The 144,179-nt window shown below is 39.1% G+C and overlaps 1 protein-coding gene across 1 annotated transcript; it reads right to left on the reverse strand.

Annotated features, from left to right (window-relative positions):
- Positions 1–29,126: 29,126 nt before the first annotated feature.
- On the reverse strand, positions 29,127–87,659 carry LOC150078427 (protein phosphatase 1 regulatory subunit 3C-like). Its single transcript, XM_090385133.1, has 3 exons — positions 87,450–87,659; positions 53,353–54,754; positions 29,127–29,402 (listed from the first exon to the last, which is right to left on the reverse strand). Exon 2 carries the CDS (start codon positions 54,711–54,713, stop codon positions 53,778–53,780), a length of 936 nt encoding a protein of 311 aa, XP_090241259.1. The 5' UTR covers positions 54,714–54,754; positions 87,450–87,659; the 3' UTR covers positions 29,127–29,402; positions 53,353–53,777.
- Between the last annotated feature and the right edge of the window lie 56,520 nt (positions 87,660–144,179).

Raw genomic sequence — 144,179 nt, forward strand, 5'->3', positions numbered from 1 at the left:
AAGCAAACACATTCAAAGCGTTAAAAGCTGTCTGAGACTCAACCAGAATTTTATTGTTGCTGGAGTCCATGTTAGGAACTACACTAAGTAGGTCACGTCGAAGATCGTTATAATAATGACATTGATGAAGAATATGGTTAACAGTTTCTTCCTGGCCACACAAACAAGATGTTGTTGGTGAAAGTCCCAGTTTGTGAAGTTTAGTATTTATACTTCCGTGGCCAGTTAATATAAACATACCATATAAGCCCGGCGAAAACCACTTTAACTCCTCCTTTTTATTTATTTCCCTTGCTACAGGCAGAAAGTCCATTGTGACTGCACCAATATCAGATGAAGACCACTCCTGCTGCCATTTTGCAATAAAAATTTGCCTTAATCTTGTCTTCTCAGTCTTAATGGGAGCACTTAGATCTAATTGGATGTTATCATAGGTCAATGGTATTTTCTTCATAAGGTGATACTTAAGGTAGCGGTACTGAACTTCAAAATGGACAGGTAGTTTCCCAAGCAAAACCTGAAGAGCCATGGTGGAGGTAGTTCGACAAGCTCTTGACACATTTTAAGACAATCGATGGTGTGCGAATACATCCCATCTTTCAATCTCTAGCGTTGGCTGAGTTGGATGGATGTCGCTTCCTCCTTCTCCCCACTTCCGACAAGTCGAAAATCACTTCTAGGTATGTAAGTTTGGGATATTCAGTAATTACTTCGTTTCATTTCCTCCCCTTCTTCTCATCACTTTTATTCCTTATACACCTCCATAGTTATTTTTTTTTCACATTCGTTTTTCGTTTTTCCCAAGCAAAACCTGAAGAGCCATGGTGGAGGTAGTTCGACAAGCTCTTGACACATTTTAAGACAATCGATGGTGTGCGAATACATCCCATCTTTCAATCTCTAGCGTTGGCTGAGTTGGATGGATGTCGCTTCCTCCTTCTCCCCACTTCCGACAAGTCGAAAATCACTTCTAGGTATGTAAGTTTGGGATATTCAGTAATTACTTCGTTTCATTTCCTCCCCTTCTTCTCATCACTTTTATTCCTTATACACCTCCATAGTTATTTTTTTTTCACATTCGTTTTTCTTTTTTTTGTCACTCCCCTCTTGATAAAGGCACTATACAGATGCCGAATGCTTCTAAATGCTTTTAGATTTTATGTTATTTTATTTATTTATTTACTTTTTTAGTGCGTTTTAAATTTCCAGTGTATTTTAAATATTTTAATATATGTTTCAATGGATGCTATTTAGATATTTATTAATTTTTTTTTGTACATTTTGAATAATAAATATATTTTGAAGTTTGGTCTGAGTAATTAAGAATTACTGTATATGATATCAAAATTATTTTTTGCATCCAGTTCCTTTGTGACCACATCGTAATATCCAAGCAAATCGGTCAGACAAGATTTCCCCTTAACAAACCCATGCTGTGCCTGAATTATAACTGCGGTCTTGTCTAGATGATCCTGCACTTCTTATTTAACCAGTGACTCCATTATTTTTCCAGGAACACAAGTTAAACTAACAGGTCTGTAATTACTGGTGTCACCCTTTGATCCCCCTTTGTGAATTGGGAATGCATTTGTTAGATGGGATATATATCTCTGTGAATGAAATCCAATAAAAAAGACTCCACCTAATATACCTAATTGCCATTAATATCTTCCCAAAGGGTAAAATGCGTAATTAATGGAAATATGAGAAATCATGCAAATGGCAATCATCACAACCAAACATACATTTTATTGCATTTACGTGTACAAACTGAAACGACAAGTTAACGTAATAGTATTATGTACTGTAAATCAGCAAAATAAGTCCTCAACATTTTGTTGTTCCTCCTCGAGCTACAATTACAGCCTTGCAACGATCCCTCATAGAGTTAATCAACTTCTGGATATACGGTTGCCCAATTTCGTGGTACCACACTCTAAAAATGCTCTCCTTGCAGCTGAATATTACTTGTTGGCTTCTTCTGAACAATTTTATAGGACGATATGTACCAGCAATGTTTAAAAGGTTTCAAATGTGGACTCTTGCAGGGCCAGTTCAACGCTGTAATGCCAGCATTTCTCAGGTATGACTGCACGCACCTTAAGGGAGAAAAACGAGGGAAAACATTGGTGTGAGTGTTTTAAGCCTTGTGAGACAAGTAGACAAGCTCATCATTAAATCTAAATAGCATAAAACTTACCTTTGCTGTGTGGCAAGGTGCTGAGTCCTGTTTAAAAATACAGTTTTGGACGTCTGTGTGGTGAACCCTAATAACTGGTTTCAGGCACTCCTCCAAGATAGTAGTTTAGGTTGCTGCATTCACCGTTCCGTTAATAAACTTAATTGATTTGCCCCACTCTTTTGCTTGTTATGCATCCCCAGACCATCTGACCGGCGGGGGACTTTACAGTCGGTGTTATGCAGTCAGGATGGAATTGCCTCCGATTTTCGTCTTCTGACATATCGCTTCCCATCCGAGCTATGCAGGTTGAATGTCTTCGTGGGTAGCACAGTGGTGTCGTCACCGTCCTCCCCACACCAGGTGGAAAAGGCCCGGTTCGAATCCCGTCGATGACGCCAGGAACTTTAATGGACTTTTTTCGCTCCGTGGCTGAGTTAGTCAGTCTCAGGCGTAGATAGCAAGGTTTCCCCCCCCCCAGAATCTGGGGTTTTTCGTCCAGAAAATAAGACTTTCCCCTTAAGGACCATAGAACACACACAATTAACAGGCATAAGATACAGCACGGCAGATGAATTTAATTATTCGGGTGGCCTAAATATAATAGTTTATGCAGGTTGAATTTCGATTCGTCAGAAAGGGTGACGGTGTCCCATTGCTCTTTTGTCCATGAAACATGCGTTTTAGTCCAAGCAAGTTGCTTCTTCCTCGTTTGTTGGGTCAACAAAGGCTTCTTCTCGGGCCGATTGGCATGCAGACCAAATTCCGAAAGGCGCCTTTGGATATTTATTTATTTTTTTATTAATTAAAGCGGTCCCAGCCAACCAATGGCAACCCCACTGTCAGTTACACATAATTTAGCAGTACTCTTATATACTCCTTCTTCTGTTTGCCCAAGTACAGGGAGGGAAAAACTGCCATGACCAAAAAAGATTGATATGAACAAACTGAGAATAATCAAATTACATAAAAATTAATACACATAAAATTAAATTTCAGACAAAGTCCAAACTTCGTTGGAAAGAGCTGCATCTGTTCATAGTCTGTTGGAAAGCCAGCGCAAGGAGCGGCCAAGAGCAGAAATGCTAGCACAAGGAGCTGCTGAGAACAGAAATGCCAGCACAAGGAGCTGGAGTTGCAGTGGATATAGTGGATATAGCAGACTCATGCCTCCACCAAACCAAACCAAAGCCTTTCAAAACGATGTCAACGAACTTTAAGTAATTTGGCACTACACCATACCGCATTATAAATCCAAGGCTTGGAGATGCAGAAGAGTCTTTCGCCTAAGAAATATTGCAGTTTCAAAGGCTTGAAAAGCCAAGAAGTTCTCCTGTTTATCAACTAGAATTGTCTCGCAGCCTTTTGCCATAAGATTGCGATTACTCACCCAAGATACCAATTCAATTCGTAGATTGCTGTAGTCCTCAGAGTTGTACATATATGTTCCCATGATTCTCTTTCGCCACAATGGCAACTAGATCTTTCAGTGATTCCTAAATCATGCAATTCTGCATTAATCGAACTATGACCAGTCAATAAGAACATAGCTTGTAAGTTTGGTGCAAACCATTTGAATTTTATCGAGGCTGCATTTCGGGAAAAATCTGCCCTTTATCACAAACACTCCAACAGTCTTGTCAGACTTTTACCATAGCATCTCAGATTTTTGCCCTTTACTTCCTGAGATCTGCCAAGATGCCCACCTCTATATTCCGAAAAGAACAGGAAATGCCACGGCGGACGAAGTAAGCCAACGCACAATACACAAAATGCAGATCAATAGGCAATTTTCCAGTCACAACCTGCAAAGCTGGGTGGAAACAGTTCTGCATGCCAGTCTGCGTGGGGTAGCACAGTGGTATCGTCACCGTCCTCCCCACACCGGGTGGAAAAGGCCTGGGTTCGAATCCAGTCGATGACGCGAGGAACTTTAATGGGCTTTTTTCACTCCGTGGCTGAGTTAATTGGTCTCAGGCGTAGATAGCAAGGTTTTTTTCTCTTGGTAACTTGGGTTTTTTGTCGTCCAGCAAAACAGGCAAATCGACCATAGAACACATGCAATTTACAGACATAATGCATGGCAGATGAATTATATTATTTGGGTGGCCTAAAAATAATAGGTTTTTTTTAGTTCTGCATGCCATGCACATCCTGCGGAGCATTATTCTTTAAATGGAACTGCGCTTTATAGTAAATACTTTTCCACTTACACGCTCAAACCAAATTGGTGCACCATATGTTACCACTGGGGATAAATACACATTCATATAGCAAGTTCAGTGCCTTACTTTTTATTCCCCAGCCAACCCTAGTGATTCGAGTAATCATCCCAATCAATTTCCTCACCTTTTCTGATAGATATGTAACATATGAGTTGAAAGTAAAAGATCCGTCATCATAATGCCTAGATATTTTAATTGCCTTGCCGATTTTAGGCTCGACCTATTCATTCTCACAACTGGGGCGGGGGGGGTATTCTACCCGAAAAATTACCCTTGAAGAACATTGTCCTTGTTTTGGTTCCTGATACAGTCAGTTTATGTAACCTACACCAGTTATTTAATTCAAGCAAAACCTGCTGTGACCTAGTTTCTAGTTGCATCCGTGAATATCCTTCAGTAGGCAGCACAAGATCATAGGCATGTGCGACCATCTCTGTATGTTCGAAGTCCCTACGCAACCAGTCTTCCAAAACTGGGTTCCACATTAGTGGTCCAAAAACTGATCCTTGTGGGCATCCCCTGGTCAGCTCTCGTAGGATAGAACCAACTGAAGACTTAACACTCACTGTACGGTGCATGAAGTAGTCCTTTACCACCCTAAAGATCTTAGTTGAACAGCCTGCAAGTTGCAACATCATAAGAACGCTGCTCCATTGAATGGAGTCAAAAGCTCCCTCAAAGTCAATAAAGATTCCAAGGACATACTTACTGTTCGAGCCTAATATATAGTTTCGCAATGCCCGAAGCATATCTTCTATTCCACGACCAGGAGTAAACCCATATTGTCTGCCAGAACAGTGTAAGTTTTTTTCAGTATAATCAGCAATCGATAAGATCGTGGATAATTCTTTTTTTGCCTAGATGGTCCCTTCAGTATCAGCTTTAATAAGGCATGGTGATGGAAAAACTCCATCACGTAGGCAGCTATTAAAGACTTCAAGATGGATCCCTGGTATCAGTGGATGAACCCGTTTAATAACACTGAAAAGGTACCATCCCTGGTCCTGAAGAGTTGTTATGGTTACTTATGCACTGTACTGCAACATAGAGTTCAATCAGGCTAAAGGGATCCTCATAATGTACCCAGAGTAAGCATGATTAAGCCTTTTCATCCTCGTCATCTTGCTGTGAGATAGTATCTCCAATCAGATGATCCAAAATCGCAGACATACTTTCCCTCCAACTCGTACTTTCCTCGTCAACACCTCCAATAGAGATATGCGGTTTCATCATTATATATTTTAGTCTTGCCAGCACATAGCTTGTATACAATTCCCCATGGGTTCTCATTGGCCACTGTTCTAACCAATGTTCTCTAGGCAGTTAATTTTGATTTAGATATCATAGGCACGTATGCACTCCGTATCCTCTGATATTCTACTTTAAATACATTAACTTCAACTTCCCCATTGTTATGCCGACTTCTTTGGTACCTTTTCAGTGCTTTTTGAACCTGCTTCCGACGTTGGCTTAACTCACTAAACCACCATTTAACTGGAATCCTATTACAGTTCTTTTGCTTCATCGATGTGCAGGAAGCCTCAAAGAGAGAGCGCTGAAGTAAGTCCGCTGCATTCTCTCCAGAAATCTGACTGAATGTCCCAGTGCCCAGATTTCCAAGTCGGACATGAATATGTTCGCCAAACCTATTCCAATTTCATACCAAATCGTCGTAACTGTTCCTGAGACGGAGCTAGTTTTGTCATGTCCCTGACACAAAAGTACAATGGCCCGATGACAGATCAGACTGAATCTGCTCTTAATCGGCAATGGTCCACGATACCAGCTGCCCTTACGTTACAGATTGTCAAGTCAATATTTGATTCTCCATTAACAGTGAAGAAAGTACTATTTGAACTTGGTAGATTTTATATAAGCAATCCACAACAAGCCAAGAATTCATATAGTTGACGACGACGATCATTTGTAATTCTATCAAACCACGATGCTGATCTTGCGTTAGAATCCATCGTAAATATTATTGAATTACTACCCAAGCAAATTTGAACCAGTTCCATGTATCTGATGTAGATATGAATGTCTGTTGAGTGATGACAATACATACAAAATAGATAGAATGATGCATGATCTGACTCCACCCCTATGCACGCCATCTGCGAAGAGCACAACGAATTTATAAAAGTGATAACTACGTCCTTATTAAACAGTACAATTGCAGCTCGCAAGTCTGGTTCATGCCGTCTTTGGATAGTTCGTGCACATCTTGCACTTGTTTCGACACCAGAGGCAATCTCAAAGTCCAGGTTTAGATCAGGGGCACTAACATGGCGATCACGAAGGCATAGCCGTTTCAAATAACGATCTTGGGAAGGCGTAGTCACTCTTTTACGACCTGATCCAGGTCTCCTCTTCACATCACCGGTATCACGCTTTAATTTCAGCACCCTTAGATACTGTTGACTGGTGGCAGCCTATTTTATCAGCGATAGCACGCGTAGAAAGCCCTTCCTGGGACAGAGCAACAGCTACACATTTTTTGTCTTGATGTCAACTGAACATATGGAACCATGCTTACACCTCCGGAAAAAGGATAGTAATGAGCGTGTATACCCTTCCAACGCCGTATTTATAGAAACGGATGATTCAATACCTTGCAGTTACTGTCTGATGCAATATAAGCGTTATCTGACGCAATAAATTTGCTTCGCGACAAACAAAATGACTACAACAAACAGTATCTTATACGTTTAACTACAAATGTTACTTTTTTTAAGTTTTTCTGTCTGCCACTGTAGATGCGAAATTCTCATTCAGTTTGTAAGCTACCTGAGCAGGATCATCAGCAGTCGAACCATCGATATCAAGAGGACAAATCTGATTCATCCCCTTTCTTCTAGAGTTTACATAAGTAAAAAAAAAAAAAAAAAAAAAAACTTTTCTGTATTTCTTTCCATCTTTTGGAAATAATTTATATGCATAATTCATTTCCGTAATTTATATGCATCCCATGCAATTTTCTTCTCTGCCCCGTATCTTATTAGTTCATCTGATATCCATTTAGTCCCAAACCTTGGACAGTATTTCTTATTTGGTATGAAAAGCTTAGTAGCTTCCAGGATTAATTCCTTGAATGCTTCCCATTTAGACTTTGCTGTTGGTAACATTATCAATTGGTTCCACTGTATTGAATTTAAAAACTGTCTAAGATCACTGTAGTCACCTTTAAGAAAGCAAAAACGCTTCCCTTTATCCCTTACGATAGTTACATCTTTAAGTAAATCCCAAATCCACAAAATCTTCCTAGTGTGCGAGTGACCAATCTATAAGTTCCTGTCAATATCTGGGAGGTAAAAATCTTCCATTATAAGACATTCTGATTTATTGATCCACTCTATTTCTCTGTACAGTTGTTTGTTGTACTCATCAGAATCATTAGGCCTGTAACACACTCCTACTCTCATTTTTGCTTTTCTATTGCTTTTGTCATACCAAACTGACTCAGTATTGCTCTGTCCACCCATGTCAACTGGATGTACTGCCTTATAGATTTTATGTTTCTTAACTAACAGCATAACCCTCTTCCCTTTCTATCGTCTATCCTTTCTGTATACATTGCACTCCCAAATTCAAATTCTGCATTCCTTATATCCGTGTGATACCACATTTCTGATATATCAACTATATTCGTCTTTGATGTCTTGACCATCACTTTATATTCATCAAATTTATATGCTATAATTTATAGCAGTTTTTGAAATCCTTAGCATCTTGCTTTCATGCTGCTGCTCATTCCAATAGAAGCAGTGCAAGAATTACTTTCACCTCTGCCTGCGACTACTGTTAATCTATTAGTCTCTGAATCTACCCAAGCTAACGGTTTTCCGACCCACCTAATACTGCCCCGATAGCATCAGGAAATATTCCTGCACCCTTTCTATATAAATATATCCCATCCCTGTAGAAGCTGTCTCTCCTGTTAACAAGCACAGACAACGCTTAGAAAAATTCTACCCCATGAGCCTTGCACAATCTCTCCAGGGTCGAATTTATTGACAAGGCTCGCATCATATGCTCCCTCCTATCGTGTCTGGGCAGAATTGCATACACTTTCAAATTGAACCCTAATTCGCGATTTTTTTCTATATTCTAATTTCACGTTATTTTTAGCGAAACTATAATAAAAAATAGCCTGATAATATTGTGAAATTGTCTCTTGTCTGACGAAAGGATAATTTTTCTTTGAATATTGAAGTTCGTTACAGATGACCTCCTGGTTTATCGGAGATATTCATTCGAGAACACGAAAGGAGATCTGTGGCAACACCCTCAACAACACTAGGCAAAAACCCTTCCAAATGTATTAATAAGTACATGGTGCAGATTCAGCATTTTGCTACACTGTGTGGCTTTAGTGTCATCGAAGGTATGAGGCTGGCACGTGGCTAGGAGATGTAAACAGAAATCAGGTCATCAAACTAATCTATGCGCAGTATTTATTAATGTATACAAGTATTACAACAGGTTGTTATGATATGGAGTGGAGCTGACCATTATTCACGGGTGAACCAATGATTTAATAAGTACTAGTTGAATTGGCTAAACGAATTACAGATGTAGTGTATTATGCCGTGGAATAATGTGCCTGTTTACGTTAAAGGTTCCATATATGAAGTGATTAGACGTAAGCTCGGGGCCGTTCAGAAGGATTATGAAGTGAGTGAGTGATGCTGTCGTCGGACAAATCTAAACAGGTATGATACTGGCAGTAGAACTCGACGCGCCAACCTCATCCTTCGACGCCTTCATGCGTAGTGCAGTTTGTATGATCACCGTCCTCCCACATACCAGGTGAAAAGACCTGAGTTCGAATACCGTCAATTACGCAAGGGGGAATTTTTATGGGCCTTTTTCACAACGTGGCTGAGTTAGTCGGTCTCAGGAGAGGGTAGCATGGTTTTTCTCCCGGAAACTCTGATTTTTCTTCCAGCAATCAGAAAATCGACCACAGAACATACGCAATTTGCAGAGATAATATATACGCCGCATGGTCTAAGTCACTGATGCGCTTAAAACCCCACAAAAATCAACCTATACAGCGTAATACGGTCTTTATCGTTAATGCTCCTAAAAAATCCTACAACAACAACCATCGTCCTACGACTGGACTGGAAGCATTACGTTGTAAAGCATAAAGTAGGGAACTGAGTTCTGCATATCAAATTTAAAAACCAAAAATCTTAAATAAATTGTACTTTAATGAATACGGTGGCATCTGTAAAACAAGTATGAGGTGAAAACACACGTGTAAAAACAAAAAAAAATCTACCCGAGCCAGTTAACATGAAAGCTTGAGAGTGACTGTATTCTGGAACCAGCCCTTAGGGAATGGAAAAATGAATATAGTGTTTACTGTATTCATTTTCACAAACCTTTTCACAGAGTTGGGGGTGGGAGCATATTCTTGCTTTTATCGAGGCTCTTGAAAGTCTTGGCGTGACCCCTCACGCTACTCCCACAAAGCGCGACTTTGTGTCACTATCAATATGGCTTATTGCTCTCTCTGTCTCGCTTTAATATTCGATGTTACCTCTTGTATAGTTTAGACTCGGAACTGGAAGATTTCAACGTTATTTTTGTAATAAACCACGCACTGTTCACTAATGTAGCGTTTCGGTTTATAACTGTATCACGCTTGCACCTTTTTTTATGAGTACTTCTGTCGAACTTGTAATTGGCTTATGCGTAGAAAGAAATACACGTATACTGTGATTAGTTTTGTAATTTTAGTTTTTTTAATATTTAAGGGGGAGATTTTTAAAGGTAAATTACTAGATCATGCTGTAACAGGATCTAGAAAAATTGAAGAGATGGGCTGAGAGGTGGCAAATGAAGTTTAACATTGATAAATGTAAAGTACTACATATGGGAAGCAGTAACCCCAGAGTAACGTATCAATTCTGTGGTACTACGCTGACAGTGGTAGAGAATGAAAAGGACTTGGGGGTAATTGTGCAGGCAGATATGAAGTTTTCTGAGCAGTGCAGACGGTCTGCAAGAGTAGCTCATGGTGTCTTGTCAATGATATACAGGGGTTTTTCTAGCGGGGATAAGGAGGTGATTATCCCATTGTATAAGGCAATGGTCAGGCCACACCTTGAGTACTGTATACAGGTCTGGAGGCCTCATTTCAAGGAGGATGTAGAGCTGTTGGAACGAGTAGAGAGAAGAGCAACAAGATTAGTGAACGGAACAAAGGGTTGCTCTTACGAAGAAAGGCTTAAGATTTTTAAAATTGCAGTGTCTAGGCACCTGCGAGGTGATCTGATTGAGGTGTATAAAGCCTTGAAATGTTTGAGCATGCTCAGTGCTGTTGGGATTCTTTCTCTTGCTCAGAATAATCCCATGAGAGGGCATAAATTCAAATTGAGGAAAGACAGTTGTAGGATAGATGTGCGGAAGTTTGCATTTAGCCAGCGAATGGTTGATTGCTGGAACAAACTTCCATCTGTTGTTGTTGAAGTTGATATCTTAAATAGATTCAAGGCAGAACTTGACAAACATTTGGAGCGAGTGGATGGGTGAAATAAGGGTGGCTTTTTTTTTTTTTCCGGTTAATGCTATATAAGCTTGCTTTCTCGCATTATGTGCCTTTGATAATGCTAATTTTGGTATTTTTATTATTTAAATCTTTATTAAAACGTAATTATGGTTTCCACTGAAAGATACGCATAACGTGTCACAGGATGTCGTGATTGATGGGAGGAATTGTCACCGACAGTCTCCTACCTAATGAAGTTCGTACATTTTTTTTTTATTATTATTCTACTCGCTATCGCCTGTATCACGGGAGAAATCTTCATGAGTCTTTTTCACAACTTGGCTGAGTTAGTCCGTTTTTTTTTTTGTTTTTTTTTTTGGTAGTTGTTGGCGCATAGGCTTCTGTGGCCATAATGCACCTCCCAAGGTTTTTGCAGTACTTTGATCCAAGCCCGAGGCGGGAATCGAACCCGCGACCTTTGGGTTGCCAGGCAGGCACTTTATCCACCCGGCTAGCCTGGTCGGCAAGTTAGTCGGTCACAGGCGAGGGTAGCATAGTTTTTTTCTCCCGGAAACTGGGGTTTTTCGTCCACCAAACAAAAAAATCGACCTCAGAACACATGCAATTTACAGACAATATACACGGAGCAACATGGCCTTAGTCGCCGATGCTCCGAAAACCCAATAAAACATCGCATGTGTTCAGAACTTTCTCTATCTAATAGTGATTCTCTTCTGTGCGCTAAATCCAGGGCGTGCCACTACCCTAAATTACAATTCCTTGTATTGTTAGGAGAGATTGAATCAAGTGTCTGAGGAGAAGAGTTGATGACTACAGAAAAATCAAACTAGGAGCTTGACAGAGAACCAAGTGCCTCATTCTGTACCGATCGAAGCGCTCTAGAGCCCAGCTCCTGGGGGGGGGGGGTCTATCAATGCAAAATGCTCTCCTTCTAAACGAGGTAGTCTTACTGGAGGATTTAATTGTTAGAAAAACGGGAAATACATTCTTTAATAAAGGCAGATGGAACAGAATTAGAGTATGTTTGCCAGGTGCGAAAATTCATGACTGAATAGCTATCACTTTTTTAAAGATACTAAAGGGTGTACGGTGATCCATGCGGGTAGCAATGACTTGAAACATAAACGAACTGATAACTTGATCAAGAAATATGAAGTATTGCTGGACAAATGTTGCTATAAGTGACAAAACGTTCTTATGTCTGCAGTTCTGCCCAGACATGACGTGGATTAATTCTAAACTTGTAAATTAATTCTAAACTTGAGGGACACAGCATGGCTTGTGGAAGAAAATTTTCACAGCGTGGCCTGCTTGGATAATAGAAGGAATTTGTTCTGTAAATATGGAATTAAATTCAATCAAAGGAGGTGCAATAGGTTTTGCTGGTGTCATTGCGTATTCCTTAAGAGTTCAGGGAAACTGCTAATTCAAGGGGAGAAGTGTAAGGGAGTCATTACTAGTGTCATTGAGGCCTCTTTAAGGGTTGGGAGAAACTTCAAATTCGGAGGATTAGGGACGTCATTAGAAACACGCAGGTTAGTGATGTATGCCAAAATCACGTTTGCATCCTCCCTGTGAGTACTTGTGCCTTATGCACAGAAAGAAATATGTAAATAGGTGCAAAAATCAAAAGGAGTCACATATGTCCATACAGACCACCGCGGAAAAAAAGAGGTTTAAGAAACTATAAGGGATGTCAGAGTTGTAAAATGCCAAAAGGTTCCAGGATAATTATAAATAAACCAATTTGAGCTTATCATTAGGTCAATCAATGCTGACAATGGAGACATGGTGCGATCCAGATGTAAGGGATGAAGAAATTTCGTTATGGTCAGTATAATGTGTTCAAGGAGAAGTAGGGAAGGTAGAAGGGGGAACAGTCATGCTTCTTATAAAATGCTCTCTGAAAGCGATCAGACTGCATACAGAGTCAGAGTAAATTCAGATGAAAGTTGATCTGCGTGTTGCAAGATGACTTTCAGAAAAAGGAAAACCATAATAAGGGTATGAATGAATCCAGGATGAGTTTGTTTCACGTTGTATAGCATAAGCCAATATGTCGATTGAAACTGACGGAATCCATACTGACGATCATCGATCAGATGGAAGATTTCGGGATACTTTAAGAGTTGACGAATTTCTATTTCTTCATTACTTTGAAAAAAAGTAGAGGTAAGTGCAGTGGGGAAATAATTGGACTCTAGGGATTTGCCATCCTTTTTAGGAACTGGCTCAATATGAGATAATTTCGCAGCAGAAGGAAAAACACAAATTGAACGAGAAAGTGTAAAAAGGCGACACAGAGCGGGAACAAGCTCAGAAACACAGGTTTTGACAACAAATAGAGAAATTCCGTTAGGACGCGGAGCTCTTTCGGCATCAACATTATTGTTGCTTATTGGAAGACCACCGGAGGCGTTAAGTGGAGTGTATCGAGTATGATAGGAATTGGTTTACCAAAGGAGTCAGTTTACCAAGATTGTCAATGCAGTAGTTAGAAGAAAAATAGGATGCTAGTAAATCGACTTTGTCTTTAGCTGAGGATGCAATAAAATCACATGGCGCATCATGGCCTTATGTATGTATGTATTTAACTGTCGAAGGGTGGCACCCGGACATACATCCATCTCCACCAATTTACCATATAATATCATGTTCTCATAATGGCCTGTTAGTGTAAGTGTGTGTACACGTGTGTGTAATGTGTTATAAGTGAAACAGACTACTCTGCCACCAGGTGATAGTCCATTGGGCAATTACCACCTGGTGCCCATCCCTGGCACGAGGAGCTATGCCTGGATCTATTAACTCTGGCTGTGCATATTGCACCTAAATCCCGCACCCACCAGTAAGGGTGCAAGACTGGTGGGTGCCAGCAGTCCCGCTTCTGGGGTGCCCACACCCAAGAGCCAGCAAAAAAAAAAAAAAAAAAAAAAAAAGCATCATGGCCTTAGTCGCCCATGCGCTATAAAAACCAAAACCAAACTAAACCAAACCAATAAAACCACAGGTGGGAATTTAAATGGACAGAAGTTGCCGCCAGAGACCAGAATGCTCGGCTACCATTCGGACGAGAGTCCAATATTCGAAGCCAAAAGTTAAGAAGCAAGTTTTATACTATTCGCTTGGTCGAAACACAGTTTGAATTTATTAATAATTGTTCTTTTACAGTTTTTGCGAGCTTTAGTGTGGACAAAATGAAGTTATTATTATTATTATTATTATTATTAAAATCCGTTTATTAAAAAATAGCAAGTGTTTGCTTTCACCCCTTATACACAGCCGACCGGCTAGAAGGGTGTACAAAATGCAAGAATTGTAATTATATACAATATAAGAAGGGTGTACAAAAAGTAAAAATTACAATTATTTACAGTATTTAAATATAAGAAGAGTGTACAAAAATGCACGAATACAATTATTTACAATATTTACACAAGTGCGTATATTTACAATATTGTTTACAAGTTCACTCATTGTCAAGATTATAGTTGAAGTAAGCAGTGCGCTTCTGAGATGCTCTTCACTCTGTACTGCTTGCTTTCGGAGTATTTCACAGGGTCTATTGTCAATGAGTTGAAAAGGTTCACTGCGTTGTTTGGGAAGAAGTTCTTCAGACAGCACAGGTTCGATAGTGTAGAATGCAAATTAGAGTGCAAGTTAGAGATTTGGATACAAGCCAAGTGCCGTATGCTGCATTATCTTGAACAGCCTTAGCACATTTAGATAACAAGGTTTTAGATAACGGTTGAGATGTTAAGGTCAAATGCAAAATAAACGACTTCAATCCTATAAGAATAATTTCACTGACGCACTCTGAGCAAACATTAGGATCGGAAGGTTTAAAACAGTAATCCAACCAAGGAAAGGAGAAATGGAAATCACGCAGATCATCCCACTTCGGATTCCTTTATGCCAAATGACACGAAGCTGAGAATGGCCATTAGCAAAAGGCTCCATTTGAGAAGAGGCCATCATCAGTTTGTGATCTGAAATGCTTAGAGAATCACTAATACTGACAGTTTATTTTTAAGGGTTGTTGGTGAAAAAGAGATCAAGGGTGTATTGAGTTATGTGTGCTTTAAGTCATTAGTAATTGCATAAGCTTCATCATCTCGACAAGCTGAATCTGCATAACCACAAAACTGAACCCAGCTGAAATAGAGAACATTAGTCTCCAAAAAAAAAAAAACTTTCTCAAGGTTAGAAAAGTGAGATTGGAGAAAATCGAGTTTCAAAGAAAGGAAGTCAAAGAGTTCCAAGTTATTAGGAGTTAGGAGAATAATAGAGGCAACAGCTGAATTTTACAGATGGAGTAGGGAGATTTTAACCCACAGGTGATCAGAAAGTGGAGATTTCGAATTAGGAATTAACGGGCAAGGAATACGAGAGCCGATGCACAAGTATCTTTGAAGCGAAAGGAAACATAGAGCGGATAATTAGGGCAACTAAGATGACTGGTGGTTGAGGCACATGATAATTGTGATTCTGTCAGAAAAAGTAAGTGGGACTTGGCAGATTATAAGTAGATATGGACATAATTGTGATTGGAACTGAGATCACGTATATTTGTTAAATGAATGTGGAAGTATTTGGGAAGTTTAGATCTTTTCACAGATGTTTGTTCTAGTTGTTTGACTATTAATGATGTTGTATCATGGAATACCCACACGGGCTATTCATGATGTATTCGGTGGATTAGGTAAAAGTAGACTAGGGGAACATGTATGAATTAATAAAATATTTGGATATGTCCAACACACACAACAGGACTATATACAGATCTTTGACATAATGTGGCCTCCAACATGTTTCCCTCCGGTCATTAGATGGGATAACAGAGGCAGATATTGTGCACCAACTGATCCGGATGCCGTCTAGAGATTTACCAATAGGTTCGGTACGGTTGACTATCTAGCGGCCGGCCTGCGAAAATCATTTTATGGCTGTACTTCGAAATATAAGGCACATTGCATCTCGCTATGATAACCATCATAACAACAAAAGACATCATTCATACTGCATGATGGAATAGATGGTGTTGCTAGAGCTTTGTTCTGTCTTTCGTGAAGAGAGGTCTTGCCTACCAATCTAGTTAATTATTATGATTAAGTTATAAAACTGTTGGATGCAAGAAACAACTTTGGCATTGTTTACTTTGACTTCAGCAAAGTTTTTTTACGGTTCTGTGTGGAAGACATAATATTATACACTGGTGTGCAAAACTTAAGGACCAGTCAGGTTTTCGCCTGTAGCTTCTCATAGGAGTGGTCTGGATATGGGAAAAGCATACCAAAGGAACCTCGTGAGGTACAGGTTTGATGAGGGAAACAACACCGACATAACAACGGAAACAAAACGGTACAGGGGGACTTCATTCAAAAATGGCAATATAGCACTGGCTGCCATGATAGAGATGGAACAAAGGGAAGAGGTGGTCCTCAGTAGGAGATATGCCCACCCCTAATGTCGATGCAGGCTTAACACCGCCTGTCCATACTTAGAACAATGTTGTTGATAATTTCTTGCGGTAACATAGTCCATTCCTCTGTCAGCGCCATCTTCAGCTGGTGAACATTTTCTGGTGAGTGTGGACGTACAGCTAGGCGTCTCCCCAGAGCGTCCCATATGTGTTCGATTTTTATTGGTATGGGAAAAGCATACCAAAGGAACCTCGTGATGTACAGATTTGATGAGGAAAACAACGCCGACATAACAACCGAAAGAAAACGGTACAGAGGGACAAAAATGGCAATATAGCACTGGCTGCCATGATATCGGTCGGCGAAACGAGCAGGCCAATCCATACGAACAATGTCCTCACTTTCCAAAAGCATATCAACAGCTTCTGTGCGATGGGGTGTGGCGTTATCATCCATAAACACGAACTCGGGGCCAGTGGCACCTCGGAACAGACGCACATGGGGAAGAATTTCCTCGGTACAGCAGCGTACACTGATTATAGTACCGCCTTCCAGTATCTGGAGCTGTGTACGTCCATCAAAGATAAAAAAAATTATTATTTTTTAGGGTTGCCCGTAATTAAATACATTAACCCGTATTTGTGTCTGTAAATTGCGTATGTTCTATGGTTGATTTGCCTGTTTTGCTGGACGAAAAAACTTCAGTTACTGGGGAGAAAAACCTTGCTATCTACGGCTGAGACCAACTAACTCAGCCACGGAGTGAAAAAAGCCCATTAAAGTTCCTCGCGTCATCGACGGGATTCGAACCCAGGCCTTTTCCACCCGATTTGGGGAGGACGGTGACGATACCACTGTGCTACCGCGCAGACTCCATCAAAGATAAGCCTCCCCAGACGAGAACACCTCGACCGATATGTCGACCCCTTTCAGTGATGTTTGTGGGGTGATACCGTGTGGTAACCTCTCGCCAGATTGACTGACGTCCAGAATCTACTCTCATCAGTAAAGATTACCTTACCCCATTGCGCTGCTGTCCAGTCTTTTTGTTCGATGCACCACTGTAAACGGTGTCTCCGATGAGCGTGTTAAAAGGGACACAGCGTACTGGCCGTCGGCCAAACAGTCCACCTTTGTGGATCGCCTGGCCACTGTAAACTGCGATATCCTGTGTCCTGTGTAGTTGGTTTCTTGACCTGTAATAGTATATAGCGGTCATCATTGGGTGTTGTTTTTCGTGGACGACCACCACTCGTCCTTAGAACAGCTGTACCTGTCGTTCCGAAAGCTGACCACGCACGTGAGACGATGCTATGGGCGATACCGAACTCTGCAGCCACACTCCTCGCGCTTCGACCTTCCTCGTGATTCCCAATTATTCGATCCCGAGTAAAGTCATCCAGATGTTGTCTACTGGCCATTTCGTTGTCTGTAGTAGCACTGTATGAAATTAATCGAGCGTCTGTAACAATCGTGCTCACCATTCGGTAATTTGCACATAACTGCTGAACTGATGCTTTTATCTGTTTATGTGAGCCCTCTCATTACGATTCAAATTTTTGCAGTTATGCAAATCTCCACGGGCTGTTTCGTTTGATTTTGTGATTCCATTCAGAAGAGGGCAGTTAGGTTAATTAATGATTCATCTCTGACAATCTCTCTTCACTCGCTTTCTCATAGACGTACTGTTTCTGTTGCATGCCTCTTCTACAGATACTTCCATGGGCACTGAATTGGCTTCTATAATTCCCGCTCTCTCTTTCAAAACAGTCCGAACACGTGCCGCCACCAGCCAACATCCATTTACTGACCAACTTCAAACCCACAGAACCAACTTTTCATCTTCCTCATTTCAACTTTTTTCTCATTTCATTCATTCAACTGCCATTTTCTGGAACAACCTTCCTTCCTACGTATTTCCTGAAAATTACAAACTACAGAAGATTAAGTCCAATGTCAACAAATATCTTCTTTCGTCTTCTCAACCTCCAACCCGGTACTAAGTACTATAGCTTCTAATACCTCTCATGTTTGGGGTTCACATAAAAAAAAAAAAAAACTTTTAGAAATAGTGTTGGTCCTTAAGTTTTGCACACCAGTGTATAGGCTTTCACAAATTGGGATTACCGGTAAGTTCCTTCGTTAGATTATGGGCTGGCTTAAAAATAGGAGACAGAAAGTAGTCCTAAATGGACATTCCGCAGGATGGACCAGTGTAGTAAGTTGAGTGCTTCAGGGATCAGTGTTAGGACCACGTCTGTTTCTGGTCTTCATTAATAACATTGATGAGGGGGCGCAGCGTTAGTTTTCAAAGTTTGCTGATGATTTAAAGGTATGAAAGGTGCTTGATGACAAGAACCAGGCCGTTTTGCTTCAGAAAGACTTGTATCGGTTAAATTCATTACCTCAAAAAGTAATCAGTTTTGGTTTTACCCAAGCCTTCTTACATCATACATTCCAACTGGCCACGGTTCTTTCAACGCTCGTCTTCTTCTATTCAATTTAGCAACGTCAGATACCTGTTTCTGCAGGGCCTCCAAAGACTGGAGTTATGTCTTATTCTTCTGCTCAGTTTACCAAGATTTAAGACAAACTTTATCTAGTATAGTGGGCTAGACATGGGCCATAATTTCTCTCCTGGAAATGAAAGATATCTTGTTGTATTGCAAATCCAAATGTCTTCTCAGCTCTACAAGAATTTGCCACATATGATTTCAACACATCATGCAGATTACTGAACTGACTTCTATACTCAACAAAGCGTTTTTTCCCTTTCATAATTATTATTATTTTAACATTTTATCTAATTAATTTATTATTTGTATTTATTTATTATTTTATTTGTTTTTATTTTTTGAAACGTAATAATATTTTGTCCATTAATTTTTTTTCCGTAAAATTGTTAATTATGCTAGTCACGTAGGAATAGTTTTTTTGCTAGTTCCTTAGGGGGCAGGATTCGCTGGTCTCTAGTTTATTAGAGACGGGATTTTAAATAGCTTGTACCCAGATTTGGGCTTACTGGGTACGATAACTGCTGGGATCCATTGCTATTACACTTTCTCCAGTGGATGCGGGATTCTTTGTGGTATTCACCACCGTACGTGATTATAGGAGACTGCTGCACCCATAGGACTTTACCTTATTCCTATGGGTGATGGAAATATTACATTTAGTTTAGTACGTGTATAGTTGGGCCCGCCTCCTCGTGGCGTGGACGGGTACTGGGAAGCAGCCTTCCTGGTGATCGCTGCTTCCTGGTAGAAAAGCGTCCAGGAACAGCTAAACAACACACACACACACACACACACACACACACACACTACGCAAACATAACACTACACTCATTTCTGGCCATTGTACAGAGTCTTGTATATCATCACGGAGATGTTGTTGGTTTAGGGATTTATTAGGCGCATCGGCAACTATGACCATAGTGCGCCACATCACAGAGAACCATGGCCGGGATGAACTAAGTTTAGGGAACGCCTTGCGTAAGACACAACACATGTCCACATATATGGGTTGCACAAATGGGCTGAAAATAGAAACTGCAGTTTAATGCTTTATATAAAGTTTTGCAACTGGGGAATAGAAATCCGTGAATTTCTTATAATCTGAGGAAAAAGATTCAGTCAGCTATTAAGGTCCTTCGCATGTAGGAAAAAAGATTCAGTTATTCCTTTGTGTAAGACGATGGTGAGACCGCATTTTAAACATTGTGTTCAGGTCTGGAGGCCATACTTGAAAAAAGACAGCTTCTAGAACTGTTCAGAAGGATAACCAGGTTGGTGACGGGTGTTAATCGATGCCCATATGAAAAAACGACTTAGAAGGCGCAGATTGTAAAGCTTGGTAACGAGACATATTGGGGGTGGGTGGCTAATAAAGGAATATCAAGCCCTGAAGGGAATTAGTGAAATGAACAAGGGAGGCATACTGTCATTAGCAGGAGAGAAAATATAAAATTTTGAGAAGAAACAGAATGCTGCATCTAATGCAATTTACTTTGGCGTCGCATGTTTTATATCAGTGGAATAAATCGCTGGCTGCAATGTTCGAGGAAGAGAGTCTGAAAAAATTTAAAACAGAATCGGATAAACTTCTTTGGTGGCAGGAAGGTATAAGTAACAGAGAATTTTTTTGATTTTGGCATAGTTAGAAAAAGTCCGCTTTCTAGCATCACTTAACTATTATAATGACTGGAGATGATTTGATTTTGGCTTTCTATGGCGCAAAAAGGACTAGGGTTATAATGCGCCACGACAAGAAAGAAGAGGAAAGTGATCTACTGGTCGCGCTATCTTGTGCTGTCCGAAAGTTTTGACCTCAGAATGGGTTTTCTTCGTCTTCTGGAATGAATCAAATTCATAATGGCTCCTGCTTGGAGAATGGCGAGGGAAAGGATGCTTAAATATTTTCCATCGCTATCGCTGCGAAAGACCCCTTAGAAAATAAATTCCAGTCCTATGTCTTTTTGCATTGTGGTATAGATGATTGTTGCAGTTTCCAGAAAATGGCGGCACTTTCGTCGTATTTATCAGTGTAAATGCCTCTTCAGGAATGAGTGGTAGTACATGGCTTTTTACATTGCTGAGTTATAGACCAGCAATGAGTGCACGCTCTATCTCTTGGCTGTTTTGCACACTTTACCTTCCATGTTGAAATAGCTTTACTTATCTCACCACAGTACGACAGGGCAATGCACCATGTTCATTATGCTTCCCGCAAACCACGGAACATTTGTTTATTCAAGGTAATCTTGTTTCGTGGCATAGCACAGCACAGCACAGCACCTGGTGCACGAACTTATACGTCTACATGCAGTATCGCTACTTTTCGATGATTTATAAACTGCTGCAGTTGATGTAGAATTGTCTGGTCTTCTTAAATTTATGTAGCTTTCATTATATGATTCCTACTTATGAGTGCATGTATACGCCGTTGCTACCACTAAACTGAAATTGAGCTTTAAATTGAACTTTCTACGTAATAAAGTTTTTTTTTTTTTTTTTTTTTTGGCACTATCCCACATGAACTGCCTTTTATATAAATTGTAACAAGGCGTCATTGACAGGAAGGCACAAAGACGCTCAGTGTACTATGATCGTATGAAAAACGGCTTAGAAGGTGCGGACTGCAAGTCTTAGCAATTAGACATATTAGTGGGGGATGCGTCCGTAGAGGCATATAAATTCTCCCAGAACAATTGGTTTATTTTTTATAATTGTACTGTCATTTGTTCATGCTTATAAAACTTACGTTTTTTTTTTCGTTTTTTAAAGACCACACGCTTCCCCCCCACAAAAAAAAATCTGGGTGCACTGCGCCACCGACTACCATTCCTCAAGATTGACTACTGAATCCTTAATCCCTTGTTAATTTTGATACTTGTTAATGATACTTATGTCACAGCTTTCTGATGATATAAGCTTGTTAGGTTTGAAAAATGGTAGTTAAATTTCAATGTTTTTCATTTCTGAATTTTATGATGGTAGTTAGTGGGAACAAAAACGTCATTGTTCCATTTTATAAAGTCATGGTCAAGTCACACCTTGAATATTTTATATTATAGTCTTGGGCTTTCCTAATTTCAGGAAAAATTGAGATTTCCTGGAAAACGTGCAGAAAAATTAGTTCTTGATGAAAATATCTCATTTCTGTACGTGAATTAAGTGAGAGGGAAGACTTCGGTTTAATGGGCTGGTCGAAATCAGATGTCTGCATGGAAACTCGATAGGGATACTTTTTTTTTTTCTTTTGTAGGTGGAACATTGAAGGTTGCCGTATCGGGATATACGAATATTTTTCTTTAAGCCAGAGGATTATTAACTGTTTATAGATGTAAATTTGTAGGCTTGCAAGACTTACGTATGTCAATTTGTAGGGCTAAATTTGTAGGCTTGCAAGACTTACGTATGTCAATTTGTAGGGCTTCAACGCGATGGTGTAATCTGCGTTTGCTATCAGAAAGAACAGTGGACGCTTTTCGGACGTTAACAGACGGGATTAAATTTCCATATACCATAAGGCTGCGCTATGAATGGTAAACTTAATCAGAAAAAAAAAAGTTAATTTACTTTGTAACTAAGACTTAGATCTAGAGAATTTATAAGGTGACGTAGGCTTCTGTAAATCTAAGTAGAAACTGTTGCTGAGTCTTCAGAGTGATCAGTTCCCCACAATAGCATTACCTTATCTGCAAAACTAATTAACTTGCACGTTATTACACACAAAAAAAGATAAATATAGGCCTGACGTAGCCCAGTGGTCAGGAGCGAGAGTGCATCGCACGCGTTCCTTGAGTGGACCGGGGTTCAAGCCCGTGACTACTAAATACGATAAATATTTGTATTGACGATTTATTGTAAACTCTACTGACTTGGTTGTCGTGCCGGAGTATAAACAGAAAATTTATTTTTAAGGCGGCCGTAGCCTAGTGGTCAGGCGCGCGGGTGCATAAGTACACGTGCCTTGAGTGACCGGGGTTCAAGCCCGTGACTGCTGAATACGGTGCTGTTTCTTGTATTCTTTCTATCTTGTGAACTCCTCTGACCGTTTGGTCGTCCCGGAGTATAAACAGAAAATTTATTTATTTTAATATAGCAATAAAAATAATTTTGATAATATGTTATCTTGTTGAGTTTGCTGTACTTCTGAAACTAAAATCTATTATATATTATCCAGACCATTTTCGAACATATGTTTGTTCACGATGTTGACCACGAGGTTTCTATCAACAAAGATAAATCATATCATCCGGAAAGTCTGAACCAGAATCGAGTTAGTATATTAACCATAATTTAAAGAGTTAATTTTTAAATTCAAAATTAAGCATAATAAAAATAGATAGCTTAGCGCAAATGACTACCTGACATTATAAATCAGGATATTATAAGCACAACGATAAACAGTTGAACCAGTAATTGGATAAAAGAGTTTCATGTCTGTTTTTATTTTATTTTATTATTTTTGTTTTCTGTTAGCGCATCGGCTTCTGTGGCCACAATGCACCTCCCAAAGTTTTTGCATTTTACTCTGATCCAAGCCCGAGGCGAGATTCAAACCCGCGACCTTTGTGTTGCCAGACAGGCACTTTACCCACCTGGCTACCCCCTTCGGCAGCTGTTTTTATTACTTGAGTTTTTATTACGTGATTAAGTTCAGACTGAAATATATATTTTTTCTTTCTTAAACCTTGATTCTTTTGAGAGAAGAAATTGAACAACGTGATTTAAATGAGAGACGTACATAAAATGTGAAATTGTAATTATTTTCGAAAATTCGACTTTATCAAGAGATAGATAGATAGTTGAGAAGGTATGCGGTAAATATGAGTACTGCAGCTATAAAGTTAGTATTTTTTTTTTTTTTAGTCCATATGCAAAGTAGTATTTTAAGTCTTATCCGGCAATCGGCTGGGTTAGATCAACATGTTCTAATATAAAATCTCATGTACTGAAAATCCAACGTATTAAAATATTCTTAAATAAGTTTATTGAAAAATTTCTCTTCATACAGTCAGCCGTGTTAGAGTTCATTCAAATCAAAGTATTAAGATGTTTAAAAGTAAATGGAAACTTAACTAAACGGAACTTTAACAGTATTGTTAAGGAATAAGAGGGCAATAAACATAATGTATGCACATATATTTTATATACAATAGTTGAAGCACAGAGGAACAAATTCTGTGCTTCGTATAAAAAAAAAAGAAAAGAAAAAAAAGACAATAGTCTGCATGCATATAAGTAAATAACACTGTAATACAATTAGACTGCATCGAGCTTAAAAAATAGTTCTCACTTTTAGCTGTATATATAAATAGACATATCACAAATTATTAGGAAAATATAGTAAATCAAGGTCTTTATGGTTTCATTGTACGCACGTTTGTACATTTAAAGTAAGACCATATCGTGTCATTTTGTATTATTTATAAGATTACCTGAAATGCTATCACTTTAAGACTTTAAGTAACTTCTACTAGTTAGTTAACTAACAACATTTTAGTCTCTAAAATGACACTGATTCTGGAGTAAATCGCTTAATAAATTACAATCTAAAATGCGAAAATTTAAAATTTAATAAAAATAAACATCTTTAAAAAGGCGTTTATAAAAAACGCGTATCACCATAACATTCATTTATTTATTTAAAGAGCTGTAATTAGTGAAGGCACTGTTGTTACCTCAAATCATTTACTCCATAGCCAAGTGTTTATTATTAATGTTACTATTATTATTATTAATTATCCTGTGACATAAATCAACCAGTTTTTTCTTGACTGCTAGTTCATACATAAAATTTGCTCAGAAAGTAGGCAGTGAAAATAGAATAAGCACAATTATTTTTGGAAAAAAAGCGACATTACGTACATATTACTGGGGAAAGGAATGCAGGTTCAGAAAAAAAATTTAAAATTGAAAATTACTTTTGAATTTTTTGTTTATAGTCTTGTACCATTGTTCCATAGTAACAAATTAGATTTTCAACTTTGCTTCTACAATTGTTTTTATACTTTACCATACATTTCTTATAGGCTATGTTTTTTTACTGTGTGTGTTTTAAAGAAAATTATTAAAAGAATAAAATGAGTTGGAAAATTTTCTCATACAAAATGGAGTCTTCCGAATTTAACAATTTTTTTTTTTAAGTTGTTCGACTTCAGGCCTATTACTGCAGAACAAGTGTACAGAGAAACAGTTCCTTGTAGACATCGTCCTGGCTTTTCCCTTCTCCATTCATTTTTGGTTGCTGGAAAAAAAAAAAAAAAAAAGTCCTTTGCAGCTTTCCTTTCTCTTCACCTATTTAGCTTGCACTCACAAACTTTCTCCCCAGTATATCTTCTGTCTCACTTTCCAAGTCATTTTTTTTTAATTGACCCGCTAACCCAGGCCTAAAACAGTACCAAAAATAACCCCTCCTCCACCTTCTCCTTATGTAGGTTAAATTTCGAACGTAGTGTGGAACGAATTCTGACTACAGCAAAAATATTTCTGAGCGTTGTTACTTTTTATAGTTGGAATACAAGCATGCCCTTGTATACAAGATGAAGGCCAAACTACCGGTGAACAAAGCTTTCATCTAGACTAGGTTCGAATGGATGGGGAAAAAACGAAACAGAACATACTAACACAATTCTGTTAAAAATCAAGGTTATAATATTTATATTAGTTTTTATGTAACAGCAGCAGAAATTAATATTCTAGAGTTTAAATCTTTGTTAATGTATCTGTTTACTAATTGTAACTTCGGCGCAGTTACTATTTCTAACGTCCTTCCCTAACTATATTAGATCGAGGTTTGTTTTTCTCCAGTCTCTTGATAGAATACAGTATATACTCAGACTTGTCCAAAATGAGTGGAAAGGGGATCCGAAAGTCATTGAAGACAACTTTTCTTCTTGTCTCTTAAAAAAAGAGGATAGCGAAAATTAAGTAGAAATGTTTCTCTTTAATTAAATTAGTGTTATGATGATAAAATGATGCAAGTGAGCAGACGTCTGCATCAGCGAAAAAAAAAGGGGAAAAAAATCTGTCACTTATACTTCCCCGTCGCTAAATATTGGACTATCCAATTCTGCTTTGAACTTTATCTAATATATCTACCTCGACCACGCAGGCAGTTCGTTCTAATGATCTATAAACACGCCGCTCAAAAGTAAACTTCGGAAGATTCATCCTTCCATTACTCCCCAATTTTTTTTATTTGTGCCCCTTGGCTCTTCTCTCTTCTACCAGTGAAAATATATCTCCCTCGTTCATATAGCTGATTCCTTTCAGGACCTTATATAGACCTATATCGGGTCTCTCCGCACCCCTCCAAAGATGATTAGTTACCAAGTTTTGTAGTCCGCACCTTTTAATCCGTTCTCCATATGGACATCAATTAGCACTCTTCGTTGCCCTTCTTTGAACTATATCTAATATATCTACCTCGACCACGCAGGCAGTTCGTTCTAATGATCTATAAACACGCCGCTCAAAAGTAAACTTCGGAAGATTCATCCTTCCATTACTCCCCAATTTTTTTTATTTGTGCCCCTTGGCTCTTCTCTCTTCTACCAGTGAAAATATATCTCCCTCGTTCATATAGCTGATTCCTTTCAGGACCTTATATAGACCTATATCGGGTCTCTCCGCACCCCTCCAAAGATGATTAGTTACCAAGTTTTGTAGTCCGCACCTTTTAATCCGTTCTCCATATGGAGATCAATTAGCACTCTTCGTTGCCCTTCTTTGAACTATTTCTACACGCTCCAGATCTATTCTTCAAGTATGGCATCCAGACCTGAACGAAATATTCTAAATGCAGTAGCACCATCGTAAAGGGACAAAGGAACAATGACTTCATTTTCCCTATTTGCGAAGGTCTTATATATTATAGATAGAAAGGGTACCATGTGCCCCTTCCTAGCCATTTTTTATGCTCCATGGAAAGTGTCACTGACTGAATCGTAAGCAATGAGTTTCTGTCCTGAACCACCTTTAATTCCACTCCTCCGAGCTTGTAAGTAACCCTTGAATTTCTTTTTCCTAGGTGCAAAACCTTACATTTAGCAGCATTAAAGTTCATTTCCCATTTTCCAGACCATTTTTGCAACCGATCCAAACCATTTTGAAGCAAGATAACATGATTCCTGTCTTTCGCTAACCTTTATACATTTAAATCACCAGAAAACTTTTATAATTTCCCCTGCACTCCCTCATGAGTGTTATTAAGTAAGTTAAATTTGGCAATCAGGATTATTTTATTAGAGGCACAAGCGTAGCCGAATGCACAGATTGAAAGTATTGAGTTTCTCCGGTCCCATGTTCGAAACTATGTAATACTACAAAATACGATGATAATTTTTAAAAATATATTAAAGCAGAACTTTCGATTCAAGTATTTACAGTTTGGAAAACACTTTTGCACTTCAGTGTAATCAGCAGACGATCTTATCCATAGCAGAATGTACAGCGATACGATATGCCAAATTAGATGTAATACCTAATTCAGTTTCTCAAACTGTGGTCCACAAATAATTCCCGAAATTTCTTATAAATATTTTTTAAAAAAATTACAGCACAGAAACAGCTCTGTTAAGCTTGGAGAATCGGCAAAATTTTTTTTTCTAAAACGAAAAGGCGTCCTTGGGTTATTGACGTTTGAGAACCAACAAATTAGTTAATGTTCTTTCAAAGTAAGGCCCTTCATCGCGTTGAGTGGAAAGGTACTGGGTGAACAGCCTTCCTAGTGATCCTCGCTCCCTTATAGCAGAAGAGCCAGAAACAACACAATAAAAAAAAGCAACACACACACACTGCACAGACATAGCACTACTCATTTCTGGCCATTTTACACAGTTGTGTCATCACAGTGTACCAAGGCGAAGCTGAACTAACATTTAAGAGCAGCAGGCCGCTCTACATAAGGTATGACACGACACATGTTCGCATTCTCTGTAGCAGAAGGTAGCGTACAACGCGTGCGAAGAGAATTTTTCGTTATTACTGTTAATTTTATTTATAGAGGACAGACTACATACAATCGTTTCACTTGCTACATACTTTATATATATGTATAAACATTTGTTACCGAAACCTCTTTGATCTTGAAGATGGAACTATTTATATGCGATAGGTTAATTCGAGAGATGAGTATTTAAGTAAATCACAGCTGCTCATTAAATGGCAACCATTAAATTAATCAAGAGCCAAGCATTTGGCAGAAAACACTGTTTTTCTAGCACTTCGTTCCGCAACATGCGTTTTTGTTTTTTTAATCAAGTGTAGGTATTAAAAAAAATTGTCTTAATTCCTTAATCTGTTCATTATTCCGTGTTCTCTTACATTCGGCATAAAACAATTAACTAAACCAAGGTTCTCAACTGGGGGCGGGATATCCCTAAGGAGAACCAAGAATAATCTTTGATTTAAACCATAATGAATAAAGGCCATGAAGGATGAAACTCGCTATGATCAGCACGGAAGATCGCGGCGGAACTGTCCGAGTTTCGTTTTAATCAAAATGCTGATCACTACGTACAGAAGGTAATAATTACCCTTCCACATTCAATTTGGAAAAGCATTTTGTTATTTCCATCGTCTTCACTTTGTTGGTGAGATTATTAAAAAGGCTTTTTATTACCAATCATTCTGAATTAAATCTTTTCCCTTGAAATTTAGAAAACTTTCCGCTTACGCTGTTTCTACATTAACTGTGATTGAGAAATTAGCTTAAATATCTATCTCAATATAATAGCACTAATTTACATTATTTTTTTCCTTTTTTCGTCATTTCTGAGTTTCGTTCAAATTACAATGACGCATGTTACAACGTTACAGTACTACCTACATTATTAGGCGTTTTGGAAGATTGAAAAAAATGTTGAAGCGTAACTTGCCTAACTGACGTAGTATTCTGCCTACCTTCTGTGCAAACTCCTCTTGCTTCAAGGACAGGTGAAGCCATTTTTAAAATTTCTTTTTTCCTCTTTTATTTGCCACACAGACATTTAATTTTAGCTCATCTTAAAAGTTATTTTTCAACTAAAACAGTAATAGCATAACAGGTTGATAACAAAAAACCCTAAATCCTGAAATGCAATATGAAGTTATCTAATACAACTACTTTGAATACAACTGATGTTAAATGATAATTCATAAGTAATTACAATAATAACTTTGTTTAAAAGATCAAAAATTATAAATGGATATTTGAAACGTCCTTTTACTGTAGATTTTTACTTTAACCAATTCTTCAAAACCAACGATTAAGACTAGATGCCTAGAAAACCAACAGAAAAAAAAAAGTAAACAGAACATTAAGCTGGTAAAATGTCTATAAAACTTCGATTCTGTTCCCAGTGGAAGCAACTTGGAAGAATGAAGTGTGTTTGTTGTAAAATCAGTTCATTATTTTCCAATTGTTGATGGTTCGCTGTTCGTAACTCAGAGTGAGTCCTTTAACAGAAGACTCCATCTTGCTGACTTGGAAACAGTTTTTCTTTAAGGCTTGAAAGGTAACTTGCATTCAGTCTTGCCACCCATAACAGGCACTTTACATCAGACCTATAAAATATAAAATCATGAAACAATACTGTGGCGAAATTTTATATATAAAATAACTATTGTGCATATAATAAGACGTCGTTATCAAGCATGCAATTGCATGATTATCTTATTAGTTGGTCAATTTGGATCGAATTGGGACAATATTCGATCAATTCTGCGTAGGTTACTTTTTTAATAGCCTCTAAAGTAAATAATATGAATGAATTAAAAAAAAAAAAAAAAAAAAAAACTCAACTGTATTAAATTGTAGTTTAATATAATCCTACATACATGCACTTTATACAATCCTATTTATTCGCGGTAGTTTCTGTTTTAAGTTAAATTTGATGGTTATTCAAAATAGGCTTCGAAGCAGTTAAGGTCATGACGACTCGACACTTTTTTTTTTTTTTTGTAAATTTATAAATAGGTTTTCTGTTTATACTCTGGGCGGGACGACCACATAAGGTCAGAGGATTTTACAAAATATAGATAATACAAGAACATCGCCGTATTTAGTAATCACGCGAGCTTGTATCACTGTCCCTCAAACGCGTGTACTTCTATACCCAAGAACTTGACCACTCAGTTACTTTTTGCGTCTTATGGTCACTTTTCCTGTATTCTACTTCAAGTGTAAGAGCGGTTATGACCATTATCTTTCCGCATAATGTGAAGAAGGCTTAGGTTCAAATCCAGTCAATGACACAAGGAAGCTTTATGGGCTTTAGTCACACAGTGGCCAAATTAGTCGGTCTCTGGCGAGGGTGGCTAGTTTTTCTCTCTTGGAAACGTTTGCCTGTTTCGCTTCTAGCCAAACAGACAAACAGACTAGAGAACTCACGTAATTTGCGCACAAATTACTGAGTTCTCGGGAAAGATAATAGGTGGAGCTACCACTCAGTACCTTTCCAGGTTCGGGGTGAGCTAACAACGATAACTCGTTAAGTTTATTATTAAAATCAGTACAGTCTGCATCCCCTTACATGGTCATTTAGCCAGAAGGGCAATCCACAGTAATATTAATTATTTACATTATATACAATTTCCTAACGCGTATAAAATCAATATTTTGCCTACAGTACATTTAAAAAAGTCAAATCACATAATTAACTGCCATAAATAGGTAACTTTATCAAGAGTTAATCTTGACACCTTTCAGTAGCAGAATCTCTTGGACTCTTTCCACTGGATAGATCTCGCAACTCCATAAACATGGTTTACTGCAGTTTTTCCGATCTATTTAATTTTGATTCGCAGAACTTGTCTAGGTCTATTGCTAGTTTGTTGACAAGCTGTGTTGTTTTTCCCGAAATATGCTACTTGGACAACCTAGATTATTTAGCCATGCTTGAAGAGGTAGCTGTGTGTCAGCCTAGTTGCGTCCTGCTATCCTGAAGATATCATCGATATTGGTGACATCGATGTGACGGTTATAAGTTGCTTATGCTTGGATATTTTGAGCTCAGTCTGTTTTTTCCAAGGCATCCCCTTCTAGATTCGAGAAAAGCACTGATCTAGAAATAGTGTTCTGTTTCCCAGTTCTATTAATTCATTTCAGAAGCTAACACTCTTAATCGAGAAATTTGTTTAAGTGGAGTTGGAGCGCTGAGGACCAGGTGATGGAGGCATATAATGGTATGGGATAAAGGTAGCGTTGCACATATCAGATTAGCTGAGGGTCATGTTTTCCTGCGAGCAGATCAGCAAAGTGCTGATCCCGCTGTGTCACCACAATGAGACAACGGTAGCGACCGCGGATCACGTAGGGCAATTCAGGTCATATGCATCACTAGGCGATGCATAGCCATGATGGCCATTCTACTCTCAGTAGCTTTAACTTACATCATTCAGGCAGAAAGCTCCTATGTATAAGTCACACAATTGGTCAATGTTGACAAGGGCATACAAGTCGCCCATGAGCCATAGAAACCAAAACCAAAAACATAAAAGGGAAGAAGACGTGAAGTCCACATGAAAAAAGCATGATATTTAGTCCACATGCCCTTGGACAGCAAGACTGTAATACAACCAGATGCGTTACTACTTTGAGAGTCACTAATCATCATATCCGTAGTTGTACAGTTGTTATGTGGATGTGCCATAATATATCACAAGTGCTGATACAACTCTAATAGCACACACCGTTTATTAAAATCGCGGACAGAGAACGCCTGAAAGTGTCCTTAATTGCTATAAGCTGTCCTCACATCCAGATTCTAAGGCTGACAAAGTTGAAATTGTTTCCACAAAGTCCTCCCTCAGGTCCTCATATTCTTGACACACGTATAGTGTATGTTCCAAGTGTCCGTACTGCCGCAAATGTAGTGCATATGTTCACAGATCCTATGACATGCAATTTAACATAAAATCACCCACGGCCTGATATGAAAAATGTAGCCTGCAAGGTTGGATTAAAACCAACGCAGCTTCCCCCTTACCATTTTTTGCCACATGTAGGAAAAACTTTATGGTGTTACGCCCTTTTTCGTTATTGATCTTTTGCCAAATAACTATAAGAGAATTCGAATATGATTAAAGAGGCCTGTGCGCTCTGGATTCATTATTATCAAAACTATAAGAGAATTCCATAAACGTTTCTTCTCTTGTTTATAACTTGCTTCGAATTATATTTGTATAGCAAGTCGCTCGTAAGGGATTGCTCGTCGTAGGTGATAATACTTACTAATGAAGTTATAATTTGAAGCGCCTTGTTCTAAACAGTTCTGCAAGCCATGGGCAGTTTCAGCAAAATTGTTGTCAGTATACTTTCCTGATATTCATTTTTTGCAGCGCAGAATCTAACCACATATGGGCTTCATATGCGACAACTGGAAGGAAAACGCACTCGTAAAGCAACTCCAACAACCTACCACGAATTCTCCACTCTCTTCTAGTTACCCTTGCAATCATATGTACAAAATTCCGGATCTTTTCTGTAATATGTGGACATGTGTTGTCTTATGTAATGCGGTCAATAAACATTAATCTCGGCCATGGTTCTCTGTGATGATATACAAAACTCTGTACAACGGCCCGAAATGAGTATAGTGCTATGTTTGCGTAGTGTGTGTTGTTGTTGTTGTTGTGTTGTATAGTTGTTACCAGCTAGCTACCAGGAAGGCTGCTTTCCAGGCGGGCCCAACTATACATGCACTAAACGAAATGTACACTGAAAGGACAGAATTCTTGGGATACCTGGTTCCTGGACAACGCGATGCTGTCATGCCTCTCGCTAGTGGACGAACCGTAATTCGATGTCAGTATGGATAAACGTCGTGAGTTAACTGACTTTGAAAGAGGGATGATAGTGGATGCCCGACGCATGGGTCACTCTATCGCGGAGGTAGTACAGAAATTGTGCTATCACCATTTGACAGTATGAAGAGTATCGGGAATACGCCATTTCCGGAATAACATCTCATCGTGGGTAGCGCTGTGGGCAGAGAAAGGTAGTGGATGAATGTGGCCTTCGACGTCTGTCTCGCATTGTTTCAGCCAACCGGAGAGCGACAGTGTCACAAATCAATACCGACTTCAACGAGGGACACGCCAAAAACGTCTCCACCAAGACCATCAGGCGATCATTAGTCACAGTAGGTTATGGGAGCCGCCGACCTTCTGCTAACACCACGACACGGGACTCTACGCTCCAACTCGGCGAAAGAACACCAACACTGCGCCTTAGATGATTGGAGATGGGTCTCCTGGTCCGATGAGTCCCGTTTCCAGTTATTTCGAGCGGACGGGAGGGTGCGTATCTGGCGGAAACCGCACGAAGCTATGCACCTGTCATGTCAACAAGGAACTGTTCAGGCAGGTGGACGGTTGGTAATGGTCTGAGGTTTGTTCAACTGGCACACTTTAGGACCTCTGGTACGTCTAGACGCATTTCTAAACGGTCCAGGTTATGTGTCCATCCTTGTAGACTATCTGCATCCCTTTATAGTCATCGTGTACCCACAGAGCAATTGACTCTTCCAGCAGGACAATGCGCCTCCCCACAGAGCCGTGGTGACTAGAATATTGTTCGAAGAGCATTCCGCAGATTTTACCACCATGGAATGGCCTCCCCATTCACCGGACATAAACCGTGTGGAGCACCTTTGGGATGCTCTGGAAAGGACCGTTCGAACTTTGTATCCTCCAGCCAGGAATGCGACGGAATTATGAACAGCGGTGCAGCAAGCATGGATGGATGGATGGAAATACATGTGGAACGCTTTCGTGAACTGGTGGACTCAATGTCTCGCCTTGTGACTGCCCTTATCTGGGCGAAAGGTGGGCCTACCCGTTACTAGGTAGGTATCCCATGATTTCTGTCCACTCAGTGTAATATTACCAGCACTCATAGGTAAAAATCTCTAGTCGTATGGGTGCAGCAGTCATCTATAATCACGTATGGTGGTGAGGAACACAAAGAATCCTGCATACACCGGAGAAAGTGTAATACCACTGGATGTCAGCAGTTCCCGTACCCAGGAAGCTCAAATCTGGGTACAAGCAGGGGAAAATCCCGTCTCTAATAAACTGGTGACCAGCGAATCCTGCCCCCGAAGGGGCTAGCATACGGAAAAAAAAAAAAAACCTGTCCGCAAAGGGACTAGCATAATTAACAATATTAGAATAAACATATTTAAATGAACAAAATAAATTTAATTGGATAAAATGTTACAATAAGAATTATCATTAAAAAAAAAGAAATAAATTAATTAAAGAAAAAAATTAATAAGAGAGAGAGAGAGAGAAAGAAAAAAGGTTAACACTGACCTAAGGAAATAATGAAACTCAAGTAAATAAAGCCGAACTTCAACACAGGAGGTTCGTAAAAGTAGTTTTGTTGAATACAGAAGTCAATTCAGTAATCCGCGTCGTCTGTTGAAAACCTGTGTAGAACTGAGAAGGAATTTTGATTTGCAGTAAGATATCTTTAATTTCCGGGAACAAAATTGGTACTGTACTAGATAATGTTTTTCTTAATTCTTGGTAAACTGGGCAAAGGAATAAGACATGACTCCAGTCTTCAGAGGCGCCGCAGAAACAGGTATCTGAACTAGCTAGGTTGAATTGAAGAAGACAAGCGTTCAAAGAACCGTGGCCAGTTAGAATGTATTATGTAACAAGGCTTGGGTAGAACCAAAGCTGATTACTTTTTGAGGTAGTGAATTTAATATGAGGTATAAAACATTTGGTCACTGCTCCTTTGGTCGAGGAATTCCATCTCACTTGCCATCTTTTATGAAGCTCAGTTCAACTAAAAACTCTAGTTTCCGGAAGGGGGAAAAAAACTGAAATCCGAGAAGAGCATTGTCTACTAACAACCATTCAACTGTCTTCCCCCACTCAACCATCCTTTTACCTATAGCAGTAACTTGCCTTTAATGCAACACTGCTACAATTTGTATAGCAGTCTTATGTGCAACAGTATCAAGGGCTTTTTTGAAATCTAAGTATATGATACCAAAATTATTTTTTCCAACCATTTATTTTGTATCGTAGTATCAATTGCATCATAGTATCCATTCAAATACGCAGACAAGATCACCCCCTAACAAATTATGCTATGACTACAATATAACTGCTTCATTCTTGTCTAGTTGGTCCTGCATTACTTCTTTAACCAATGACTCCATTATTTTTCCTGGAAAAGAAATTATGGAACAAAGAGGAAACCACGCCTCTTTCAGGAATGAAACGGAATTCATATGGACTGCAGTGTGTGTGTGCGCGCGCGCTACGCACGTGTCTTATTCTTTTCTTTTGAAGGTTAGTCCTTATTCGTTTGAAGGTTAAGTCAACCAAATGTACAATGTTACGGAAATGGTTTCAGAGCGGTTTTATTAAGACTGGGCTCGGCTTTTTTCCCATCAGCATGCAGGAATTCCGAGACAAGAGGGTTGTCCGTAGGATTCATTACACAGAAAAAATTTGCCAGAGGCGTGATCACGCAAGAACTGAGACAGTCCGTAATGCTCTTGGTCGCATCACTCTAGCGATGTTTTATCGTTTTCACACTGCACATGGAGACGCATAATTTTGTGTTGAGAAAATGATGGCACACACGAAAGACGCCCTGGATGGATAACTCTTTCATTTCTATTTATTCACTTCCATTTTTAAGGGGGCTTTTTGAACCGTTTGCAACTGGCGCTGTATTAGTATATGGGTATAATGTGTACGTTTACAATAATATTGTTTCACTTACGCTTCATAACGTTGTCTTTTTCCACACAAACTAATTTACATGCCTCACAAAAATAGAAATAAAAATTCTAATTTATTTAAAAAATAAACATAAGAAGAAACGTGGTCAGAAGGATGACACACATTACAAATCAATTAAATCTTTATTCATATCGATATTTTATATATATTTATTCTGTGTTCATGATAGTATTGCATGGATTCAGGAAATAGGCCTATTAAAAAGAATGAGTGAATGATCTTTATTGTTACTCTTACCGTATCCAGAACACGTACAGAAAACAACAAATTTCACAGCACGGAAATCAGTATCAGGAGATAAACATTTAAAAATCAAAAACCACCTTTACATGTTATTGAATATCGGAAACAAAAGAATAAGAAAAAAGTTTCGCTCTTATTGTACTCTAAATCTTATTAATGAACATTTTTTTATTCATTCGTAAGCTTCAGTGGTAGCGTCAAAAGAGGTCCTAGAGTACTGCTGGAACTGAGAACAAAGCATACTTTCTTTTCTTACCGAAGATTAGGAATACACTTGTTTCGTGTGTTATTTATTTAAAATATTATTTACTATTACACGGCACAATATTTTAATTTTCTGTAGTTTTCTTCGGTTTTTCACAGGCACAATATGTGTAAATCAGTCCATGAACACGTATTTGTATAGACATAATATATACGGTAAAGGGTAGATGCAGAATAACAAAAATTCGGAGCACTATTACATGTATATACAATACATGTACAAGGAAAGTAGAGCAAGTTTTGCTGAATAAAATTTCGATGTTTATCAGAGGAACAAGAAATACCCAGCCAGAAACTGTCATCCTTAAGAAGTGTAAATACACAGAGTAATCAAGGGAGATTACCAAGCTTATTCACCCCTGTACGGTATGACCGTAGGAAAGAGCCGTTATCAACGTCTTAAATTCTATAATTTGTTTAATCAGTATACTGGGAGCTTCGAAGTGCCTTAAGTGCATGTATATGCTATTTATGTCTCCTCTTCCTTATTCAGTAGTTAACAGTGTACTCATGATAATGGACTGATACTACCTTATCAGGAGTTACTTTTACTGGAAGTTTTCCTTTACTATTCGTAAATGCGAGTGGCCTATCAAAGTATCCCATAACTAACAAGCACTTTACATGCGCTAGGATAATTAAGGAATACAAGCGGTTTATTTTATTTGCAAGTGATTGTGAATAATAGGAAGCTTTGTTCAAGCTACAACACCTGCGAGTGAAGGTTTCACTTTGATATGAGACTCAGATTTCCAACGATAAACCAAAAGCCTGATAAAAAGGAATGATATAACAAACAGTACGTTACATAAGAATGGTATAACAAATAATACTATTCTGCATACAGAGCCGGCCCGGGCAACCTACCGACTTTCCTATACTGTCGAATTGTGATCTTAATAAGTTTGGAGCTTAACTTTTTAATTTATTAGCTTTGGGGCTTAACACATACATGTGTAAATCAGACATTGTCTTTATATGTTAGGCACCATGACAGTAAATATTATTATTAAATCCGTTTAGCGACTTAAATGCATTTAGTAGCAAGTGTTTGCTTTCACCCCTTATACACAGCCCACCGATTGTACAAAAATGCAATTCTTGCATTTTTGTACAACCGGTCGGCTGTGTATAAGGGGTGAAAGCATTTTTGTAATTGCAATTTTGTAACAAAAATGCCAACCGGGTGTACAAAAATGCACGATCACAATTACTGTATTTACAATATTTACTCAAGTGCGTTGTTGTTGTTGGGTTTAACGACACATAGGCTACTTGGGCCATATTGTGTCTTCTAATGGTGAATATGAAATAATATCTATATTTTATGATATATTTGTATACGGTTTAGGAAAGTATATAGTTCCTTTTTATTAGAATCATCTCCCAGAATCTGCAATAAATTTATTGATGACTGTGTTTTAGCAATTGATTTAAAAGTATCTAAGCGGATGTTCTGAAGGTGGGGACAGTCCACTAACAAATGGCGAATGGTCAGTTGTACTTGACATGATGTACATTGTGGAGCGCTGTCATTAGTTAATAGATAGAGGTGAGTGAGATAAGTATGCCCAATCCTGAGCCTTCCTAAAATTGTTTCTTCTCGTCTGCTTTTCTGGAAGCTGGAGGGCCACAGCTTTGGTTCTGGTTTTATTTGGTATAATTTGTTTTCTGGATAACCTCTCCAGATTAATGACCAGCTATTGTAACATGCTTTATGGATAATATGTTTATAATCAGTATATGGGGATCGAAAAGTCTGCAAAAGAGTAGTATCTGGTTGTTTGGCTGCTAGATCTGCTCTTTCGTTTCCAGCTATCCCAGAATGACCTGGAATCCAACAGAATGTTACAGTTTGGTTTGACTCATTACACACAAGTAATTTAGAATGGATTTGTTTTATTACAGGGTGAGATGAGTTGGTATTACTATTTATGGCAGAGACAGCACTGAGCGAGTCAGTGTATATTATGGCAGACGAAATTAGAAGTTCAGTAATATGCCCTAGAGCCAAGTTAATAGCATAAAGCTCAGCAGTGAAGATACTGCATTCTACAGGTAATGAGACAGAAGTGCTGAAAGATGGAAAGATCGCAGCAGCGCCTACTTGGGTCTCAGTTTTCGATCCATCTGTATAGATCTTACAGGCCTGTGAATTAAAAGCAGAGTGAGCTTCATGTAACTGTGCGATATTGAAGGGACACAAGGTGTTCTTTCCCCACTGTTGGAAATATTCATCGAAAATTGCAGGGATATTTGTCCACGGTGGATCAGGCGGTGTGATGTCCTGATATATATTGCCGATTTCAATATTCCACGTTTCAGTTAGTTCTTTAAGTCTAAGTGCAGCAGGTCTGTTTTCATTTGGTTTACTGTTGTACAATGAGTCCCATTCGGTATTGTACAGACATCTCCAATTCGGGTGAGAGGGCAGACTGCGGATTTTTACGGCATACATCAAGAGCAATGTTTTCCTCCGAAGGTGTAAGGGAGGTTCATGGGCTTCAATGTAAAGACTCTGGACTGGGGAGGTTCTGAAAGCCCCTAGAGAAACTCGAAGGGCACTGTGCTGGATGGTATTTAATCGCTCTAAGATACTCTTCCTTGCAGAGTCATACACTGGAGAACCGTAGTCCAAACGGGACCTGATGAGAGCTCTATAAATATGGATAAGAGTATGCCGATCAGCGCCCCATGACATGGATGACACACACCGAAGGATATTCAATTTCTTCAAGCAGATGGTTCGAAGATAGGCCACATGTGCTTGAAAGTTCAGTTTTCTATCTAGTACCAGGCCAAGAAAGCGGACAGTGTTAACCAGAGGAACCGACACATTTTTGATCTTTAACTCAGGATCAGGATGAAATGACCGGAGTTTGCAGAAATGAGTGGTAGTGGATTTCTGTTCAGCAAGATGGTATCCATTGCTTAAAGTCCACGATTCTATTCTGTTTAGAGTAATCTGTAACTGCCTTTCGATGGCATTCATATTTTGTGATTGGCACGATATGGTGAGGTCATCTGCATACATATATACTTCAATAGTTTTTGGAAGATCTTCCAATATATTGTTGACCCTAACTGCAAATAGCGTTGGACTCAGTATTGAACCCTGTGGGACACCCTCTTCTTGAATATGAGATATTGATAGGAAGTTTTGATATCTGACTTGAAAGGTACGTAACTTTAAAAAATTCTGAATAATTTGAGGTAGATAGCCTCTCAACCCTAACTGATGCATATCTTTGATAATACCATAACGCCATGTGGTGTCGAATGCTTTTTGAATATCTAGGTTGACCATAACTAAATGTTGTCTCCTGATGAAGGCGTTACGTATGTTGGATTCAATTTTGACAAGTAAATCTAGGGTGGACCTGTTTTTGCGGAAGCCATATTGGTGATCAGAAAGCAGATTTTGGGAGTCTAGAATCCAGGTGAGTCTCTTATGCACCATCCTTTCGAAGATCTTGCCCAAACAGCTGGTCAATGATATTGGTCTGTAATTTTGAACTTGAGAGGTATCTTTTCCTGGTTTTGGTATTGCACAAATATAGGAATGACGCCATGAGAGAGGATATGTGTTTTCTGAGAAGATCCTGTTATAAAATAGCAATAGTGTGTACAGATCAGCTTCACACAAATGTTTAAGCATTCTGTAGTGAATGCCGTCTGGTCCTGGTGCACTATTTGGAGATTTACTCAAGGATTCTTTGAGTTCAGCTATGATAAAGGGCTGGTTATATGGAAGTGGGAGATTAGTGGAAAAGTTCAACTTTTTACGTTCTTCATTAGTTTTAATTCTCTGAAAAGCAGTCGCATAAGTGGTAGAGGCGGAAATATTATAGAAAGATTCTGCTAAAGCATTTGCGATGTCAGTAGGAGAAGATAGGTCTTGCCCATTCCACTGTATTATTGGAGAATGTAACGGTAGAAATTTTCCATTCAGAGCTTGTATTTTTTTCCAGATAATTCGAGTGTCAGTATTTTTGTTAATAGTTGAGGCGAATTTAATCCAGGAGTCACGTTTTGCTTTTTTCCTAATTTGTCTTGCTTTGGCTCTCAGTTTTTTGTAAACTATAAGGTTGGCGGTAGTGGGGAATTTGCGAAATTGGTTCCAAGCACGGTTTTTTTCTACTTTCGCTATGGTACAGTCTTGATTCCACCAATGGTTTTGGTGTACCCGCTTGCTCTGTTTGGATCTTGGAATCGAAATTTCGGCTGCTGATAATATATGGCTGGTAATGTGTTCGGTTACGTCATCAATATGTTGTTGCTGTACATACTGTTTGTTTAGTAGGACACAAGTAGAGTAGTTTTTCCAGTCTGCTTTGTGGAAATTCCAAAATAAACGGGCTTTCGGGCATGATACGACCTGTGTTTGAATTGAGCTGATGATGGGAAAATGGTCACTGTGGAATGGATCATTCAACACCAACCATTCCATACTTGGAAAAAGAGATGCTGAACAGATAGATAAATCTATGGCAGAGGTTGTACCTGTAGGTAATTGAACATGAGTTGGAGAGCCAGTGTTTAATACAGTCAGATTATGGTTATCTAGGAATGTTTCAATTAATTGGCCTCTCTTATCCATAGTGGAGGATCCCCACAATGGATGGTGACCGTTGAAATCACCGAGTAAACAGACAGGAGGTGGCAGTTGTGTTAAAAGGTTGTCAAGTTCAGCCTGGGAACAAGGGTAATTAGGTGGTATATAAATAGATGCAAGAGTTAATGATATTCCCATTGCTATCCGAACCGCTACAACTTCTAGGGAGGTTACTAGTTGGAGATGTCTTGATGGTATGGTAGTTTTGACAAGAATACCTACCCCTCCACGAGAAGAAGAGTCAGAATCCCTGTCTCGCCTAAACATAGTATAGTTTTTGAAATTGAGTGAAACTTTTGGTGATAAAAATGTCTCCTGTAAGCATACCCCTAATGCGTTAGTTTGTATGAGTAAATCATTCAGGTCATCTATATTACTGCGTAATCCTCTGCAGTTCCATTGTAGGAATTTGTTCATTGCTTGGGTTTATTTGATGAAGATTGATCTGACTGTTTTTTCTGAAGTTTCTGCCTGCTTAGTTTTGATTTTTCATTTTTGGGAAAGGTTGGGTGTCCTGTATCCATGGTGTCATTGGCATGTAATTCTAGGACTGTGTCTTCGTCCTCTGACTGAACTTCCATTTGAATGTTGCTATAGCATGGTTTCATTGTCTTTTGATTTTCAACGCTAACAGATTTTGTTCTTTCGGGCAAGGTTGAGATGGCATCAGTTGGGATACTGATTGGCGTGTTGCTGGTTTCATTAACTGTAGATTTTTTATTGCACGTTAGCATAGTTTTGGCCCAGGTGGAAAATGAAATGTTTGGTTCTATGGAGACATCTGTTTGAGTTGAAATTGACCGGCTGTTTTTAGAGACCGATGCATATGATCGGCTAGGCATGATTAACAGTATTTGCTTCCTTGCTTCAGGGTATGTGACTTTATGTTCCACCTTATATTTCTGGATTTGTTTGCCTGTTTTCCAAAGGTCACATGCTTTAGAAAAGGCAGGATGGCTTCCTTTACAGTTAGGGCAACTAGGAGTGGCAGCTGTACAGTCTCCTTGAGAATGCTCCCTAGAGCCACAAATAGGACACACAGCATCGCCTCGGCATGCCGTCTGAGAATGGCCATACTTCTCGCACTTAAAGCAGCGAATGGGATTTGGAATGTATGGCCGAATCTTGCAGTTTAAATAACCTGCTTTAACAGAAGATGGAAGAGTCGGAGTACTAAATGTCAAAATGACGGACCTGGTTGGTAGTAGGTTCCCATCTTTTTTGGTCATTATTCTCCGCGCATGAGTCACTTTTTGTTCCCTGAGTTCTTGTATTATCTCTTCTTCTGACACTGTTAGTAAGTCCCATTCGCTGATAACGCCTCTAGAGGTGTTAAGAGTGTTATGGGGCGTAACTGACACCGGAATACTGTTAAATGATGTTAATTTTAACAGCTTCTCTGAGTGAGTTGTCTTAGAAGTTTCAATTAGAAGGTCTCCAGATTGGAGACGCTTAACCATTTTAGGAGATCCACAAACCGATTCTAAACATTTCTGTATTAGAAAAGGCGATAGTTTGCCAACAGGTTGCGTGGATAATGAGTGCATTATAAGAAATGCTGGCACGTCATTATTCTGATTTTCCGTCCTTAGTCGCTTCGGACGATTGGAGTCCCGGTCGTTGTCAGGAATTTCTGATCTCGAACCCGAGGGCTCTAGTGGTGGATAGTCACTTATATCCATGTCGGCTCCTTTTGGCCCTGGGGGTTTGTCTTTACCACCCAGGTTACCGGCCCCGCCACGGGGAGGCAGGACCAGTGCCACGAGGTGACCAAGCGGCTATTAGTTGTGTTAGTAATAAAGAAAACGAAACAGAAAGGTTTCTTTCCTTTCTGGGCCTTTGCCTACTACTTGTAGAACGAAAGAGCTACTTAAGTATAAAATGAGAAGAACAGTATTCGGAAATAAACAGAATATATATAATGGCAAAACCTCTTTAGATAGCTCGCTTTTTGAAACGCACTGAGATCGCTTGGCCACGGAACGCTTGGCACCCGGGGCCACTCAAGTGCGTGTATTTACAATATTTACTCAAGTGCGTGTATTTAAAATACTGTTTACAAAATTCAATTATTGACAAGATTATAGTTGAAGTAAGCTGTGCGCTTCAAAGAGGCTCTTCACTCTGTACTGCTTGCTTTTGGAGTGTTGCACAGGGTCTATTGCCAGTGAATTGAAAAGGTTGACTGCGTTGTTTGGGAAGAAATTCTTCAGACAGCACAGGTTGGACAGTATAGAATGCAACGGTAGGTAAGGGTTGTCATTACTGCTTCCAGCAGTAATGACAGTAATAAGTCCTCGAAGATTGGGGGCGTCAATCACACCGGTAAGCATCTGCGAAAGAAGAAGAATATTCCTGGATGCTATGTGAACTCTTCAGAGAGTGATATTTAAGTTGGTATATAAAACAGCCCTGGAGATGGTAAATGCGTTGCCCGTGACCCTATTCATCCGTCGCATTACCCAGTACTCGACTGCCAGGGATCTGTTTATGTACGACGTCGAGGAAGAAGACCAGATTGGTAATGCATATAGTGCGATAGGTTTTAGGCACCGCTGGACGTATCCTTCGACTACATCGACGTTGAGTAATCCCGCCAGCTCTTGTCAAATTGCCCACATCGCCGAGAAAGTCTTCGATTTCATGGTCGAAAAATGGGTCTGAAAAGTGAGGCCCAAGTAATGTCGAGGTCGGTGTGAGACTTCATTTTCTGTATTTGTAATCCGTTGTTATAGGCTTCGATGTCATTTTTGATTCTCTTTTTTGTAAAGGTAAGTTGTGCTGATTTTGATATGTTTAGTTCCAGACCTATTTGCAGTAGATAGACTACAAGGCTATCGATTAGGACGGAGACTCGCTAATTTATCAGGTGAGTTTGTTCAGCATCTTTAGATGTTATGTATAATTTGAGGTCGTCTACATATGATGAGAAATCAGTGCACTTTGCGAGGAAAGGTTCAAGGGCAGCGGCAAACAGTAGACCGGTCAGGACACCTCCTTGCGGTACTCCTCTCGTTATAATGCGCTTCTGGAAGGATTTATAGCTGATGAGTTGTCTTGGTGTAAGGATAAGGTTGATAGTTTTTAGCAGGCTTCCTGTAATGCCAAAGTACTTCTAGAATATAGGGCGCCTCCGTAGTCAGGTGGGAAGGAGCAGCAGTACGTAGCACACGCTTCTTGATTAGACCGGGGTTCCAGCCCGTCACCACCAAATACGGAAGATTTGGAAAGGTCATAGTATGACCACCGCATATTCCCGGAGCAATATGGCCCTAGTTGCTAATGCTCCTAAAAAACCAAATAACAAACAACAACTAGAATATAGACGAGAGCGGGAATTGAGAGCTTATCTTAAGCAGATTAAATATCAAGGAAGATGACGTCCAGCTGAGATTTACTGTTGAGAGCAGTTTGAATTTTAAATAGGGTGTCCAGTAGGTTTGTATATGCAGATCTTTTGGGGATCACAGTATGCAGATGTTTGGGTCTATGAGAGTAGCATTGGTTGATCAATTGATCAATGCTAATAACATAGTTTTCTCAAACACTTAACAGCCCACTGAGATCGGTCTGAAGTCCTTATGATTTCTTCTTTTGGGTATTGGTTGTATCCTGTAGTGATTCCATATTGTCGGGATTGATCCGGAATTCAGTATTTGATCAAAGATTACAAGGGGCTCCACAATGAAGGCACCACACACTTTAACCATGAATAGAGGGAAGCCGTCAGGACCAACTGTAGATTTATTGCGAAGTCTATTGATGGTATTTATAACGTGTTGTTTTGTTAGAGTTATAGTTGAAAGGGGTTGTCTGAGTGCATGACGAAATCACTTAGGTTTGGGGTTTTTGGGTTTGATGGCACTTCGTTGAAAGTCAAAGATACCCATTCCTGAAATACCCTCTCATTGATATGGAAATCTCTGTTGCATTTGGATGTAATACGTTTCGAGTGGTTTATTCTGTTGAGTACCAGCTGCCGGATTGCTTTTCGTTTATATTTAAAGGAAGGTTTCCCGCTCTTTCTTGTACATCTGGTAGTCAGCTGAGTTATGGTACTTTTTCCATATTCTGAAAGCTTTTTGTTTCCTCTTGAATGCTCCTCGGACTTCAGCATTGAACCATGTATTGGATCTATCAGAGAATTTTAATTGCTTGGAAGCTCCTTGCGAGGCAATTTCAAGTAGCTGGTTAGCCAGGCTAGATATGGCAATGTCTATTGATTCTTGCTGTAGATACTTTCAGTTTATTTCTGTGAGACTTGCAAGGATGATCTCTGGGTTTAAGTATTTGATGAAGAATGCTGTTTTGGTCATCACCTCATTCCCGAAAGCTTCACAGGCGTTTGAGTTTTTAGTAACGTTGAACTCAAACGTGATGGGAGAGTGGTCAGAAGGGAAGCTGTGATGTTCAGTCACCAAGGTGTGGGAGACTGTGGAATAATAGATCCAGCATCTGGTTTCCCCTGGTAGGAGATGTAGTTTGGTGAACTAAGCCAAACGTACCAGTGACTGATATGAGATCTTCAGTGGCTTCATCATATCTAGGCGTAGGCATGCTGAAATCGCCTATAATGAAGGTGGGGATATTGGGGGCTAGGTTGGCTGCTATCCGTGCTATCAGTTCACTTCGTGAATCTTCTGGGTGGTCGGGGGGTTAGATATACAAGACAATTTAGAGTTCTTTGGCATCCTTTCTTAATGTGGCACATAGGGATTCGAAGTTATCTGATTTGGTCACTTGAAATCTGGACTGCTTGAAACTGGATGAGTACAATAACGCAACACTTCCGCCGCTTCTGCAATCCCTAGAATTATGGAGGCTGAGGTAATCGAGAGGCTGACCCATGACATCCAGCTGCCTTCCGTGAGATAACCAGATTTCGGTCAAGCAGATGAACTGATATTCAGCTAGTAACATGGTTTGCAGAGGATGTAGCTTATTGCTGATACTGCGTACATTTTGGTAGAAGCATTTAAGGGGAGACATTGAGACATTTTGGCATAAGGCTGACGTTGGTTGCTATCCCTGTGTTATTGTCGATCTCATGCGGTAGGATGTTGAAGAGGAAATATAACAGCACCAACCAGCGCTCATTAGAGTCGGAACAAGTTAAAATGAACGTGATCCTACGTTTCGGTTGTTAAATCCAAAATTACATCTGGATGGCTTTAAATAAAGCAAGACATTGAAAACGAAAAGCAACTACAAAAAATTGATTACATCTGTGTGGCAGAATTTGTCACTGAACCAAACAGAAGACTAGATTCTTACCTGAAACTTTCGGAGAACGTTCTGAAAGAAATGTCTATCACTCAACCAACAAATAAGAAAATAATCTTTACCATTAGATGGAAAATTAATGAAGTATGTTGGTTGTTGTGAGTGGAGAGGAATCTATATTAGGTTTCAATAAACTATTTAATTTGTAGCTCTCAACGTGGAGTAATATTATTTTGTTTCAGTTACTCAACTTATCCCTTGTTTATGAAACATTCTTTGTAAACACTATTTGTTATACCATTCAATTCCGCCCTTTTTATCAAGTTTTTGGTTTATCTTTGGAAATCTGTCTCAGATCGAATTATGTCTTTAACTTTTAAATTTATTTATTTTTATCAAATATTAGCGTTCCATTGTATGCTTAAATTGGTATCAGCCTTAAGAAGTTCAAGTTAATTACAACAGACTATTTCATATGTAGTCATCACGCGTTCAATTCACTCTTTTGAAGAAACTCGCAAGTCTGACTGAAAATCTTTTTGGAAGAAAGCCCTACGTTAGACGAGAAAGAAAGGAGATTGCAATTTTATCGAATTGCTTTTATTTGGTTTGCTCACTATAGTGAACATCAAAAGTTAACAAGGTTAACGAGGAAAAATGAAGAGTAAGATTGGAGAACAGTTTAATATCATCTGCGGAGTGGGTTCTTGAATCTTAAGCAATGCTAGATGATGTGAAATAATGCTAATTTCACATCATCCTGCAAACATGCGGGGTAAGTGTAGGCTTTAATTTTCGGGTGAGACCGAAGACCTTTTTGATTCTGCAGTAAATTTCATAATTATATGTACTTATTTTATTTTGTTCATTTAAAGTCGCACACTTCTCCCTGGAACAGCAGTATGGCCTACATCATTATCTCCTTTATAGCTTTAAGTGATTCAGTAGCGAAATTGCAAATGCTGAGCTCCCCCCACCTCCCACCGCGAATTTCATTGCTGCGAATTCTTGCGCTCTTTAGCAGCAATGCTAAACTAACCAACTGAACCCTCGATCCTTCGGGCAACTCCGGGATGACGGATCTGGCGGTATGATAGCTGCACTACTGAAGCTATCATACCGCCTTTAAATATACTCCCTTTAAATAAGCCCATCCAAGAACAGCGGCTAAGGCATTGTCTGTAGCTTGGAACGATTCTGACTACATATGTCACCTGAATCTTGTGTGGATACACAACCTAGGTATTGCCAAATACACTGAGCTGCTAAGGTCCCCCCCTTCGCTCTCCGGAACGAACCTGCGAACTGCGCCCAGCGATCGAACTGGTACCTAAACCCGATTCGCCAATTGCTCTCGACAAAAATAACATTCGTTTTATGGAGTAAACTATTTATAGTGAGGTGTTTCCATGTCAAAACAAACACTAAGAATACGCATGCAACTATACAGATTTTCAAAATATCTTCTTTTTACTATTTACATAATAGGGTGAAATTAGGCGCCTCCGTAGCCAGGTGGCAGGAGCAGCAGTGCGTAGCACACGCTTTCTGATTATACCGGGGTTTGAGCGGTTGACAACCAAATACGGAGGATGCGGAAGGTTAGGGAATGATTACCGCATATCCCCAGCCCGGATAAAGGGTAAGGTTTGACGTCAGAAAGGGCATCCGGCCGTAAAAATTTCATGCCAAAACAGCAAAAAGGAAAAAAAAAATAATAAATAAATATGCTGACCTCATATGCAGGGTGTCTCAAAAATATTGGTACAAACGTTTAGGGTAGGTAGGTAACATCTAAAGGAATGTGAATCGCATAGGAACCCATAACCGGAAACGCCACGGGAAAGTAGTAGCAGAGGCACGAGAAGCAGAAATGACACAAGACAAGACCGTAATTAGTGGCAAACATTATTTGACATAATACTAACAATGGAGTACGAGATGGATGCATTTCATGATGTTACAACAGATGCTCGAAGGTTCCACCATGAGACGCGATGCATGCGTCACACCGACGCAGCATGGATTGGCGGACACGGTCGAATACACTTGGAGTTTCTTTGACAGTAGCAGCAGCGCAGACGAGTCTCGCTACGAGATCCATTTCCGTCTCCGCTGGCGATTCATACACGATAGATTTGAGGGCCCCCCCCCCACAGAAAGAAATCAAGGCTCGATAAATCAGGTGAGCGTGATGGGCAAGGCAACGGGTACACCACAGTCAATCCATCGACGCCCAAAACGCCTGTTCAAATGGTCACGAACACACCTTCCATAATGGGCAGGCGCCCCGTCATGTTGAAACCAAATGTTGCGTCTCACATTTGCTGGAACATCGTCAAGTAACCCTGGTAGAACTTGTTCAAGAAAGATCCGATATTTAGTGGAGTTCAGGCGGGAGGGTAACAGGTATGGGCCAACTAAGCATTCACCGATCATACCTGCTTACACATTTATTGCGAAGCGATGTTGTGCCACATGGGGGCGCACACCGTGTGGGCGCTCTGCTAATCCATACACTAGGTGCTGGCGCCTCCGTAGCCAGGTGGAAAGGAGCAGCAGTGCGTCGCACACGCTTCTCGATTAGACCGGGGTTCGAGCCCGTCACCACCAAATACGGAGGATGCGGAAAGGTCAGGGAATGATCACCGCATATCCCGGAGCAATATGGCCTTAGTTGCTAATTCTCCTAAAAACAAACAAACAAAACACTAGGTGCATTGTCTGCCAGCTCACAGTTCGTATATCGATGCATGCGCTTCGTGCGGCGACTATTGCTTGAATGAGTTGAGCGCGCTGAATTCTGATGGGATCCTTCCACTTGTTCAGATTACGAACCTAAGGGGGCATAAATTCAAATTAAGAAAGGACAGATGTAGAATAGATGTGCGGAAATTTGCCTTTAGCCAGCGGGTGGTTAATTGCTGGAACAAACTTCCATCTGTCGTTGTGGAAGTTGATAGGTTGAATAAATTTAAGGAGGAACTGGACAGGCATTTGGAGGGAATGGTGTGTTTTTTTTTTTTTGGCTGATGCTGCATAAGCTGATACACTTGCTTTCTTGCATCACATGCCACTACTACTACTGCTATAAGTAAACCAGAAATTTTCTCTCTCGCGAACTGATGGACAGCGCCGTGTACCGACTTACGGTGACGTTTCCGGTTATGGGTTCCTATGCGATTCACATTCCTTTAGATGTTACCTACCCCCCCTAAACGTTTGTACCAATATTTTTGCGACACCCTGTTATAATGGGAAAAAGGAGAGGATAAAAAAAAAAAAAAAAAATAGGGTGAAATTAATTTTACATAATTAAATAGTGATATATTTTTATTTGCAATTTTCGAGCCATTGGACCAGCTGTTTTTGTATTTTTCCCTTTTTTGATACTATGAATTTTTATATAGATTTCTCTTTGGAATTCAAGAAATGCATTAATAAATATATAAATAAACCAAGGGAAGGTGGCAATCTTAAAATTTGTTATTAAAATGGCCGTCGAAAGTCTGAATCTTTCTAAGTTTGAACGCGAAAAATCAAAAATCTAAAAATCATCCTAAAATTAATACTAAGCAATTTGCTGGTTTCTGGATTCAAATTTCTGTAGTGTGCTGCAAGTCCACAGCTTGAAACTTTTCGTTCTATCATAATTGGAAAAATTTGCATCTTATTTTTTTTTTTAACTTTCTGGTCGAATATTTTAAGCTGCTATATGAATAGCTGTAACAAAAATCAACGAAAATTTCAGTTAGTTGGCAAAAAAAAAAAAAAAAAAAAAAAAAAAAGGTCGCCGAGCATGGTTCACTTCAGTGGGATTCTGCAAGTAAAGGCCGAGCACAATTGGCAGTTCGAATTAGCTTCACTTTGCTGAATGGAGGGGGGGGGGGTGTTTAGTTTTTATCCGAGTGCAGTTGGCAGTTGTCCCAAATGACCTCCCAGTAGTTGGAAAAAAAAAAAAAATTATATATATAGAGGGGGGAGCGTTCCCCAAGGATTAGCATATTTTACAAGAACATTTGTCCGTTCTATCACGTGATAATAAGGTCTGGTATTGTCGTTGTATATCTTCCTCTCCTAGTTCCAAGATGACTCTCAAGGTCTCTCCGCGGAAGACACGAGCACTAACTGATTATATTACTGCTGAATGAGAGAGATAACATCAAATCGTGCTTTAAAGACTCCTGCCAGAAATAAAGGTCAAAGGGAAATTTTGGAGAGGTGACGCAAAAGAAAATATTTAATGCAAGGTGCAGAAAATTGAGGAAGTTGCCGACCCTTTACTATCTTAGAATAGGATGATGTAATACTATAGTGAGCTGCCAAATGCATGACGTGTATTCCAAGCGTGTGGCCTGGATGTCTCAAATATAGCTTTATCTCCTGTTAGCTTTTTTTTTTTTTTTTTAATCTCTAAGAGGACTCATAACTATGTATAAAATTTAAAATAAGAACACAGATAAGGCTACAATGCAATTTTAAAGAATAGTATTATGTCGATTTGAAATTAGTGCATCGATAAAATTATTCGATTTCTAAGGAAAAATCGGTTTCCGTAGAGAGAAAAAAAATTCAAATGGTAATACGAGCCCAGTTAAAAACGTATTTCAGTAGTATCCCGAAAAGTTGCCAAAATATCTTGTATTGAGATAGCATTTCAGTAACATCACATACCATGTCGCATGTCAAAGTTACTTTAGTTAAATGGTATAAGGCCATTCTAAGTTTTAATGTTTACTCTAAAATTTCTACATCAGGCACTGTCATCAGCTCGGATTTGATTGCTGTCTTCATTCTTTCCTCTCAGAATTTGCCTACCTTCCACTTATGTTTTCAAATCTTATACAGTATATGAATTTGTATTGAAGTGAATAAAACTGAATAAATAAACCGTGTAAATATGCTGCAGAATATATATACTGACTACGGCGTGCGTGTGTTTGTGTATACACGCACCGTAGCCGAGGAGTGGTCACGAGGGTGCAGAAGTAAGCTCACTTGGAGGTGGTCCAAGCTGGCCAGACTACTAATTTCGGTAAAGTTCCTGCATTTTCTCTCTATCTTGTGAACTCCTCTGAGGTTTGAGGTCGTTCAGACGTTGACAACTCACACACACACACACACACACACACTATTTAATACACTTAGCCGACTTGTGTATTTATAAAACTTACCATATATGAATATGGCAAGCCATATTCATGTTTTACGACTCAATTCTAATTATGATTCCGCAACATGTGGTTGATAATGCTTTTGCCACTGCTGATGTTTGCTACACCGATTTCTTTTTTTTTTTTTTCTTCTTCTTCATTATTTTCTTACTTATTTTTATGTTATATGGTAAGTATTGAGTCATGATGCTGAAGTGTCGTTTATACTGTCATCTGTAGTTTAATTTTCTGTCGATGTATTCTTATCTAAGTGTCATTGGTTTGATCCTGGCATGCGAGTTCTGACTGTTTAGTTTACTTTTTCGCTGAATAAGGGCCACCGTCATTCAGGTCTGTTGCACTGGCTGGGTGATTAGCGTGTGTCAGTTCGGTGATAGATTGATAAATTTCTGGTATTTGCAATTAATTGGCATTCTTCCTATATCACTATGAAAGTGCTTTCCTTCTGCAATGCCCTTTATTTTGATCTACGTTCCCACCCCTTCCTTCTTTTTTGCTGTAGTTATGTTGGTTTACTTTCTGTTGCATACCACTTACATATTCTTTATTTTATAATCGGCTAATGCTTTGCGATTAAGAAACTTCTGATTGCGCAAAATTCACAATAAAATCATTTCCGTATTGAAACTACTGTGTTCCATTAAGGCTACATACCATAACTGCGAAGTGCTTCTTGTAGAGTTGTAGAGTCAGGTATTCTTCGAACGTCGTATACTTTGAAAGTGGATTCCCGAACGCAGTTTCCATTTGTCATGCGCATCAGTAATTGCATGCATCTTCTGCATGACTAGCGTTCCATTTCTAACCCTAGTGGCCAGGGCTGGATTTTGGTATTCGTCGGCCCTAGGTACTTTTATTCCGAAATGTGCTAAAAGTGGGGAGTAAAATGTTTCTTTCATTTTAGCACTTTGACATCGATTACGTGCCTGAAGTTTCAACTATAATAAATGATAAACCACTTTAATTGACGTAAGCTGAACTACTACTCTAGTGAAATGTATATGCGTGCACAGCATACATTAAAAATTTTGAAAATATTTTATTTTCAATTTTAAATCTCGAAATGAAATTATTTTCGTTAATTTCGAGCTTTGAGTCAGTATATCGAATTTGTAGCATCAAAAATTCATTCTTGTTCTTAATACTGTTCGAAAGTACATAAATTAGATGTTCATAAAGTATGAGATTACTCTAATTTCCTGAAACAGTCTAGGGGCTTTCCACCAGGATCCTCTGTAAAAATGGATCGTACCAGAGTAGGAGGGGGGGTATTATTATCCATTTCTTAAACCATAACGGTTTCATCCCTTTACAGTTAGAGGGGAGAAAGACATGAAAAATTAAAATGTACCAATCTCAGAGAAATTCACATATGCATATAGTTTTTCATTAATATAGGATACAGATTATCAAGATGAGATGACATGTATACTAATATTTACACGTATATTCCAGGTTATGAGTTACATACCATATGACTCTCACCAGGATAACATCTATACTTATCTACAGTTTATATATTTATAAATTCAGGTTAGGATATACGTTATAAAATTCTACAGAATGCAGTACGCTTATCCTCTTGCGCATGCCCGACTTAACCGAGTGATCAACACGAGGTGCGGTAGCACAAGGACACGGATTGTGAGGTCCGTAAAAACTCAACTTTCAGGTAATAAAAGTTGAAGCTCTATGTTATTAGTTTATTTTTTGAATTATGCTGCTTCACTTCGAAGGTAGAAGAATAAATTAAGCCGAATGTCTTAAAGTTCAAACTTTGAGAAAAATCACAACTTCTTAATTAAATAACCATAGCAGCAGAATTTTTTATAATTTGTACCTAACTATTCTACTGTTGTCTCTATGTAAATTAAATGAAACATCCTGTCATGCAACTATTCTCGATGTCTGAAAATAATTCTTTCATAATTGGTGGTACCGCTAGATATGTGCAAATAACGGCCCTAATCACTTATTCTTACCAAGTCAGCAATGCTGTTTAAATTTCATGTACTGTTTAATGCAAGTTGCTTAATAGTAAAGTACTATTTCCTATGACATATAAAACTTAATTTCCATTGCGAGACGAGGTTCCCTTTTGATTTATTTGTGTATCATAACAGGGTATAAAACAGACTGCGCTATATCAAATCACTGCAATAGTTATAAGGCACACAGCTGAATTCCTGTACAATTTAAATATCACAAGAAAAACTGTACTTACTGTTATTTTCTCCGAATTTCCTCTTGTGTCTGTTTGCAGAAACGAGAGCTTTCACCTTCTCTGTTCCGCAGAAACTTCCGTTGGGCCTAATACTCTCGAACGAGGGCGGAAATAGAGCAGCGGGAAATATCTACAAAAAAGGCAGGAGGGAATGACAACAGGAAGACGAGTCCCGTTGGGCAGTTTTTGATTCAAATGTACCACAGACACTGGATCAGTTAACGGAACAATTAAAGCTGTTATGACAGATCATACAAACACAAACACCGCATGACTGACAACCGATGGATCCATCCGACCAGCAGAGAAATCCAAAAGGGCCATCACAGAGCTAGTGAAGGCAAAATGACAGCGCCAAACACCATCCACAGCAAACAGAATTTATTAACAACACTTTTCCGACAGTCGGCTGACTTCTTGTCAATTCACCAGTAGGGCCCTTCCGTAATTAGATTGCTCCAACTAGCAAACTGCGTCCAGTCACTGTATTCCGCCGTCACCGCATCAGTAAACCGAGGTTGGACAGTATCATTCTTCACTTGCTTTACGGGAACCGAAACTAGACGGTAGTTAGCGTCGCCATTGTTGTCCCAATGCTCCTTGCCATTACATTTGTAGCAGACACAGAACTCCAGTTCTCCGTACTTGTGGGTGGAAGGTGGGACACTGAAGGAAAAGGTGAACGTGTCAAACATGTATGATGTTGTACTTTCCATTCCGTTGGGCATATAAGTTGCTGTCAGATCCTTGCTGGTGAGCCAATGGTCGTAAGTGACACGCACAAATACTTCTTTCTCGTACGCTAGGTTTTTTACTTTAATTGTTCCCGTGACCAGATCGGTATCTTCTTTGATAATTACATTCTCAAGCGACACACAGTTTCGATCCAGCTTATTCCTAAATACCATGTAGTCCGACGCTGGTTGGGAAAACGATGGCTCCCACTTTGACTCTGGATGCGCCTGCGATTTTATGCCACGCGTGACCTGCATGAGAAAGTCATCCGTCCATCCTGGAGGACAGTCGGATGGCTCGGGCATAATTCGAACATGTACCAGTGCTAATCCCTTATCATCCGCAAACCACACTCGTTTCTTTTCCCGAGTCGGACTTGTGGGGTTGTAGCTTTTTTCGTTATTATCGAGATCGGTCTTCACCGAAAGGCACGATCGTGCAGGAGTCATCAGCCGATCGCCATTCTTATAGTGATTAACACCATTGATAACGTTGTTCTTGAAAATACCACTGTGGGTGTAGCTGTGGTGATTGTTTGGAAAAGTGGCATATCTGAAGTCGTGAAAAGCTGAATAGCCGAATAAAGGAGGACTGGCGGATAGCAACATCTCCAAGTCAACTGGCATTGCTACTTCGGGGGAGCTAATATGCAGGGAAAGGCGTTTCACTGAAAAAGAAAAAAAAAAAAAAAAATACAAAAACATTAATTCAAAATACTTAACTTAGAACATAATTACAGTTCACCAAAGATTATTTATATTGAAAATACTTTACAATTAGATTATATACTTCTTTTCCTACTCTCCATATTCCTTGCGGAGTGAGGACTGCTTACCAGAATATTAAAATACCAAAATGATTATTAAAAGTATAGATTTCCTAGGTTCGGACATTATTCAAGATCCACGGAGGAAAATGAGGAAAGAAGTTGACCCCTTCCCTGCTTCTGCGTAGGGAAGGGGAAACTACTGTACAGTGCGTATTAGCATAATTAAATTTTCTGTTTATACTCCGGGACGACCAAACGGTCAGAGGAGTTCGCATGATAGATGGAATACAAGAAACAGCACCGTATTCAGTAGTCACTGGCTTGAACTCCGGTCACTCAAGGCACGTGTACTTAGGCACCCGCGCGCCTGACCACTAGGCTACGACGGCCTTTTTTTGTATATATACAGTAAGGTATATTGTTATTTTATCCATGATATAATTCACCTATTCTAACTTACCGGCTGTGTCGGGATTTCCATTGGTTTGAATAAATCCATATTACTGTTATTATTTTGGTTTGTAGAGTTTGGCGCCACATCGGTTATTTGATTACATGTTAATGAAGGAGGTGACTATTGCGTCTGACGATTTTTGTGTTAATTACTGATACTGGTAGATATCAGCTTTCCTAGTCACTGCCGTTATCGATCACTAATAATAATATTAAAATTATTTTATACTTGCATTTAATTTTTTTAGATTTTCTAGAACAATGTTTCTCATGTGGTCCACATGCAGCACTAGCAGGTGGTCGTGCACTAATAAATGGCCTAATTTTGTTAAAATAAAAAATATATATATACGTTGTATTTTTATAACAAATTGTTTCAGGGTCAATATCTATCCGAATCCATACTAATACATTTGGGCTTTTGACGAACAAGCACAGCTTAGAATTGTCCTGGGTGTCTATATTGGATCCTGCGGTGGCTCAACCACATTCTGAATATAAAGGAGTACTCTTTACATCTCCTTATAATGGACTCCTTGGCAGTTTCTTTATATCATTGTCAACAAACACTTTAAATCTCGCTAGGCCAGTCGCACCCGGGATTGAAGTCCCAAGCTTGACAGAGATGCCATTACGCCCAATGAGTCGTAGATAACTCAAAAGCAATAACTTACTCTTCATTCTCAAGAAACCAGACTAAAGGATGTCCCCTCAGAACACCGTGGAACACTTTTACAAGTTTGACATTGATTGTGAGTGGATGTGCGAAGACAAGGCCTACCGGAACGTAATTATTCAAGAAACATATCCATTTCTTTCAAGCTCATTTTAGGTTGTTTCTGCTTCAGTGGAACACAGGAATCAAGCTAGGTCCAAAGCTCGACCAAACTGTTCCCGACGATAATTCATAGCAAGACCACTTAGCAACATCAGAGTAAACAGTTCCCCCCCAGTCTCCTAGATAGTCTGGAACACTTTGGTCAAGAGGATCTAGCTTGACTCCTGTGTGCCCATGTCTTACGTCGCGCCTAATCCTCTAATCCATGTGCCAGTTTTTAATGTAATGAGAGACTTGATTCATGTGTTGAATACTGTTAACTCCCCTCCCCATCTAAAAACGTTCATGCTACCTGCTTTTACAAAACTCTTTTACTATTCACGTTACTGCTTTTCAGTAAGATATTGTATGCTCACTACCTGCTGGATATAATGCAGTTTCTGGAGGAGCGTTTATTTCTGCTACCTTAATAAAAGTAAAAGGTGTAAAAAATTGGTGGTCCGCTTAAAATTTGTTTAATTCAAGTTAGCCCCACAGCGTCAGAAGGTTAATAAACATTAATTTAAAAGGACGCGCGAATCAGAAAAATCACTGACATTCTATACTCGTTACAAGAATAAGCTGGTATCAAAACGGTCTTCAAGTAAATTGTTATTAAAATGATCCTTCCGTGAAATTCTAATTTATTCATGTACGAATGACCTTGTTAAGAACGTTATTAATGCTAGCTTCCGACGAATATCTTATAATAGTTTCTTTTTGATTACACTAACAGCAGTGTAAGTGGCAGTTGGACGGGAGGCGGTAAATGGGGGAGAACGACGTTCGGCCGCAATCGCACCTTAGCAACAAGAAGGTCGGTGACCGCCCAGATACCCCGAGTGTTCAGCTCAGCTAGCTACTGTAGAACAGCGGCTCGTAACAATTCTGGCACCCCTGCCAATTGCTGCCGCCTACAGAAGCAGATAACAGAGCTGGCAGACGGATCATCAATTGGCTGCACTCTGGAAGGATTGCATATCTAAAATAGTAGCACGTGCCCCACACTCCAGAATATCACGCGTGCAGCGTAGGAAGAAGACTGAACGATAATGGAAGTACTTGTCACCATGTCTCCGAGTGGATGTGTGTGTGGGGGGTGGGAAGAGTCTAGTAGCTTGTAAATGCTGAAGTTCACGCTGAGTATGTAGATAATGATTTCGAAAACAGTGAGAGGGAGAGACTATAAAAAAAAAAAAAAAATTATGGGTTTCCTTTACACGTGGTAGCCTCTGCTAGGAACTGATTGTTTCCAGAGTAGTTCCTAATAGAAACCACCGTATCTAGCAATAAGTTTTACTCTCGATCCTTGAAATGATCAAGTCTCGATTATAGCATCAAGCACGTAATGAATAAAACTCATTAGTTTCCTTAATGCGCTATTCTTAATGAACAAAGCACATTTAATGAGTTTCGTTACTAGTCTATACAGAGAAATTATAACCAGGGCTTGACAAACAGGGTCGCCATAGTAACTAAGAAATCCGCCTTTGCAGCTAGTATTTTGCAGGTCAATCTAGCGGCTGTGAGAACGGACTGAATTTTTTGCTCTTTGGTCAGTATCCTGCTAGAACTGGCAAGACTTTCGACAAAGATATAGTACGATGGCCTTTTAGTATGGACGCTAAACTATTGACAGCATTGTTTTTTGGAACGAATCTTATTGGTTCTTATATGGAACGAATCTTGTTTCAAAGAGATAGCCCAACCAATTATATTCAACTTTCGTAAGGATAGCACAAAAATTAAAGTTACCTGAAAACCATTTCGTAATTAGCTTCTTATTGAAGATCGATACAAACTTTATCCGTTTTTAGTTGACCATGAGTAATTAATTTTTTAATTGGATTAAAAAAATTTCTTAATTTATCAGAAGTAGATAACAGAGGTTGCAGCCGGACATGAGTTGGCTGCACACTCGAATCATTGTTCATTTGCAGAAAATATGTTTACTCATGCACGATAGTCGTAAGTCTAGTACTGTACTATATTTTTAACTGTGGGAGTGGCCTGGTAAATTATACTGTAATGACTTTCCCTTTTTCGATCTGTATTGCTTTGGTAAGCTGGTAGAAATTTATCAGTGATAACGGGAAAAAAAAAAGACAGGATATTGTTTCTTTATTACCGAGGTAAGATATGAATTCCCCCTCGTCATATAAATTTTTTGAATGACAAAAAAAAGGGGGGGGGGAATTCATCTCATTCAAATACCCTCAGATCATTTATAAATTAGTTTAGCATATAAATAAAAACTAATCACTGCTTTGCTGACAAGTGAGATGAACTGATGTTTTCAATTATCACGTGACACGAGTTTAGTGGTTTAGAATGGACCGGAGCGCCGCTGCGGTTCATCATACACATTGGCAGTCTCATCTATATACTGGATTATTAAAAATAAGATTATTAACAAGCGTTTAGTAAAATATTTAATTTTGAGCCAATTATGCATAAGCGTAATTGGCTGTCGTAGAGGGGTTTTTTTTTGAGTGCCCTCCCAGCTACTGACGAAATTTTGGCAGTGGCGCGCTTAGATCTCGAACAAATTTGTCCAGGCCTAATTACCACCAACGAAACCTTGGAGAGAGTCACAATCAGATGGCTTAATTTGGCTTGTTTTTGTCTAGAAAAAAAGAAAAGAAAAGGGAAATCAAAAATTCATAGGAAGATAGATCTTTTGGATTCTTCCTCCCCACTATTTATTTATACACTACCCACCACCATTGACGTCTAGAGCTTATCGTGTGGAGATAGGGAGGCAAATATTACATCTTTGGTAATCAGGAAATATTTTGTAAACCAGAAAACACCCGAGATTTTCGCAGAAGGGCGACATGTTTCATTGTGCAAAGAAAACCAAATCGGTAATATCGGAGTTCCATCAGATTTTTTTTTTTTTTCAGCAATGCTCCATTTCTGAATTCTATTCAAAGTTTTAAATCTGATGGAATATATTATTAAAAAAATTACAATAATAGCTCATTTGCAAAACAGTGCTATATACATATTGAGTAGCTTCCTATGCAGCAAATAAATATAATAGATTTTAAATAGCAGCATTTCCCTTTTCCTCCTTAACCTTTAAGAGTAAAACTGAATTTTTGGGAATTTATGCCTTCCTCAGTGGGCAACGCGAGAGGATAGTATTCACGTGGCCGCAGAATACGGTAATGTTCTTGTATATTCTACCTTCACTAACTCAACTCCTCTGACCTCATGTGTCTTTCCAGGAATATAAACAGAAAATATTATATAATTTATTATTTATGCATTGACCTAATGTTTTCATAAAAGAAATCAATACTTATGAAAAAGTTTCTATAGAAAGTTTTTTTCAATTTTTACATAAATTATAATCTTAAATTTTCTTCAGTTGCGATTTTTACAAAACAAATTACCTGAATCAAATTTTAATGAAGGAAAACTGTCATAAACAGCAACTAGTTATCAGTAATTAAGTTTGCTAATTATACATGTAAGTATTGAATTAAGTAAATATGAGGAATGAATAAAAAATCTAGACTGAGCTTTGAATGAGTCTCTATTAGAGCTTAATATAGTGTTTAACTCCGAAATCTTAAATTCAACTCTGTATTGAATTAGACTACGACAAAAATTCGAATGCACTATAGTTGGCACTGTACGAGGTTAAAGTCCATTACGTTCCTATTTGACAATTAAAACTAAATAAATTATAAGCTACTTTCTATATATGCGAAAGAAATGAAACTAAAAAAAAAAAAGTAGAACATGAACGTCAACATTATCCAAGGTCTCTTTGATTCTGTCTACTTTGGACAAACGCGATTTTACTGTATCATAACCAGATCACAAATTAATTCATATTTAGCATGCTAATCAATAACTAATCACTGCCTATCGATGACTTATGCAAAATTAAACTTGCAGGGCCTATTTTATTGTAGAATTGCACACAACTAAAAATTAACGCTGCAGTTTTGAAAATGATGCTAAGTATATTACACAACATTTGGAAATAACAAAAAAAAAATGAAATAACTAAACAAACAAGTCATTTACAAACAGTTGTTAAATAAAAAAAATAAAGCATAAAAGAAGTTGTTCCCATTCAACGAGCGGACTCAAATCTTGGGGAAGACTGCCAGAAACTATATTGGAATGGGACGCTGCTGACAGAGAACAGCTGTCTGTAGCTATTATCCACGGTGGATCTGGAGCGCTGATATTCCCTACTTAAGCTGTGGACCAAAATACAACTTCATGATGTAGGCGAGGTAGAAGGAATATCACTGGTAAAGAGGTTGCCAGAATGTCCGTCCTCCTAGACTGTGATATAATATCTGAGGGACATTTAGAAATGGGCTGGAAACGAACCAGTCTGAAGGAATTCTATCTTCCTGCCTTGCCTGTGCTGTTGTCCTGCTTGTTATTTAAGCTTCCATTTCTTATCTTCCTCCTCCGATGAATTTTTTCCCTTGGCTTTTTTTACTGGAATTGTGGGTTGTTTGGTACTGTATATATTTCAAATATATTTGTGTGTTTGTCTAACACACACACATAGATGGCGCACTTCTGAAGCAAACGATCTTATTTAAAACAAAATAAACAAGAGAAAAACTGTTATAAGAACTGAGGAAACTCGATTTAAATGCCATTGTGTAGCTCTAAATGCATGTGTACCGAAGAGCAAACAACACATTAACCGTTGTATTCGCGTTTTTTTAATTTAATTTTATTTTTATATTCCAAATAAAATTAGTGTACATTCTCGTACAAAATACACCACGTGACATATTTATAAGACATACACCAGTGACATATTTAGAAAATTGAGGACGGGAAACAATTTTTTTCATTAAGAAAAATTGCCATACTGATTAGGCAAAATATAAATTTTTTAACAATAATATGCCTTGCATATTATTATTATCAGACACAAAATAAAAAAAAAAATGTTTCTTCAATTCTGATTGTTGCTAATTGCATTGAAGACGGCATCCTTTTCTGGGCAGAGCTGTGTACAGAAGAGGATTCCTCAATTTAATGGAAACGCAATAGCTAGACATTACAGAAACATGTCGTGGTTTTTTTTCACAAATTAGTTTTCTTTGTACAAACACGACGTTATACCATACTATTCTACCAATAATGAGTTAGTAATAATCAATCTATGATGCTACTTAAAACCAATCACAAAAGTTAATATAGCAGACAACGTATGATTCAGTAAAAGGAACTAAGTTTCACATTGAACGACAAACTGATAAATGACGATTACTAAATAGCTGTTTTCAGTAAATCAGATTCACTAAAGGTACATACATCATAGATGAAAATTTAAGGAGGCGAATTTGAAAATATCGGAATGAACAAAATAAAATCGAAGAAATATATTATCAATCTGTTTACTTCTATCAAATCTCTTAAGTGTTTTTTTGATGTATTTTCGTAGCAAGGTTTGCTCTTTATACCTACATAACTGAGGCTTTTTCCCCCCAACACGTCGCAAAGTTTTATAGCTGGTATGTGCCTTAGCGTTTGCCGTAAATTATGAGAAAATAGTTAAAACTGGCATATTTCTGCGAAGACGTTCTTTACTGAAAATAGATGTAGTTCAGAGAAAATAGTGTTTTAACTTATATGTATTTAAAATAAAATGTAACTGCGAACCTAAATAATTTCGCTTTTTTTTCCCAAAGTAATAAATGAAAACAGGTTAACGTTGAAAATCGTTTCACAAGATAAATATATTTGCATTTCCTAGCTCGTAATCGCATGCAGCATAAGGGACAAACAGTTCACGAGAACGGATGCAAACAGAGAAAACTAGGCTATCTCACTTTTCTTTTTTACTATGCACAAGCGCATGACAAACAGTATCATGTTATAACCTTTCTTTCACAAGCATTCTACTGATATAAAAGTCCATGGTACTGTAATGCAAGTTAGATTTCTTTAAAATACTGTGTGATTTTCGTTAGCATATATTCAGAGAGCCTGTAATTATATATCAAAAACGAAGGTGAAAAAGTCACTTACATGCTCTCAGTCCTCTTCGTAATGTCTGTCCACCAGACGATTGGTATTTTACTGAATCCATTGGTTTGGTATGGTATGGTTTCCGCTTTAGGTAACTAAAAAGGACTGAGAGGATACTAATACTTGTACAAGTTCGCGCACTAACTTTCGTCACTCAGATTAAATTCGGTTACTAGGACACAAGATAAATTTTCCTTATAGTTCGCAAATAGGATCAAAAAACAAAAAAAAAAACCTCTTATCATCACACGGCACACTTTGACCTTTAGTAGCAAATCAGAATCCGCTCAAGTGTCTGCGCATTTATACTTTTCGTGGAATGCACTTTACCCAACCATCCTGATCTGTACGCACAATATTTATCAAATCTAGAATTAATCTGGAACTCCAATATTTTTAGACTTCTGACTTCTTTTAGAAAACGAGGAATTGCTAGTTTCTGTAAATGCGTGAGATAAACATTAATGAAAATTAGTAGCTGTAGCACCTTTTTATTAATTTTAAGTCTCTCTCCATTAAATGTAAAGCGAAGTACTTCTTAAATTACAATCCGCCTCCGTGACGTTTTCAGTTCCACCACTTGTCACTCGTTTGAAGAAGTATGGGTCCGAATTCAGTCGGAGACGGCAAAATTTCTTAAAAGCCTCTTTAACGAAGCCAGTAAAATAAATTTTCTGTTTATACTCTGGCACGACAACCAAGTCAGTAGAGTTTACAATAAATCATCAATACAAATATTTATCGTATTTAGTGGTCACGGGCTTGAACCCCGGTCCACTCAAGGAACGCGTGCTATGCACTCTCGCTCCTGACCACTGGGCTACGTCAGGCCTACGTCAGTAGTTAGCCGAACCCTAGCGGCGGGTTTTCAGAAGCCTACATGCCGCAATTGACCGTGGATATGTTTATCTTCTTCTTCTTCTTCCAGTCACATAGCTCCCTGAGGAACTGCTGTAGCCACCAATAAATTCCTCCAACTGCATCGATCATGTGCTATACGAGCAACATCGCAAAGTGTCATGCCAAGAAGTTCACTGATCCCATCCTTCCACCTAGTTGCAGGTCTTCCTCTGCACCTCTTCCCCTCACTTTTTCCTTCCATTATATTCTTCAACAGAAAGGTTTCCCTTCTTACTATATGACCAAAAAAAAAAAAACTTGAGTTTTCTTTTGTTGATGCTATGAAGAAGAATTTTAGGTCTGCAATTTTATTCAATACCCACGCATTTGTTCTTCGATCCAAGTAAGAAATGCGCAGTATTTTCCTGCAACACCACATTTCAAATGCCTCAATTTTCTTCCTGTCAACTCTTTTCAGATTCCATCCTTCACATCCATAAGTGGCAACTGGAAAAATTAACGTATCAATGATTCTCAGTTTGTCTTTAGGGGCAGATCATGATCTCTCCATAATTTGTTTATATACTGGCACAAGTAGCCAAAGATACAGATACGCCGTAACATCAAAAACAACTTCCTATTCCTCATCATCTACTTTAGTTTAAAAAAAAAAAAAAAAAAAGGTGAATGAAACGGAAAAGAAAATTTTACAAAACCTTTTCAAAGGGTAGGATTAGAAATTGGCAAAGTTTGTGCCACTTCGGACATGATCTTACAATGTAGCACTTAACAGTTATTACTATTTTTTGTACATATTGAAATTTGTACATATTTGAATATTGAAATGTCCATCTGTAAACGACATACAGTATGTACATTCTAAATGTCGATTTGTCAGTTTTCATGTGAAAAAGTTTCCCATAGAAAGAAACTGTTGTGACGAACTCCAGCCGCTGAAAACAATTTAAGAAAAACTCTACTCAGCAATGGGATCGAATCTTGGGAAAACCCAAGGATTTTCCATTCTGCAGGAACAAGTGATTATTTATTAAGCTACATGTGTCCCAAATTGCTTAGTATGAAAAAATTGGTAACCTGTTGGAAAATGAGTGTTTACCGCCAAAAATTCATGCAAACAGGATGATGAAACTTTTTATATAGTGAAGTCCAGTACGTGATTATAGCGACCTTCACCTTTGGCAGGAGTTCACATCATTCAACCTCTATTCAACCCTGGCTGTACTGATAAGAATAAGAGATAACGGTGTTGGGGAGGGGTGTCAAATCAGCAAGTAATTACCCCTCGGTGCGATCCATCAATGGGATCCACAGCTTCTTTCATCTTACTTTGCAGTCATAACACATATTTGGCAATGCTATATTACGTTTTACTTCCTTAGTAATTCTAGGCGAATCGTCTGGTGATCTAGACAATAGATCATGACAGTCGAATTACTAGTTCCCTACGCCCCTACTTATTTCCGCAAGTTTATTTACATGTTCTGCATACTTTGATACAAGCTGTCGTGATATAACCTTCCATTTTGATGTAATCAGAGGTTTTCCAAGAATGCTGCATGACTCGGGAAGAAGAAAAGAATTTAATGACTGGTCTGTACAGGCTTTATGAATAATATTCACTTTCTAGTACGGATCTGTGCAAATTAATACTCATTTTATTTTTTAATATGTTGTGCTAATTCATGTTAACGTAAGCTATTACTAAATATGCAGCATTACGAAACTAATCGTTCGAAGTGGTAAGTATTTAGCATCACTTTAATAAGACGTTTTGCGGAAAGAACACATACGTGCAAAATACACCAAAATACTATGCAGAATGGGCCAAAGGAAACTTATTTTAAAAATGCTCTAATATTGGTTACTAAGAATATTTCTTTAACTGATAAGCTCTTTTTAGGGAACTGTATGAAATTTTTCATGGTATGAGACTGATTAATTCTCACAAGATTGATATTTTTGCTCCCAAAATTTTTTTCAAGGACTTGGCTCATGTTGTGCTACAATAATTGTTTTTAAAATTATATTTTGTTCATAGCTGTAGATGGTTGCATATTATTGATTACTATATATTCACGTTAATTCTTATTTTGTATTTCTGCCTTACAGGTTAACTAGTGTTTAAGCACTGTAATGTATGCATTATTCCAAACAAACCAACTGGTTACCAGATTCACAATAGTAGTACTACTGTTCTGCTGTATAAACAGCGAAGGCCTTTTGGGTGCCTTTGCAACAACAAGATGTAACCTTTTCTTGGCCTCTGATTCCGAAGAGATTAATAACCGAAGAGAAGAAATTTTGATGTAAGCAGTACATCAAGTTATTTCATTATTATTTTTTATTTATTTATTTTATCATTAATTTATTTTGTTTATTTATTTTATTATTATTTATTTATTTTGTTTATTTATTTTATTATTATTTATTTATTTTGTTTATTTATTTTATTTATTTATTTATTTTTTTTTTTTGTTCTTGAATCTTGGACACGGAAAACTGTTTGGATACTTAATCCGAGTAGAAAATAGTAGTATGTTTTGGAACTTCCTCAAATTTATGGAAAAAAGTAGAAATAGGCGTGCATAAATGCGTTACAAATCATATTTCACAGCTTAAAATTTGACTTGTAATATCGTTTGAGTTCTTAATTTACATAAATTAAAAAAAGTAGAATTTAATTTAATTAATTTCAACACGTAGCACTTAACAGTTATTACTATTTTTTGTACATATTGAAATTTGTACATATTTGAATATTGAAAAATCTGAAAATTGAAGATAGTTATAGTAGACCTGCTTCTTAATTAACAGCAAAGTACAAAACACAGGGGCGCCTCCGTAGCCAGGAGGGAAGGAGCAGCAGTGCGTAGCACACGCTTCTTGATTAGACCGGGGTTTGAGCCCGTCACCACCAAATACGGAGGATGCGGAAAGGTCAGGGAATGACCACCGCATATCCCGGAGCAATATGGCCTTAGTTGCTAATGCTCCTAAAAACCAAATAACAAACAAACAAAACACTGCGGCCGGAAAAATGGTAAAAGGCACATTTTAGTCTATCGCAGTGCATAAAAATATATCTGCACATAAAGCGCAACCCAAGTTTTCATAAAATTAATGTCAAAGTTTCTGTAGGTATTACAAAATTGCTTTGTATGTATATTAATATTACATATTATGCAGAATATTGATACTGGGAGCCATCATCGACATCAAATTTTGAGGACAATCCCGGCGGTTGCTGTGATTGGCCACAGAGTCAACTAATGGCATCCCATCGGTACTCTAAAAGGTTGGCTGTGGCGTTCTCATATTTCCATTAGTATTGCATTTGGTTTTTTGTTCTAGTCGCGTTATAAACAAGTTAAATGTACACAGTGCGTTACATTTCAGGCACATTCGTATATACATACACACACTGAGCGATCACTGAATTATGGCCACCTACCTAATACCATGTTGGGCCACCGTTCGCACGAATAACAGCCGCTATTTACCTAGGCATTCACTCCGCTAGATGTCTGAATACGTCCTTAGGGATCTGCAGCCATGCTGCCTGCAAGGCTTCCCACAGTGTCGGAATAGATGAAGGTTGTGTGTCTATACGCCTCACTTCCCGTTCCAAAACATCGCATAGGTATTCAGTTGAATTAGGTCAGGCGAATTTGGAGGCTAATCAACATGGGTACTATCTTTACTGTGTTCCTAGAACCACTCGTGAATAATGCGAGCCCAATGACACGGCTCATTATCGTCTTGGAAGATCCCGTTTCTGTTCGAGAAAAAAAAATGAAACATATCAGGGTGCATATGTTCTCCTAAGAGCTGCTAGGAGATCTCACCAGTGAAACGTTGGTCTTTATGCACTAGATGTCCTAATTCTTGCCGGCAAAACATGCTCCATGGTAAGAAATCAGCAATTAAAAGTTATCTCCATGGTCCCATCCTCTTGAGGGTTTGTTTGTTTGTTAGTTATTTGGTTTTTAGGAGCATTAGCAACTAAGGCCATATTGCTCCGGGGATATGCGGTGATCATTCCCTGACCTTTCCGCATCCTCCGTATTTGGTGGTCACGGGCTCAAACCCCGGTCTAATCAAGAAGAGTGCCACGCACTGCTGCTCCTGCCCCTTTTGAGGGAATGAAGAATATTGATGCACCACGTCAGACCAGAATTAGCAAGGTAATTTCCTCTTCCTGGTCCATCTTTTTGAAGAAATACTAAAGGAAGTTGATGGTCTTCAACAAACCAACAATGATACGGAATAGAGTTTAGTCCTGAGTCGATCAGTCACAGGTCCAACAATGACACAGCACTGGGTTTAAGATGTGTCGCACAAACGTCAAGATTAAACTTGTTATTCAGGTAATCAGATTTAATCCAGTGAGCTACTCCACCAATAAAATCCAAAGGAGAACAGTTAGGAACTTCACATCCCAAGAAATGAATACTACCTTATATACAAGTTGATCAACACAGTTTATCCAAACAAATTTTCAGTGTAGGTGAAATTTAAAAAAAAAAGAAATAAGTTTACCTGATGATACGACATAACAAATAGCTATGGCATAACAACCAAGTAAATTTCCGTCTAGCCATCAATCATTTCTACATGACAGAATCCAACATGTCACTCACAATCCAATATGTCCAATCAGCCGTAAGAGACGATATAAGTTCCATTCTTCTCTGGAAAGTACGCATAGCAAATAAGTTGAATTCCTTAAAAGCATCTAAGGTTCAAATCAACAGTGCCTTATTATCACTAGAAAAGACGCCTGTGTTCATTTCTAAAATCGCTATATAAATGCCAATCCACAAGAATGCGATTAACATCTTCCTCGAGCCCACAAATACATAATGGAGTGAGAGACAATCCTAGTTTATAAAGTTTACTATTGAAACTTCCATGTCCAGTCAGTAAATAAGAGCCATACAGACCAGTGGAAAAGCAAAGGAAATCACCTTCTTGAATTCCATGACAGTAGGAATGGATTCTCTTGTTACTATACCAAGCACAAAAGTGTTCCAGTCATCTTGCCATTCGTTAACAAATATAGATGGAAGACGTTCCAGCACTGTAGAAATTGAAGTATTTAAATCAAATTGTATATTATCGAGAGAAGTTGAATATCCTTTTTTAAGTTATATTTAAGTACCTGTATTGTGCTTCCTAATGAAGCGCCCTCTCTTCCTAATGAAGAGAGGGCGCTGAATCTCTTTAAAAGTTACAGCTGTCAGTTACAGGCTCCGCAAAAACGATAAGTGTTTGCCTTTTATTTACATGATTGTTATTTTATATTGTACTTAATACGTAGTCATATAGTTATAGTTACGCTGGTTATTTTTTATTTTTAATTTAGATAAAGAGTTTTTGTGGATTTTACTTACGATAGGTAAAACCGTTATTTCGTTCCATTTTTGTAGCCATTGTTTTTGGATATAGTGGTAGGGAATTCAAATTTATTAATTGAGGTAGCTAGGTAGCTCTAACGCATAATTATATAGTAATACGCTTCACTGTTTCTATTTAAAAGTTTCTATTCAAATACTATTGATATTTAATTTATTGATTTTATTAATTTAAACTACCATGCCCCAGACTAGAGTAGCAAAGCAACGGGCACAAAGTGGCAGGAGTGCTGTGACTCGGGGGAGAACTGAGGGGGCCAATTCTCCAACGCATCACAGCCTAAAAAAATGTGCAACTTGTGAAATGTTTGCCGAACTCTCTGGAACGGAACATGATATTGCCATGGGGGATGTCTTTGTGTGTGCGCGATGTAAGGAGTGTAAGGAAATCAGGCGACAACTCAGCGTTGTTATGGGCCTATATGAGAGTTTGAAGGACAGGGTGGATGCCCTCGAAAGATCTAAATTGAGGGGTCAATCAGGCTCTCAGCTGCCCACATCAACGCCAGAGCTTGCACTTGGTCATCACGCAACACAGCGGCAACCCCTAAGGCAGAATGCGCTGGTCCCACAGGAACTAGTAGTTGTTGGTGACTATTGTCAGGGAAACGGGGAACATCCTTTGTAAAAAGGATAGGTGGAACAGGACTAGGGTATGTCTGCCAGGGGCAAAGGTTGATGACGTTGTAGAGCGGATATCATCTTTCAAGGGCACAAAAGGTGATATAGTTGTACACGTTGGCACTAATGATATTAAGAGTAGGAGACCGGCGGAATTACTCAACAAGTACAGGTCACTGTTGAAAAAAAGCCGTGAAATAGGGTTGAATTTGAAAGTGTCTGCAATTCTGCCCAGACACGATAGGAGGGAGTACATGATGAGAGCCTTGTCGATCAATTCGGCCCTGGAAAGATTGTGCAAGGCTGAAGGGGTAGAATTTTTTTCAGCCTGGACTGTACTTGTTAACAGGAGAGATTGCTTCTACAGGGATGGGATACACTTAAATAGAAAGGGTGCAAGAATATTTGCTGATGCTATCGAGGCAGTGTTAGGTGGGTCGGAAGACTGCTAGTTTGGGGGGATACAAAGACTAATAGTTTAACAGTAACCGCAGGCAGAGGTGAAGGTGATTCTTGCACAACTTCTATTAGAATAAGAAGCGACCTGGAGCGAGGGGTGTTGGGGGTTTCAGGGACGGATGGCAGTCATCATGGAATAGTTGGGTATATGGGATGTGTTAGGGTAACAAGGAATAGGCATAGGAGCATGTATGCTTGCATGTATACCAATGCTAGAAGTATAGTAAATAAATTTGATGAATTTGAAGTGTTGGTCAAGACATCAAAGGCGGATATTGTTGGGATAGCAGAGACGTGGTGTCACACAGATATAAGGAATGCAGAACTGGAATTTGGGGAGTACAATGTGTACAGAAAGGATAGACAGGACAGAAAGGGAGGGGGTGTTATGCTGTTAATTAAGAAAAACATAAAATCAAAGGAAGTGCACCCAGTTAATATAGATGAACAGTGCTCTGTTGAGTCAGTTTGGTGTGAGATAAGCACTGCGTAAGGAAAAATAAGAGTAGGAGTGTGTTATAGGCCTAATGACTTGAATGAGTACAATGAACAATTGTACAGAGAAATAGAGTGGGTCAGTAAATCAGAATGTCTTATAATGGGGGATTTTAACTTCCCAGATATTGACTGGAACTTGTGGGTTGGTCACTCACACACTAGTCAGACTTTTGTGGATTTATTGGATGATTGTTTTCTGCAGCAGCATGTTCGAGAGGCAACCAGAGAAAGTAACACTCTTGATCTGGTTATCAGCAGTGATCATTCGTGTATTAAGAATTTGCAGATAAAGGAACCACTAGGTGGCAGTGATCACAATGTGCTGAAGTGGGATTTACTCAAAGAGGTAACTACCGTCAGGGGTAAAGGAAAGGGTTTTTGCTTCCGTAAAGGGGAGTACAATGGTCTCAGACAGTTTTTAAGTTCTGTACAGTGGGATCAACTGACGATGTTACAAACAGTAAATTCTAAGTGGGAAGCATTCAAAGAATTAATCGTGGAAGCTACTAGACTTTATATACCGATTAAGAAATATCGTTCAAGGTTTAGGCCTAAATGGTTATCAAATGAACTAATGTGACTCGTGACAGAGAAGAAAAATGCATGGGATGCATATAAATTATCAGGTGACGCAGAAGCCTGTGGCAGATATAAGCTAGTCTGTAATCAGGTCACAAAGGAGGTTCGGCAGGCGAAGGCGGATTACGAGAAATCTTTGGCAAAAGATGCTAAGAAAAACAGCAAGGATTTCTTTACTTATATAAACTCTAAAAGGAAGGGGATGAATCTGATTGGTCCACTTGACATCGATGGTTCGACTGTTGATGATCCTGTTCAGATAGCAAACAAACTGAATGAGTATTTTGCATCTACATTCACACGTGAGGAATTATTACAATTTGAAAATGGAAGAAGGTTATCAAATTGTAGCAGTGTGCTTAATGATTTTGTAATAACTGAGAGCAAAGTGGAGGAGAAATTGTTGAAGTTAAACACAAGAAAGGCACCTGGGGTGGATGGGATCTATCCAGTTATTTTAAAGGAGGCGGCAAAGCAACTAAGCAAACCCTTAGCCATAATTATGAGAGCATCCTTCGACTCAGGGGAGGTTCCCACGGACTGGAGATGTGCAAATGTGTCCCCAATTCACAAAGGTGGATCGAAGGGTGACACGAGTAATTACAGACCAGTTAGTTTAACTTCTGTTCCGGGTAAAATAATGGAGTCGCTGGTTAAAGATTCATTGCAGGATCATCTAGACAACACTGCAGCAATAATTCAAACACAGCATGGGTTTGTTAAGGGAAAGTCTTGTCTGACAAATTTGATTGGTTATTATGATGTGGTCACAAAGGAACTGGATGCAAAAAATAATTTTGATATCATATACTTGGATTTCAGGAAAGCTTTTGACACTGTTGCGCATGGAAGACTACTGTACAAATTGGAGCAGAATGGTATTAAGGGTAAGTTGCTACAATGGATAAAAGGATGGTTAAGTGGGAGAAGACAGAGGGTGGTAATCAATGGGTGCTGCTCTTCGTGGACTAATGTTATTAGTGGAGTCCCACAGGGTTCGGTGTTGGGTCCACTGTTGTTTTGTGTATTTATCAATGATATTGATGAAGGTATATCAGGCTTAATGTCGAAGTTTGCAGATGACACAAAGGTTGGCAGGGTTGTTAATGACAGTAATGGCAGTGTGCTACTGCAACAGGATCTAGATAATTTGGGCAGATGGGCTAAGAAGTGGCAACTGAAGTTCAACCTTGACAAATGCAAAGTACTGCATATGGGTAGAAGTAACCCCAGAGAAACGTACCAACTGTGTGGTACTACACTTAAGGTGGTAGAAATTGAAAAATACCTGGGAGTAATTGTGCAGTCAGATATGAAGTTTTCTGAGCAGTGCAGACAGGCTGCTAGGGCGGGTCATGGGGTTTTGTCAATGATATATAGGAATTTTGCTAGCAGGGAAAAGGAGGTGATTGTCCCTCTGTATAAGGCAATGGTCAGGCCACGCCTTGAGTACTGCGTACAGGTCTGGAGGCCTCATTTTAGGAAGGATGTAGATTTGCTTGAGCGTGTACAGAGAAGAGCAACACGATTGGTGAGGGGAATGAAGGGATTCTCTTACCAAGAGAGGCTTAAGTTCTGCAAATTGCAGTGGCTGAGACTAGGCACCTGCGCGGTGATCTGATTGAGGTCTATAAGGCCTTGAATGGGTTGAGCACGCTGAATTCTGATGGGATCCTTCCACTTGTTCAGATTACCAACCTACGGGGACATAAGTTCAAATTAAGAAAGGACAGATGTAGAATAGATGTGCGGAAATTTGCCTTTAGCCAGCGGGTGGTTAATTGCTGGAACAAACTTCCATCTGTCGTTGTGGAAGTTGATAGGTTAAATAAATTTAAGGAGGAACTGGACAGGCATTTGGAGGGAATGGTGTGATTTTTTTTTTTTTTTTTTTGACTGATGCTGCATAAGCTCCTACACTTGCTTTCTTGCATCATGTGCCACTACTACTACTACATGAAGTGCCACAGTTCAGTTAGTCCTGCAGGTCCTGGTCATCAGGAGAAGAGCCGCCCGCTGTGCTTGGTGTTGCTTGATGATAGCTGTTTTCGTGGCTCTATATCTCCAAGCACCAGCGCCATAAGCAAGGATGGAGAGAAAGATGCATTTGTAATATAAGCTTAACGTGTGGCCATTCAAGCCCCACTCTTTTCTGGTAACTTGCTGTAGTCTGGATAGGAATGACTGATAAGGAGATAACTATATTTACTTATTAATTACAGAATTTTAAAAAAATAAAAATTCGGTTAATTTAAGAAAAAATCGAACGCGCCTGAAACGTAACGCATTGCATATATTACCTAACTTGTTTCCACACAAATTGCATGGAAAAAAGAAATAATTGTTGGATTTCTATTTGTCCGATTTTAATGAAGCTTTGAATGCCCCAGTATATCGTATTTTATAGGAATTTTAGGGGTATGCAGGATAAAAATACATAAGGATACATTAATAAATGGACTCACTTTGCTCAGCTACGGGGATCTCCTGTTGAATACTGTTCGTAGTTTAACGTAAGTGATGCGCATAGTGCAATTTTTCGTATATTTGTCAAGAGGTTTTTCACTCTTGACAAATATACGAAGATATAATCCTTTGCAGTCGCATCTATCTAAAAATCAGAATGTCCCTTACTTTAATTCCATCAGCTCGCAGTTTTTTTTTTGTAGGACCTCCTTCGCTTAATCGGCAATAAATACATTATATAAAAAAAAATTGCTTATACTCCGGGACAGCCACAACAACAAGGAGAGTTTACAATATATACAAACTTTGAGAATATTACCGTATTTTGTCGTATTATGCGGATTCGAATAAGATTATGAACGTCTCTGCGCTTACAAGCTAACCAATAGCTTCGGAACGTGCTTCATTACTCACCCCTGTCGACTAACGAAGTCTTTTTCGAGGTACACTTTTTCACTGCTCTGTTAACACATTGAATATCACGTTAATTGGGGATAGGGGATGCTGTAACCTTCAGTTAGCTTTACAAGCATAACTTTTCGACAAATTTAACTAATTGTCTGCTGGAGTACGATCTTCGTTTCGTGAGACCCCGTAATATTAGCTCTTTTACGACCTTATATCTCATATGTATGTTTTCACCTGAGAAAGATTCTGTGCAAACGGCAGAGGAAAAGTGGCTCGCCTTTTAGATGCTAACGTTGCTTTTCATATTCAACTCTGAGCGGTGAGCCACATTTCCTACCCTGGAACACAGAATATTCCTGAGTGAAAAAAATTGACGCATGAGTTGTAAAGCAGTTGATATTAAAGTGTCCCGAAACGGGGACACTTCGATATCAGATTACAGTTAAGGAGATTGTTAATCAGGTAATTTTGTCGAAAATTTATGTCAATATGTCCAATCTCAAATATTAGAGAGCTGTGAGCATTTCAACCTACGCACTTTGGTGTTATTGCAAAATCGGAAATGAAAAGGAAATACTTCCCTTCACAAGCGCTGCCAGTTATTTCATAATTTTAATGTGCAACAGTAGATAATTACATAAGTAATACAGTTTCTTAATTACCAGCTAAATGTTCAATCTCTATTGAATATTTAGCTGGTAATTAAAAAATTTGTCTTTCTTACTTATGTAATTGAGTAATAAGCCATTGAGAAACGTAGTAATGGCATGTATGCCGTTGCTACTTTGCTCAACGACTCAGACCTCTCACGAAATTTCTAAATATCCTTGACTATACCTTGTTATCACCACCATAAACTTCATTCATATCTTGTCCCTCTTGTTACCCTCCCAACTCGAGGTAATCAGCAGCTCGATCTCATCTGCCACAACCTTTCTTATGCAGAACTGATCAGGCTAAGCTTCAAGCCGTATCATCAACCATTAGACTGCATTATAAATATCCCAACCCACTCTAAATCTCTCCCACTTTCAGACTGATTCTGAGAGAAATGTGTGTTTGGCTACAGATACATCATAAACGAGCTATCCGTAATAATCGCCTCCTTTGAAAGAGGTAGCTACTTAAAAGCGGCCGCCATACTAGCTGAAAAACTGCAACAAATTGCTATCGTTAAGGCTACCACAAAAATAAACTCCTAGAACCAAACTTAGGTTCAATCCTGAAATTAAAAAACGCTTTCATTCAGAAAATAAAAACCCTTTAGGAAATGACAAAGGAAGTAGAGGGACAAGAACTTCACATGATATGAAAAGCTCATATCAAATTTTCTTGAGCTTAAGCGACGTGAGCGTAATATTCCAATCATGTATGAACTGCAAAAAGAACACAGTCTGTAAAACATCGAGAACGTTGTATGAAAGATTCTAATTTTCAAATAGTGGGTACATATGACCTCTGATGAACAAGATCTACCTGATGATTTAATTGATGCCAATCAGCTGAAGTGGTCGACAAAGTTCATTTACATTATACCGCTAAAAGATCCAATTAACAGCATATCATTCTTACTAAAGAAAATATTATAGAATCCGTTAATAAGCTACCTAATAAAATTCACTTCAGGCCCAAACAAATTCCCTATATCCATGTTGAATATTTGTGGCATATATATTGTTGATACCCTCCTTGACATCTTAAGAACGAGCACAGTTGCAAGTAGTTAAGTGTTCTTTTCTTTTCAGGAATTCCAAAGTAAAGTCGCCCATGCAACCTGAGAATTTCCGACCTCTGTTGGGTGTGAGTTACTTAAATTTTAATTTTGATTTAAAAAAAAAATGCTACCACACCTAATAACTCACAGCATTTCTCAAAGGTCTTCCTACTTGCATTTAATCATTCCTAAAAGATTCGCCCAAACAAATTTGTTGGACACGCTTTTCTGTACTCATTTAGCGATTAACAGTAATTCTCAAACTTTATTCATAGACGTTGAAGCGAAATTTTACATATCAGCTTAAGCAATAATTTCAATCCTTCACCATTACGTCAACTTTTATATAATTTTCTGCATATATGTTCGTTAAAGTAAAGTGCTTTAGTATTATCGTTTACTGTCTTTTTTAAATTTTCATTAAAAAAGTAAAATTATACCATGCTGTTTTTGAGAGCGATCAAGCCGAATTCCATATGCGACGTTTTATATGTTTGCACTGTGTACAGTGCTTCTTATTTCTTCTTTTAGAGCCACACACATACATTTTTTGTTTTTCTCCTGAATAAATACTTACGTCCTTTCGTACCGATTCAATAAATAAACGAAATTAACTTAAATCCTTTGGTCGCCTCATGTGTCTCAATGAATATTCTGAGCGGCATGGAGTGGGGAGTAGGAAACTTTGTGGTAACCAACAAATGTAAAAGATTTTTTTAACACTTTTACTAGATCACTGAAATTTGATAACAGTTTGGAGATTTATATAGGCCCCGTCGTAAAAGCTGCTTATTTCGGTATAGCACTTAATACTGGTTATGCGTGTGTACTTGTACACTGTGCCATCATAAAAATTGTGAATGAGAGAGTTGGTACTACTGATGTGAGAGTGACGGTAAAGAATTTTCTAACTTTATTTAGTGTCTGAAAAGGAGCTTTCTACCTTTATAAAATTGGTCCCGAATCTCATAGTAAATCAATAAAGCTAGCAGTCTTTAAGCAATGAACTTTACCTTAAATGTAAATTTACAAAGAAAAAAAAAAAAAAAACCCATAAAATCAAAAGCCTGAAGTTATGCACGCTGTAACCCTAATTATTAGGGTAGAAAATTACATCTGAATAAAAAGCGTTTTTTTTTTTTTTCTAAATTTCTTTCATAGAAAGGCACTGTTGCCAAATGCAATTTAAGGTGTTGTTTTACTGGAATTGATAGTTTAAACTAGCGGAAATCGCTCAATAGGAAATGAACTTGCATTTTTGTAGTTCTTAGAGCAGTGGAAAATTTCTTTAATCTATACAGCAGAAGCAGTTTTATTTATCCCTCCCATCTTCCCCAGTGGATGAGTACGTTCGGTGAAATACGAGGTTCAAAATGTATTTTCCATGCTATGCAACGATTTCTACAGTAACAAAACTGTCTAGGAACCACGGTGTGTGCTAATCAATTAACTCTCTCTAATTGAGGTAAACTGCTCCATCACACAAGTAATCATGACAACAAACGAGCTTGCACAAGCCTGACAAGTCCGTAGCCTTATATATTAAGAGAGCGGTTAAATGTATCACAACAAAAAGTAACTCACCTTGAAAATTTGAATGCATGTGCACTTTCTGTTTTGTAAGATTTGATTTGATGGATTATGCAAAGGATGCACAGCAAGTTAACACCATTCTGTGACACGTTTGTAATTCAGAATTGCACAAGATGTTTAACCCGCTCCCTTCCCCCAAGAAATTGTTTCCAGTTAACAAAACTGCCTTTCAAATTATGCCAGCAGAGAATAAATATTATCTGCGCAGTTGTTCAGTGAATAACTGTCCCAAACATAAGATACTGTCCGACGCTTCGGAGCATTGCTCTGACCTTGAAAACTATTCAAGAGCAACACGTGGCTAGTGAGGTGAGCACCCTCCTGAACGATAAATACGGAATGAACGGCTAGTAACGGAAAAGTGGCAGTGAACGAAAGAACACGAGACATATAGTATCTTAGCGTCAAATCAGTCAAACCCTGTAGCCCACAGAAAAACACACGCGTGCAATTTCAGGAACAGCGTCGGGCGTTCATTTCCTTGTTTAGGACAGCCCTATTGGCTTACTGGTTTCACGAGTAGAAGAAATATTGGATCATTAGAAATATTTCAAGTATTTCCAGCCTCAAGCAATGATAAATCAAAGTATCACATTCCCTCAGTATGGAAAGAACTTTGGAGGGGGAACTTCCGTCTTCTTTTGTATTATTTTGTTACAGCCCAAGCTCACTGCCTACATGTCTATATCTAAGAACCGTATGATTCTTTGCGACATCCATCAGCCCAGCCCTATAGTTAAGGGGATTCGGGTGCAGGAATTAATGTTGAGGGTAGCCGGTTCTCTTTACTGGGTCTGGGAGCCCTTAATTGAATTTGGGCCCTTTTCAATCGGGAAGAAACGGGTAAGTTTTACTCTCAAGTATCCCTCTCCTAAGGACCGATCCTTCCATCTATGCAGTTTCTTCAAGTAACTGATTCTGAAAGTTTCAATATTGATGGTTTTTTTACGATGTTCTCTGCAAGCACTGTCAGTCTATTTCTTAATAAACGAACTTTATTTTTGCGGGGCCTATTAGTTTTAATTATTCCAAATGAATAAATTATAAGGCAAGTGATCTCTTATCGAAATCACGTATGTTGTCACTTTTACGGACGTACCACAATCGAATCCACACTTTGCCCTAAAATAAGCACGGTTGTGAACTGAGCGATATTTAATTTGACTACCATAACAATTAAATAGTAAATGCTTCTGGCCAGAAACGAAAAGGAAACATTTTCGTCTTACTTTTTATCCTGTAAAAGAAAAGATGCTAATTAAGTGTCTGTTATATGACCAAATTCTTAATAAACACATGGAATTCTGTCATAATTTAAAAAAAAAAGAAAAAAAAGGAGAATGGTTTGTTAACTGATTATCATGATTAATTAAACTGAGACTTTCTGAAAGACTAACTCATTTGAAGGTTTTCCTAAATCTAAAGGATGACATAAGGAGTTCATATGGGTATATAAAGCGGCGATACAAATCGGCACTGAAATAAGTATTTTTTTTTTAATAAAAACTTTTCTATATTAATTTTAAATATTACACAGAAGTGAGATTACTTCTACGTACGATATAGATCTCAAACAAAAAACACTGATGCAATCTTAACAAGTTGATACAGGTCTTCATTCTTGAGCAAAATAAATCACAGAATGAAAGGTGCCATTTGGCAGGCATCTCTCATTCTGCTATTTAAACTGCCATGCGATTGTCAGATTTACAATAAAAAATTATCTGTAGTGATCGCACCTTATTACAAATAAATGGCACAACAAACTATCATTTATTTGTATTGTAACTCGGCGGTTTGCAGCAGTCTGAAACAAAGCTTGCTGCAGGAATTTGATGTGTGTATGTGTTTAGTTGATTTTAATTTTAGTTCCCGTGTAGAAGATAAGTGGGTTTAAGTTTTGCTGTGGTTGCATACTATAATTTATGCTGAAAGTTCCAGATTTGGTCGCCCGCTATAATAATTCATTTAAGATAAGTGAAGAATGGACCTTCGCACCTAATAATACTGTTTGTTATCCTCCTCTTCATTTATCAGACCACTATAAAAAAATAAAACGTGTAACCTGGCCAAGTCTGACGTACACTACCTGGCAAATAGTATGCCACCACTGCGACTTCTTTTAGGAATGCGCCAGGTTATGTTGTAACCTTCAGCTACTTTTAGCCTGTTTTCTTCTCTAAGGAATTGAAAGACGTGACTTTAGAAATTGCTCCAGCTCACTTGAAAAGGAAACTGGAATGTTTCAAGTCTGACATTTAGCTCATTGCACATGGGGGCGTATAAGTAAACATCGGCGCGTGTCGCCAAGTTCCTTTACGTTCACTGTTTTATGAATGAAAAATGTTTTGAAATTGTCAAGGACGAGTTATTGAATTTTTGCCGCTCATTTCTGTGCAGGTATAATTTCTTAGTTTGACACCATATCCCAGTTTTCAGTTTCCTTCATGAATTAACTTTATTGCCACTGGCTAAAGTTTGCTTACCACAGAACAGTTTTCTTGCATATTTTTTCTAACAGCAATGATAAGTTCAGAAAATTCATTGCGAATGTACTGGTTAAACGACATACACGGAATGAAGCCTCTGAATATTTAAATTTTAGACACGTGATGCAACGTTTCTTTGCGCAGTTTTAAATGGTTTGAGTCCCAAAAGCAGAAAAACTTAAACCTATTTCCTACCAATAGATACATTCAATATAAAGTTGACCAGTTTGCTGGTCTCCAAGATTGTTAGGGAGAAACAAACTTGGAAGAGGCTGTTGTTGCTATGTATTTAACTGACTATGATATCGATCTCCTTTATCTAAGAAAATATAATAATTATGGAACAAATGACATATGAAGGACCTACAATGATATCCGAGTACATGGTTAGTGATCCCCCTTTCTTCTGCTATAATATGTTTTTAAGAAATAATTTAGTGGGGTCTGGGCATGTCGCATCCAGTACACCCCGCTTTTGCATGATCCTGGCATATGTAACAAGTGACAGCTCCAGCCCATTAAATAATAAAGGAAAATTACTCCAGGTTGGGGAATAAAAACACCAAGTTGGGCTGGAATGTCTTTCATTTTTTTAAAATTATTTTCAAAATGAAGGTTATAATTATTGCCAACCTACCAGACAAACCTGTGTGGTGATCGTCCTCAATGTTTCCTCACAAAAAGAGTAAGATTTGCTTAAATGTCACTTACTAACACATTGTTATAATTTACCGATACAATGAAATAAATTTATTTCCCTTCTTAAAGGATAGGTCAGATTTGACCCCCTAAATTTATCTTGAACTGTTCCTTTATCGAATGAATTCAACTGTATAATAAATCCCTGTAGCATTTTTATCTATAATATTACTAGCCGTCCATCAGGATATAAGCAAAATACCAGTGTTCACTATTTATCAGTATTGGAGTTCACATTTAGCGAGACTTTCGGTTTTAACATATAAAACATCTAATATATATATATATATTTTTTTTTTTTTTTTTTTTTATCAAGCGAAGGAGGCTGGTGATCCGACGCAGAACCATGAATTTGGTTATGAACATGAAAAAACATTTTGTTAGAAAAACAAAATTATCGAGTATGAACCCCGCTCCCCCTTTCCCATATGGACTTCAGTGACATCATTAACCCTCCAGAGGATACGTTCTACAAGATTTTGGTATAGGAAGGCCTGGAATCTTGCTCCACTCCCCCCGAGACGAATTGTGGTTCACGGTTGGTCCTCCAAAACATACTGAAGGTGTTCAGGATGTTTTGGAGAACACATCCTGAATATATTCAGATATGGACTGAAGTAATTGGTTCACATTATACTCCGAAACCATTGTCATATTTAACTTGCCGTCTTATTTGTCATCTTGATAAATACGGCCATTCCCCAAAAATTGCCACGATGCAGGTAAGGCAGCATCTTCCAGAATGTGAAAACAGATGGCTGCATTCATGGTTTCAATGATGGCAACCGCTGGACAAAGGGGAAATCACGTAAAGCAGACTCTTAATAGCTAGACTTAATGGCGCCTCCGTAGCCAGGTGGGAAGGAGCAGCAGTGCGTAGCACACGCTTCTTGATTAGACTGGGGTTCGAGCCCGTCACCACCAAATACGGAGGATGTGGAAAGGTCAGGGAATAACCATCGCATATCCCGGAGCAATATGGCCTTAGTTGCTAATGCTCCTAAAAACCAAATAACTAACTAACTAACTAGACTTAATTGTTGGCGCAATACAATCTGGGCGAAACTGTTCTTTGGGCATACTCTACAACCAGGTGCGCCAATACCTGGTTGTAGAGTATGCCCAAATGATCTGGACTGTGTAGCGTGATGCATTAACTCCACTGCTGTAATGTTCAATGCTTCCATTCTTCACTGCGCTAGACTGTCAGTGGTGTGTATTACTGGAGATAGCTTAGGCTAACCAGCAGCTCCACGATCATGGCAACTCATTTTGTAAAGTGTTTTTCTGATATGTTTGCTCTTTTCTATAAGCTTGAGTGGCCTCATTAAGAGTGCCTTCGCAATTTCTCTCACTATCCGTTTCAACTGTCGACTTGTCCAGAGATAACTGATTATGGTATACTGGGCTTGGGATGGAATAGTCGTCTATTTTCCTTTGGTGTAAGATTTTCTGCTGTTGGTTCTGAGTGACAACCTATTCTCACACAACTTGCGAGAGGAATGTGTGTGAAAACAGCTCACTCCATTTTTGAATCGTTCTCGTTTCTGTCTATTCTGTCCTGTCATTGAGTGCATATGTATTTTCACGATATTTATTTTCTACCTTTAATTGCTACTGCCATATCTGGAATTAACCATTACTTTCCAAAAGTAAAATTCCTCGATACATATTGTAGGGTAGTGTATCTTGTAAAGCGCTTCCAAAATGAGAAGATCTGAATTCCTTCCTGTACAAACCCAGGTGAAGTTTTTTTTTAATCCACTTTTATATGAAATTTGACTTGTCTTCTTGAACTTGAAAATCGTAGTAATAATAATAAGGGTGACTTGGTCTTACATTTGACATAAGAACTATCCTTTTAATTGTCTTTCTCGTGTAAGGCGAAAACTACAGAGGTAAATGTGATTTAGTTAAAATTAAATAAAAAACTTAAAAAATTATAGTTAAAGTTGAATCACATTTAAAAAGAGAATGCTTTTCCAAAACTTTATTCACACAATTTAAAAAATAATCTAACAAATTTATTCTTGTGAATGAAAAAAAAAACGCGGTTCAATTAAGTTTACAGCCACTTTGCTATTTATAATATTCTAATTTTCCTATCTGAAGTTACTTTTCGTAATAAAGTTGAGCTGAGACTAACAATTTTATTTAAAAAGTTTTTAGTGGATCTGTCTACAGTTGGATATGAGTAGAGGGTACGGAGGAAATGGCTGAATACAAAATTCGAAATTTTGAAAATAAAGATATTGATCCTGACGAGTAGGGAAATAATGCTGAAACAACTGTAATTAAAAAAAAAAAAAAAAAAAGTTGACAAATCGTATTAGTAATTTTAGGTCCAGAACTTACCTGAGAAACACCATGGTATGCATTAGGCTAATTAAAATCGCTAATTGTTAATATAATTGCATCAAAAGGTAATAAATTTATAAATTGCTTAAACTGTGTCTGCAGCTTAATCAATTTCTATAAACTTCTGATAAAAAGTAAATTAACTCCTAATAACAAGGAATTAAAAATTAAACGAAAATGGCTCAGTATCAGAAATCTTATTTTCACGATTTGACAAACTTGTTCCAAACCTGTGGTTCTCAGCCTTTTTTTGCTTGTGGCCCACTTCTGAGTTTCATTCACCTCTGTGCCCCCCCCTCATATTGTTTAATTATAATAAATGTAATATTTATAATAAATATGCTTTATCAACTGCATTTTTTATTTATAATACAATTATGCTCCTAACAAATATATAATTTGTATAATACAAATATACAATTATGCTCCTAACAAAAAATATTACAATAATATTATTGTCCCTTAGTTTAGTGAGATCCACAAGGATCTCACTAATTTCTTTTTTATATTAGTAATAATTTTTTTTTTAGAAGTGAACTTTTCGTGGCCCACTTAACAGTTTTCATGGCCTCCAATTTTACGACTTACTTGTGGCCCCTCCGAAATATGGCATTGCCCCCGTTGAGAACCACTGTCATCCCCTCCGTCTCGTTTGGCATCTCTGTCAACCCTTCAAATCTTTTATAAACTTAAGACAATTTTTAAGGAAGAGAATGTGTGTGTGTGTGGATAACAAAATTTAGAAATCAGCCGACAAAGAGCAGTGAACTAAGGAGGATGTGTTTGTTTTAAGTTGGAGGTGCATGATTAAATATAGGGTGCCAATAAACTAAAACCGAAGCTTAAAAAAGGAGTGGGCATTGACACAGACAGAGGGACTAATTTAGTTCGCTGTGCATAAAAACAAATTTAATATGCTGATGCCTTCTTCATCATAAGAATACCCGGTCCGAGCGGTGTGCAGGATTATTTCCTACCAATTTCGAGAAACAAGTATGCAGAGCATGAGCCTCACCTTCTGAAATACCAACTGCATACTAATATGAAAACGATTTAGAAAGGAGTTCGACCATACTGAATAGGGTTAAGAAGCAAGCAAGCAAAAAAAAAGAAAAAAGCCTAAATCTCGATTACTTGGAAGTTTGGTGTGACCGAACAGTCACTATATTTTTTAATATTTTGAAGTATGATACTCTTATGGGCTGATTGTTTCAACAGAAAAAAATCGATTTGGAATGTATCACGTGCTGGACCATTTCGTGAGCTGAAAAGTTGTATAATAAAATTGCATAATCGGAAACAAAATAGGAGAAGGAGAACCAATACGACCGAATTCAATGTAAGGGGAGGATTTCAAGTTTTAACTGTCAAAAAGAAAGGCAGCACATATCTGCATTGCCCTAGGTCACAAGAAGGTAGGCAGGTAAGAACTTGATGTTTGCTGAAAGGGGAAAGAGTGTATTTTGGTGACTGTGAAAGGAAGCTTTCGATGTCATACCCTTTCCTATTTAAGACTTGTTCTGAGCCATGTATGCAGCATCGTAATCCTGTTAAAACACGAAATTATTCTTTTATGTATTCTCAAATTGGATCAATCATTTTTTAGTCTTCAAGTAGTGTGTTATATTTTTGAATTGCTTTCCATTCACATGATTTTCAGAATAAATAAAATCCGAGTATGCGATGATTGGATCATCGAAATACGTAAAAGAACGCATTGAACGTAAAAGTTGGACAATGAACTCCGTCCCAACTATACACAGAGTTAACCCGGCGTGACGTTAAAAATATCAATATAATTGTACAATTTGTTTAAACAAGCCTTATTTAAATGTCTTACAATGAGAAATTTCAAAATCCGCTATTTTTTTATTTATTTATTTTTTAAAATCTTTTAGAACACGGAGTTAGCCGAGGTCAGCGTGCAGTACAGAGTTACGCACACTCCATGCATCACAAAATACGGTAAAATTTTTATAGTGTTATCTTTCAAACCCTTCTGACCTTTTTTAATTCTTCGCTTTCTTTATGGCTGCCGTAGCCAAGTGGTCAACTGGAGTACAAAGTATACGTGCTTTTAGTGACTGGGGTTCAAGCCCTTGGCTGCTAAATAGGGTGCTGTTTTTTGTATTCTTTCGATCTTGTGAACTCCTCTGACCATGAGTTCTTTCCGGAGTATATATAGAAAATGTATTTATTATTATATAAGCATTAAAGCACATATTGTACAAAATAAGGATGTGGATGTTCCTTAAGATCTTCCAAGACTGTTCATCTTTGCTAATCATGAATGTCGGTAACTTTAGTTAATGATATTCCTCGGAAGACAGCTGGCTGAACTATTAAAGGAGGTTGTGGAATATTTTCACTCAGAATGTCAGTGACTATGTGTTACAATTAAATGGTGCATCTGTAATTACACACACTCTCGAATTTAGGCATGATGGGCTCTTAAGTCAAAGCATGTGAAGAGGCCTCTATATTATATAGTACTGTATATATATATATATATATATATAGTGTGTGTGTGTATATATATATATATATACACACACACACACACACACACACACAGTATGGATTTTTATAATCAATTTTATCTTATTCTCGTTATTAGCCGTGATTTTGAGTTTGCGTGTTCATTGCGATCGTATCGATATTTAACTAAATTTAAGGAGAGCAAGCATTTTTTTGGCACTGTAGTTCACACTCGGCCGTGCCACTTCGTGGCAGCGTACAGGCTCGAACTCAATTTTTTTATTTGTGGTCGAGCACGCTAACAGATGAACCACTGCCACCCCCCCATTCCTCACAAAAGGAAATAGAGGCCTACAGCCATGAAGTTTAAATATATATAGCACACTCCTTGTACTACAGTGCCTCTATATAAATGGGTATCGTAAACCACTTAATATATATTTAGACTTCATTAAATATATATCAATTCGGCTGATTGGTTGGATTTCGATTTTATTGGCGCAAAAGCGACTAAGGCTATGGGTACACCTTGTCATTGCGTTGCAGGCATGGCCAAATTCAGGGTGGATTCAAGCAAAACAAGTGTGGTTTTTTTTTTTTTTTTTTTTTTTTTTTTAAACAGACTTGTATTTTTAGCCAGTGTAAAAAGGTTTTGCTACTTTACGCCAGTACTTCGGGACTGATTCAAAAAAAAAAAAGAAAAAAAGCTACTTCCTTACTTCCTCCGCAGGTGTACCCATAAACTGGAGTATAACCATTAGTTCTTAGGATAAAAGTCCGGTTGATTCAATCATGCACCTGATTTCCATACCAAATCGGCGCTAACTGAAGGCCACCCTCGGAGAGAGGTATCCTCTAAATAGTTACTTTACACATTTTCTCGACGAACAGTCGGCCGTTCTGTGGATTTCACTGGTGAAAACGGAAATATCGTTTTTTTTTTGTTTTTTTTTAAACATATTGGAACCTGATCATATTCAAAGCCAATAAATGTGTAATGTTTGAGGGAAGTTTTGCCTAGGGAAGGAAACGAAATGTTTTATTTTTTCCTCCGCCGGAACATGATACGTAGTTTAATGAGTTGAAGCAGTTCTTGTTGCTATGCCTACCTTCCGCTTCAGACACCCTCTAGACGAACACAAACACGTGATCCATTGCACACAGTTAGAGAATATCATATTTCATAACGATTCAACCTGTTTGGTCACTTTCACTGAGTACCTACAACATGATATTATTACATTCAGCTCCATATAGGTAACGATGCTTTTAGCATCTTTAAATATTGTCAGGAAACTGATTTAGGCTGCATTATCTCAGTGAAGTGAACGGCAGTTACAGTTGACTATACGCCAACATTTACTTAGTGACTAAATCACTAAGTAAATTTTGAACTCTTGCCAGTTAAATGGAACAGAGTTTGAAATTTTCAAGCTTTATACTACTCGATTCATTTCCATTTGGAGGAAGGGGAGAGGGAGAGAAAGAAAAAAAAAACCAGTCCAATCCATTTTTTTTTCTGCAGAAGACTTAGTAGAAAGACATCAAAAATCTAGATATCGATGTACGCAGCATAACTAACTTATCTGACATGTTCAATTGTTTACATTGCCGGAGGATAAAGGAGAAATGGTCAACACTAGTAACCATCTCTCCTTTATCCACTGGTGTATAAAAATAATATTTCATTATTATTCCTAAAGTAATAATCTGAAAAGTGAAGTTATGCGCAAAATCTAGCAGGATACTGATTGCCTAGACAGATCCATCAAGTAGTTTTGAAAATTTTAAACGAAGGCCTGGTTACCAACAAATGCTAAAACGTAATTTCTGTAGGTAAGTTGCTCGTTTGAATAATTGATCTTTTCACAAACATTTCTTCTCTTTGATTACAATTTATATCGTCATCTGTACAGCCTAATCTTTTTTCTACTACTCAGTATTCTCACTGTTTGTCGTACATGGGTGTTCACCTACTGTATCGTCAATTCCTTAAGGAGTGATATCGTCTTCATACTTACTAAATCCTCCACCCGCTCATCTATAATCAACAATATTACTGCTATTACTATTTTAATATTTGATTTTGCATTCCGTAGTTAATATTCTAACTAAGCGACACTTAATCTGGGTTTAAAATAGTTCAGATTTACTGTGAAATCTTGCTCCTTATTTTGATTAATGCAGTATTAATCACATTAAATTTTATGATTAAGGCTGTGCGATATTGAACGAAAATAACTAAGGTAAGGAAGCCTATTGCATCTTCCCCTTTAGACTTGCACACACGTGCATTCCTTTTTGAAAACGAATCATTCCATAACCTGAGAAAATGAACAGATTTGATCACAAATGTGATGCCACCATGGTATATAATATATCTATATAAAATCCATTCTAAAATAAAAATTTGAATAACAAGATTGATTGAAAACTAAAAAGGTGCGATACAATTGGTAAGCTGTTAAATATTGTGGATCACCAAGTATGGTCTTAATATCATAAATGAAATGAAAAATTGGTGGGAGTGCCATGTTATATAATACTCAGTGAAGTATGAGGATTGCTTTTTTATTAGAGAAAAAGTTGCTTCAGTTAAGGAACTTCAAATTTCCAATGAGTTGATATTTTCATGGTTCTAGAGAGTGTGGAAATGACTTACCTGATAAGAAAACAACAGTATAATGCAATATCTTGTGGTTCTTTGTATTAGCTCTATTTCAGGAAATAGCCGATCCCTTGCAATGCTGCACAAACATCACATTTAAAAGATGAAAACTGCTATCGACTAACTACCAACACCAGCCTGTCACTATCTCAGCTCGCCACCGGCAACATGTGCTTGACTCTGGCGCGTGGCCTCGCGCTGAAGCTTGAACGACATCTTGTGTTCACGTGCAAAGTTTTCGTAACCAATAGTCAGAGCGAAGTAGCTGGTGACCAACAGTCTGTGCTTTACCTTAATCATATTCTTGACCAATAGGGGATGCCCAACTTGTATGATTCCCGTTAAGGGGGCATTCGAACACGTGAGCAATGAAATGATAATATGGTCGGAGTGTGCCTATTTTTAGTGGTCGTGTTATGTATGAGCGCGTGTGAGCCTAATTTCTTCCTACAGAAAGAAAGACAACGCAGCAGTCGTCATGTTGCTATTTGTGTACGGCACACATGTTATGTTGATTCGCGATATTTGTTTAGGGCATCTGAACTCATCTTATGAGACTCAGAATACAGTAACAGGGAGATGTTTACAACATCTTTATAACATTTTATTTTTCTGATTTACTGTTATTTGAAGTGATTATTGTGATCGTGTTATGAAAAGTCATGAATGCTTCCTCTAACATTAAATATCCATTAACCTTAAATTTTGCCGAAGTCAATACAACAGAAAATTATCCCCTAAATGAAATCCCTAAATATTAGCAATCTTATTTTTATCGATAACACACACAATATTATCACAATACAAATTGAAGTTTTCTTAAATTAAATTTATTTACAGACGTAATAAAGAGAGTAGTCGTGCAGTGCAGTAACCGACAATACATGCATTAAAATAACAAGTAGAAAAATAACAGGTAGCTCAAGGTTACTTAATAGGCCATATCTTTCATAGCGTTAGTACGGAGTGGAGAGTAGAGTGACTTTAAACCGGCTGTTGCTTTTCTTTCTAATATAATTAACGATTTATTTATTTAAAAGATTATAGCCCGCAAAATATTACTTCAAACAAGTTCTCTTTCCAGGTTTAAATTGACATACATTTGTTTAAATTTATTGTCAGAATGTAGTTGCTGTTTTATTTCACTTTGCACTCAAGCCCTCGTGGGTAACACAGTTGGTAGAATCGCCGTCTTCCCCCACCACGTGGAAAAGACCCTAGTTCGAGTCCCGTCGATGACGCGAGGAATTTTTTATGAACCTTTTTCACAATGTGGCTGAGTTAGTCGGTCGAGGGTAGCATGATTTTTCCTCTCGGAAACTCGAGTTTTTTGTCCAGCAAAACACAAAATCGCCCTCAGAACAAACGCAATTTAAAGACAATATAAACGGAGAAATAGGGCTTTAGTCGCTGATTCTCATAAAACCCTACTACAACAACAAAATCCATGTAATTGCTCGGGAGCTGTAAAAAATTACCAATAAATGTTTTATAATCACAGCAGACCCTCTAAAATCTAAATAATCATGATTGTTCATTCCAAAACTGGTACAATTAACACTCTCGTTTTAAGTTCTTATGCATAATGTCCATTACGCTATATGAACTCATTCATAATAACGACTCGTGTAATTTATAAGGGATACATTTACCATTCAGTAAAATTATCTCTTTGATTCTGATTATCTTTCTTATTCTTTTTTCAGTCTTAATGACGATATTCACTTACGTTAGTTCAATATCTATTTTCTGTTTTATTCTTGTTCTCTATTTTTTCTCTCTCATTTTTTCTGATCTTTTTCGTAACTACAGTGAAGTACACTCCTACTTATTGATACTATGTTAACATGACACTGTTTTTGGCACGTTATTTGAAGACAAAAGATCTAGCTAACCAACAAATGATACAATGTGCCCTAATATTCGTTTTCAAGTACATTAAATCATAAAGTAGCCCCTTCTCTTCAATAATAATTATATATATATATATATATATATATTTTATTATTATTTTTTTAAATTTATTTATTATTATTATTATTTTGTTGCTCTTATGTAATTTCTCCCTGATTGGGGCTCCACCTCGTGACTGGTATTGCTACCAAGTATAAAAAAAAAAAAAAAAAAAGATTATATTAGGCCACCCGAATATTTAAATTCATCTGACGTGCGTTGTGTATTATGTTCGTAAATTGCGTGTGTTCTCTAGTCGATTTGCCTGTTTTTGCAGGTCGATTTGCCTGATGAAACTGTCGGTCAGGACCAATCGGCGCGCTACTGTTGCTCAACTGGCTGTCCAAGTGAACCGTGGGGCTACCAGAAAGGTCTCCAACACGACAGTGCAGCGCACCCTGTTGCGCATTTGGCTCCAGAGCAGACGCTTGGTGACAGCACTCATGCTGACGACCATTCATTGCAAACTGATGGCGGTCAAGTGTCGGTCAAGTGACGGGGTCAAGTGTCGGTATTGCTGTGCAATACCGACACTTGACCCCGGCCGAGTGGCAACGGGTGGTCTTCTCCGATGAGTCACGGTTCCTGCTCCACCAAGTGGATGGACAGTGGCGTATTAGGCGTGAAACCTCCGAGAACAGACACCCGGACACTATGATTTTTGGCAGAAGGCAGGTTCGTTGGGACAGCGTTATGGTCTTTGGAATGTTTTCATGGCATGGCTTGGGTCCGCTGAACCTATCAATCCACGCCGATCAGGTACACCCGTACATGTTGACCGTGTTCCCTGGGGGCGATGGTATCTATCAGTAACACAATGCGCCATGCCATGTCGCCAGAATTGTCCGTGAGTGATGTGAGGAACAAATCGAAGACTTCAAGCTACTCCCTTGACCACCGAATTCCGCCGATCTTAACCCAATTGAAAATCTATAGGACCACGTCGATCGACACATCAGACGAATGGATCCCCCACCAAGGAATCTACAGGAACTCCGGGGTGAACGGTCACAGATACCCGTAGCAACCTTCCGCTGACTTACTGAGTTCCTCCTATGGCAGCTGGCTGCGGTGCATGCTGCGAAAGGCGCATATTCTGAATACTATTATAGTTAACTATTACATTTAGGCCACCCGAATAATTAAATTCATCTGCCGTGCGGTGTGTCTTATGTCTGTTAGTTGCTTGTGTTCTATGGTCGATTTGTCTGTTTTACTGGACGAAAAACCCCAGTTTGTGGGGGAAAAACCTTGCCATCTACGCTTGAGACCGACTAACTCAGCCACAGAGTGAAAAAAGCTCATTAAAGTTCCTCGCGTCATCGACGGGTTTGAACCCGGGCCTTTTCCACCCATTGTAGGGAGGACGGTGACGCTGTCACTGTGCTACCTGCGCAGACTATATTCTGAATACTAGGTAGGTCGTCATAATAATGTGACTGGACCCTGTAAATGTTTAATTTTTTTAAGCACTAATTGGGGGAAGCAAGAATGAAGATCGCCGTAGCCGAGTGGTCATGCACGAAGGGATAAGTACACGTGCCTTGAGTGACCAGGGTTCAAGCCCGTTGCTGCTAAACACGGTACGATTTCTTGTATTCTGTCTACTTTGTGAACTCCTCTGACCGTGTGGTCTACTTGAAGTATAAACAGAAAATTTAATATAGGAGTTCATGAAAAAATTCTAAAAATTTTCATAAGATATATAAAAATAAGGTTAGTTAAGGATAATTTAGGGGTCCTGATTATGAAAATTTAATTAAAATACTTTTATAGGGCCTTACTGGTGGTAAAATTGAAAAGGTTTGGGATTTTGAGCAGTCATAGCATGGGAGAGAGGGGTAAAGAAAACATGTTTAATCTAACAAAATTAGGAAAAATATTAATTTAAAAGTGTAGGAAGAAAGAATGTGGTATTGTGAATCTAACGATTTATATTTTTTTAATCACTGAATCAAAATTTTAAATATCATGATCATTTCAAAATGTTACATTTTTTGGCCTTGAAAGAGCAAGGAGATGGGGAGAGAGAATACAAATATTTGTGTGTATATTGACCAAAATTGGCGGTTGTGTGTATATTAGCCAAAATTGGCGGTTGTGTGTATATTAGCCAAAATTGGTGGAAAGGGGTATTTCTGTCCTTCCTTAGAGGGCAACACTCAGAATAATCTAATAACACCTTCCAAGGAAGATAAGAAGCCCATTATCGTAACATATACAACTCCTAGTCACGTGACAAGCTTTCACGTTCCATATCTCTGCAAATTTTAATTTGAAAATTCTGAAATTTGCCACAATTATAGTATTAACGATGCTGCCTCGTTTGGACGGAAGAGCCAAAGCTAAACTGATCTTAGAGGACCAAGACGATAGTTCGGGTGTGGCACAAGATAGTCATTCGCGTTCAGGTCTTAGGCAGAGGGGGGTGGGCTCGAAAAGTCGGAGACTTTTCGAGCCCCCCCCCTCTGCCTAAGACCTGTGTCCCGTGGACGACAGCAGTGGAAGAGGCGCTATCTTCCATATGACTATCACAACTGAAGGACAAACCATCCACCTCAACAAACTGGAAGTGCTTCCCGCACAACTACACTAGTGACCAACCAGGAAGAAAGAAGAAGCTAACACATAAAGTAGAGCATCGAAATGAATATGTTCATCATGCGTGCGTTCTACGAAACTGGAGACAGACATGGACAAAACTACACACGAAGTGGTTGGAACGGTTCCCGACAGTTCAGGACACCAAAAAGCGGATAGCAGATCACAGACTGACCATCATCAAGAAGAACCTGATAGCTTCTGCAGTCTTGTGTAGACATGGAGACATGTATAGTATCATGTGTAGGACGGCACCCGAACGAAAGTTGAACTCCGCCTTTGTACACTGTGATTACAGAGCTCTGTAAAAGGCCAGAAATGCGTGTAATATTATGTTTGTGCTGTTTCTGTGTTGTTGTTGTTGTTGTGTTGTTTAGTTGTTTCTGGCAGTTTTTTCAAGGCAGACGATCACCTGGAAAGCTTTCCCAGTGGCCGTCTACACCACGGGGAGGTAGGCCACAACTACGCATGTACCACGGGCAGCCTCAGCAGTCACGCACTCAATGTCCAAAGCGAGTTTGGAATCATTCAAAAGAACACACCTAGGAGACAGGATAGCAGAAGACGAAGAAATAAAGAAGAAAATAATGTCTTTGTACACGTCTTTATCCAGTGCTGCTCAAAGTAGTCCACAAAGCGAAAAGGTGCACAGTCAAACAGCAGTAGTAATGTCATTCAAAACAAAATCAGCAAAGCAGGAACAAGTTCTTGATAGAAATCTGTTCTGTTAATCTGGAGTGGTATCAGAAGTCACTGGTTGATGACGGTATCACTGTACCGAAGAAGGATTTAGTTGTGAAGATTCTTGATAAAGGATGAGCCAAAAAATGCAGCATCTGTTAAAACCATCTCGTGTTCTTGAAAACGATAAAAAATGTTGTATATGACGTCATCAGGACAACAGACGAGGCAACAGGTTGTGTTATGATTTATGATGTGTTTTCAATTTGATTGCCTGCATTAACATTGAGGTTGAAAGTCTTCCTGCGATTAAAAGCAGCATTGCAGAAAGTTTTATGGGCCTGGAAATTATTGATAGATATGAGTATTTCAGATTCCAGACAAGTTTGGAACTGTTGCCTTAAGAGCCAATCTTAAGTGCTCGTAAATGGAGCATTCAGAAAAGACGTGAGAAGAATCTTCTGGTAGCCCACATCGACAGGAGACCGTATTACAAAGTTTGAATTGGTAAAGTTTTGCGTTAAGCAAACCATGTCCGGTTAGTATGTAGGAGGTGAACAGTGAGGGTAAAAACCATTTTCTTGTGGAGGTACGTCAGGAAGGAATTTTTTTGATAATGGCTCCTTTTTTCGGTAAAATTCCATCCATTTTGCGAGGTGTTGACGAACAAATTCCAACATCAGGTTCGTTCAGTTTTGGGATCAGCCTTAGGAATAACAATAATTCCCTGAAATTCCGTAGAAATGCCTCGGCGGATGTAAAAACAAAGACCTCTAAACACAATGTGCAGGTCAAGAGGTATTCTTGTTGTGGCGGACCACAACTGAGCGAGGTATTCTCGCTCAGTTGTGGTCCGCCTCCTCACGGCCTAGACGGGTATCAGGACGCACCACCCCGGTACTTGTTGCTTCCTGATAGCAAAGCGGCCGTTCAACTCCGCCGTGATACACGGCGGAGTTGAACTAGCGTTTGGGAGCAGCCTTACATAAGATACTATACATGCCTACATGTTCGGCAAACGTTAAGTAGCCCAAGGAGAAAACAACGTTGAATAGTGAATAACTTAGTTTGTACAGTTTTAAGTGCAGTACGTCTAAACCAAAGACTGGCAGAATATGTTGTAATTGGGATTATGGCAGCATTATAAAATAGATGTAGGGGTTTCATGTTCAATCCCCAGTCTTGTCTGGTTATTCGGAGCAGCATTGTGGTAAAACTCTTAACTTTGACGGACAGGTGTTGAATATGTGCAGTAAAGGAAAGCGGTCATCGATGACGACTCCTAAAAATTGCGTGCTTCGGACAAGGGGAAGTGATTTCTTGTGAAGTTTTACAACTAGTGGCCTATCATAGTCTAATTTGTGTTTAAAAACCATTATCTTCGATTTAGTTGGGGATAATTTCAATTTGCTCTTAGAGGACTAAGACGACAGTTCAAGGAGTACTTTACTGGCATAGAGCTCTGAATCAGATATTCAGTTTCCATTCACCAAAATGACATCATCTGCATATGCAAGTTGTTGCACATTTTGAAATTAAGTCGTCCTGAGCAACCAATCAACAAGAACTAGGTTCCAAATCAAGGGATCCAAAATTGATCCTTGGGGGCAGCCATGGGAGACAGATTCTGCAGTCTTGGAAAAAAATCAAGTAGGATGTGAGCGACCAATTACAAAGAACAACGAATATGAACAAAAAAAAACCAGAAATGGAGTAGAACACCAAGTACAAGAACTGCATCCCAGAGCAGCCAAAGTGGAAACAGACGAGGTCACGATATCCAGAATAGAAGAAGAGTGAAAGAGGGCCCTAGCAGAATTCGAGGGAATGGACCCCACAAAGAACAACACAATACCGAAGTAGAGACCCAACCGATTCTTGTGGCAAGTCACAGACCACCTCAATCTGCAAATAACACCGGATTACCTCAACGACAACGAAGTAAAGACACCAAACTATTACTTTAAGGCCGCCCGAATAATTAAATTCATCTGCCGTGCATTGTGTCTGTAAATTGCGTGTGTTCTTTGGTCAATTTGCTTGTTTGGCTGGACGAAAACCCTGAGTTGCCAGAGAAAAAAAACTTTGCTATCAACGCATGAGACCGACTAACTCAGCCACGGAGTGTAAAAGGCCCATTAAAGTTCCTTGCGTCGTCGACGGAATTCGAACCTGGGCCTTTACCACCCGGTGTGGGGAGGACAGTGACAATACTACTGTGCTACCGCGCAGACAGTAACACTAGAGAGATCTGCAGAGCTATTGTGCTGCTGTGGCAGCCACCAGAATGAACGGAACAGACACCAGATACCAAGAGGGGAAAAAAAAAAAACGCAAAGACCACAGACACAGAACAAACTACAGAGACAAAAAAAAAATCAAGAAACCTGGGAAAGAAGACTACAGCAGAAGACAGAAGAGCTAAGAGTAAGATAGACCAACTGATCGATTACCAACGGGGTAACAGAAGGAAGAAGCTGATCAGAAAAGTGAAGACAATGCTCAAGAAAGACAACATCCACAGCGCACACGAGACATATGCTCAGAGTATCGAAGAATACCTTGACACCCTCAAGCAAAAACTATTATTTTTAGGCCACCCGAATAATTAAATTCATTTGCTGTGCATTGTGTATTATGTCCGTAAATTGCATGTGTTCTATAGTCGATTTACTTGTTTTGCTGGACGAAGAGCCCCAGTTTCTTGGGGGAAACCTTGCTATTTACGTTTGAGACCGACTAACTCAGCCACGGAGTGAAAAAAGCCTATAAACGTTCCTCGCGTCATCGACAGGATTCTTACACGGGCCTTTGCCACCCGGTGTGGAGAGAACGGTGACGATACCACTGTGCTAAATGCGCAGACACTCAAGCAAAAACTCCTCGCACTCAGAAAACGACTTCGCTGTTACAGGGTGAGTGCCGAAAGGAAAACAGACAACAGAATATTTGATGAAAACCAGAGCACCTTCTACAGGAAAATAGACTAGAGGAGAAGGAAAGCAACGAACTCCCAGACCAGAAGGGACTCGAGATGTTCTGGGGCAACCTGTGGATCAGCGAAGTTAGCTATAACAGTTGCGCACCCTGGAGAGATCTAGAGTGGAAAAAAAAAAATCAAGATTCGGCAGGAAGAAGTACAACAGATGATCAGGAAGTCCCACAAACTGTGAACCCCAGTAATAGATAAAAAACACAACTAGTAGTACAAGAGATTCAGATGTGCACAGGCACTTATCAGAGCAGTTCGCCCAGATAGTAAGTCACGTTGACACAGTCCCAAAGTCGCTGACTCAAGGAATCGCCTACCAGAATGGTAAGGACAAATACACCACGAACGTGACGAAGTGCAGACCAATCAATTTTGTCCCAGCTTTTGACCGATGGATTGCATCAATGACATCCAGTCAGACGAAACTACCCGCCAAAGACCGGTAAAAAGATTGAGGCGTTTACACAGGGGAAGGTCTACAAAAATCTGGGGATGATGCAGGCTCACCAGTTAGAACATAAGGAAATTAAGGCCCTCTTGAGTGAGAAATACCACCAGAGACTGGGAAGCCTGGTAAAATCAACGCTGAATAATGGAAACATGGTCACAGCTATGTTTACTCAGTCCCAGTATTAACATACTCCTTGGGGATCATAGATTGGACCAACGTCGAACCGGAGGAGATTATGATTATGAGATCTACTGTTGCAAACGAAAAACTGCATCACTTTAAAAAAAAAGTAACATTTGTAGTGAAACGTATAAGATATTGTTTGATTACAGTCATTTTGTTTGTCGCAAAGCAAAGGTATTGCGTCATATAACGTTTCTATTGCATCAGACAGTAATTGCAAGTTATTGCATCAGCCGTTTCGATAAATACGGAGTTGGAAGGGTATACACACACTCATTAGTATCCTGTTTTGCGGAGGTGTAAACATGGCTCCATATGTTCAGTTGATACCAAGAAGAAAAAAGTGTAGCTGCTGTTCTGTCCCAGAAAGGGCTTTATACGCGTGCTATCGTTGATAAAATAGGCTGCCAGCAGTCAACAGTATCCCGGTTGCTGAAATTAAAGCCTGAACTCGGTGATGTAAAGAGATGACCTGGATCAGGCTGAAAGAGAATGACTACGCCTTCCTAAGATCGATATTTGTAACGGCTATGCCTTCGTAATCGCCATGCTAGTGCTCCTGATCTAAAACTGGACTTTGAGATGGCTTCTGGTGTTGAAAAAGGACACGCACTATCCAAGGACGGCTTTTTGGAATGGGGTCTGCATGCCTATCGGCCCAAGAAGAAGCCTTTGTTGACCTAACAAATGAGGAAGAAGCGACTTGTTTGGGCTAAAACGCATGTTTCATGGACAAAAGAGCAATGGGACACCGTCAACTTTTCTGACGAATCGAAATTCAACCTGCATGGCTTGGATGGGAAGTGATATGTCAGAAGACGAAAATTGCAGGCATACCCTCCTGACTGCATAACACCGACTGTAAAGTTCCCCGCCGATCAGATGGTCTGGGGATGCATAACAAGCAAAGGGGTGTGGCAAATGAAGTATATAAACGGAACAGTGGATGCAGAAACCTACACTGCTACCTTGGAGGAGTGCCTGAAACCCCTTATTAGTGATCACCACACATATGTCCAAAACTGCATTTTTAAACAGGAGTCAGCACCTTGCCACACAACAAAATTGGTAAGTTTTATGCTATTTAGATTTAATGATGAGTTTGTCTTCTTGTCTCACAAGGTTTAAAACATACTTACACCAATGTTTTCCCTCGTTTTTCTCCCTTATGGTGCAGTCATACCTCAGAAATGCTGGCCTTAAAGATTTGGACTGTCCCATCAACAGTGCAGATTTGAACCCTATTGAAAATTGTTGGTACATGATATCGTCTAAAATTGCTCGGAAGAAGCCAACAAGTAAGATTCAGCTGCATTGTAAGGGTGTGGTACCAGGAAATTGGCCAACCGTATATCCAGAAGTTGATTAACTCTATGCCAGATCGTTGCGAGGCTGTAATTGCAGCTCGAGGAGGAACAACAAAATATTGAGGATTTATTTTGCTGATTTACAGTACATAATACTATTATGTTAACTTTTCATTTAGGTTTGTACACGTAAATGCAGTAAAATGTATGTTTGGTTGTGATGATTGCCATTTCTATGATTTCTCATATTTCCATTAATTACACATTTTACCCTTCGGGAAGATATTTATGGCAATTAGGTATATCAGGCGGAGTGTTTTTATTGGATTTCGTTCACAGAGATATATATCCCATCCAAAAAATGCATTTCGAACATTTCTGCAATCCACAGTGCAGTGCAAAACACATTATTTACAAAATTTCACAAGTAATGCAGTCTTTTTCGAACATTTCTGCAATCCACAGTGCAGTGCAAAACACATTATTTACAAAATTTCACAAGTAATGCAGTCTTTTTTTGTCCGCCAGTGTACAAGGATAACGATGATCAACACCAACCGAAGTCGGCAGTCGAGAGACTGACCATAGCCTGGAATGAATGAGCTAAAAACCCATAGCATAGGTTTTTCGTCCAGCAAACTGCAAATCGACCATAGAACACACGCAGTTTACAGACGCGTTATTTACTGGGCAACATGGCCTAAGTTACCAGTGCGCCCAAAACCCTGCAACAACAACCCATTTGCATCGAACCTTGTCTTCTCTCTGGAATTACATATACTAACTCTTCCTCATTCCAGTTTAAAGTTACCATGTTAAGTGTTCGCAGTCTCAATTCCGTTTACCATTTTTCATTATCGTAATTCGTAGGTTTCTCTCTCCGATTTTCTTCTTTTCCCTCCCTTTGAAGGCACTTATTTATCTACTCAGCTTGCTGGGCCTATCACAACTTCACCAGAGATCTGACCTACTTTTTTCAAGTCATCACAAGCACATCCTTGTAACCTCCCCTACTGATAGTCCTTGCCGTCCCCCACCACCGACGTGGACGTTGGGCTTGACTTTGGGGGAACCAGGGACCAAGGGGTTAGAAAGGCATAATTTTTATAAATACAATTTACTTTTAGGTTTACTGGACAGAAAATTGGAAACCTTTATTCAGAATATTTTAGAGCCTCCTTTTCCCCGAATTACAGCTTGTGCACATCATAGCATGGATGCCAATAGGTGTCTGGGGATATCTGGCTTCATGTTTAACCATTTTTTTTTATCAGGATATTTGTCATTTATTGTGTTGTGGTCTGAAGAGAACTGCTAAGCCGAACTGCCCTGTCCAACAGGGCCTAAGTATTTCTCAATTGGATTCAGATCTAGAGAATTAGGTTGTCAGGATAAACGTTAGAAATCTTTAGAATGTTCCTCGAACTATTCAGATACAGCTTTTTAACGGTGGATAGTTGCGCTGTCGTCTTCAAAGGATCCATCGCAATCCCGGTAAAAATTAGTAATTGTAGGGCTGCCTTTCTTTCTTTTAGAGCTGCATTCGCCTTTCGTCTTCTACTCGTATACTCGATGACACACCAGTTACTTCCTTTCTTTTCTCTATTGTGCCTCCTACTAAACGTGAGGTTGATCCGATACGAGAGAAAGATATTAGCATTAGTAAAGAAAGGCACATGATGCAAGAAAGCGAGCTTATATAGCATTAGCCAAAAAAAAAAAATCTTCTCGTTTCACCAATCCACTCGCTCCAAATGTTTGTCAAGTTCTGCCTTGAATTTATTTAAGCTATCAACTTCTTCAACGACAGATGGAAGTTTGTTCCAGCAATCAACCACCCGCTGGCTAAAGGCAAACTTCCGCACATCTATCCTACAATTGCCTTTCCTCAATTCGAATTTATGCCCTCTCAGGCGATTATTTTGAGCAAGAGGAAAAATCCCATCAGCATTGAGCATGCTCAAACCAATCAAGGCTTTATACACCTGAATCCCATCACTTCGCAGGTATGGCGACTCCGTAGCCAGGTGGGCAGGAGCAGCGGTGCGTTGCACACGCTTCTTGATTAGTCCGGTGTACGAGCCCCTGACCACCAAATACGGAGGATGTGGAAAGGTCAGGGAATGACCACCGCATATCCCCACGGAGCAATATGACCTTAGTTGCTAATGCTCCTAAAAAAAAACCAAATAACAACAACCTCGCAGGTGCCTCGTCTCCAGACACTGTAATTTGCTAAAATTAAGCCTTTTTTTTCGTAAGAGCAACATTTTGTGCCATTCACTAATCTTGTTGCCCTGTACTGTACTCATCCAGCAGCTCTACACCCTTCTTAAAATGAGGCCTCCAGATCTGTATATAGTACTCAAGGTGTGGCCTGACCATTGCCTTTTATAAGGGGATAATCACTTCCCTGTCTCTACTAGAAAAATTTCTGTATGTCATTGACAAGACACAATGAACTACTCTTGCAGAGCGTCTGCACTGCTCAGGAAACTTCATATCTGTCTGTGCAATTACCTCCAGGTCCTTTTCATTCTCTACCACTGTCAGTGTAGTACCGTACATTTGATACGTTACTCTGGGGTTACTGCTTCCCATATGCAGTACTATACATTTGTCAATGTTAAACATCAGTTGCCACTTGTCAGCCCATCTGCTCAGTTTATCTAGATCCTGTTGCAGCAGCATACTGTCATTAGTGTCATTAACAACCCTGCTGACCTTCGTATCAACTGCAAACTTGGGCATTAAGCCTGATATACTATCATCAATATCCTTAATAAATACAGAAAACAACAATGGACCCAACAATGAACTCCGGAGAACCCACTAATAACATTAGTCAACGAAGAGCAGTGTCCATTGATTACCACTCTCTGTCTTCTCCCACTCAACCATCCCTTTATCCATAGCAGCAATTTGCATCCAATACCACATTGCTCCAATTTGTGCAGCAGTCTTCCATGTGCGACAGTATCAAAAACCTTTCTAAAATCCAAATATATGGTGTCAAAAACCTTTCTAAGATCCAAATATATGGTATCAAAAACCTTTCTAAGATCCAAGTATATGTTATCAAAAACCTTTCGAAGATCCAAATATATGGTATAAAAAACTTTTCTAAGATCCAAGTATATGGTATCAAAAACCTTTCGAAGATCCAAATATATGGTATCAAAATATTTTTAAGACCCTAAGATCCAAATATATGGTATCAAAAACGTTTTTAAGATCCAAGTTATCAAAAACCTTTCGAAGATACAAATATATGGTATAAAAACCTTTCGAAGATCCGAATATATGGTATCAAAAACCTTTCTAAGATCCAAAAATATGATATCAAAGTTATTCTTTGCGACCTTTGTGACTACATCTTAGTATCCAATCAAATTGGTCAGACAAGACTTCCCCTTAACAAATCCATGCGGTGTCCGAGCTTTAACTGAAGTATTGTCTAGATGATCCTGCAGTGCCTTTTTAACCAGTGCCTCCATTAATTTCCCTGGAACAGCAGTTTATCTAACAGGTCTGTAATTACTTTGATCCTCCTTTCTAAACTGGAGTCACATTGGGCTTTGTGCACCTCCACATTATCCTGCTGGAAGTAACCATCTGACTGAGGATAAAACTATCAACATGAACGAATGCACTTGGTCAGCAACGATGTTTAGGTAAGATGTGGCAATCAGACGCGAATCTATGGGTATCAATGGACCCAACGTATGCCAAGAAAACATTCCCCACACCATAACACTGCCCCCACCACCTTGCATAGTAGTCGTCAGACATGACGGATTCATGTTGTTTTCGCCAAATTCTGAGCCTTCCATCAACATGATGCACCAGGAACTTCGACTCGTCAGACCAAGCAACTGTTTTCCAATCCTCGATAGTCCAGTGCTGGTGTTGCTGTGCCCACAGGAGGCGTGCTCCCTTCTTCTTCATTGATAACAAAGGTACGCGATGTGGTCGTCGGCTGTTGTAGCCCATTCACGACAAAGTGTGACTAATGGTTCGTAGCGATATTTTGTTCTGCGCACAAGGTTGTATTTTAACGTGATGTGCGACATTGTGGCTCGTCTGTTTGCTTGCACAATTCTTATCCTCCTCTGCCCTCTCATCATCAAGTGATTTTCTCCCACAGGAGTGCCGTTGAGAGGATGTTTTCTATTCGTTGCACCATTCTCGATACACCCTTGAAACTGTGGTGCGTGAAAAGTTCAGAACTACTGTTTCAGAGATGCTTTGTCAAGCACGTCTTGTACCTACTACTATGCCACGTTCGAAGTCCGTTAAATCACTCCTTTTCCCCATTCTTGCTGCGGTTTGTACGCTTAACTGATACTAGAAAGGTTCTGCAGCATTTATATGCACAACTGTGATCATTTAACTTGCAGCGTTGTGGGACAAACCATTTGTGTGCACAGCAAGGGTGTACCTAATACAGTGGCAGCACAGTGTATGTATCCCATGCATTTTTATTCTCTGCCACATGTCTCATTAGTTCATCTGACATCCATTTAGGCCTAAACCTTGAACAATATTTCTTAGTTGCAATGAAAAGCCTAGTAGCTTCCAAGACTAATTCTTTGAATGCTCCCCATTTTGAATTTGCTGTTGGTTAAATCATCAATTGGCCCCCACCGTATAGAATTTAAATACTGTCTCAGAACACCGTAGTCACTTTTACGAAAGCAAAAACCCTTCCCTTTACTCCTGATGATAATTATCTCTTTGAGTAATCTCACTTCAGCACACTGTGATCACTTCCACCTAGTGGTTCCTTTATCCTCTTCTTCTTCTGGCGTTATAACCCAGGGTTTGGGTCTTAGTCTTCTCAACGATGTTCCACCAGTAAGCCCAACCAGAAGTCAAACTTTTCCAACTTCTTATTCTCATGGTCTTTAAGTCCTCTTCTACATCATCCATCTATCTTCTCCGTAGTCTTCCTCTTGCCTTCCTACCGATAGGTTTCCATTCCATTATCCTCTTAGTTGTTCTGCTGTTATCCATTCTCATAACATGTCCCAACCAGGCAAGTCTCTGGTTCTTCACAAATCTGACGATGTCTGCACCCTGAGTAAGATTGTCGAGTTCATGGTTCTTTCTGATCCTCCAGAATCCATCAACGTCTTGTACGAGCCCAGAGATTTTTCGCAAAATTCTACGCTCGAACATTCTCAACAACTGCTAATCTTTACTCGTTAATGTCCAAGCTTCACAACCGCATGTTACAACTAGTCTAATGAGACTTTTGTATATTTTTTTTTTTTTTTTTTTTTTGTTTGGTAGTTGTTGGCGCATCGGCTTCTGTGGCCATAGTGCACCTCCCAAGGTTTTTGCAGTACTTTGATCCAAGCCCGAGGCGGGAATCGAACCCGCGACCTTTGGGTTGCCAGGCAGGCACTTTACCCACCTGGCTAGCCCGGTCGGCTAACTTTTGTATATAACCTTAATTTTAAATGTCTGGTCAATACTCTGGACTTCATTAGTTTTTCATGTGCATCGAAGCACCTGTTTCAACTCAGGATACGGGACTTAATTTCATTAGTAATAGAGTTGGACTGGTTTATCTGCGAACCTAGATAGGGAAATTTTAAACATGCTCAAACGAGAAGCTGTTCGTTCTTAAATTTTCTGTGTTATCTGCCGTTCTCCGGACTTCCATATATTTTGTCCTCGCTTCATTTATCCTAAGTGCTCTTCTTTGTGCTTCATTATTCAGCCTGGACACTGTTTCCGCCAGTGCTCCTTTAGTCCTATTGATAATATCGACATCATCAGCATAATATGCACAGACCTGCACTGTCTTTGCGCCTATGTGTCCAGTCAATTCTAATTTTCTGACAACCGCCTCTAAAACCAAGTTAAATAACACAGTAGAAAGTGCATCGTCCTGTCTAACACCAGCGTTAATATCAAAGGGAGTAGTCAACTCATTGTCAGTTCTCACTACTGCCTTAGAGCCAGACAGGGTTGCTTTTATGATCCTAACAATCTTTGCAGGTATGCCCAGGAGAAGGAGATCATTTATCATTTCCTCTCTGTTGAGTGAATCAAAAGCCTGTTTGAAATATACATATAGGTTAAAGAAGTATATATTATATTTATTCAAATGCTTTTTCCTGTATCTGGCTCAAACTCCTATCGTGAAAATCTGGTCCGTTGTTGAGCGAATGGGTCTGAAACCACACTGATATTCTCCAATGATTTTCTCTGAATATGCTGCCAGTCTCTTATAAATAACTACTGACAAAAACTTGTAGGTAACACTCAGCAATGTAATATCTCTATAGTTAGAGCAAAGCAGTTTATCACCCTTCTTGTGAATCGGCTGTATGATTCCAAGTTTCCATTCATCCGGGATTTTTTCCTCAGACCATATTAGTAGTATGGTCTGAGTATCAGATTATGTATTCTTCTCCATAGGGTCACCTGCCGTTCTTGAGCAACTCTGCAGTTATTCCATCCGCTCTTGGTGTTTTAAAACTCTTTAAGCATTTAATAACTTTTCGAATTTCTTCGAAACTAGGATCTTCAATGCATGGTTCCACTGTATAGTGCAATAGCCGATTTGTTTCAGTCTTACCTCCTGTCAAAATGCTCTCAAACTACTTTTTCCACTGTTTCAGAACCTCCTTTCTCTCAGTCAGCAAGTTCCCTACACTGTCCCTACATTCAGTAACTTTTGATCATAATTCCTGTGTACTTTCTTTAATCTTCTTATGAAACTTTCTACTTTCCTTCTTGTTGTAATGTTCCACCATTTCGTCTACCTTCCTTCTCAAAGCTTCTCTCTTTTTCTTTCTACACAACCTAGCTGCGGCAATCCGTTTTTCCTTGTAGTGTTCACGATTCTCTTTGCTATTCCGCTGTAAACATTTCACCCTGGTTTGTCTCTTCAGTTCTAATGCTACTCAACACTCGTCATCATACCATTCCTCATTTTTCGGCCTTGAGGTCTCATCCAAGGTTAAGTGTGCTGCGCCCAAAAAAATTGCAGTTTTTATGCAAGTCCATTCATCTTCAATCTTGTCACTTTTTCCCCGTTCCTGCAGTCTTCGGGTCAACTCTGCCTGGTATTTTGCTTCAACAAGTCTATCTTTCAATTTCTCTACATTCCACCGCTTAGTTTTCTCAGCCTTTCCTCTTGCTACTAGAGCTATTTTATACTGCAGTCTGGCTTCCACTAGAAAATGATCAGAATCGGAGCTGGCGCCCCAAAAAAAGAACAGGAAGCCAGCTTCGATTCCTTTATCTGCAGATTCTTAATGCATGAAGAATCGCTACTGATAATCAGATCAAGAGTGTTACTCTCTCTAGTTTCCTCCCGAACATGCTGCTGTAGAAACCAATCATCCAATAAATCCACAGAAGCCTTGCTAGTGTGTGAGTGACCAACCCACAAATTCCAGTCAATATCTGGGAAATTAAAATCCCCCATTATAAGACTCTCTGATTTACTGGCCCACTCTATTTCCCTGTACAGTTGTTTATTATACTCATCAGAGTTATTAGACATATACCACACTTCTACTCTCAATTTTGATTTCCTAGTGCTTATGTCACACCAAACTGACTCGACACTGCACTGTCCAGCCATGTCGACTGGCTGTACTTCCATGGATTTTGTGTTTCTTAACTAATAGCATAACCCCTCTTCCCTTCCTATCCTGTCTATTCTTCCTGTACACATTGTACTCCCTAAATTCCAGTTCTGCATTCCTTATATCTGTGTGACACCACGTCTCTGATATCCCAACAATATCTGCCTTTAATGTTTTGAGAAATACCTCAAATTCATCAAATTTATTTACCAAACTCCTAGTATTGGTGTACACGCAAGTATACATGCATCTGTTCCTAGTCTTAGCTACCCTAACACAGCCCATGTGTTTACTTGTACCGCTATGACTCCCAGCAGTCTCTGAAATCCCCTGCATCTTCTTGTATTCCAGGCTGCTGCTCATTTCAATAGAAGCAGTGCAAGAATCACTTCCACCTCTGCCAGTGGCTACTGTTAATCTATTAGTCCGTGTATCCCCACAAACTAGCAGTTTTCCGAACCACCTAACACTGCCTCGATAGCATCAGCAAATATTCTTGCACCCTTTCTATTTAAGTGTATTTCATCCCTGTAGAAGCAGTCTCTCCTGTCAAGAAGCACAGACCAGGCTGGGAAAAATTCTACCCTTTGAGCCTTGCATAATCTCTCCAGGCAATTTATTAACAAGGCTCTCATCATATACTCCCTCCTATCGTGTCTAGGCAGAATTGCGACACTTTCAAATGCAACCCTAACTCACGGCTTTTTTTCAACGTTGACCTGTACTTGTTAATATTCATTGGAGTTCCGGCTTTCTGCTGCAATTCTTCTTTTTAAAGCAGTCCAAAGTGCCATGGGAATATCAATACGCTTCTCGACCCTATTGATAGAAAATGGTATAACTGTTACCTTTTTAAAGACTTTTTTTTTTCTCCTGTATAAACTGCATTGTTGCATTCACCACCGGTACCATTTCTCGTCACAGTTTAAATAGCGCCATCTGTTTTCACTTAGGAGAAATATGTTGTCTAACATGTACGGTATTTGGAGAAAATAAATGTGTTGCTATTTTGTGAGCTGGATTTTTGGAAATTTCAAAAATTAAGTCTTTCTTTTCATATATGACTCTTGATTCTTAATCTATGTACGATGTTTTTATTGTTAGTAATCATATTTTCACTAAGATTGAAAGAATTATTGGTTTCTGTTCATGAAGTGAACGTACAAGTATGAAACTTTCACAACCAAGAGGTCCCAGTTGTTAAAAAAAGATAGGAGATGTGTGGTCTAAGACATGAGTACTTTTTTTTTTTTGATCTCATGCTGCATTTACGACATGCATAAACAGAAAATAAAATTCACGACATATAATAAGGACACTTTTTTGAGTCTGTTTCCTTGATAACTTATTATTCAGGAGCATCCTTTTGTCCACCTTCAAAAAAATTATCAAGTAAAATGTTTGTGCATTGACAAAACAATTATACTGTCAGAACATATACACAAATAAAACTAATGCCTTTTTGACAAATGTGGAAGAACAAAAGTATTGAGACACCAAGACACATTCATATAAGTTTGTTTGTTTGTTATTTGGTTTTTAGGAGCATTAGAAACTAAGGCCATATTGCTTCGGGAATATGCGGTGGTAATTTCCTTGACCTTTCCGCATCCTCCGTATTTGGTGGGCTCCTTCCCACCTGGCTACGGAGACGCCCATTCATATAAGTGACTTAAGATAAATTAAAAACTAAACTATGATGCTCAAGGAGTTCTACATTTATATTAATATATAGAAATAAAGAGGAATTTACCTCAGTGATTTTTTGTAGAATACTTCAACATGACACACTCCTGAATTCAATCGGACGTAAAATTATTGCTTAATGGCTTCCTTCCCTCAAAGACATATGAATGGTCCTACGTATCTGCGAACGATAAAGTGTAAAGTGTGTTTAGGGTCTAACGGCACCAGGAGTTTCTTCCATCTCTGCGTGGTATACATTGTCGTATGTTACAGTACGCTGTAAAAGCCAGAGATTTAAAAGTGTATGGATATTATTGGGCGTAATGTCGTGTACCATTGTTCATCTGGCCATTTAGCGGCTGGACTCCTGCCACGTTGCTCACACTAAGCCCCGTGGAGGCAGACCAGGTACACCAATATTTTTAAATAAGTACTCTGGCAGTTCCTGCCACCTAATTTCCTGAGATTTCAGTGGCTAGGACCTATAAAAAAAAAGATGGGGTTAGCGCTAGAGGTTGGTCAAGCCAAAGGAGTTTTAATTTATAGTGTAAAATTAAGAATTTTGGTGTAGGGTTAGAATAATTTTGACATGGGTAAAATTTGTGAGAGAGAGAGAGAGAGAGAGAGAGAGAGAGAGGGACTGAAGGCTGGGGGGTAAGAGACAGAAGTATAGGGTCGATAGAGTAGATGACCCCAAAATCAGTGAGGCAGGCCTGTGCCCACCAGAAGGAAAAGAGGAGGCGTCGGGAGGAAACGAGAAGACCATTACCTCCTCCCGCCAGGGGAAACACAAGGCCGTGCAAGGAAGCACGGATTCAGTATCACCACTAGGCGTTGCCGTGTTGAACTTTAGTTCCGGTGCCGTCCTACATAAAATACTATACATGCCTACATGACGTTGACAGCAATGCTGCGTGAAGTCCTGGTTGGTAGAATCCAGTCCGAGAAGATCAAATCCGAGTAGTGTCAATCCTGGAACAGACAGTTGCCGTCCAAGTAGTGGACTGCATGAAGTCATAGATGGTAGTTAAGGTCTCCCAATCCGACAACCAATGCACAACTCTGAGTGCCAAAAGACATTATGTCTAATAATGAAATAATTAAAATAATCGTGGAATATAAAAGCTAAAATCATCAAATTACTTAAAATAATTTAAGCTAAGGAAGGAAATTGTCAAAATCGGTTTAAATGATTTTAACAGATTTAATGATTTTAACTTTTATATTCCGCGATCATTTTAATGGTTTCATTATTTAGACATAATGTCTTCTGGCACTCTGAGTTGTGTGTTGGTGGTTTAATGTGTTTGTCGTCGGGTTGGGAGGCCGTGACTATCGTTCGCGGATATGTCGGACCATTCATATGTCTTTGAGGGAAGGAAGCCATTAGGTAATAATTTTACGTCCAATTGAATTCAGAAGTGTGTCGGGTTGAAGTATTCTACAAAAAAGCGTTTAGGTAATTTCCTCTTTATTTCTATATATATATAAGTGACTTAATTACAACCGTTTAGTACAACAGACGGTGTACATGGAAAATTTCAACCAATTTTTTTGGCAAGTTTTAGAACAAATGTTTTTCCCTTCTCTTAAATTCTCCTCTTGATACCTCTAAAATTCCTGGTGAGGACCAGTTCAAGGATATTTGTATACCCTCATACCCTCTCTGACATGGTGGAATAAATAATAGTCATCCAATTGATTCGAAAACTAATCCACTTGTTGAATTGCAGACCCATAATTTCAGTCTATAGCAGCAATTAAAGTCACCTGTAACGAGGAACTCGCACCCGCTTTGCCCTTTGAAATTTCCTTATGAGATTTTTACGGAAGTTCGCGTATGCTTAACGCCCATTGTCTTTATTGTCTGCATGTAATAACTATTCCCAACAGATTATTTTTACTACTTAGGTCTTTTAAAAAGATTTGTCTATACACCCTGAATTTTACTAAAATCAGAACAATAGAAAGTCAAATTTTTTGTTTTAATTTTGAGTTTCTCTATAGGATTTTGAGTATTTATATAAATGTACTATGTTTCATATATTTGGGCATTACTCGATAACACAAAGTCAGATCAATACGAAATTTTCAGCCTACGTTGATATTTCCCGTGAAGATTTTCAGAACAGTTTCGATTCCATAGCCTACACCACTTTACAAAAATATATATTAAATTAGGATGTTCGAGAATTACTCTTTAGAATAAAAATTTGATCCGTTAAGTCCAGTTGAAACTGCAATCCTTCCCTGCCCTCCCAAAACACACACAAAATCTGTAAGTGTGAAAATGTTAGAGAAGTTCGGTGGGCATGGAAATATCGGCACCCCTTTTGATCCATTGGTGGAAAATGCCACAAGACGGCGTAATCGAAAAATAAAAAAAAGTATGATCGCCAGCACATTTTCAAGGCATGTTTTACTGGTCTATAGAGAGGCTTTAAGTCTGATTACGATTGCACAGCCCAGTTTCTTGTCAGATAAACATTACGATAAATTTGGACCAACAATTCCGATCCTTTTCAATTCGAGGACATATTTAGATTATTATTTTCGACTTTTGTGCGAAATTTCATGTCCATGAGTTAACCCCATATTCTTCTCATCTGTGAACCCCCCCCCCCCCCAAAAAAAAAAAATTGCTACGCGAATCCTTCCTGAAGATTACTGATCATATGGTGTGGTTTTGTAAATGGTAAACATTTCTTAAGGAATCGTACCTCACACTTAAGACTCATATGTAAATTCATATGTAAATTTTCCATTTGCTTTCATTTCATTACACTTGTATAATTAGTAATAAGATTATTTTTTCTCCTATCTCATCCTTGTTTATTGCAGTGTATTAATTAGCCTTTGTAACCTTTATATTAGACTTTTACCTTGTATTAACCTTTACTGTAAACCCCTGGCTTGTAGCCGTGAAGGGTATTGTGTACAGCATATGCATTTTGTATGCAATAAAGATTTCTTCTTCTTCTTCTTCAATGCTTAAACGAGTCGTAAGTCGAAAAATTAGTAAATCAAGTTCATTATAACATGGGATGTATACGTTTACGCTCCTGAAGTGCAAGGTTTAGACCAAATTTTCAATATTTTAACCTCTATTACTATATAATTCCATTGTTATTATTATAAAATCAACGAAGAGACATCAAATAGTAGCAATGTATTAAACGTTTACATCAGTGATTTTCAACCTTTTTTTAATAACGGCACACAAGTAATTTATTTTATTTTGCGGCACCCCTACTCAGTTTTCTGCCTGTTAGATCCGATTTTCTGTGTGTGTGTGTGTGTGTGTGTGTATATATATATATATATATATATATATATATATAATATTAAAAAATTTATATATGTTATATGATAGTTATTACAATAATATAATTATAAAAATTACTTTTCATAATACAAATTATACATATACGGTATATAATTTTATTCTTTATATAGAGGTACTAAGTAAACATCAATTATAGATCACCACAAAATTATAAAGATACTGTACACCTTTTTATAATTAAATAAACACTTAAATTTAAAAAAATAATAATCAGTTTAAGTAACTTAAACCCAAAACACGTGGCACCCCTGGAATGTTGTTGCGGCACCCCGGTTGAAAACCACTGGTTTAAACTATTAAAATGTTAAAAATAAATAAGCAAATATATAAAGAAAAATTGCAAAAATCGCCATGAAGTTTCTAGAAGTTTATTTCAAGCATAAGCAGATAAAGGAACCACTAGGTGGCACTGATCACAGTGTACTGATGTGGGATTTACTCAAAGATATAATTACCATCAGGGGTAAAGGAAAGGGTTTTTGCTTCCGTAAAGGTAACTACAGTGGTCTCAGACAGTTTTTAAATTCTGCACAGTGGGACCAACTGATAATGTTACCAACAGCAAATTCTAAGTGGGAGGCATTCATGCAATTAATCGTGGAAGCTACTAGACCTTTCATACCTATTAAGAAATATTGTTCAAGGTTTAGGCCTAAATGGTTGTCAAATGAACTAATGAGACTCGTGGCAGAGAAGAAAAATGCATGGAATGCATATAAATTATCAGGCGATACAGAAGCCTATAGCAGACATAAGCTAGTCTGTAATAAAGTCACAAATGTGGTTAGGCAAGGGAAGGCTACGAGAAATCTTTGGCAAAGGATGCTAAAAAAAATAGCAAGGATTGCTTTACTTATATAAACTCTAAAAGAAAGGGGGTGAATCAGATTGATCCACTTGATATCGATGGTTCGACTGTTGATGATCCTGCCCAGATAGCAAACAAACTGAATGAGTATTTTGCATCTACATTCACACATGAGGAGTTATTAAGGAAGCAAAATGCCAGAAGGTTATCAAATGGTAGCAGGGTGCTTAATGATTTTGTAATAACTGAGAGCAAAGTGGAGGAGAAATTATTAGTAGTAATGGAATGTGATGCAAGAAAGCAAGTGTACGAGCTTATGCAGCATCAGCCAAAAAAAAAAAAAAAAAAATCACACCATTCCCTCTAAATGCCTGTCTAGTTCCTCCTTAAATTTATTTAACCTATCAACTTCCACAACGACAGATGGAAGTTTGTTCCAGCAATTAACCACCCGCTGGCTAAAGGCAAATTTCCGCACATCTATTCTACATCTGTCTTTTCTTAATTTGAATAAATGCCCCCTTAGGTTCGTAATCTGAACAAGTGGAAGGATCCCATCAGAATTCAGCGTGCCCAACCCATTCAAATTGAAGTTAAACATAAGAAAGGCACCTGGAGTGGATAGGATCTATCCAGTTACATTAAAGGAGGTGGCAAAGGAACTAAGCAAACCCCTTTGCCCTAATTATGAGAGCATCCTTGGATTCAGGGGAGGTCCCCACGGACTGGAGATGTGAAAATGTATCCACAATTCACAAAGGGGCATCGAAGGGTGATACGAGTAATTACAGACCAGTTAGTTAGTTGAACTTCTGTTCCGGGTAAAATAATGAAGTCACTGGTTAAAGGTGCATTGCAGGATCATCTAGACAAGACTGCAGTAAAAATTCAGACACAGCATGGGTTTGTTAAGGGAAAGTCTTGTCTGACAAATTTGATTGGATACTATGATGTGGTTACAAAGGAACTGGATGCAAAAAATAATTTTGTTATCATATACTTGGATTTCAGGATGGAAGGCTACTGTACAAATTGGAGCAGAATGGTATTAAGGGTAAGTTGCTACAATGGATAAAAGGTGGTTGAGTGGGAAAAGACATAGGGTGGTAATCAATGGGCACTGCTCTTCTTGGAATAATGTTATTAGAGGAGTTCCACAGGGTGCGGTGTTCGGCCCACTGTTGTTTTGTATATTTATCAATGATACTGATGAAGGTATATCAGGCTTAGTGTCGAAGTTTGCAGATGATACAAAGGTTGGCAGGGTTGTTAATTACAGTAATGGCAGTGTGCTACTGCAACAGGATCTAGAAAATTTGGGCAGATGGGCTGAGAAGTGGCAACTGAAGTTTAACGTTAACAAATGCAAATTACTGCATATGGGTAGAAGTAACCCCAGAGGAATGTACCAACTGTGAGCTACTACATCTAGGGTAGTAGAAAATGAAAAAGACCTGGGAGTAATTGTGCAGTCAGATATGAAGTTTTCTGAGCAATGCAGTCAGACTGCAAGAGCAGGTCATGGGGTTTTGTCAATGATATACAGGAATTTTGCTAGCAGGAAAAAGGAGGTGATTATCCCTTTGTATAAAGGCAATGGTTAGGCCACGCCTTGAGTACTGCGTACAGGTCCGGAGGCCTCATTTTAGGAAGGATGTAGATTTGCTTGAGCGTGTATAGAGAAGGACAACAAGATTGATGAGGGGAATGAAGGGATCCTCTTACCAAGAGAGACTTCAGTTCTGCAAATTGCAGCGGCTGTAGACTAGTCACCTGCGAGGTGATCTGATTGAGGTGTATAAGGCCTTGAATGGGTCGAGCACGCTGAATTCTGATGGAATTCTTCCACTTGCTCAGATTACGAACGTAAGGGACAAAAATTCAAATTGAAGAAAGACAGTTGTAGAATAGATATGCGGAAATTTGCCTTTATCCAGCGAGTGGTTAATCGCTAGAACAAACTTCTGTCTGTCGTTGTGGAAGTTGATAGCTTAAATAAATTCAAGGAGGAACTGGAGAATCATTTAGAGGGAATGGTTGTGTGAAATTTTTTTTTTTTTTTTTTTTTTTTTTGGCTAATGCTAGAAAATGGCCGCATGGTGCAAGAAAGCGTGTGGCTTTGCTGCACCAGCCAAAAAAAAAAAAAAAAAAACCGAATAAAACAATGATAAAAAATAATAATAATGAATAATAATAATTAATGAAAGGAAAGGAAATTAAACCTATCATCCAATGCGCTTCCCTCACCCGAAGGTACTGTCCAGATGACCTTTGAATTTCCCCAAACTGTCAGCCTCTACCACCCATGTAGGGAACTTGTTCCAGTAATTTACAACTCGCTGGCTAAAATAAAACTTCCTGCAGTCCAATCTAAGCATTTCTCCCCGTAACTTGAATTTATGTCCCCTAGCTCTAGCATCATTTATAATCTTGAAAATTTCGTCCTCATTCATTTTACTGATGCCTCTCAGAGCCTTAAACACCTCAATCAAATCTCCTCTAAGGTGTCTAGTTTCCAAACTCTGCAACCCACATATTGGCAGTCTTTCTTCATAAGGACGCCCTTAAGGAAGTCCAATGTCAACAAATATCTTCTTTCGTCTTCTCAACCTCCAACCCAAGCGCGGTACTAAGTACTATACGTTCTAGTACCTCTCGTGTTTGGTGTTTTCATAAAAAAAAAAAAAAAATCGCTTTGCATTAGCACCTTCTCCTAAATACCTCAGGGGAACCACCTTTTGCTCGTAACATAGCCGGTATACATCTTGACATGGATTACACAAGGTGTTGCAGGTTGTCCAGTGCTACCCATGCGTTGCACAATGTGTGCAGTAATTCGCAACCGTTATCAGGTTGGTGGTCGTAGTCTCGAATGTCTTTTTCCACTATCATACTTTTTCCATTAGGTCCCAAACGTTCTCAACTGGGATGAGATGGGCTAAGTTGGGCGGCCGTGGGGAGATGGGGAGAGGAATGGAGAATTCATTGTCATTTTCCTGAGACCAGTCAGCAACCTACTGGGCCTTGTGGCATGTCCCGTTTTCTTGTTGATAGACGCCGGATTTGTTATTGTTGTTGTTGTTAGGGGGGGTTTGATGGCGCATAATGCTACTATGGCTATAATGCGCCTGCCGGAGTTGTCTGGATATACTGTCAACGAGGAGGGGTGTACTTGATCGGCGACGATTGAAAGGTAACACCGCCAACAGAGCAATAGAAACTCTAGAGAACTGGGACAACAATAACTTGAAGATCTCATCCTCGAAGACAAGATCTATATTATTAAAATGAGCCCTAGATACCAGACGACCCCCTCAAATCAAGGTACAAGGTAACACAATTAAACTTACCACCTAATTGTAAGGTGTGACCGCTTGTAAGGTGCGACTTTTATAACTCTGACCTACTTATGCATCTGTTTAGCTTAAGAGATTGCATGTTGACAGCGAGTTAGCAGGAACTTAGCAAACTAACTCTGACTATTTTTGTCCACTTCTGTCTGACAATCAAGTATTCGATAAGATGACCACTTTTGCTTGACTCCCTCATCAACAGGTCTCAGATGGCCCAGCTGCCCTCTCAAAACTTACTTAATTTGTGCATCTCCGGAATTTAGCCTACACTTCAAGCTAGTAAGCTGCCCAATTGCAGCAAGACTTTGTTGCTCACTGCTTTTCACCCACCCGATTACTGCCTTTCTCGACGTGCAATCCGCCCCCTTTTTCAGCTCAGACCCTTCGCTTATAACTCAACTGTATACAATGAAGGATAGAACGGGCGTTCATCAAAAGTCCTGTGCCGAATGTGGGTTCAAACCCGAGGCTCCGGCATTACTTTGTGTTACGTGTCGTAGAATCTTCTGTCGTGATTGCCAGCCACCTAAAGTTAAAAGGTTGAACAAACAACGGAGAAGAAAATGGACCTGCCACCTTTGCGCAAGTAATCCAAAAAGCGCGGACATCTCGAAGGAAGAGATATCCACTATCACTCTTGCAGAAGAAACCCCATCTGGCCTCTTGATGTGCGCAGTTCTAATGAAGGTAGTATTGTGTCGTCTGCGTTGAGAACACCTGGAGATTTAAGCTTATTCTTTGGGAAAGACGTTGCCTCTTCGAATAGGGAGTTTGATACCTCTCCTGCCGCCTCCGCAAAGGACTTGCAGGTTAATAGCCCCTTTGATAGTTTGTCAATTAAATGCGCTCTAAGGGACAACACGTCCATACTCAATGCCCTCCCTGAAAGATTTAAGATCACTTTCGGAGAGATTCTGTCCCCAATAATTGACTCCCTTGCCTGCCTCAATGACGAAAATAGAAAACTCAGAGCCCAAAATACGGAAATTCTCGACCAAGTGCTCGCAATGAGTGAACAACTCAGGGATCTCAAAATCTTTATAAGTGAATACTGTCTTCCCTCTAGTCAGACATTAGTGATGGACCATCTGGAACCTCAGGAGCATTCACAGGAAGCAGATGATGCACTACCAAGCCCTCCAACTCAAACCGAGCGCATCCAGCGAGGAAAAAGAAATCTCAAAAATCTGCACAGTTCGCCTCTTATTGCAGACAGAACAACTGAACAGATTGTAGCCCCGGCCGTGATGTTGAACCCTTTGGGTACTCATCCCCCTCACACCGCTCTCCATCAGCGCGATCCGTCCTTTGAGGCTGACAGCCCTTTTATCCAGGACAAGTGTATGATTCCTGGTGAATCTAATCTGCACCAACTTTGCAAAAGACGTCAGGAGAAGCCTGGTGGCCAGGTTCTGAGCCAGGCTCATCACTGTTACAAGAGGATGGAGATGAGAGAAACCCCACGCCAAAACAGGGAGGAGCGGATCTATGCTCAAGCGGATGCTTTCTGTCTCTCTGATCAATTTAACTATCTTGCGCAACTTCCCAGGCATAACCCACAAATGGCTTGCGCTCAAAGTGTTTTGACTGTGAAAACACAAGGTAACAGAATTCCATGCGTGGAGCCTAATATGTCGGTTTATACTGAACCTGCATCGGTTCCTCTGTCGCGGAGACTTGAGGAGATATATAATATTTCAGCTGTCCAGACCCGAGAAAGAATTTTTGTTTCCAGACTGGGACCAGCAACAAAAGCAGAAAGTATCAGGGCACTCTTTGCCCAAGAACATGGGATCAACTTAGGCGCAAAAGCTATCAAAACTAGACACCCAACCTATTCTTCCTTTATCATCTCCTGCCCTGCGAATGCAAAGCATATCGTCTTGGATTCTAGCTGCTGGCTGGTAGGCACTCTTATAAAGCCGTTCCAAGACAGGAGCAGATCGATCGCTTACAGCGGATCCAGGCGAGATAAACAGCCATAGCTACAAAAGGATGACTTGCTACCAGGTTCACACGAAGGAGAGATTCTTTGGTTTATGCAGAATGTACGCAGCCTAAAAAAACAAGCTTCATTGTCTCCAGACTCTCCTATTGCTTAATGAATTTGATGTCATCTGCCTTACAGAAACATGGTTAGCGGCGGATAGACAGCTTGATCTTGCCCATTTTAACACCCCTTACAAACACATCGGGAATCACAGGATTAACGGGCGAGGCGGAGGTGTTGAAATCCTGTTCAACGATCGCTTCCAGCCAATAAGGACACGAGTGAGCCAGTCTAACAACTTTGAGGCAGTCTGCCTGACACTGAGGAGTCCTCTTCTTCAAATTCAATGCTGCCTGGTCTGCCTTCCTCCGGATCACAATGAAGACTCTAGAGCGGAGCTGCTCACGTGGTTAGCAACCAATTTATTGGCTAAAATTCCAACTGTTGTAGCAGGTGATTTTAACTTGCCACTGCCCAGGTATGGGAATGCCCTTGAGGGCCTTGAGGCCACTCTTCGGGCCTTCAACCTTACACGGTTAGTGACGCAACCAACTAAAACGTGTCAAGCGCTGGACCTAATCTTCACAATTTAAAAAATATCAAACTCCTACCTAGTAACTTTCGATTCCAATCTGATCACTCGTCAATTGCATGTAAACTATCCTTACAGAGAAATTTCCTTGGGTTACCTGACAAGTACTCTGCTGAATTGCCTAGGATAGCCTTCTCTACCAAATATCTGAAGCCAGAGATCATTCTCCAATGCTTGATTGGGTTTGACTGGGGGCGTCTCTATTCTGAGCCGTTGGAGGATGCCGTTATGCTCTTGTCGGAACAACTGAAGTTAATTGCACTACATGGTGCAGCCAGAATCACCAGGATTGGTAACAGGTCGAATCGGGGTTTCAATAAGGAAACTAAGATGGCTTTCATCAAGAAGCAGAAGGCCTACCGGAAATGGCAGAAAACTCAACTTCCCTCAGCCCATTCCATCTTTAAGAAAGAAAGAGCATGCTTCTTGAAAAAGAAAAGGCTGGTGCTTAACCAAGCTGTTCTCAATAGATTGAAGAGTGGTAGAAGGATCCTTTCGCATCATCATCATCATCATCATCATCTAGCTATTGACAAAAATCTTGTCCAGGAATGGGCAGAGTTCAGCTTACAGCAGGCAGATTTTCCTGACTCTGATTCCTTTCTCTCGCAGGAGGACTGGTTACCTAGGGCACATTTGTCTGAAATAGAAATAACTAGAGAGACCCTAATTGATGTCATCAATAAACTACCCAACAAAGCCACTGTAGGTCCGTATGGTTTCTCACTCTTTATTATCAAAATTTGCAGCCCATATGTAATCGACCTTCTCCTTCACCTTTTCAGACAAATCCTGCAATCTGGAACAGTTCCTTCAATTTGGAAAACCTACCATGTTAAGCCCATTCCAAAGATCAAGAAACCCAAATCTCCTAAAGACCTGCGACCAATATCCATCAGTTGTTGTTTACTCAAAAATTTCGAAAAAGTAATCCAGCCAACAATTTCCCAGCATTGCTTTGCACACAGGCCCGAGTACCTGCATACCGTTCTACAAAGGAGATCGACAACTACCAATCTTCTTGATACCCTCTTCAGAATTCAGCGCACCCTCAACAACAAATCACAGATTGATATCATATTCCTCGACATAAAATCGGCTTATGACAAAATACACCACCCAGCTCTTTTTACCATTCTGAAACACTACTTCGGCCTGACGGATACCTTACTTCAAATTTTGAAGTCTATTCTACTCCCTAGACATCTGTCTGTGACCCACAATAACTTACAAGTAACTATTGACGTCTCAAGAGGCATCCCACAAGGAAGCGTACTGTCAGCTATCCTGTTTGCAGCAGTTTTGAGCCTTTCCTTGCTGAGAATCCGAACTTTGTCTCTTATGCCGACGATATGAAGTTCTACGTGAGCTCAGATCATAATCATCAGATTCAAGATACCAACCAACAAGCTTGTAGGCAGATATTGAGCTTGGAAAGATATCTTGCCACAATAGGGCTGCATCTGAGCCCTTCCAAATCAGCACAACTGACGATAACCAAGAAGAAAGTCAAAAATGATATCCAAATCTTTGTTAGTGGGGAACCGATGCAAAAGGTGACCAACCTCTCATAGCCTTGACCTTGGCCTTGACCTCTCATATTGATCTTGGCCTCACCTGGGACTTTGGGCTCACATTTCAGCCTCATTTTGCCAGGATGAGGCAGAAGACGTACGCTGTTCTTTGGGCAGTGCGTCAAGAGCTGGTTGGTGTGTATCAGCCAGAGCTGCTTGTTCGGCACATCTTGAGGTGTATTACGCCGATTCCTCTCTAAGCTTCAGAAATTTGGTCATCTGCCCCTGCCTCATACCTTCAGAAGTATCTCAGTTTAGAGTACTGGTTGCTTAGATGGATGAAGAGGGCGGTAGGTCACCTCCTAACTATCTCCAGATCTATCCTACAAGCAAATCTGGGCACCACTCCCTGGAGACATATCATCATGACAAAAAATGTCCTCACGCTTGCACGGCTTATAACGAGGCGAATTGATGCTCCATCGGTATCCACATTAATCTCTGGCCCGAGGAGGGCAAGAGGGGAGCACCCCGACTCCTGTCTCCCTCTACGTCTTCCGCTGTCAAACATCGATTCCCTGAGGAACATGTTTCCAGCCAATTGTCTTCGGATCTTTAATAAATTTAGGATCCATCCTAATAGATTCTGTGAAGACAAGCCCTACAGGAAGGAAATCCTCAAGAACTGCTACCAGATTATGAACTTATAATACTCACCTGCTCCTGGACAGACTGTTTTTTTTTTTTTTTTTAACTTGCCTATTTGTATATGACAAAGACTTTTTGTCTTCATGCAATCATATGTTTTGTATATTACTGTATATTTTGTACATTATTGTATATTTAATCCTGTAAATATCTCGGGTCGAGCACGCATGTACAGTTGTTAATTGTATATGCGTTCCTCGCACCTTAGTCTAAATATTCACACCCTTCTGGCACAGAGCCGTTCCGGGGTGACCCAAGATTTCTTGGGAAATAAACTGATTTTAATAATAATAATAATAATTAAAGCACCTTGGAGTCGAACTAGACAAGAACCTCAGCTTTACACTACATATAGTGCACTTACAGAAGAAGATTAGAGGATACTCCGCGCTTTTTGCGCGAATCACACGCAAGGAATGGGGTTTGAGGAGAAAAACCCTCAGCCTCTACTATAAAACTATTTTCCTGCCAGCGATTACATATGCTGCTGGAATATGGTATCGCAAGGCTACCACTGCAGTGAACCGGAAAAAATTGGAGACTACGCAGCGACACATACTCATAACCATCTCGAGATCATTTAACGCTGTGAGTAATCACGCACTCCAGGTCCTAATGGGATCCCTCCTTCTGGACCTGCAGATTGTTAAGCATGGGCTACTCTATCAACTGACCAAAGGTAGAACGGCAACATGCCTGGACTACACCATAGATCTGTCAAATGATCCCAAAGTAGAAAGGAACCGTCTCTCCGCTTCCCTCCAACAAACTTGGCAGGCCCGCTGGGAGACCTCCAGCAAAGGTGCAATAACTAGAAAATTTCTATTCAACATACGGCTGGTATACCCGGATTATGGCCCGTGGCTCTCACCAGGACTCTACACCACCTACCTGCTGACGGAACATGTGGCCATTAGAGACAAACTACAAGGATTTGGACTGAGTGATACGCCGTTTTGCCTCTGTGGTGAACGTGAAACGTGGGAGCACCTAATGTACAGTTGCCCACTATATGAGGACCTCTATCGCAAGTTCATTACTTGAACACAGCTTAACCTCCGTAATCAAGAAGACCTCGCCATAACTGAACTTGACGCATACAAGGCATTCGCGTAGCTGGCCCAGGACCTCTTCATAAGAAGAAGGACGCTCCCACAGCCTCAACCACTGCAGTAAACAACCATGCCGTGCAGACCAGACCAGCAGAAAGTCTACACAACCACGGAAACCTACCCAGATGATGAACTGACACCAGGGTTAAACAAACAAGGAATAGGAATTAAACCTCACAACTGAGTCTACCTGACGTGACAATCTCATTCAACACATGAACATGACATGAATAAGGTAACTGGACCTGACCTGGAAGTGACCAACTAAAAAAATAAAAATAATAAAAAAGAAATCACACTGTGACAACCCGATTAGACAATCTCATCCAGCACATGCATTTAAAATGACTGCAGCACATTGCTGCCACCTAGCCATATGGCGATCTGGGCTGGTAACCTTGACCAGCCTGCTTTCACTACTATTCCTTGGCAGGGGGGGAATTGGCTCGCTGTCTCCTCCTCCTCCTGCCATCTCCTCTTTCTCTCTGGTGGGGCATTGGCATGCCCCACTGACTGCAGGGGCCATCTACCCTATCGGCCTCTTACTTCTCTTTCTTCTCGCAGCCTTCAGTCTCCCTACCCTTTTCTCGACTATACACCGCGAAAGCCCCACACATCCAAATTTAAATTAACACCAAAATTATTGCCCGCCCCATTAGGCTTCTAGAACTTGCCATTTTAGCGTACAACCCCATGGTCATTTCGGCGAACAAACCCCACATACTATCTCTTAATAGCGATCTTACAATAATACCACGGCGATTATCTTTTTTTTTTTTCTCTTTTTTTTTTTATAGGACCCAGCCGCTGAAATCCCAGGAAATTAGGCGGCGGGACCTGCTAGAGTATAATAAATTTCAAGGTACACCTGGCCAGCCTCCTCGTTGGCATAGTACGGACAACGTCGGGTCCCATCAGGGGCTGGACGGCCAATAGGCCAGAAGAACAATGGGCACAACATACTACACAACACGTGATCCACACACCTAAATTTCTGGTCTTGACAGAGTTCTGTCCCTCGATACAGCAACACTCGCGGAGATGGGAGAAATTCCTGGTGCCGTTTGACCGTCAACATACTTTGTGCTTTGTACTTTGTACTTGATAGAAAGGTAGGCGTTTCTATCGAACCGTTGATCAATGGTGATAAGAGAACCCAAGGCATGCCACGAAAATCGTCCCCAAACCATAACGCCACCATCTGCAGCCTGCTGAACTCTAATAGTGCATTCAGATATCATGACCTGATGTTGTTTTTGACAATGCAGATACGCCCATCAGGGTTATAGAGCTGGAAACGGGATTCATCAGACCAATCTATAGATTTCCATATGTCAGGGAAACAGTGTTGGTGCTGACGTGCCCATGCAAGGCGCAGTTTTTTGTGCCTCGCAGTGACATGGCTACTCGTGACGGCCGTCAGCTGCCATAACTTATAGGAGATAATGTACGGTTAATAGTGCATGTTGATATTATTCTTGCTGTTCCTGTGTTATAATGGGTAGTGAGCTGGGCCATTGTGCAGTGTTACTGCTGTGTTACGAGACGAGACATACAACTGACCAGGCATGGCTGTTCCACGTGTGACCTCTGGCAGGTTGTTCGACTGCTGTTGAGCAGTCACGGTAGATTCGCGACACCACAAAACGGGAGCACTTAACAATGCTGGTTGTTGTCGAGAAAGTGTATTTTGTCTGGCGGCACCGGGATTTCCCTAACTCCTCGATAGTACCGCTGTGGCGCATACAACCCTCTGTAAAGGCCCGAATGTGAGTAATGTGCGGTTTTGTATGAGAAGGTATGGGTTATGTTATGTTGTTCATCTCGCCTCTTGACCTAGGAGCCCGTGAAACACCACAAACTTCTAGTTACCGTCGAGAGGCACGGGGAGCTGGGCCAAGAAGTAGAGTGGTACACTCTGGGGGGTGGGGCTAACCCCAGAGTTGCCTGAGCTTTCTTGGAATAAAGTAGTAAAAAAAAAAAAAAACAACAATAATAATAATTTTGAAGAGGAGCCCAAGAGTGTTAGACAGTGAGTTGGATGGGGACAGATGTTGAGTAAAGTGGCATCTGTCAAAGAGAGTAAGAAAAGGGGGATATATGGATACCCTAAGGGAATGTGGATTCCCATCCCATCGCTTGAAGGGAAAGAAAGATAAAGTCATAATGTCAGAGTATCCTGTGTTTTTGTTGGATTAGAGCACAGGGGAGAGGAAGCGGAGACCAGTGGGAAACGGGCAGAATCACTGACATGTAGAGGGGTGGGGACCGGTGAAGAAGAAAGAAGTCTCTGTATGAGGAAGGGAACCATCAGAACGAGCAGGAAAGAGGGACAGATAGCATCCCCGAGGATAGGGACGCATTGCACTTCTCCAAAGGGAGAGAAGGATAGTTGAGATACTGACACCTGCACGTCTTGCCCCACAATCATTCCACGTTCGAAGTCGAAAAGATCTCGATCCCAACCCATTTTTTCTTCGCAAACGCTCAAAAAAACTGATCGGCGTGTGTGCCAATTTGAGCCTTCACAAGCATCGCAGACCAGTCCATTTCTACACATCTCTTATTACTTGTTACGTACTCGTTAAAAATATGTACATACATCTTATGTACAGGTTTTAAGAATAGAGATCGTATAATCAGGATATCAACAGTATTTAGGCACGAAGGTTGGTATCTTCTTACAAGTAGACATTAGGCACGCCTATGGAGAAGCTTAAGCCATACTACAAAGAGAAACATCATAAAAACAAATTACACAATACAACTTTGAAGTCATAGGTTACACAAGTTGCACAACAAAAGTGACATGGAAAGGCTAACACAAGCGTAAAATATGCATTCTCAGGTAGTTTCTTGAGACAGAAAGAATATAGTTACAGCAATCATATATACAACGTGCACTATATGGCTGACACCGGTTCGTATTAGTACCGAAGAACAGGTAGCATCGACCACTTTTGCGCGCGTACGTGCCTATTAAAAACGTCCAGCATAAACATACTCTTGGAAAAACTGCCTATCTGAAAAAATCCCAGCGAACAAAAGTGCATGTAGAAGATATGCCCGCATGAGTAAAGTACGCCTCGGTCACATTTCTCATATTTATTATTCTTTTTAATTCATTATTTTTTATCTTTCAAAACTCCATAGCGAATTTTCAAAATTAATACAGCCACATCTCCGTGATGTTCGAAATCAGGCAGATGTTTATATGCTTTTTACATTTTTTTTTTTTTAATCTTTAGGTTTTATGGTGTATGTAGGATGTTTGAGATTACCTATATATGTATATACCATATATTTCGGCGTACAACTTGATCTGCGAAAACTAAAAGTCGTCTAAAATTTTCAAGATTGACTTATGCGCCATATATAAAATCCTAAGCTTGAATTAAAGGCTCGTAATAATGATAGTATTTACCATATAGTGCAAGAAAGCCACAGCCTTTTGTTGTACTGGTAAAAAAAAAAGAAGTAGATAAGAAAATGCAAATTATATACTTCCCCCCTCACACAAGTAACTATCCAGTCGACCTTTGAATTCATTCGAACTGTCAGCCTCAACTGCTTGCGAGGGCAACTTATTCCAGCTATCTACGACACGCTGGCTAAAAGAAAATTTCCTACAATCAAATCTAAACTTACACTGTAACTTAAATTCATGATCCCCTAGTTCTGGAATTCTTTATAACAGTGAGAATTCCACCTTCATTCATTTTACTAACCGCTCTCAGAGCCTTATAAACCTCAATCAACTCACCTCTGAGGTGCCTAGTTGCCAAGCTCTGTAGCCCACTTTCCTCATACGGTCGTCCTTTTGCCTATCTTTGGTCTTGGCGCATTATAGCCTTAGTAGCTAATGCGCCAATAAAACCAAAAACCCCAAAAACCCTTTGCCTATCTCACCATTCGAATTGCCCGTCTTTGTACCTTTCAAGAAGCTCAGTGTCTTTTTTCAGATGAGGTCTCCATACTACACAGTATTCCAAATGTGTTTTTACAATAGCCTTATATAGTGGGATTATGACCTCCCTATCTGTACAGTATAACGTTCGATAAATCATCGATAGGACACCATGGGCTTTCCTTGCTTCCTGTTTACACTGTTCAGAAAACTTCATATCTGTCTGTATTGTAACTCCCAGATCTCTTTCCTCCTCCACTATTTTTAATTCAACCCCGCGAAGTGTATAATTTCTTTGTGGGCTGCTATTCCCCAAGTGTAAGACGATCGATGTCATTTATGAAAATGAGAAACAATACCAATATATTTACAGTTTATTACATGGAAAGAAAAACACCAACGTTGGTGTTTTACAAGGACGTTTTCTCTCTATGCTCCTCTATACAGCCGTCATATCCCCACTCATCAATAATAGATCTGATCTCATGAGCTACGCCGATGAGATCAGATCCGATGTAGCCAACATCCCCACTGTCTCACGCAGTCGTCCGTTTTCAGAATGTCATCTCGAGTGAAGGAAAGCACATAGAACAATATCTAGATTTATAGTTCTGGTATTAAACTCTAATCCTAAGTTAAGTATTCCATCTCATGTTTACAGTGCCAATTTATCCCCTGGTGACGAAAATTTGAACTTTTTTCCCTACAGATCACTTCCCCATACCCTAAATAACACACCCACCAATTTTCACAGCGCTATCTAACCGTTTTGACACCAGGGTCTCCTGAATAGAGAAACTTATTTTATAACCACGCGGTACTTCTTCCTTCTGAATCTCCCTTTCTGTCATCTCTTGTATGTTCTTGTTTTTCTTCTGTTCTAGGTCTATCCGGGGCATGGCCGTTATGTCTAATTTCGCTGATTCACGGGTTGCTCCTGTTGTCCTCGAGTGGCTTCTGGTCGGGGAGTGCTTTGATTTCCTTCTCCTCTTGTCGGATTTTCCTGTAGAAGGCTCTCTGGTTTTCATCAAATATCCGGTTCTCTGTTTTCCTTTGAGTACTCTCCCTGGATCGGCGAAATCTCTTGCAGAATGCCAGGAGGTTCTGCTTGAGGGGTTTCTTCGATTTTCTGATTATCGGTCTCGTGTTTGCTGTGGATGTTGTCTTTCTTGAGCATTGTCTTCACTTTTCTAATCAGCTTCTTACTTCTGTTACCCTGTTGGTACTGGGTCAGTTGGCTTATGTTCATTCTTAGCTCTTTTATTTTGCTTAGTAATTGTAGCCTTCTTTCCCAGGCTGGTGGTTCCTTCTGTTTGCGTTTTGTATTCTGTTGGTCTCTGGTTTCTCTTTTGTTCATCCTGGTGGCTGCTACATCGTTACAGGAAATGGTTGTGCGAATGATTTCTAGTGTTACTTAGTTGTTTCTGAGGTAATCCGGTATTATTTGCCAATTGTAGACATACATTCAATATCGTAGACATTCATACGTGTCTTGTGTTCGTTGTTGTTGAGATAATCTAGTATCATTTACCGATTGGGATGATCTGTGACTTTTGTCACAGGATTCTTTAGGGTTTTTGCTTCGGTGTGTCGTGGGTCTTTATGGGGTTCATTCCCTCGAATTCAGTCACTCGTCCTCTACTGTTCTTCCACTCTTTTGCTATTCTGAATAACGCGACCTGGTCTCTCTGCACTTCGGCTGCACTGGGTTGCGCTTTTTTCTATTTGCCGTTCCTACTCTACTTTTGGTTTGGTTGTGTTCGTATTCCTTGTTCTTTGTAGTTGGTCACTGACATTCTGCTTGATTTTTTCCAAGATTATTATTATTTTATTATTATTTTTATTAGCTACATGGTGCAAGAAAGCCTGAGGCTTATGCTGCACCAGCCAAAAAAAAATTCCCCGAGTTACCCTGAGAGAGAGAGAGAGAGAGAGAGAGAGAGAGAGAGAGAGAGAGAGAAGGGAATCACCAAGAAATAGAAGATTGCAGGTTCAACTATCAGGTTCTTCATGACGATGATCCATCTATCGTCTGCTGTTCGCTGTTTGATGACTTCAAAAGTTGGGAACGGTTTCTATTGCTTGGTCTCTAGTTTCATCCTGTACATTGTCATATTGGTTTATAGCTTGGTTACTCATAATGGGCGGTCACTAGCACAGAAAGCACTTCCAGTTGTTTGGTCTGGGTGGTCTTGCCTTTCCCTTGTGGTAACCATATGTGTGACAGTGCCAGTTGCTCCAATCTCTTCCTAGCCTCTGACTTTTCGAACCACTCCCTCACTGCCTAAGGTCTGAATGCAAGTTACTTTATCCTACGCCATACTTGGTGTAGTAAATTCAGTATTCCTACTGAATTTACTATACCAAGGATTTATACCTGGATGAGATTTATCTCATCCAGGTATGGATTTGGAACTGTTTAGCTTTGGCTTCTGCATTCCATGGTGGGTGGTAGTTGTTGGGAGCGACAAAAAAAATGGCGCCACTCTCTACCTCAGCCATTAGTTCTTCCTTGCGGAGGTATTATTATTATTATTTTTATATTTTTTTTATTAGCGGAATTCAACTAACGTTTTGGGGTCGTCTTACATAAGACACATCACAAAACACAACATATTTTATTATTATTACTTACCTTTTCAATAAATATCACGATAGCCAAGCTTGAAACCTATCTCTAAGGCTCCCTGACTTAAAGGACGTGAAACGAATTGAACAGAAACCAATAGACTTCGTGGTAAGTTATATGTTAGAGAGGGGTGAACGATTGATTTTCTTGCTCTTACTTGACCGGGGTAGGAAAAAAAAAAAAAAAAAAAAGGTGCCAGGAAGTTTTAGTGTACTGCTTTATTTCGGTTCAGTATTCGTGAGGATTTTCGATGTTTATAAAGTTAATATATTCTTAAGTTACACAGAGCAAAAGAGAACTCCAGCCTATTTTTAAGAAGGTACTAAACTCCTGATGGAGTTTTATTATCCGAAAAAGGCCATAGCTTAAGTATATTCCTGAACAGCGTTTAGATACAGGAAACAATTTCGATATTGTACACAGATTAAGTAAAACTCTTTATTTGGTAGTAGTAGTAGTAGTAGTAGTGGCACTTGATGCAAGAAAGCAAGTGTAGGAGCTTATGCAGCATCAGCCAAAAAAAAAAAAAATCACACCATACCCTCCAAATGCCTGTCCAGTTCCTCCTTAAATTTATTTAACCTATCAACTTCCACAACGACAGATGGAAGTTTGTTCCAGCAATTAACCACCCGCTGGCTAAAGGCAAATTTCCGCACATCTATTCTACATCTATCCTTTCTTAATTTGAACTTATGTCCCCGTAGGTTCGTATTCTGAACAAGTGGGAGGATCCCATCAGAATTCAGCGTGCTCAACCCATTCAAGGCCTTATAGACCTCAATCAGATCACCGCGCAGGTGCCTAGTCTCCAGCCACTGCAATTTGCAGAACTTAAGCCTCTCTTGGTAAGAGGATCCCTTCATTCCCCTCACCAATCGTGTTGCTCTTCTCTGTACACGCTCAAGCAAATCTACATCCTTCCTAAAATGAGGCCTCCAGACCTGTACGCAGTACTCAAGGCGTGGCCTGACCATTGCCTTATACAGAGGGACAATCACCTCCTTTTCCCTGCTAGCAAAATTCCTATATATCATTGACAAAACCCCATGACCTGCCCTAGCAGCCTGTCTACATTGCTCAGAAAACTTCATATCTGACTGCACAATTACTCCCAGGTCTTTTTCATTTTCTACCACCTTAAGTGTAGTACCACACAGTTGGTACGTTTCTCTGGGGTTACTTCTACCCATATGCAGTACTTTGCATTTGTCAAGGTTAAACTTCAGTTGCCACTTCTTAGCCCATCTGCCCAAATTATCTAGATCCTGTTGCAGTAGCACACTGCCATTACTGTCATTAACAACCCTGCCAACCTTCGTGTCATCTGCAAACTTCGACATTAAGCCTGATATACCTTCATCAATATCATTGATAAATATACAAAACAACAGTGGACCCAACACCGAACCCTGTGGGACTCCACTAATAACATTAGTCCACGAAGAGCAGCACCCATTGATTACCACCCTCTGTCTTCTCCCACTTAACCATCCTTTTATCCATTGTAGCAACTTACCCTTAATACCATTCTGCTCCAATTTGTACAGTAGTCTTCCATGCGCAACAGTGTCAAAAGCTTTCCTGAAATCCAAGTATATGATATCAAAATTATTTTTTGCATCTAGTTCCTTTGTGACCACATCATAATAACCAATCAAATTTGTCAGACAAGACTTTCCCTTAACAAACCCATGCTGTGTCTGAATTATTGCTGCAGTCTTGTCTAGATGATCTTGCAATGCATCTTTAACCAGTGACTCCATTATTTTACCCGGAACAGAAGTTAAACTAACTGGTCTGTAATTATTCATGTCACCCTTCGAACCTCCTTTGTGAATTGGGGACACATTTGCACATCTCCAGTCCGTGGGAACCTCCCCTGAATCCAAGGATGCTCTCATAATTATGGCTAAGGGTTTGCTTAGTTGCTTTGCCGCCTCCTTTAATATAACTGGATAGATCCCATCCGCCCCAGGTGCCTTTCTTATGTTTAACTTCAACAATTTCTCCTCCACTTTGCTCTCAGTTATTACAAAATCATTAAGCACACTGCTACAATTTGATGACCTTCTTCCATTTTCAAACTGTAATGATTCCTCACGTGTGAATGTAGATGCAAAATACTCATTCAGTTTGTTTGCTATCTGAGCAGGATCATCAACAGTCGAACCATCGATGTCAAGTGGACCAATCATATTCAGCCCCTTCCTTTTAGAGTTTATATAAGTAAAGAAATCCTTGCTGTTTCCTCATTACAGACTCCTGTACAAACTGGAGAAAACTGCAATTACTAGAAAGATTATTAAGTGGATCAGGGGTTGAACTGGTATAATAAACAGAAGGTTAATCTCTGCGCACTCTTCAGAATGCACCAATTTAGCGGGAAAGGCTCTCTTCGGGGTTCATGTTGGTTGATCAGAAACTTTCTTGTCCTTCCTCAGTGTCGTCGGAGGTGACACATTAATGATAATCACGATCCTCTGCAAAACATGCGCATATAGTCTGAGTTCAAATCTCGTCAATGATGTGAGGAACTTTAATGGGGCTTTTACACACCGTCGCCAAGTTATTCGGTCGATCTCAGGGAGGTTAACAGGGTTTCTATTGAAATCTCTAGTTTTGTCGTATAGATAAACAGGCAGTTTGCTAGAGAACGCACATAGCACATATGGGTAAATGAGTTTAAGGTAACTCTAATATGAAAATTATTTTATATATACTCTTCCTCAATGATACGATATATATATACTGGGAAAGTTGGCAGATTTTTCTGATCATTTGAAAGTAGGTAGGATGGTAAATAACTGGGACCAAGTTATACTGCTTTAGAATGATTTGGATTGGTTGTTCAGATATGGGCTGAAAGATGGCAACTGTTAGTTGTCCTCAGGCGACTAACGGTTGCATGTTTTTTTTTTTTCTCCCTAAAACTGTGTGTTGTTTCCTTCAGAAAAACCCAATAACCGACATAATATATTGACGCCTCTTAGCCGTTGTTGTTTTGGCACTTAACACACACGCATGCACAACTCACGGCAGCTATAGCTTAATCCTACTGAATGTAAGGTGTTTCATTCGGTGAACAGAAATCCGGGGTCGGCTTACAGAGTAAAGAGACAACACGGAATTAAAATTCCTTCAGGATGAGTAAGATTTAGGAGTTGTGATACAAGCAGACTGGAAGATTTCTTTGTAGTGTAAATATGCAGTCAGGAATGCTCGGGGGTGTAGTAACAGTAGTTATATCATATAGGACTTTGCTATCAGTGATCTTTAGCACCTGTAGGATCATTCTATTAAACGATATTGAGACCAGTTTTGGAATATTGTATTCATGTCTGGGAGTCTCTTCTAAACAAAAAGGACGTAGCTTCTAGATTGGGTAGAAAGAAGGACAACAAGACTGATTGGGAGCCGTAAGGCTTGTCCCTGTGAGGAGCATCGTGGAGGATAGAGACTTCAGAGCCTGCAGACTACACCTGAGGGGTGACTTGATCGAAGTGTCAAATCGTCTACGGTTAACTAAGCAACTCATTCAAGGTATTAATGCCCTACAGGCGACAGCCACTGCTAGTGATGATGAAATACCACAATTCATGGTGAAGTGTCTCAGCTCATTCACCATAGACCCGATTCTTTGCATTTATAATATGTGCATTGAACAGCGCTTCATTTCCCCACAATTGTATAGATACAAGATCCGCCCTATCCCGAAAAAGCAACTTTCATCTAAAGTCGACATTCCAGGCCTATTCCTGTGCATCAAGCCTCTTAAAGATTTTGGAAAAGGCCTTACTGTCAACCATAACAAATCGAATTCTTCTACAGAAGCCAGCCAATATTAATTACGCAATCCCTGGCAGTCAACCATCACAAACTTAGCAGCAACCACGTCTTCCACCCTTCAAGCACTTGAACAAAAAAGCAGAGTTGGCCATCACTTACTTCGATATCTGTGCAGCTTTTGATGCAATTTCCATTCCGTCTTAACTTCACATATTACAGCATTATTATACTATACGGGAAGACGTGCTTTGGTTTCTATGTGCCTTGCTCCATGAAAGAACACTTGTTACACGCCAATAACCACACCATCACGTAAAGTCACCGCAGGTGTTCCTCAGAGGGAAGTTTTGTCAGCCGTCCTTTCACCGCAGTGATACCACTCATCTCATCCAAAGATAATATAGTCAGTTATGCAGAGCTGGTAGGTCGCCGTCCTACCAGCTCTGCATAACTGACTTTGAATCCTGTCGATGACAGGAGGATTTATGTGTATTTTCACAACGTGGCTGAATTAGTCGATCTCAGGTGAGGGTGGCATGATCTTTTCTGCCGGAAACTCAGGTTTTTTGTCCAGAAAATAGAAAATCTACCTCAGAACACACAATTTACAGACAATATACACGGAGCAACATGGCCATAGTTGTCGATGCTCCTGAAATCGAATAACAACAAGTTAAGTTACGCAGACGACCTCATGCTCTTAACAAAGATAATCTCCTACCGGTTACGAATACCATAAGTGCAACCCTCAGAAATATTGAAACATACCGACCTGTTTGAATCTAGAAATAAATCCGCTGAAGTCTGCACATATAGCTAGCCTTCTCATTAAAACACAATCCTTAACAACGGAATCTTTTCCTTGGACGAACTGGAATTCCGAACGTACAAGCCAACACTGACCTCGGCGTGGTCTTTGATGCTAAAATGGACTTTCAGCAGTCATATTGACATGGTACCCATTAAGCTCTCTTGATTTTGGTGGACCTTGAAGCAGCAACTGCTCCATTTCGGGGCCCTTCCATCCTCACAAAGTTCCTAGTAACCTTGAATACAGAAATCGTGTAATGTTCCGAAATCAGGGCCTCAGCAGCTCCCACTAAGATGAAAAGAATTTAGGCAGGAGAGTATTGGCTTCTTTTTTTTTTTTTTTTTTTTGGTAGTTGTTGGCGCATCGGCTTCTGTGGCCATAATGCCACCTTCCAAGGTTTTTGCAGTACTTTGATCCAAGCCCGAGGCGGGATTCGAACCCGCGACCTTTGGGTTGCCAGGTAGGCACTTTACCCACCCGGCTAGCTCGGTCGGCTATTGGCTTCTGAAGTGGGCCAAGGCCAAACTCCATCACAATCTCTGGAACGCTACCACTGAACTGGAAGTCGTCTTGACACTCAAAAGAATGTCCTCCTTTATTAACGAAAGGAGGATCATTATTCACACAGCCAAAATGCTAATAGGATCAATCTCCCAGCCTACCATTAAGGACTCGTGCTCATGGAGGAGTCCCACAACCTCGTTTCAGATCCGCTCGGATGCTCACCAGTCATAAAAGGATTGTTCTGGCGGACGGAGTCTTTCCAACTAAATGCTTAACGTGGTCAGCAAAATTAATGGCGACATGCACTAATCGGAGAAAGAGAAAAAGTACAGACAGAGCATTCTCCTTGCCGTAGAGACCACTCCACCGGAATCAAAGTAACAGCTTTGTACATATATATTTGCAATTAGTCTTATTATCCCATTAATTTAATGTTTATTTGTCGTCCATATCATATTAACGTATTGTACCACTATGTATATTCCTATTAATTGTTATGTGTTCCTTTAAGTGCCTCACTCAAATTGTTAACCCCCTTGCGTTACAAATGTCGTGAAAAGGATTTGTATGGTTATTCTCTTTCCATAATAAATGTTATATTTATTTATAAAGAATAAGTGGTATGAACGAAGGCGATACACACACTGGCCAAAAAAATACGAAACTTTATTCAATATCGAATCGGTTTGTCTTTGTTTCGAATAACAGCAAGTGTGCGGCGCGTCATAGATTCTATAAGTTGTTTAAGTGTGTTTTGGTTCTAACTGTAATCATTCTTCTAGCAAAATATCACATAGCTGCGACAAAATTGAAGGAAGAGAACTTCATTGCCAACTAGCTCTCTCTCCAGCAAATCCCACATATTTTTAATAGCATTCAAATCAGATGAACGTTCGGGCCAGGTAACATGGTGTCCTGTCATTTTCTCTGAACCATTTTAGCACGACGTTGTTGCATTGCCATCCATAAAGTGGCCATCGTCTTCAGGATAAAAGTGTAAAATTGCAGAGTTCAGTAGATCTGTAACAAAATTTAGGTACTCCTTAAATGGCATTCGACAAGTATCAATAGACTCGGTCCTTGCCAACAAAACATTCCCCATACCATGATACCACCTCCAGATGCTTGGATTGCCTTAACAAAGCAAGAAGGGTCCATCGGTTCTTGAGGTTTTCGCCACACTCTCTGCATACCTTCAGTGCAAAAGAAAGTGTATTGTGACTCGTCTGACCACATGATTTTTTTTTCATTGTGCCACTGTCCAGTCACGACGTACTAGCCGCCACTACAAATGGACTTTTCTGTGGCTTCTGAATAGGCAGGCAACTGCCAATATCCAATTTCTTCAATTCCATGTTTATGGTACTGGTTGAAATAGGGAAGTTTTGCGATTGGTTGAATTCATATGTTATTTGCCGCACACTGGATATCCTATTTTGCCATACATTCCTTCTTAAAGTACGACGGCTTCACTCTTGAAGTTTTCTTTTTCGGCGACATTTACGCCTTTGAGATGTGGAAGAACCGCTTGTTTTCCAGTCATTAAAAATGCTTTTGAGATGGATGCTTTTGAGAAACCAGTTATATCTTTCGTTTCTTGAATCTTGGCCCCTGCTAAACGTATACCGCACGATAAGACCTTTTTCCAAGTCTGATATCATGCTTTTTCTCCATTCTGGCTTCACATTATTGAACTCGAACAGCCTGTACAGGCTTTGTACTCGTCATCATCCCACATCACAGTTTTCTTTGCATGTATTTGCATTTCTTTTGTCTGTGATTGTCTTAATACAAAGGTTCGTATTTTTTGACCAGTATGTGTATAATAGCACTGACAGGCGAAACTAAAACAAGGGGGGTACAAAACGAAAAGCATAAAAGCAAGCGATTAAGCCTCAGGAAGTGCCAGGAAAGTTCAAAACGTAATTGGATTAGCTACTTTTTAGCAATGGTAAATTCTGCTCGATTGTTTTTTTTTTTTTTTTTTTCTTTTCGCTGAGGCTGAATAAGTTAGAATTTGTATTAATCAGGTCAAATTATGGCTTCCTGGCATTATTTGACCTTATTAATACAAATGCTAATAGAGAGAATTTGTTTAAAGCTTCAGATATTATGGAGAATAAAGGAAAATTTCTTTATCGTTATTAGTATCCAAGTGACAACCGTATTTACTGCCATTGGAGAATAGTGGCGATCGACATTTAGGGAGATGGTTGAAGATATTGTTTGCTGACAAACCTTTTCAGTAGAGGAACATGTACAGTACTGTGAATAACAAATCAGTGGTTAAGGTTAGCAGTAAATAAAAAGGTAGGGGAAGGAAGACTGATATGCTAAATTTTTTGAAATGTTTCCTTGAATGAGATTAGGCAAATGTGTGCGCTAATAACAGCAACAAGCATTTTCTGCCCAGATGGATGTTATGTTTGTTTGTTGTTGTTTGTTGGATTTATTGGTGCAAGGGCTACTAAGGCCATAATGCACAGATGGATGTTATGATCGATATCACAATATCGTTGTACATATACGGTTGCTAATTTTGATGCAGTCGACTGGATATCATACCCAGATTCTGTGTATTCAACAGTATCCATTCGTATGGAGTTACTTTCACAAATTACGAAATGAATGGCGTCATTGCTGAATATTTTGGGAAGAGAGGAACTTTTATGGACTTTTGCACACTGTGGTGCGTGCCCTCGTGGGTACCATAGTAGATATAATTACCGTTCTCCCACACCGGTCGGAAAATACCTGAGTTCGAATCCTGTGAATAATGCAGGGAATTTTTATGGGCTTTTTTTCTCAATGTGCTGAGTTAGCGGTCTCAGGAGAGGGTTTCGTGTGTTTTTTCTCAGGAAAATTCCAGTTTTTCGTTCAGCAAACCGACTGAAGAATAGGCACAACAGACACAATATACTAACTACTCATAGCCTTAGGTGCTTTGGCGCTTAACACACACCTAACTACAGTGATGACGCCAAGTTAGATGACGCCAAGTTTTGATGACGCCAAGTTCCTCGCGTCATGGAAATTGTAGTTACTGCCGGTGACTTTGGATCCTCGTGGGTAGCAAAGTGATTATTATCACCGTCCTCCCACACTCTGTGGAAAAAGTCTTGTCGGTTTAGCCGTGGTACAGTGGTTAGCTTGCGCGGCTCCAAGAAAGGAGATCGTGGTTTCAAGCCTACGCAGCTGTGGAAGTGCATCGGTTCGTTGTGAACTGTGGTGCCTGCCCTTAATTAATTCAATATATATGCAGCCACAAATAATATATAAACTTTTCTGGGCTCGGCCGTATCCAGAATAAACGAAAATGTTTGTATTTATTTGTTGTTTCAAATTCCATCAATAATGCTAGGAACGATTATGGGATTTTCATACAGAAGCTGAGTTAGCCGGATGAAGGTGGCAAGTTTGTTTTTCTCCCTGAAATTCTGGTTTTTAAGTCTAGTAAAGCAGGAAAACCGACCAAAGAACATACAAATTACAATAATAGGAGCTACTGCTGGGGTAACCCATAACATACAATGTTTATTTTATTTTTATTTTATTATTTTTTCCGGCAGCTATGAAAGGCTAGAAAATATTTCATCTCGCTGTGATATTTTTCTTCATAACATTTGAATGGTTTTATACTTAATCAATTTGATATGGATAAGCATTTCATTTCACATGTAAACACACTTGGCATGTGTGTATCGTCTTCAGATTGGTCATTGTGTTAGATATAAATGAGTTTATTTTTGGAACTGATAATTGAGCAACATCATGCCATTACGTAAAGATGATATTTTTTTTTTTTTTTTTTTTAATCTTTCATCCAGTAAGATTTTCGGCACTTGAGCTTCTAACTTTCTAATGCCAATACTGGGAACAAGGTCATCACTGTAGCTGCTGATCCAGTTAGGTTGCTAGCTGCGCTTTCACTCTTTATACAGGACAAAATAATGAAATAAATACATAAAATAGTCAAGAATGATATCTTTACCATGTCCATTACTCTGTTCTCGCTCTAGTCCTCCATTTAATAGATAAACTAGAGGTCAAGATAACAGTTAAAACGACAAGGACGACTTCTTAATTTAGACAATCGCGTTTGAAAGGTATTTTTAAAATTATTTTCTCTTCCCTTCGGCCTTCTGCTTTTTTTTATTATTTGATTTTCTCTTCTTTTTTTCTGACAGATCCAAATATAAATTGTTGTTAGCGTCAAGATCAAATGATTGTTCCAGTTGACTATTGCATAAGTGCCATAAATTTAAATAGAAAAAAACAAGTGTCTTATTGTACAGCTTTTATTTTTAATGCTCCTTAAATGCTTATAAAAGTCTAAATTTAAAATACTTATTTCATTTATATTAAATGAAAACTAAGTACGCTGTGATATTAAATGAAAACTAAGTATGTGAACATACATTAAAATATTTTTATTTATGTGTTACCCCATCAATCTACACTTAAAATATTGGCAACGTTTCGAGGTTCTGCTGAACATCGTCTTCGAGCCTCTTTAGAGGAGAAGACACTCTCCTCAAGTATGTCTGTTTGCACTGAAAACCTGGTTTACAGCGCAACAGCTGTATATGAGGTGAGTATTTCCTCTCTTGATCTCTTTCTAACCAACAACCTTCAATGCACATGGTCAGTGTTAGGTTGTCTTCTATTCACTTCCGATCTCAACTTTGTAAAGGTCTCTTTCTCCCTCACACACGTGGCCATTCTCAGCCTCGCGTTGTTCTCATTACAGGAATGGAAAGTGGGATGATCAGCGTGATTTCTTCATTTATTTTCCTTAATTCCTCACTCCACCTTGAAATCTGCTTTATCTAAACCTTGGTTCTCCAATAAATGTGCTAAGGCTGTTAAAGATAAGAATGTGACATATCTCAATTGGCTCTCATCCAAATCTCCAGCTTCATTTTCTGCCTACGCTAAAGCATGCAACAATTTGTAAAACAATTACGCCACTCTCTACTCTGCATTTCGATGTCTGTAAACTAATAACTGTTTTTAACTCAGTTTTTTACGCTAATTTCAGAAATGTTATTCGTTTTTTCTATTATACCATTTTTTTCAAAAATCACTTAAGTTGATGTCATGCATTGTATTATTGAATATATTAAGTTAGGAGTAAATGCTGGGAATTTGTAAACTAAACTTCAAATTTTGTCAACACTGCCTTCAGCCATTTGTTTCTTGACTTCGGGAGCTCCATGTTTATCAGTGTGATCTCTGTTTATTTCTTAGATTATCGTGTCAGACTTGTGCTGAAAAGTGAGTAAAATGTCTTCACGAAAGTGATTGAACAATTCGAACTTATTTTGTTATGTTTGCGGAAGTTATGTAGTCCTCCAGCAAAGACAAGATATTAAAGAATTTGTAAAAAAATGTGTATTTTTCTTATTTTGGAGTGAAACTTGGTGACCAAGATAAACAATGGGCTCCACATAAAGTTTATCGAACCTGTTTTGAAGCATTCAGATTGTAGTATCATCGGCGTCCTCCCCACATCGGATGAAAAATCCCATCGATCAAGTCGATTCGAGTCCCGTCGATGACGCGAAGAACTCTTATCGGATTTTTTCCACTTCGTGGCTGAGTTAGTCGGTCTCAGGCGTAGACAGTAAGGTTTCCCCCCGGGAACCCAGGATTTTTCGTCCAGCAAAGCCGGCAAATCGATCAGAGAACACTTGCTAATTTACAGACATAATACCCAAGGGTAGTTGAAGTAACATTCTGGGTGACCCTAATAAATGGTTTGATGCTGTATAAGCTTGCTTTCTTGCATCATATGCCTCTGCTAATGCTAACGTCAGTGAATATTTTCAAACTGTAGAATAGTGTCATTAATCATTCCAAATTCGGTTTGAACAGGAAAAGAATAGAATATTAAGAATAGAATATTTGGACAAGAATATAGAATATTCTTGTCCAAACGGTAGTCCAACGTTGTGGTCTCTTGCCAAAGTTATTGTCCGTAACTTCTGTACATCAATACTTCCACTTCTCTTGAAACCTAATAGTTCTATTGCATCCAAAGCTAAAGGAAAAGCCGACTTACTAGCATCCTGTTTTGGTTCTAACCCTTGTAATGACAATCTTGGTAAACCACATCCTGTCATACCGATACACTCTGCTCAGCGCCTCCCGTCGTGTTCCCAAAGGATGTTACAATTCTGAATATTCTTGATGCTAGGAAAGCTCCAGTTCCTGATCATTTCCACTTGTTCTCAAATCTGTGCTTCTGCGCTTGATCATGCTGTATCGCTTTTTTTTTACTCTTTCTTAATCCACTGGTTAGGTTTACATACACTGGTGTGTTGGTCTGCTTAGAAATTTGTTTATCGCCATCCAGTTCCTAAAAAGGGTGATAAATACCTCGCATCCAGTTATTGGCCCCTTACACTTACTTTTAGTCTTTTCAAAGTAATAGAGAAATTCACCTTCCGTCTTATCAGTAATCAGCAATATAGATTCCATTAGTGCTGATACACTGATGATATACTGGCTTATGTTACCTATGTATGGACCAATTCAATGGAAAAGTTTGGTGAAACTCAACCAATAGTGCTTGACCTTTCTAAGACATTTGTTCGTGTTTGGCATAAAGGTTTTCAGACAAGCTCCCGTGTTATGGCTTGCCGACTGTTTTTTGCAATTGGGTATTCAGTTTTCTTCCTAAACGCTCACTGTGAGCGATGGCAAATGATACTGTGTCTTCTAACTTTCCCACTGTTGTTGATGTTCCCCAAGGTTCAGTTCTTTCTCCCACTCTGTTCCTCTTGTATATTAATGACCTTTTCCACCAATTGGAAATCCTATTCGTAATTTTTTGTGATGATAGCTCACTCCATTCCACCTTCCAATTTGCGAAACCCTGTCGTGCACAAACAACCTTAACTTCTCTAATATTCAATACCAGTACCTTAAATGCCTCTCTCTCTCCAGGTATTCTTAACGGAGCGAAAAAAAACTTAATTTAAATCTTTATAAAAATTCAATCTTTTCTTATTTCTCACAAGAAAAACTCTATTGCCCCTGTGTTCATATTTAATGCCACTCAGAATTGTAGAAAGATCACATACCTGTATCAGGGATTATTCTAATACAGGCATGTAATTTTTAATCTCTCTCTCTCTCTCTCTCTCTCTCTCGACATAAGCATATCACAAATATTTCTTCCTCTGCATTTATTTCTTTCATTCTAAAGAACTACTCATTCTGTACAAATTTCAAATCCACCCTGTATTAGAATATTATTTCCACATTTCGGGTAGTTCTCTAAAATCTCTCAAGATTCTTGACTCCATTCAAATGAGAGCAGTCAGATTTCCCCATCTCTTACAGACGTTCTCTCTCTAATCTGTCTCATAGACGTTTAATTTCTATTGTAATCCTTTTCTGTAGGTATTTCTATGGACACTGCTCTTTTGAATTGCACCTGTAGTTCCTCCATTCTCTTCCAAACCAGTCCGAACACATGCCGCTAGCAGGTAGCATCCAAACTTACAGAACCAACTTTTTTCTTCTTTATTTATCCCCTTTACTTCTGTTTTCTAGAAACACCTTCCTACACATGTATTTACCGAAAATTGTAACCTACTCGTATAGAAATTCAAGTCTAATGTTAACAAGTAGCTTTTGTCATTTCCGCCTTCAGTCCATGTACGGTATTATAGGTTCTAATACCTTTCGTCCTTGGTGTTGTCATAACACAGAGTAAAAGACCTGAGTTCGAATCCCGTCAATGACGCGAGGAATTTTTATTGGATTCTTTCAAAATATGCTGTATAAGCTTGCTTTCTTGGCTGAGTTAGTTTCAATTAAGTAAAATTCAGTGATTAAAGTAAAAATAAAAAACAAACTCATGTCATTACAAAGATCTATGTTGTTGGCCCTATTGCATGCCCCGAGGACGGTATCTACGGCTGCGCTACAGGTAATTGCTGGATCTATTCCTCTTGATCTCTACATTGCATATCGTGGAATGTTATATGCTATGAGAAAGGAAATCCCTGCTAATTATTTGGACATTTCCATCAACCTGGATGCCAGTGTTAAGGAGGAGAAACTTAGAATCTGGAATGAACTAATAGAGATTTGGAGGAATCGGTGGATTTCGTCGGAGGTGGGAGTAATAACTAGGAATATTATTCCTGCTGCGGACTTTGCTACTTCTAAAACAGTTTCGTCATGGTTTTGTCCTTCAATGTTCACCAACTATGTGCTGACAGGACATGGGTCCTTTCGAGACAAATTATGTTCATGGGGTCTGGAGCCAGATCCGTGGTGTTCTTGTGGTGAGGCGGAAACTTGGCTGCATACACTGTTTCATTGCCCATTTTATAATGTTGAGAGGCGTCGTCTTTTCGAACTGATTCCCGATCTAGCTGAAAACAACGTGCAGGAGTTTGTGAACAGAGTGGCTAATTTTCAGGCATTGCAGGTTTTTGCTGCTGCAGTGTTCTCTAAGAGATCAATTATAAGGAACCTATCAGAAAATGAACTGGCAGTGTATGTTGGGAGTTTTGCTTGATTGCATCTGGGCTTGGGAGCCTCAGACCTGGAAGCTTTATGTCAATAGTATTGCACGTTCTCTTTTGGGTGTAGAAACAGGTTAATGTTTCTAAGTGTTATTGTTAAGTTAATGTCATTCTAAGTGTATGTATTTGCTATTTACATGTAAATATTTGTATAATGTTGCTTTTGTCTCAACGAGTATACATTGTTCTTAGTTGGAAATTTTTTTTTTTTTTTTTTCGCTGGCCTCCAAGTTTGGGCAGCCTTGGGGGCAGGATTGTTGGCACCTACCAACAATCCTGCCCCCAATTTGTGCGGGATTTGTGCATTACAGCACACTCCGAGAATGGTTGATCCAGGTGTTGGTTAATCCCTGGTGGCGAAATGGCCTTAAATAACACTCTTTTTCAGGCCTGTTTTGCAGACGTTCTGAGATTTTACAGGAGTAAAAGGTGGAGATGGGCTTATGTCTAGGAGCCACCCTTCTTATCAGGACACACACAATCAAATCTACAGAAAGACTACAGTATATATAAGAGTATGTATATAAAATCTGTATATAAATATTGTATATAAATGATTAATGTATATTAGAGAATGTATATACAGTTGTGTGTTAATAAAAAAAAATAAAAAAAAAAGTTTCAATTAAGTGTAGCATGATTTTCTCTCGGAAACTCAGGTTTTTCGTCCAGCAAACAGCAAATCGACAGAAGAACACACTCAATTTACTGATATATTATATATCGCACAAAATGGCCTAAGTTGCTGATGCACGTAAAACGCTACAACAAACAACCAACCAACTTTCATAATAAAAAGAAAAAAAGAAATATTTTTTAAGTTATCGCTATCTATATATAAAAGAATATTTTGCTTTTTCACGTGCACGCTTTTTTGCTTTCCGCAAGGCGCTACTAACTGCTATTGCGTCATACTACAACCAAGTGATTGACAAGTCTGTCTCAAAGACGCTGGGGTTCGAGCCCGTCACCACCAAATACGGAGGATGCAGAAAGGTCAGGGAATGACCACCGCATATCCCGGAGCAATATGGCCTTAGCTGCTAATGCCCCTAAAAACTAAATAACAAACAAACAATCAAAGACGCTTTTACAAACTCTTAATTTTTTAGTCTTTAAATTTTTCTATATATAAAATAATATTTAGTTTAGTGCTTTTAATTTTTAGAATTCTACATGTATCAAAGCAACGATTCGATTTTTTCAAAAGTTTCTTCAGCTATTAGCAATGTTTTTAATAATGGCAGTAATAGAAAAGAGAAATATCGTATCAGAAAGGCTGAGAAGAAAAGAAAAGATCTTGGGCATAAAGCAGCACTTAAAAATCCTGATATCGAAGAAAACAAAGCGATTATTGAAAAATATGATAATAATAAGTTAAAGGCCTCGCAATTAAGAAAGGAAAGATACGAAAAACTAAAGACTACTTTTTATAAGGAAGAAATGTTTGGCTCGTGAACACGTCAGGTGACAGAGCTGGATAGAAAGCATATATTCCATGGATTCATATGTATTCAAACGAAGGGGAATATAATTTCATTTTTCAACGAACGCAGTTTCCTGTGAAATTGACTTTTAGTATGACAATAAACAAAAGTCAAGGTCAAACATTATCTAAGGGTATTGACTTAACATCACCATGTTTTTCGCATGGACAATTAAAGACAACTAAAAATCTCTTTGTATTAACGAAAACGAATAAAAAATTCTGAAGAATTAGGTGTGGAGGTTCCCTCCACTAAAAAAATTAAGATATAAAAAAGTATAATTCAGGTTCGTGTGACACAAGGCAGATGGGAGCGAAGCGACCTTCTGACTTGTTTACTAAAATATCAGTGCTGGATCAATTAAACATCGAATTTTGATAATCGCCGATTACCATATATTCCGGTTTAAGTCGACTGCTTTTTTTTTTTTTTTTGGCTTGAATAATTCATTGTCAATCGTATATTCACCGTATAAGTTGACTCCATTTTTTAAATTCCCCGTCCACACCTCATGCAGTGGTGTGTTATAGTAAAACGTACATTAAGAACCACTGCCTACATTTTAATTCAATTTTATATTTGCTTTTTCTTTTGAATGGTGTTACATCCTGAAATTTTATTATACTGCATAAAAAACTACAAAAAAAAGCAGTAATCGTATTCTTTACTCCCTTATGGTTGGTTGTAATTGGGTTTTAGGCACATCAGAAACTCAGGTCTGTAAATTGCGTGTGCTCTGTGGCTGATTTGTTTTTTGCTGGACGAAAAACCTGATCCAGGAGAAAAAACCATGTGACCCCATCGCCTGAGACTGACTAACTCAGCCACGTTGAGGTATTAATTTATGTGCTTCTAGCAATAAGAAACAGCCTTTAATTCAAACTTAGGTTTTTATACCCCGCATAAGTCGATTTTTTTGTGCTTCAAAGGGCGACTTAATAAGCCAGAATACACGCTAATTAGTAAAGAGTAATATTTATTGTGATATGTTATCTGAATACAAAAACAGAAGAATTGGACATTGTAAAATGAATAGAAATATATTTGAATTAAATTAAAACTGTTTAATATTTTTTTTATATTAGGTCTACTTTCATTCATATTATGAACCAGAAGATCAGTCAGAGGGAAGAGGCTACCGATTAAGAGAGGCAGTCTTCCTTCCTTGGGATATTTTGGCACTTGACAAGGTTAAATAGGTATAACTTCTGGTTGGATGGTTTCATCAATTTCCTTGTCAGTGACCCTTAAATCTGCCGCTGAAATTCTATACTGCCGTTGCGCTGTCTGGCATATGTGGAGTGAACGCGAGGAAGCAGACGTTGGTCTTTGACTAAGCTCAATTATATACCAGGATCTCCTCCCCTCGCTCTATTATTCAGTATAGTCGATATAAAAAAGTGAAAGTGTGCGTTATCTTTGTTTATATTGAAACGATTACGTATATTTAAAAGTATGTCTAAACGTTTTAAAAAATGAAAACTTATTTTGTGAAAAAATTTCTTAACTTAAAAAGTTACTTAGATTTAAGTTAAGTACTGTATTAGTAAATATTATAATCTTATATTAAAATGGTGCAAGGGAAGAAAACTCTTATAGTACTACCTCCACCCTCCACTAAGATAATAAATAAAAATGCTATTGACTGTAACCCGAGTTCTTTTTGTACATTTCATTCAAAGTGTTCATCTAATTAATTTTTAAATAAGTATCCTAATTTCATAAGAATTTGTCGAAGCTAAAGGTTTATTCCAATAGCCAATTATCTTTCAAAGATTCAAATTTGGCTAATGACAGATCTTACATTTAGTCGATAATTATCCCTCTTAATTTAAATCTGTGTTTCCTTGTTGGTTCCGTTATTTGAAGATGGTTAATGTTCTAGAAACCCGTAATAACAACCAGGTTCAGTATATTGTTTCTCCTTTTTGCTTTTTAGACTGGTACATAAAACTGTCTTGTTCATTATACTCATCGCATTCGTAAACAGTAAAATAGAGTCCTCTTCTCATTTTTTGCTTTTGTATTGTCATACCACACTACTCAGTACGTATTGCACTTTAGAGTCCTTTTACAGTCAACTCCACGCCATTTAATCTGAGGTGTAAAGGGTAGAATGGACCATTTCACACGGCCCATGAGTGGCGCTGCTGTCACTGTTGTT

Source organism: Mastigoproctus giganteus, chromosome 11 (assembly GCF_048544385.1).
Source record: "Mastigoproctus giganteus isolate SK-2022 chromosome 11, ASM4854438v1, whole genome shotgun sequence".
Classification (NCBI taxonomy): Eukaryota; Metazoa; Arthropoda; class Arachnida; order Uropygi; family Thelyphonidae; genus Mastigoproctus; species Mastigoproctus giganteus.

Coding starts and splice junctions, on each gene's coding strand:
- LOC150078427 (XM_090385133.1), bottom strand. CDS start 54,713: ATGCCAGTTGACTTGGAGATGTTGCTATCCGCCAGTCCTCCTTTATTC.